General features: G+C 39.2%; 1 protein-coding gene across 3 annotated transcripts; it reads left to right on the top strand.

Moving 5' to 3' along the window:
- The first annotated feature begins 34,308 nt into the window (after positions 1-34,308).
- PRRX1 (paired related homeobox 1) lies at positions 34,309-110,861 on the top strand. Of its 3 annotated transcripts, none has more exons than XM_055377575.2 (5): positions 34,309-34,407; positions 35,811-35,964; positions 91,182-91,357; positions 97,688-97,869; positions 107,528-110,861. In XM_055377575.2, exons 2-5 carry the CDS (start codon positions 35,865-35,867, stop codon positions 107,664-107,666), a joined length of 597 nt encoding a protein of 198 aa, XP_055233550.1. In that variant the 5' UTR covers positions 34,309-34,407; positions 35,811-35,864; the 3' UTR covers positions 107,667-110,861. The 3 variants fall into 3 exon arrangements, with proteins under 3 accessions (XP_055233550.1, XP_055233549.1, XP_004027933.1); XM_055377574.2 differs by lacking the exon at positions 34,309-34,407 and adding an exon at positions 101,735-101,806 and having other exon boundaries at positions 34,408-35,964; positions 107,528-107,670; XM_004027884.5 differs by lacking the exon at positions 34,309-34,407 and having other exon boundaries at positions 34,410-35,964.
- The last annotated feature ends 33,318 nt before the right edge of the window (positions 110,862-144,179 follow it).

The raw sequence follows: 144,179 nt of genomic DNA, 5'->3' as shown, positions 1-144,179 counted from the left end.
TTGGCAAGTTTGTTGAAGATCAGATGGTTATAGATCTGTGGTGTTATTTCTGAGGTCTCTGTTCTGCTTCATTGGTCTACATGTCTGTTTTGGTACCAGTACCATGCTGCTTTGGTGACTGTAGCCTTGTAGTATAGTTTGAAGTCAGGTAGTGTGATGCCTCCAGCTTTGTTCTTTTTGCCTAGGATTGCCTTGGCTATATGGGGGGGTGGGTCTGCTTTGATTCCATATGAAATTTAAAATTGTTTTTTCTAATTCTGTGAGGAATGTCAATGGTAGTTCGATGGGAATAACAATGAATCTATAAATTACTTTGGGTGGTATGGCCATTTTCACGATATTGATTCTTCCTATCCATGAGCATGGAATGTTTTTCCATTTGTTTGTGTCCTCTCTTATTTTCTTGAGCAGTGAAGAAGTCCTTCACATCCCTTGTTAGCTGTATTCACATCGCTTGTTAGCTGTATTCTTAGGTATTTTATTCTCTTTGTGGCGATTGTGAAGGGGAGTTCATTCATGATTTGGCTCTCTGCTTGCCTATTGTTGGTGTAAAGGAATGTTTGTGATTTCTGCACATTGATTTTGTATCCTGATTCTTTGCTGAAGTTGCTTATCAGTTCAAGAAGTTTCTGGGCTGAGACGATGGGGTTTTCTAAATATACAATCATGTTATCTGCAAGCAGAGACAATTTGACTTCCTCTCTTCTTATTTGAATACGCTTTATTTATTTCTCTTGCCTGATTGCCCTGGCCAGAACTTCTAATACTGTGTTGAATAGGAGTGGTGAGAGAGGGCATCCTTGTCTTGTGCTGGTTTTCAAAGGGAATGCTTACCACTTTTGCCCATTCATTATGATATTGGCTGTGGTTTGCCATAAATAGCTCTTATTGTTTACATGTATGTTCCACCAATATACGTTTATTTAGTTTATTTATATAGTTTATTGAGAGTTTTTAGCATGAAGGGATGTTGAATTTTATCAAAGGCCTTTTCTGCATTTATTGAGATAATCATGTGGTCTTTGGTTCTGTTTATGTGATGGATTACATTTATTGATTTGCATACGTTGAACCAATCTTGCATTCCAGGGATGCAGCTGAGTTGATTGTGGTGCATAAGTTTTTTAATGTGCTGCTGGATTTGGTTTGCCAGTATTTTACTGAGGATTTTCGCATCAATGTTCATCAGGGATATTGGCCTGAAGTTTGTTGTTGTTGTCGTTGTGTCTCTTCCCAGTTTTGTATCAGGATGATGCTGGCTTCATAAAATGAGTTAGAGAGTAGTCCCACCTTTTCAATTGTTTGGAATAGTTTCAGAAGGAATGGTACCAGCTCATCTTTGTGTTTTTGGTAGTATTCACCTGTGAATCTGTCTGGTCCTGTTTGTTTGTTTGTTTGGGAGGCTATTAATTTCTCCCTCAATTTCAGAGCTTATTATTGTTCTATTCAGGGATTCAATTTCTTCCTGGTTTAGTCTTGGTAGAATGTATGCATCCAGGAATTTATCCATTTCTTCTAGATTTTCTAGTTTATTTGTGCAGAGGTGTTTATACTATTCTCTGATGCTAGTTTGTGTTTCTGTGGGGTCAGTAGCGATATCCCCTTTATTATTTTTTATTGTGTCTATTTGATTCTTCTCTCTCTTCTTCTTTATTAGTCTAGCTAGCGGTCAAACTATTTTGTTAATTTTTTCAGAAAACCACCTCCTGGATTAGTTGATTATTTGGAGGGTTTTTCGTTTCTCTATCTCCTTCAATTCGTCTCTGATCTTAGTTATTTCTTGTCTTCTGCTAGCTTCTGGGTTAGTGTGCTCTTGACTCTCTAGATCTTTTAATTGTGATGTTAGGGTGTCAATTTGAGATCTTTCTAACTTTCTGATGTGGGCATTTAGTACTATAAATTTCCCTCTTTTGGGTTTTCAACATTGTATTGTTGATTCTTTCTCATCTTTGTGAGTTTGTCTAGTTTCGGTCTTTGAGGCTGCTGATCCTTGGATGGGGTTTTTGTGGGGGCTTTTTGTTGTTGATGATGATGCTGTTGTTGTTGCTTTCTGCTTGTTTTCCTTTCAATGGTGAAGTCCCTCTTCTATAGGGCTGCTGAAGTTTCTGGGGATTCACTTCAGGCCTTATTTATCTGATTCACTCCCATGTCTAGAGATGTCACTCAAGGAGCCTGGAGAACAGCAAAGACGGGTGCCTGCTCCTTCCTCTGGAACCTCTGATCTCAAGGGGCACCAACCTGTTGTCAGTAGAATTGCTCCTGTATAGGGTGTCTGACAATCCCTGTTGGAGGGTCTCACCCAGTTGGCTTAACAGGGAGCAGGACCTATTTAACAGAGCACTTTGTCCCTTGGCGGAGAGGGTGTGTTTCACTGGTGGGGGGAACTGACTCATCTGGGCTGCCCGAATTCCTCAGAACTACCAGGAGGAGAGGCTAAGTCAGCCGGTCTGTAGAGACTGCGGCCACCCCTCCTTCTAGGGGCTCAGGCCCAGGGAGATCCAAATTCTGTCCCTGAGGCTCTGGCTGGAGTTATTGGAGAACCTGCAGGAAAGACCCGCCCACTGAGGAAGGATGGGTCAGTTAGGCCTGAAGATGCACTCTGACTGCAGGCCAGCTGGTGTGTTGGGCTGTGGGGACAAGTGTTGGGACTGAGCCGTCCAGCCTCCCTGACTCCAGCAGAGGAAAAGCGCAGCCTGGAGCTATAGAAATGGGTGCTGCCCTTCCCCCACCCAAGGAGCTTAGTGTGTTAGGCAGTTGTGAGTCCCAGTGCTGGTTGCTGCCCCTCCCCAAAGGAGCTCAAACAACTTAAGACAGCAGGCAGCCACAGCCGGTGCTGGTCGCTCCTCCTCCTGGGAGTTCGATAGGCTTGATCAGATTCTAGCTGAAAAGCTGTAAGAATCTGTGCATTCTGGTGTGGGGGTGCTAGGCCCTGGTGGAGTGGGTTCGCAAGTGGGATCTTCCGATCCGTGGGTTGCACAGTTCCGTGGAAAAAGCAGTTTCCCCGGCTGAGTAGCGTGCTCACTCACTGCCTCCCTTGGCTGGGGGGCGGCGATTCCCCTTCCCAGTATGGCTCTCAGGTGGGTCGCAGCACCACACTATTCTTCCTTGTCTCCATGGGTCATGCCAGCCCTTGAGTCCATTTTGATGACAGAACCTGGATACTTTGGTTGCCGGTAAAGGATTCACAAGCTTATTATGTTTTATTTGTCAATGAGAGCCTCCTAATGCTGTTGCTTCTAGTCAGCCACCTTGGCCCCTCCCCCAGTCCCCCTCCCCCTCCCCCTCCTCCCCACTCTCCACCCCCCTCCCCCCGACTCCCACCGCCCTACCCCCCACCAATGTACCACCCCCACACCACCAGTGTAATTCTTATTCTTACTTCTTTATAGGTAAGGTGTTTTTTCCTCTGATTTCTTTCAAGATGTTCCCTTCGTTTTTAACTTTCTGCAGTTCGAAAATTATATGCCTAGATGTAAATTTTGGTTTTTTATCCTACTTGTTCTCTGAGCTTTCTGTATCTGTGGTTTGGTGTCTATCATTAACTTTAGGAAATTCTCAGTTAGCATTGCTTCAAATATTTCTTCTGTTCTGTTTTGTCCTTATTGTCCTTCTGGTATTCCTATTATGTGTATGTTGTACATTTTGTAATTGTTCCACAATTCTTGGATATTCTGTTGTCTTTTCTTCTCTTTGTATTTCAGTTTTAGAAGTTTCTATTGACATTTCTTTAAGCTCACTGATTCTTTCTTCAGTTGTGTTCAGTTCATTGAAGTGCCCCTTAAAGATATTCTTCATTCTTGCTACAGTGTTTTTGATTTCTAATATTTCCTCTTGATTCTTTTAAAAAATTTTCTCCTTTCTGCCTACATCACTCATCTGTTCTCACATGTTGTCCATTTTCTCCACTAGACCTCTCAGCATATTAATCATAGTTGTTTTAAATTCCCAATCTAATAATTCCAACATCCTTGCCATGTCTGACTCTGGATCTGATGCTGGCTCTATCTCTTCAAAAAATTTTTTTTTGTCTTTCATTGTGCCTTACAATTTTATATTGGAAGCTAGACATGAAATACTGGGTAAGTGGAACAGAGGTAGATAGGGTCTTTTTTGTGAGGCTTTATGTTTATCTGACTAGGAGTTAGGCTGTAGCTGTAGGTGTCAGAGGTTAACATTTCCTCTTGTGTTTTTCTATTTGTGTTTCTGGTTGTCTCTGAGTTTCCTTAGAGATTTCTTCTTAAATAAAGTCTGACACATCCAATTCTTTTAGTTGTATTCCCCAGTTATTATACAAGAGCCCTATTGGTGTGATGGTAAGGTGTGTGGCAAGAGTAAGTGTTCCACAGTCCTTTGATGCAGTCTTAGGCTTTTAGTTAGCCTGTGCTCCTGAGCTGTGAGCTTCATGAGTGCTTCTCAATTTTTCCTTCTCTTTGGTGAGTAAGACTGGCTAGAGGTAGCTGAAGTAGGGTATTTCTCTCAGGTCAGTTAGGTTCTGATAAGACCTCCAATTGATTAAACTCTGATAAAATAGTTTTTCATGAGAGTAGGCCTGCTTGAGAAGAACGAAATAATCTGGGCAAATTTTAAATGGAAACTTTCCCCATACGCTTCAGGAAACAGAAGGGTTTTTTTTTGTTTGTTTGTTTTGGTTTTTTTTGTTTTTGTTTTTTTGTTTTTTTTTTTTTACCAGATATTCACTGTGAAAACCTGGTAGGGCTTCTAGATGTAAAACTCACAAAAGAATAGGGGCTCCCCTAAGATTGGGCCCCCTAGAGTTTTTAACTCTCAAATTTGTCCACACTGAGCTGCCAACAACTTGTCAATTACAGTTGAAATCTTCATATCTTGATATTGGTTCTTGCAGAAGATTCTTGCTTCTGGTCTGGTAATTGTGATTTTCTGTATTAACCTACTTCTCTGTTTTGAGTTTGCCTTGTGACCTCAGTTTTCTGATATGTATAATGAGTGTTTATTTTCAGTTTGTTCAGCTTTTTTGTTGTTGCTTTGTTTTGAGGATGAGAATGACAGTTTCCAAGTAGCTTACATACTGGAACAGAGACTAGAAGTCTAGTTTGTGATATAAAAATTTATAAATACATGCTATTGCATTTGGCTAATTGCTCATCCCCTAAGAAAACAGTGAGCATTCATTTGTCTATCTGTGCTTAGATGACACTGATTTTAGTTTCTTTATTTTTTTCTTTCTTTCTTTTTTATTTTTTGAGATGTGGTATGGCTCTTTCACCCAGGCTGGAGTACAGTAGTGTTCTCATGGCTCACTGCAACCTCAAACTTCTGGGCTCAAGTAATCCTCTTGCCTCAGCCTCTTGAGTAATTGGAACTACACACATGTGCCACCATGCTCCACTAATTTTTTTTTTATTTTGATTGTAGAGATGGGGTTTTGCTGTGTTGCCCAGGCTGGTCTCAAACTCCTGGCCTTAAGAGATCCTCCTATTTCAGCCTCCCAAAGTGTGGGGATTACAGGAATTAGCCTTGCCATCTGCCTAGATGACACTGTTTCTGAGAAGTGAATAATAATATTCTGAGGTTTTCTATAATTTTGTGCTTAATTTCAATTTCACTATGTCAGATGAGTATTGGCTTTTAGCAATACTGCTTATATTCAGTGTAATGTCAGAACTGTTAAGTAGTCAGTAGCTGCTTAACAATCTAAAAAGAGTTCTCATTCTGGTAAGCCAAATGTCATCAGATAACTTTTTCTGGTAGATGATAATGCCACTCTGAAATGTCTACTTTTTGTGGAAAAAAAGTACGAAATAAATTGAGTGGTCCTTAGAAAGCTGGCATTTGTTTCTAAAAACAATTATTTTTGATTTGGCACATCTTACATGGGTGACTACAATGTAGACTAAAGCATGCAGGCCCTGGGGAGGCAACTGCAACTTCCAATTTACTTTTTCTCTTTTTACCACAAAATCTACTGCTTTGATAGAATGGAGAGTCTTTCATTGGGTCATCCTTTACTAATGCTATTAATGAGATGTCAGTGATGTACAAGCAACATATGGACTCTAGAAATCAGACTCTCAATGAAGCATTGGGAAATTCCAGAGGCATTATATTCTAAACTGAAGAGGTTTAAGTCATATTGTTTTCAGAAGATGAAAATAGCTATGGATAAATTTTAATTAGGTAAAGTTTCACTGAGTCTTTTCCCCAACAAAACAATAAAAAAGCCATTGGCTAACTCTGGTGGTCTCCCTCTATGCTATTAGCCATGATATTAGTCTTGCTTGTTACTGACTGTGTGTAAAGATGTAACTGGTTTGAGAACACTTGTACCTTAATTGTGCTCCTGGAAACATATTTTGTGATATTAACATACCCTTTTTCTATTTTCCACCTTCCCTTCTCCACATTGAAGGTTGCTAGTCCTCCTGTCATTACTCAGGAATGATGATACAGGGCAAGGAAGGAAGCAAACACAGACCAAAGTCATTCTGTCCATTGTTTCTAAAAGCCCAAGCTTCAGAGGAAATGATTGGTTGTGGAGTATGCTGAGGAGGCAAAAAGAAGGAAATTCTATAGCAAGAACAAATGGAAAATTATTTCCATTAGGGTGAAAATCACCCTGCCCCTTTTGAGCTAGTGGGTTGAAAGAAAAGAAAGAGATTTGTGAGCTGTTAGAGTAGAAGAGATCAACATCCTGCTTCTCAGGGCACCACAGGAAATGTTCTGAGACCTCCAAGAGGAGCTGGCTGAGCAGTTCTCAGGCAGAACACACAAGCAATCTCATCAAGAAAGGGTCTGTGCTGGAAACATTCCAGAAGCAGTAGGAATCTGTTGGTCCTGAAAGGGTCATGTGGGCAGAAGACATTTCCATGGCTATCAATGTGGCAGAAAGACTGAAGACAAGGTGCCTCACCCCTAGTCTTCACCCTGTATAAAATCTAAAATCTATACTATAACCCAGAATGGAGAAGTCCAAGAAATATTAATGTTTATGTTTTTTGTCTCATGTGTTGCAGTCTTAAAATAGGAATTAAATTGATTTGACAGGGAGGTTGCAACATTTCTTTCTGACCTGAATCTGTAGATTTGGCAACACTTTTATTAGATTCTTATGCTCTTTTTAAAAAATTTATTTTCCCCTTAAAGAGTGCAAACTTAGCATTCAAATTATTTTGAAGAATTGTTTCTCTAGCTCTCTTTTAATAGAATTCACCATCTTCAGAAACTTAATAGACATGAAACACGGAAGTCGTTAGCAAAATAGACTTTATTGCTGCAAAAACTACTTGGGATTAAATCCAATCTAAATTAATTCAATATAAAACGAAAGGAAAGAAAAACCAAAATGAGAATAAATAAGGAGTTCAGAAGGGTCAAAGATGATAATAGTAAATAATATTATAGTCCCCTGATTATGGACAGTGTCACAACTTGGCCTCGTTTTACACCATTGCTACCGCAGCTCTCCTCTTGTTCAAATGTTTTTTCTTTTTTTTTCCCTTTTTTTTTTTTTTTTGAGACAGAGTCTCTGTTGCCCAGGCTTGAGTGCAGTGGCACTATCTTGGCTCACTGCAACCAACCTCTGCCTCCCAGTTTCAAGCGATTCTCATGCCTCAGCCTCCCAAGTAGCTGGGACTGTAGGAAAATGCCACCATGCTCAGCTAATTTTTTTTTTTTTTTGGTATTTTTAGTAGAGACGAGGTTTCATCATGTTGCCCAGGCTGGTCTCAAACCCCTGAACTCAGGCAATCTGCCCATCTTGGTTTCCCAGAGTGCTAGGATTATAGGTGTGAGCCATGGTGTCTGGCCTCTTGTTTCAGTTTTTGGGTTTTTGTTATTTTTTTTTTTTGCTTCTTTAAAATCTCCTGACCCAAACATTATTATTGTTAGGGACATCACATAAAAAATTACTGCAATTATTGGCATTTCAGCTTAGGAATTATTCCAAGCTTCTGATCACTCAGGGCTCTTTGAACCCCATCATGAATGGGTTCTCTTAAATCTCCAGTCTCCCTTGCTTTTGGATCTTGGCTTTCTCTTCTGTTGGTTGCCCAACCTCAGACCATCGTTATTGTTTTGGGTTGAATTGTATCTCACCCTCCCTCCTCAAAAGATACGTTGTAGTCTTATCCAGTGCCTCAGAATATGACCTTCGTAAAGGCCTAAAGATGGAGTATTCATGGAGATAATGAAGGAAAAATCACTGGTACCCAGTATGACTGGTGCCTTGCAAAAAGGAGACAGAAATACATAGAGGGAAGACGATGTGAAGAGACACAGAGAAAATACAGCCATCTATAAGCCAAGAAGAGAGGCCTGGAACAGATCCTTCCCTCACAATACTCAGAAGGAATGACTGCTGTGGACATATTGATTTCAGACTTCTGGCATTCATCACTGTGAGACAATTAATGTCTGTTGTTTAAGCCACTCAGTTCCTGGTACTTTGTTATGGCAGCCCTAGCAAATGACTACACTGATCCTCACCTGACACTACCTTCTGTTAATTGTTCTTTGGCTTCAAGCACTGAAGCCAAAGGCAGGAAGCCACTACCCTATGGAAACACAGCAGAAAAACAACACACGCTCCTTACCCTTCATTTATCAGGAGAAGTAAACTGGATAGCCACCCCGTGGGCTTCAGAAATATTTTTTCTATATAACTATATCTGTTTAATATTAATGATTAGGATTAGTCTCTTTCAAACACGTAATTCACTATTGCATTACCTCATAAACATTGTCAAGGGTATTGTTCACAGTATCACCCATATATCTAAATAAAATCCTACGTAAGAAACATCTTCTGAAATTCAGTGTTTCACAATTTGGTGATACCTATAAAACTTTCAAATGTAATGATAATCCATGACCGAGCAATTCTACATGGCTCTTAGGTAGGCAAAAGCTTGGAGGGTTTGTGGAATATGAAAAAGGCCAGCCTTAGTCTTTAGGTGCTTCAAGATATGGATCTTGGCCAGGCAGCGTAGCTCATGCCTGTAATTCAGCACTTTCGGAGGCCGAAGCGGGTGAACTGCTTGAGCCTAGGAATTCGAGGACGGCCTGAGCAACATGGCAAAACCCCATCTCTATCAAAAAATACAAAACTTAGCCAGGCGTGATGGCACCTGCCTGTAGTCCCAGCTACTGAGGGGGCCGGACACTGAGATGGGAGAATCACTTGAACTCAGGGTGGGGCAGAGGTTGAAGTGAGCCGTGGTTGCACCACTGCACTCCAGTCTGGGTGATAGAGGAAGACGCTGTCTCAAAAATAATAATAATAAAATACATTTAAAAAAGGATATTTCTGGAACAGTCTGTTCTTCATTTTAGCAAACAATCAAGGTTACAGCAAAGTGAAAAATATTCCTAAAACATAAAATGCACTCCTGTAATCCCAGCACTTTGGGAGGTTGAGGCGGGTGAATCACCTGAGGTCAGGAGTTTGAGACTAGCTTGGCCAGCATGGTGAAACCCCGTCTCTACTAAAAATACAAAAATTAGCCAGGCTCAGTGGTGGGCCCCTGTAATCCCAGCCACTTGGGAGGCTGAGGCAGGAAAATCGCTTGAGCCTGGGAGGTGGAGGTTGCAGTGGGCCAAGATTGTTCCATTGTACTCCAGCCTGGGTAACAGAGTGAGACTCCATCTCAAAACAAAACAAAAAAACAAAAAACAAAACATAAAATATTTTCTGTTTGGCCCTTTTGACTCCTTGGAATTTACAATGTTTAGACTGAGGGTTTCAGTTTAATGTAGACCTCATCTATACCATATATGTGTGACCCTTCACATTGTGGGTCCTCAAATATGAGATTAAGGCTAATGATGCTCATATGATCAAGTTAATAGGGCAGAGGCAAACATCAGGTATGTCTTTTCAAAGAGTTCTACAGCATAGCTGAGATGATAGCCCTCACCCCATATATATGGCCATGATGATGGGCTGTTTGTGAATTATTTTTTGTGTTGTCATTTTTTCAACTGACAGGTAAAGATTGTATACATTTATGATGTACAGCATGATGTTTTAATATATGTATAACTTGTGAGATGGCTAAATTGAACTATTTAACATTCGCATTATCTTACTTTTTTCCTTTTTTTTTGAGATAGAGTCTCCCTCTGTAACCCAGGCTGGAGTGCAGTGGCACAATCTTGGCTTACTGCAAGCTCCACCTCCAGGGTTCATGCCATTCTCCTGTCTCAGCCTCCCAAGTAGCTGGGACTACAGGCGCCTGCCACCACGCCCAGCTAATTTTTTGTATTTTTAGTAGAGATGAGGTTTCACCGTGTTAGCCAAGATGGTCTCGATCTCCTGACTTCGTGATCCACCCGCCTTGGCCTCCCAAAGTGCTGGGATTACAGGCGTGAGCCACCGTGCCTGGCCTACATACCATTTTTTATGAGAACCTGTAAAATCTCTCCTAGAAATTTTTAAGTATAAAATATATTGTTCTTAACTGTAGTCACCATGATATACAGTAGATCTCTTAAAGTTATCCCTGTTGTTTAACTGAAATTTTGTGTTATTTGACCAATATCTCCCCCAATAAGCATCATTTTACTCTCTGTTTCTAGGAGTTAGACTTTTTGTTTGGTTGTTTGTTTGTTTGTTTTAGATGGAGTCTCTCTTTGTCACCAGGCTGGAGTACAGTGGCACAATCTTGGCTCACTGCAACCTCTGCCTCCCGGTGAGATGTAAAGCCAGCTGGACCTCCTGGGTCGAGTGGGGACTTGGAGAACTTTTCTGTCTTACAAGAGGATTGTAAAATGCACCAATCCGCAGTCTGTAGCTAAGATTGTAAAACGCACCAATCAGTGCTCTGTAGCTAGCAAGAGGTTGTAAAATGCACCAATCAGTGCTCTGTAAAAACGCACCAGTGTTCTGTAGCTAGCAAGAGGTTTGTAAAATGGACCAATCAACACTCTGTAAAATGGACCAATGAGCAGGAGTCTAAAAGTAACCAATCACGGGGAGGATTGAGAAAAGGGCATTCTGATAGGACAGAAACAGGAAATGGGGGGATACAAATAAGGGAATAAAAGCTGGCCACCCCAGCCTGCGGCAGCAACCCACTTGGGTCCCCTTCCATGCTGTGGAAGCTTTGTTCTTTTGCTGTTCACAATAAATCTTGCTGCTGCTCACTCTTTGGGTCCCTGCCATCTTTAAGAGCTGAAACCCTCACTGCGATGGTCCACGGCTCCATTCTTGAAGTCAGCAAGACCACGAACCCACTGGAAGAAACCAACTCCAGACACACCAGGTTCAACTGATTATCCTGCCTCAGCCTCTTGAGTAGCTGGGACTACAGGTGCATGCCACCACGCCCAGCTAATTTTTGTATTTTTAGTAGAGACGGGGTTTCACCATGTTGGCCAGGATTATCTCGATCTCTTGACCTTGTGATCCACCTGCCTTGGCCTCCCAAAGTGCTAGGATTACAGGCATGAGCCACCATGCCCGGCCAGTTAGACATTTTTACACTCACATGTGAATGAGGACATTTGGTACTTATCTTTCTGTGCTTGGCTTATTTCACTTAACATAATGTCCTCCAGATTCATTCATGTTGTCGAAAATTACAGTATTTTCTTCCTTTTTAAAGGCTGAATAGTATATATTTTGATTTGTAGTTGTATATATGTTTGATTTGTAACTGACTACATTATTGTGGCTATATACTATATTTTCTTTCTTCATTCATCTGCTGATGGCCACTTAGATCGATTCCACATCTTGGCTATTGTGAGCAGTGCTGTAATGAACAGAGGAATGCAGTTATCTTTCAAGAGTCTGATTTCATATATGCCCAGTAGTGGGATTGCTATATCATATGGTACTTCTATTTTTAATTTTTTGAGGAACCTCCATACTGTTTTCCATAATAGCTGTACTAATTTACATTCCTACCAACAGTGTGTGAGGGTTGCCTTTTCTCCAGTCTCACTGGAATAAGCCAGTTTCCTGAGGCTTGGTTGCACCAGGGCCAAGAGTACCTACAGTTCAGAGGGGATGAGCAGAGATTAAGTTGGTGCAAGTTTTTTAAAATGAAATATAAATTAACAAATATGAATTATTAATATGAAAACTGATGACTTATTTTACACCCAGAAGAAACAAACACTGTGCACCTGCTTCTGTAATCCTTATGTAAGTGAAGGAAGTGCTGTGCTTTAGACTTTATTGTGGTTTCTTTGGCTTCTATCTGCCCCCAAAGAAAACAAATACACACACAGCTGTTACAGCACTTGCTTTCTGCTCCAGAAAAGGGTAAGTGTGGAATAGAAATATTGGGTGCCTTCAGACATTGCCTAATAACTAAAAAGTGTCAAGCAGCAGGACTCTCCTAGTTCCCAGTAAGGAGGCACTAATTCATTATAAAAGCAACTCTGCACCTGCAGTGATAGCTGTTTTATGCTCATCTGTGTACTGGAGGCTGTCCTTGCATAACTGTGAGTCTGAGGCTAAGGAAATAACATCACTACTGTGAGCCTGGAGAAAGAATGCACAATGGTGATTCCAAAACCAAAGGAGACAGATTTTCAGTCCCACTGGGATAGTCCAGTTTCCAAGGCTTGGTCCTATCAAAGCTAAAAGTGCCTTCAGTTCAGCGTTGGTAAGCAGAGATAAAGTCAGTGCCGTTTTTTTTTTGTTTTGTTTTGTTTTTTTGTTTGTTTTGTTTTTTAATGAAGTGTAAACCAAAGACTTGAGAATTCTAGGCCATGCCCATTTAAAATTCTTTCAAAGGTCCAGGCAGCTGCAATACAATAGGTGCTTGGCTGAAGTTGACAATGCCAGTGAATTTAACCTTTCTTTCAACTCTTTTTTCTCATTGTCGTTATTGGTGGTTTTGATGAAGGATTAGGTGATATATGGAGAATATCTTTTGGGCTTTATTTTAACACATCCCGTTGGTAAAAGAGAGATGGACTGTCCTTTGACAGTCCTCTAGAAAGCTCTTGTCTTTTCTTTCTACTATAAATCAAGTAATCTTGTAATGATTTTAAATATGAATTATTTGACATAAAATGAAGATACTAATTACAAATTCTATGAAGCATTTTACAGAAACATATTTACTGGTTCATCCAACCAACTTTGATTGATTCCTGAGAGCCAACTACAGGTTGTGCCAAACACTGGGAGAACAGAGATAATAAAAACACTCCATACCCAGAAGAAACATACATTTTAACAGGGGAAAATAGACATGTGAACTAATAAAAGCAATAGAATGTGATATATTCTATGATATGAGGGTAAACTATGATTCAACAGGGCCCAAAGATGAGAGTGATCAAAAAAGATTTCTAGAGGAAGTAAAGTTTGAGTCAATTTCCTGAAACAGGACCAAATACAGGTTTTCAGGAGAAGGACAGATTCTCCAAGCAGATAAAACTAAAAATGTGAAAGTAGAGTCTGAAATAGTCTGACACATTTATACAGCTGAAGATAGATTTGATCAGAATAAGGGCGCAACTCTTTATTTATTAAATAAGTTCCTTAGAGTAGTGAACAAGATATGTTCAGTCCATGCCCACAGGAAGACTATGTTACAGTAATGAAGGCAGATTTTAAAAATTACTATGTGAATAGATAAATAATATAATTACAAAGTATAAGTGCATATAAAGAAAAAGAAAAGTGGGGGCTGAGATAGAGAATTGGGCAAAGAAGATGAGAAGGGACGGAAGTATTCGTTAAAGTTCAGGAAGTGTTTTTGTGAGAGGTGGCTTTGAAACTGACACCTGAAGCATGAGCAAAAGCTAATCTTTAGCAAAGCAGGTGAGATAACCATTACAGACAAGTAAAGGGCACAAGCTAAGTCCCTGATACATGAAAAGGAAGGTAGGAGGTAATGCTAATCTAGTCAATGTAAGGAAGTGCATGCCATCACTATACTAAGATATTTATGCTCTCTTTTACTGGCAATAAGGAACCACTGGATAATATTAAAAGAGACAAATATGATAATATTCTTTTTAAGAAATCCACTTTGTTGGCATGGTAGAGAGATATTGATCATAATGAAACCAGTTAGCAAATTACTGCAGTAGTCCAGTCAGTGGAGACAGAATTGAGGCAAACAATATTAAGGAAAGAGAATTGAAAGGACTTAATTTCTTTTTGGATATAGTATTCTTTTTTTTTTGAGACAAGGTCTCATTCTGCCACACAGGCTGAAGTGCAGTGGTGTGATCACAGCTCACTGCAGCCTCTACCTCCTGGGTTCGGGTGATCCTCCCACTTCAGCCTCCTGGGTAGCTGCTACTACAGGCATGCACCACTATGCCTGGCTTTTTTTTTTTTTTTTTTTTTTTGTATTTTTTGTAGAGATGAGATCTCACTATTTGTCCAGCCTGGTCTTGAGCACCTGGGTTCAAGCAACCTGCCCGTGTAGGCCTCTCAAAGTGCTGAAATTACAGGTGTGAGCCACTGATCCCAGCCCTGGGTAATTCCTTTCTATTTGCTTTATTTTACTTTTACTTATTGCTTATAATACAAGAAATGAATGTAAATTTGGAAGAAATAAATAACCACCAAACAAAAAATTATACAATTAAATCATGAAAAATTCCAACACGTGCACTTTCTTCCAGTCTCATTTCTATGCAAATATATAGTTTATAAATATGCTTGCCTAATTTTTTCACGTAACTCCTGTACTGTGAATATCTTTCCAAATCAGCAACTCCATTGACTTCATTATTTTAATAGCTATACAATATTTAATTGCATTTATAATTTATTTAATCACCCCATTATTAGACTATTTGGTTCTTTCCATATTTTCTATTATAAAAATGCTGTAAGGAATATTACTTTATATAGATCATTGTCTTCTTGTTTGATCATGTTCTAAGCATTTATTCCTAAAAGCCAGATTATTATGCCATAGCAATTTTTTAATGCTTTTAATACAATTTACCAAAATACTCTCCAGAAAATCAGACACTTTCCTTCTATCTGAACTCAAAAAACCATTTTCTCACATTGAAAAAAAAAAAAAAAAAAAGGAACTTTTTTTTTTTTTGAGACAGAGTCTCGCTATGTTGCCCAGGCTGGTCTTGAACTACTGAGCTTAAGCAATCCACCTGCCTAGGCCTACCAAAGTACTGGGATTACAGGTGTGAACCACAGTGCCCAGCCAAAACAAGTAACTTTTATTGGGACTGCGTTACATTTACTGATTAATTTGGAGATAATTGGCATTTTTAATATATTGAGTATTTTCATCTGAGTAGGAAATGCCCGTCCATGTCAAGTCATATCTTCTTTTATGTCCTTCAATAGTGCTTTCTTAGTCTTCTTTTGTATGCCTTACACATTTGTTTTTCATTTTGCACTTAAGATATTTGAAATTTTATTATCCTTATGATTGGGGTATTTCATTTAACATCATGTATTCCGACTGACTATATTTGATATCTAGAAAAACTTTGGAATTTTAAATGTTTGATTTGTAACTGACTACATTATTGAATTCATTAGTTTTAAGGAACTTTTTTTGTTGATTTTTTATTTTATGGTATTTGGTAAATTTACTTTCTCTTTCCAGTATTATTACATTATTACATAGTTTTCCTATCTAATCGTGTTAGTTGGCATTTTCTGTATAGTCTTATATAACCATTGCAATTATAGACCCCTTTCATTAGTCTTGACTTTAATGAGAATTTCTGTAGGATTACATCATGATGAATGATATTGTTCAATCATTTTAAGGTATGCATTTTTATCATGTTAAAAAGTCACTCTCTAATTCTATTTTTTAAAGTTTTATTGAGAATATATGCTCAATTTTATTAAACACCATCCAAGTATCGCTTCTGATACCTTTAATAATGGTAATACATATTTTGCTATCAAACCATCCATTTCTTTTGCTTAGTCATTGTGGCTTGGCATTTTAATAAATAGTTTAGGTTGTTTAGTTAATATCTTGTTTAGGAAACTGATGAGTCTTTTGATTTTTGTGCTCTAAGATTTTGGTATCTAGATTGTGCTAGCTATATTTTTAAAAATTAGAAACAGCCAATTCTAGCAATTTAATTAATCCTTTCTCTAGTTTTCTATACAGCTATATGTTCCTTCTTGGTGTTTCCATTGTAATTTATACATTTAAAATGGGATAATATATTTTTTAATAATATATAATAGCATATAGTATGTTATAAAACTATAGAAGTGTAATATATTTTAAAGTCATAAGATATAAATATATCATAATATATAATGCATATTAAATGTATCCCTTTCTTTTATATTTCCATACATGTAACTTTCTAGTTATTCAGAAATATTAATCTACCTGAAGGTGGTAAATAGGAATGAAAAAGAAAAAAGCAAGAAAATAGTTGACATTCAACTTCTGACTACCAAAAATGGGACTTTTTAGTCATTTTTGTGACAATATTCTCAGAAGGCTGGCATTGTGGAGAGAGTAAATAAATTTCTGTTTTTAAACTTTCTTTATAATATCAAGAATTAGGACAGGCTGACCTCAATATCAAGCTCTCAAGGGTAGAGAGAATTCATAGGCATAATTCCTTCCCATACAGGGAAGGGAGAATAATATGGCCTAATATTGGTCTAATAGATTATGAGAAGGAAAGGAGAAAAAGAGGTAGGAGGAGGTAAAGGTCAGACCTTGTCCCTCAGACGTTCTCTCCATGGGGGCCCCATCTTCCCCATCTTTCACTAACTCCAAGAGCTTGTCTCCCTACTTCCCAAAGACCCGAGTTTTGGAACTCTGGAAAGAGATGGCCTCACAGGGTACAATCCTGTATCAAAATAAAATGGTGGAGAGACTTGGCTTGTTTGTAAGGCCTGAGTTAGCTATTAAAAGACTCCCTCATCTCCTGTAGTAGATGGAAGGGATCCAGAAGTTTGCATGCCTCATGGTGTGGAGCAGGGCGAGAGTGAGAAAGGTAATTGAGTTGACCCATTGGACCTGTAAGAGACTGCTGCAGTAAACAGTGAGGGGACCTACTCAATATACTAGTGCTGGGAAGCTGAACCCAGCCGGGTCAGATTGAGAGGAATGTGCAATCCTGGAGAGAGTTGAACTGGAGCTTAGTGAGTTGGGGAAGACTAAAATGAACTGATGAGCTAAGTAAAAAAACACCTGTATTAATAATAACTGCAAAAGGGAGCCCAAGGATTGATCCCCACCAAACACTTTGTCACAGAGAAACTAAAAGTCAACATAGAACTTTTATTCATGGAAGTTAGACTCTCTCTTCCCAGCTTCTAGTAGACTTCAGACCCCTCCTTGATATACAGTAAGTTCTCACTTAATGTTGTCCATAGGTTCTTGAAAACTGTGACTTTAAGCAAAACAGCATATAACGAAACCAATTTTACCATAGGCTAACTGATATAAACAAGATTTAAGTTCCTATGGCATACTTCTGGTCACATACACACAAAAATCACCAAGCTTCTAAAAAAAAAGAACACCAAATACTTCTAATATGAAACATTGAAATAAAAGTGAGCTCTATATACATTAAAGAAAGATTAATAAAAGCAAGTAAGACACGTATTTATCCAATTTTTGGCCAATCATTGAGTGACAATGGTCATAGTGGTGGTGGGTTAAATCAAAGAATAATGTTTGCAAAGCAAGAATCGTAATGAGCTCTTCCTACCCACACGCCATTAGAAAATAATAACAAATGTGGTGGGCTTGCCAAGTGCTTTTGTACTGCATCATTTATTGCCATGCATTGTATGATTATTGTACACTTTACCGATTTTTATTTGACAATAATTTGTGTCCATTCATTCATTTCCTAAACCATTTATTCCAGTTCAGGGTCATGGATGGCCTCCCATGACCCTATCCCAGCAGCTCAGGATGCAAGGTGAGAATTAACCTGAACAGGACGCCATTCCATCTCAGGGTCATTCACCCACACACACACACTCACTTAGACTGGGACCAGTGAGACACAACTATTCACCTAATGTGCACAGCTTTGGGATATGGGAGGAAACTGGAATATCCAAGAAACCCCATGAAGGCATGGGGAGAACATGCAAATTTCGCACAGACAGTGACCCTGGTCAGAAATCAAATTTTTTCTTCATCAATTTTATAGCAAAACGATATTGAGTAAAATGGCATTATCTGAAGACCTGCTGTACTACGATGCCATTGTAGAAGAAACTCAGAGGAAGGGAAAGCAAACTGAAAGACTGAGCATTGACATCCCCTAAGAGATGAAGTTATCTTTGAGAGACTATTATACACTCCCCAGGGGTCTGAGATGCTGTTAATTACTTAATTTAGGCTTTTCCTTTGGTCCTGATGGATGAAGGGCTAGGATAAATAGATGTTATAAAAATTTTTTAAAATACTTCTTTTAAGATTTGAGAAATAGAGTATTCAATCATTGACTCTACCACACAGATGTTTTTACAAATATCAATTTGTTTCTCTTCCCTCTTAGATAGTGAGCACACTGTAGGCAGATCTGATTTTTTTTTTTTTTTTACCCCTCAGAATTGGTAGGCACTAGACACCTTTTTAGTAAGTGAATAAATATGTGTCTAATTCAGAAAGGCCTGAAGGATTGTTTTAAAAATACACATTTTGCTGGTTAGGCTTTGAGATAAACATACATGAAAAGTGCAATGAAGACACACATCTTGTTGAGAAATAAAGTTTTAGGTGAAAAGGTGAATAGTTAAGAATCTGCAAATATAGAAAAATCAAGATGTACAAGGGTTATTGTGTTGAATTATATTGGACCTTCAATCTCAAATGCCATTAACAACAATATGGGCAATAAGAATGTTTTAATCCTCACTTATTGTGCTGTCTGACTCAGTATTTATACTTTTTATTTGATCTTCAATAAAGCTCCCTTTGTTCTCATACATGAGTAATGGGTTCAAGGTTTTTATTATTATTCTCACTGCAGTAGGGTGCAGTAGCTGAAAATTTTCTTCAACTTATGTAAGTTCAGATTTTTTTCAGTTGAAGCTGTTATCTCCAGAAAGAACATACTTCACCAACACAATCCAGAGGCAGAGCCATGACAAATCTTCCCTTCTGTCCAAAAAGACGAGCCTGATTCCTAGCACCTGAGAAGCATACTGATAACAATATGCATCCCGATGTGACATGGCAAATGAGTTTTTCATTGCAAAGAACGAATACCTTTCAAAAATAGGGTGGGTGTAAAGATAAGGAGAAAAAATAATCTAAGTACAAGTATTCTCTGATTTATAGGCTAAGCATTCATTTTGTAATTCCCTCTTTTCCATTGTTTTACCAAGAAAAACAGCAAGTCTGGATGCTGACTATATAACCTCCCTCTTTACTCCATCTTCAGGAAAAGCATTCAAAAACTAGACAGATTCTAAAACAATCTGTGTTAACTCTATTTTGGGATACGAACCCTTTAATAAGATAAGCAAAGATATCACTGTTTTCCTCTTCCTTGTGATATTTTTATGTTTTCAATTGCCAGTGTAGTGCAAAGTAACTCAAGGGGGTCAAGTGAGGGTGAAGTAGAGGCTAAGGGAGGGAAACAGAGGGATATGGGGGAATAAATTTACTCTAAATCTTACCTATACAGTTTCAGACCATTGAATTGGTCTGAATTTACATCATTAATGCATTCCGGCATGATACACCATCTAGCAAGGTGGTTAAGAGTCCAAGCCTGGTCATCAGAGGGAACCAGATTCTAATCATGCCTGGGTGATCCCCTGGGAAAACTACTTGTTTGATTTTCTTATCTGTAAAAGAAAATAGTAAAACTTACCTTATGGGGTTATTGTGAAGATTAAATAAGATAAAGAATATACACTTAGCACAGTGTTTAACATATAGTGAATACTCATTAAGCCATTATTACTACTACTACAATTCCTTGGTTATAAAATTGAGGTCAGTGTGAACAACTGGATAGCTGGGAGAGAATTATCATGGCCTTATATATTTCAGATGCCTGTGTGCAATGCTATATACTTAGTATATAATTTCATCAGACACAAAAAAGCATAGTCAAAATCCTGCTAAATATTAGAAGGCAATTTGTGAAAATATTTTATGTTTTTTAGAGCAATTAACATTCTGTTTTAAGCATTTTATTCACATTTCCTACTCATTCTTACAGAAATCCTCTGTGGTAGATAAATACCGAAAACTGAGCCTCTGATTTCTTGCTTGAACTATAGTTTCTGTGAGAAATGTAATAATATGAGATGTTTTCAGCTTGGGAAGTAGAATATGGAGAGAATCATTTTTTTTCTTAAATAAATGAAATGTACAAACTGTACTCTGTGCCTGTCATTTTTAAATCAACATTATCTTTGTGAGATTTAACCATGTTGGTGCATGTAGCAGCAGACAGTATTCAACTATATAAATATATTAATTTCTTTTTACCCATAATACTGATATTTGGGTTATTTGCAGTTTGGGTCTGGTACAAATAGTGCATTACTGTTTGTGTGTGTGTGTGTGAGTGTGTGTGTATTTCTTTGGGTACATGTATGAAAGCATTTCTGTTGGATTGTTACCTATGACCCAGAATAAAATGTCTGGGTCATGGCATATATATGACTTTAGTAAGTGCTGCTGGTTTTCAAAAGTTGTACCAATTTACATTCCCTGAAGCAGTGTATTGGAGTTTCAGTTGCTTGTACAAAGTTACCAGCAGTATATGAGTATTTCAGCGTATGAGAGTGGTGTTCTAACTATTCTAAATTCTTAAAAGCACTGTCTATTTCATTTAACTATTTTGGTGAACGTATGATGGTATCTTAATGTGGCTTTAGACTAGATATATCACTATGTCATTTTCACATAAAAAGAGCTTTATTTCTTTCTTTCCAATTTTTTAATTAGTTTTTCTTCTTTTTTATTGTACTGCCTAGGGCCTTAAAAGAATGCAAATAGAAATGATATTAGTAGGCATCCTTTTCTCATTCTAAATCTCGGGGGGAAAGCTTTGAATATTTTACCAGCAAGTATTATTTTTTCAGTAGGCTTTTCATAAGTGTTATTTACCAGATTGAGGGACTTGTTTTGTATCCCCAGTTTGTTAAGGTTTTTAAAAATTATTATGAATGGGTAATTTTATCAAATACTATTTCTTCATGAGTTTAGATAAACATAAAATTTTTCTCTTCTATTCTCTTAAAGTGGTGAATGACATTGATTGACTTTTTAATATTAAACCAGCTTTGCATTCCTGGAATAAACTCAACTTGATTGTGAAGTATTATGATTTTTGTGTATTACTCAATTTGATTTGTCAGTATTTCATATAATAGTTTTGTTTGTTTACTTATTGACCTGTAATTTTCCTTTTTTTGTTATTTTCTTTTCTTATAATGTCTCATTTTGGTTTTGTTTTCAGAAGTATGCTGGCCTCATAAAACAAGTTGAGGCATGTGTCTTTTTTTTTTTTTTTTTTTTTGAGACGGAGTCTCGCTCTGTCGCCCAGGCTGGAGTGCAGTGGCGCAACCTCGGCTCACTGCAAGCTCCGCCCCCCGGGGTTCACGCCATTCTCCTGCCTCAGCCTCCCGAGTAGCTGGGACTACAGGCGCCCGCCACTACACCCGGCTAATTTTTTGTATTTGTAGAGACGGAGTTTTACCGTGTTAGCCAGGATGATCTCGATCTCCTGACCTCGTGATCCGCCCTCCTCGGCCTCCCAAAGTGCTGGGATTACAGGCGTGAGCCACCGCGCCTGGCAGACATGTGTCCTCTTTATTCATTTTTCAGAAGAGTATTTATAATATTGCTACTATTTCTTCTTTAAATTAGTGAAAAAATTGATCCTTCATGCATTCTGAATCTGTCTGAAGATCTCTGAGTGGAAAAGATTAATTCAATTTCTTTAAAATGTGCAAGATTACTCACAATTATTTTTGTGTTAATCTTGTTAAATTCTATTCTCTTTGTTTGTTTGTTTGAGACGGAGTCTCACTCTGTCGCCAGGCTGGAGTGCAGTGGCGAGATCTTGGCTCATTGTAACCTCTGACTCCCTGGTTCAAGCGATTCTCCTGCCTCAGCCTCCGGAACAGCTGGGACTACAGGCGCGCCACCACGCCCAGCTAATTTTTGTATTTTTAGTAGAGACCGGTTTTCACCATGTTAGCCAGGATGGTCTCCATCTTCTGACCTCGCGATCCACCCGCCTCGGCCTCCCAAAGTGCTGGGATTACAGGTGTGATACACCGCGCCCGGCTTTTTTTTTTTTTTTTTTTTTTTTTTTTTTTTTTTTTGAGGAGTCTCACTCTGTCGCCCAGGCTGGAGTGCAATGACGCCATTTCAGCTCACTGCAACCTCCACCTCCCGGGTTCAAGCGATTCTCCTGCCTCAGGATCCCAAGTAACTGGGATTACAGGTGCCTGCCACCACACCTGGCTATTTTGTGTGTGTGTGTATTTTTAGTAGAGACAGGTTTTCACCATGTTGGCCAGGCTGGTCTCGAACTCCTGACCTCAGGTGATCCACCCGCCTCGGCTTCCCAAAGTGCTGGGATTACAGGCGTGAGCTACCGTGCCCGGCCATTAAATTCTGTTTTTAAAGAATCTGTACATTTCTTCTGAATTTTCAAATTTATTTGAATGAAAACATAATTACTCTCTTAAGATGTATTTAATACATAGAGATCTGTGTTGATTCCCCTTTTTTTTACCCCAATATTGATCATTCATTTTTTTCTCTTTTGTTCTTTCTTAGACTGGCAAAGAACTTACTGATTTTCTTGGTCTATTCGAAGTATCTGCTTTTAGCTTTGTGGACTTTCTCCATTGTACCTCCTTTTTTTCTATCTTATTAGTTTCAATTCATCTTTATTGTTTCTTTTATTTTACTTTATTAGTGTTTAATCTTCAGTTTTTTATGTTTTTGAGATAGATACTTGAATCACAAGTTTTCAGTCCTTTTTTCCCTAATATATCTTAAGACTATAACACTATAAAATCTCCATCACAAATATCCTTAGATGCATTCTATATGTTGGATATGTAGGATTTTCACTGTGTAGTCCAAAATGTTTCTAGCTTCCATTTAAATTTCTTCTTTGATAAATAGTTTATGGAATAAAATAGCTTAATTTCCAAGCATACTGGAATCTTCTGGTTATCTCATCTGATTATGTCTTTATTTTACACTTGGGTTCAGCTTGAGCATTTAATTGACTAGTTTCAATGCCTTGAATAATTTTGAGACTCATTTAATGGCTCTGCATATATTTTTCTGCCTTAGTCCATTTTCTGGTGCTACAACTGAATACCTGAGATTGGGTAATTTATAATGAAAATAAATTTATTTTTCATAGTTCTGGTGACTGGGAAGTCCAAGTTCTTGGAGCCACATCTGAGGAGAGCCCTATTACTGGTAGAGACTTTCTTTAGAGCCCCCAAGGTGGCATCACATGGCAAGGGAGCTTATTAGAGACAGCCAAACTGGCTTTAATAACAGACCCCCTCTCATGATAACTAACCCATTCCTGCAAACCTATTAATCCATTGATGAGGACAGAGCCCTCATAACCTTTTTAAAGGCCCCATCACATTTTAAAGTTCTCATCTCTTAATACTGTTACACTGGGGACTGAGTTTCCACATGAGTTTTGAAAGAGACATTCAAACCACAGTGCATATAGTCATTAACATTTTGGTCAATGTTATCTATGCATTTGGAAAAAATATACATAGTTCATCATAGTTGACTTCAGTGTTCCATATGTGTCAACTAGGCCAAGTATTTTTCAGACCTCCCCTCTTTTTAATAATTTTTTTATGTTATGGAGAAAGATATATTAAATATTCTCTATAATTATGGTTTTGTATGTTTCTCCTCTTGGTTCATCTAATTTTTAATATTTATTTTTGGAAGCCACACTAATAGATGCATACAAAGCTTAATTGTAATGTTTTCCTATAACATTCACTTTATTTGTTGTTATTAAATGTCCTTTTTCATGTCTAAAATTGTTTCTTCCTTTTAAGCTTATCTTTTCTGGTACTCATATTCTTTGTTTTGCTGATCTTTTCACAAAATATTCTCATTCTTTTGCTTTTAACTTCTTTTTCTTTATATTTAAGGAGTAGCTCTTGTAGCAATCTGTAGCAGCATGATGTTTCTTGTCTTTTAATTAGTGTATTCAGACCATAAGACATTATTGTTATAATTATTTTTACAGTCAATATTCATTCAGACTTACTGACATATTTGCCATTTATTTTGCACTTTATTTCTTCCTGAATTTCTATGTTTCTAGGTAAAATCATTTAGAAACTGTGTTTAGTGTGAGTTTGCTGGTAGCAAATTGATCTCAAGTTTTACTTTGTCTGAAACTATCTTCATTTTGTTTTAACAAAGATACTTTCACTAGGCATAGAACTTCAGGAGGGCAGTTATTTGTTTCCAGTACTTAAAAAATGTCATCCCATTGTCTCTGGTTTTCATTGTTTCTGTTGAGCAGTCAGCCTAAAGTTTTGCTTTTGCTACTTTGGGGCCAAAATATCTTTATTTCTCTGGCCATTTAAAATTTTTTCCTTTTTGTTGTTTGTGTTTTGTTTGTATCTCACCAGTCTTATGATGTATGTAGGTATCATTTTCTTTTATTTGTATTTATTCATCTTGTTGTTTAAAGAGCTTCTTGAATCAGTGACTTGATGTCTTCCATCAACTTTGGACAAATTTTAATCAAACCCAATTTATTTAAATTTCCCCCATCCTCTCTTTATTCTTCTTCTGAAATTCAACTACATGGATGTTAGATATTATCCATATGTCTATATCTTATCATATATATCTCTTCTGTTTTTTTCTATACTTCTCATTATTTTTGCTCTCTGCTTCAGTCTTTTCTTCTGACCTATTTATTTTCCAGCTCACTAATTCCCTCTTGGGCTGTGTCACATATCCTGATAAACTCATCTCTTGAGTTCTTAAGTTCAGTTTTTGCATTTTTTAGTTCTAGAAATTTCATTTGATTCTTATAGTTGCATGTTTTCTTGTGAAAATCTCATCTTATCATTTATTACTTTGATTATGTTAATTAGTCCATGTCTGTTGTGTATTGTTTGTCTTGGACTAATTTTTTAATACACTAGATTTTTTGGTGCCTTTTTTTGTTATTTTTATCAAATGTTGGACATTTTGTGTAAACGTTAAAATGATTCTAGGCCAGATTTGGTGGCTCATGCCTGTAATCCCAGCACTTTGGGAGGGTGAGGTGGGTGGATCACTTTAGGTCAGGAGTTCAAGACCAGCCTTGCCAACAGAGTGAAACCCTGTCTCTACTAACAATATGAAAATTAGCTGGGTGTGGTGGCAGGCACCTGTAATCCCAGCTACTTGGGAGGCTGAGACAGTAGAATCGCTTGAACTTGGGAGGCGGAGGTTGCAGTGAGCTGAGATCACACCACTGCCCTCCAGCCTGGGCAACAGAGCAAGACTTTGTCTCAAAAAAAAAAAAAAAATTACTCTAGTGCTATATTCCTCCAGAGAAGATTCAACCTATCTTGAAAGGCAACAGAGAGACAGATTAGCTCAATCCAACCTGGGACTAAACTCAGTCTTTCTAAGGCTCGGTCTACATGCAATTTTTTTGCATTCATAGGGTGTAGCTTTCCAGGACTTCTAACAGAGAGCCTGGAGTGTTTCTTACGGATTCTTCTCGTTGACATGAACTTCAGTTTTTGTCTCCTTAGTATTGTCAAGTTGCAAAAATCTCTGATTTGCCATTATTCACATTATGTTCTGCTTCTTAGACTTTTGCCTATGCAGCTTAATTGGCTAATACCTTGTGGGGAAAACTGATGTGAATGTTGGTCTCATTTGTCTCAGCCTCCCTTCTCTATAAAATCTCATCAACACCAAACTCCAATTTCTCTTCCTCCAAGGCCATACAGTTGCATAAATCTCTACTGTTCTCCTTTTTTAAACAAATACTATCTCTTTTTTCAGTCTCTTGTTTTATTCCAAAGTGCTGCCGATAACCCAAGGATAAAAATGGAATGAAACAAGTCTGACTTACCTCAGAGCATCCTTGTCTGGAATATACAGTTGCTCAAGTCTTGATTGCCTTGGTAGGTGTCTGATATTTGAAGTGAGGAAGATATAAATATTTTTAGGTTCTTAAGTTGCTTTTGCAGGGAGCACTACTCTTCTGCTATAAGCTACTACATCATTGCCAAAAGAATTTCTGAAGTAACTTTTAGTGAGTATTTATTACTTGCCAGGCACTATGTTAGGTCTTACTTATTATCTTACTTTTTTTTTTTTTTTTTTGAGATGGAGTCTCGCTCTGTCACCCAGGCTGGAGTGCAGTGGTGCAATCTTGGCTCACGGCAAGCTCTGCCTCCCGGGTTCACGCCATTCTCCTGCCTCAGCCTCCCGAGTAGCTGGGACTACAGGCGCCTGCCACCACGCCCGGCTAATTTTTTGTGTTTTTAGTAGAGACGGGGTTTCGCCATGTTAGCCAGGATGGTCTTGATCTCCTGACCTCGTGATCCACCCCCCTCAGCCTCCTAAAGTGCTGGGATTACAGGCTTGAGCCACCGCTCCCAGCCTTACTTTTCTTTCAGATGTACTTTGAGCTTCTGAGACTCAAAGTGTGAGACTCAGAGGAACTAAGTTACTTGCTCAAAATTTCTTTAAAGAGTTAGAAGCAAAGAATAAACTTTCAAAGCCTCTAAAGCCTCTAGCCTTTACACCACATTAGGGACAAAGTAGGATGTAACACAGTGTCTGCTAATGGTTAAAGATTAATGGTGAACTACTACTTTATGTCATTTGGTCCAAAATAGAATATAAATGTTGATATCTTTGATCCTGTGTGATAATTTTTAATGGAGACTGAGACACACAATAGTAATGAGTATTAGAGAGGTCAGTAAATCTCTTTTCATATTTTGAAGGAAATAATTCTGACTTTTCGCTTAAAGGAGCAGATGATGCTCAAAAGAACAAATCAGGAAAGAGGAAAGAATAAAAGGGTAAGTAGCAAAAGGAAGTGTTTTTTTTTTTCCAGTATGTGTTTCGGAGACAGGTAGTTTTGGTGCTTTAAATGCAGAGCTGGGTACCAGGTTCATGAAAGACAAAGGTATGTATTGTATAAAGAGGTGAATGGTGACTTAACAAAATGTGGAAATAATAGGTTTGTGATCTGCAAAGTGCTGATATAACACAGTATTTTAGACTTTTTAATAAAAGTTAGTTTTCTTATTTCCACTATATAAATCCTTACTTCTTTTCTGTAGTGATAAAGGCAAGAAAAGAATGTAAGGAAAGAATGACAACTGGAGGTAATGACAAATGTAACTGGTCCTATATACACTCATACCTTTTACACTGAGTTCCTCACATACACATTATTTCAAAGCATCACTTTGAGGCAGGAAAGAAAAGTCTCTGAAATTTTGTGAAATTACTGTGGAGAAAAACTTGAAATAAGGCAGATCCGGGTGTCTTTAACAAGATAAAAAGATGAAGAATTAGGGTAAAATATATACCTAACCTAACAGGTATAAAGGGACAAAAGAAGTTGTGACCAGCTGGGATGTTTACCTGTGAGCTAGCATTGTAGGAAAAGTGGAGATCTGGGAGAAGAGAGAGAGACAAGCTCAGAAGTTTAGAGATTTGTAGAAGGGAAGGAAAGCAAGCAGAGAAGTGGGCTGTACTTGGTTCCAGATTTATGGGAGCAGCAAGCCAAGGAAGGTTATCTAAAGCGGCACACCCACCAGGTATGCTATAAATAAGCACCAAAGTCAGCTGAAGGACCTTATGCATTTCAAATCAGCCTAACTTACCCAGGTCCAGAGAATTTTGTATTTGTACTGTTGGATTCCATCTCACGTCTGCCTGGCCTGGAAACAGAGCTTCAGGGCCCAAAAGTTGAAGAGCTTGCAGAGGCACCAACCTAGTCTGGGATCTCAGTTTAGATGTCTTATTCAGGGCCAATAGTCTGGTGAGTATGCAGGTTCTCAAATTCTCAGAGTGAGACACAAAAAAACCTACCAGGCATGAATTTTTCCTGCAAAGGAATGAGGGGTTGGCATTGGTTTATCTTACAGCTCTGTGTGCTGCTGCTTGCCTAGAGCCATTCCCATTTTTAAGCATCTAAGTTACATGCATATGCCCAACCTTAAAGGATTTTTCTAAAATAGGAAGATAGCAAGAATTAAGCTTCCTATTATCCTGTGAAGCCCAGAAGAATCTGAGCATAAGGTAAAGAGTGGAGGAAGGGAACTAACATTTGTTGAGTATTGATTATGATAAGGCATTTTTCCTTTATTCTCTTTCTTAATCCTCTCAATAGCCATTTGTGGTACATCTGAATCGGCCTGGTGAGTAAGATTTGGGTTCCTCAAGACAGAGAAGGTATGGCACCTGCATACTCATATTTCCTCTGAGAGCATCTGGCAAGACACCTGGACTACTAACTGTTGTTATGTTTATATAATATGAACACAGTATAAATATACTACATACATATTCACATATAGTGTTGCCTATTCACCTCCTTCAGTATTACTTTATTTTCAATTCCAATTTCGTAAGGATTTATTGGCTATTTTGCATCAGGATTGATGCTAGCTAGATAATATAGGCAGACCTGGAGGTGGTATCAAAGAGGAAGGAATTTGGGATAATTCCTAGGTTTACTACTGGGGTAAGAGTTTAAATTTATGTTTCTTCAATAAATGTACAGATCCAGCAAGGAGATAGCTATCATTTTTTTCTTCAGAGCTTACTATATGCTAAGCACTGTGATAAATTGATTGCCTGCATTCTTACTTAATTTTCACAAATATATATGGTAGGTGCCATAATTAGCATTATTTGAGAGATGGGTAAGCTGAGGCTTGGAGTGGTAACTTGCTCAGTTTGCACAAGATGACAGTAAGTAGATGGACAAGCTTAAGGTTTACATTTTGGACTCATTGACAAACAGGTGGTAGTTAACTGCTGTGGTTTGGATATGGTTTGTTTGTTACCACCAAAGCTCATGTTGAAATTTGATCCCTAGTGAGGGCGAGTTGGGGGTGGGGCCTAGTGGGGGGTGTTTGGGTTATGGCAGTGGATCCCTCATGAATGGCTCAGTGCTGTTCTAGCATTAGTAAAAACATTCTTGTTCTCACAAGAGTGAATCAGTTCTCAGGAGAATGGATTCTCATGAGAGCGGGTTGTTATAAGCTGGGATGCCCCTGAGGTTTCCCTCTCTTCACACATGTCCACTTCCCCTTTTACCCTCTCTGCCATATTGTGATGCAGCAGAATAGGTCTCACCAGAAGCCAGGACTTGAACTTGAACTTATCCTTGAACTTCTCAGCCTGCAGAACCATGAGCTAAACAAACGTCTTTTCTTTATAAATGACCCAGTCTCATGTATTCTTTTTTTTTTTGAGACAGAGTCTCGCTCTGTTGCCCAGGCTGGAGTGCAGTGGCGAGATCTCGGCTCACTGCAAGCTCCGCCTCTTGCGTTCACACCATTCTCCTGCCTCAGCCTCCCAAGTAGCTGGGACTACAGACGTCTGCCACCACGCCTGGCTAATTTTTTGTATTTTTAGTAGAGACAGGGTTTCACCGTGTTAGCCAGGATGGTCTCGATCTCCTGACCTTGTGATCTGCCCACCTCGGCCTCCCAATCAGATATTCTTTTATAGCAACATAAAACAGACCAAGACATAACCCATAAAAAGTATGATATCTTCTAAGAACAACCTATTTATTTTGAAAGACAGTAAAATGAAGACCAGAATTCTAGAGAATATAAATATTTAAGGAGTGAGCAGAGAAAAAGGAATACACTATGAAAACCAAAATAAGTGGTCAGAGAAATAGAGGACCAGGAGAAAAATATCCAAAAAAAAAAAAAAAGGATGCTCAACACTATCAATTATAGCAGAAGCATTTAGCAAAATAAGGCCTGAGGAATACTTACTGCATTTGTAAATGTGCAGGTCACTGATGTCTTTAGCTAAAGCTGCCTCAGTGATATATGAAAAGTCAGTGTCCAGCCAGTGATTTGAGGAGCATATGGGCTTAATGAAACTATTCTAGGTCCCACCTGAATATATTGGGCTTCCCAGACTATAACAGAGCAGATCAATTACCAGCTCATTACTTGGAAATGTATTTTTAGTCTGACTTCCTTTGATTATTATAAAATTTCAAAATAATTCAATGGGGCTATTGGATAAAGAATAGAGCATAGGAGAAATGCTCCTGAAATAACACTTATTATTACAAGAATCAGAACTGGAAGGATAAAGGAGAGTTCCTTTCAAGCCTGACATAAAGACTCCTAAAAACATTAAAATATGGGAACCCTGCAGAATCCATTTTGCATTTGTCTTTTCCCCTGTATCATTGCTAATGAATATGTCCTAGATTGTCAACCATGAGAAGGAAAACATTTTCATTACCACAGCATGTTATTTGCCTGAGAGTGGTGTTGTCTTCTTTATGTGTCATGGAACCTGTGACCTGTCACCTAATTATCATGTTGGTTTATTAACATGTCAGGGAGTGCAACCCCTGGTTTCCACCTTAGAGAGGAAATTGCTTAGGGTGGGAGACATTCTGCTAGCCAGATAAGGCAGAGTTCTGCCAACTTTCTGTGCCAGGGAAACCCTAGACAGTAATCAGTACCAAACCTGACTATTAATAGGACCACCCAAAGGCACATGGCTGGGAACCAAACCTCTCTCCTACCTTGGTCTGATCTATTGGCAAGTTTCCTTGCTAGATCCAGCTTTGCTCCCACTTACATAGGGATGAATTCAGAAATAGGAGTTATTGTAAAGGAGGCAGGGCAGAAGGAATGGTTGGAAAGTGGGTCTCAGATGCTGGAAGGGTCATAAGGGAGAAGTTTCTGGTTAGTTACATCATGCAGGGCTTCAAACTTCAAAAAATAATAATTGATGGATGGAAGTCAAAGCTAAAGCCAAAGAAAGGCCTACACATGTTCAGAGATTTTGAGTTAGAAATTCTCTTTTTCCAGCTCTCTCTCCCACCCCCAAAAGTCCCATGGGGAAAGCAAAGTAGTGATTAAGGAACTACAGGGGCAACAGCAGGCTATTCTCCCGGGCCTTCTAAATGCCAGGCCAAGCCTGCCGCCTGCTTGGGAGATGAGTATGTGCTGTCCACCAAAGCTTCCTCAAGTCTCCTCTCCTGACATCTTTCTGCCAGATGGTCGTTCAGTTTCTCAGGGTGCTTTGCCCTTCTGGTTCCTACAACGTGAGCCAAGCCCAGAGAACTTTGGTCCTTCAATTTCCCCCTTGCTCCACCCCTCTTGTGAGCAAGACCTGGAGCCTGGAGGTCAAGGAGAGGCTAGGAGCAGCGACCTATGGCGCTCTGGGAAGGAGCTCCCGGCTTGCCTATGGGTGCCCTGGGGAGAGCATCACTTCTGGCTCGGAGGGTTTCGGGAGCGCCTTCTCCAGCTCAAGCACGCCTTTTGTCGTTTATGAGGTGAACGCATTATCAGCTCTGTCTTGAATTTCCCTGAAGGGTTATCCCGATTTTTAAAATTGCAATCCAGACTCTCAACAAATTACAAATGTGTGTAAACATAATCAGAGTGTGGATCCAATCCACTTGTAATTGCTAATAGAAAAAAAGGAAAAGAAAAAACCCACAAAGACTTAAACAAGCAAGAAAAGCCGGGGGGCGGTGGGGGGGATCAGTTCTGCAGGGTGTTTGCCTTTGTGATTTGCTTCCTAGGAGACTGTCCCAACGCGTCCCGCAGCCCACCCTGCCTCGCAACTCCCTGCGGTGATGTTGGGGCTAGAGGAATCCAGGGCTTTGTCCCTGCAGCTGAGGCCTACGGGATATCCCAGGAAAGAGCAGCCTCTCCGGGGTGGTGAAGAGTCTCTCAAGCCTTAGCGCTCTGGTGACCTCCGCGGGATTCTGAGAAAAGCACTGCGGAACGGCGGGAGCGGGCCCTGCTGCTTGCTTCGCGCCCCCCACCCGCCCGGGGACCGCGACTAAGTACCCGACGCCGCTCTTCCCTTTTCCTGAATACCCTGGGACTCTGCTCCCGAGTTCCAGCTCCGAGGACTCAAAGACAGTCTCCGTTCCTCACTCTTCAAAGACCACCTCCTTTTCTAGAGGTGGGCTCCCCGACCTTGCGCTTCTAGAGCTGCAGGAGCGGCGCTGCACAGGTCTGACAAGCCCAGCTCATTGGCGGGTATCTGAGCCATCAGTCTGAAAGACATTTGGGGAAAATATTGCACATAGAAATTCATATTATACATTATGTATATTATATAATATTATATATATAGTCCATAAATTAGTAAATGTTTGCGGTGTTTTTCTTGAAACCGTTAGCATCCTAGTTGGTATTGGTGGTATTGGTTGGTATTAACACGAATGACAAGTGGGTGATTTTCAAGAAGCGCCCGGTCCCTCTAGAGAATGCGTCCGAATATCAGCGGAGACGACTGCGTATGCCTCCGGATGCCCATCTATAAACTCTCTTGCTTGTGGCTATTCCTCGCTCCCCAACCATATTGGCCATTCACCCGGATAAGGCAATTTCCTCGAAAGGACGATCTGAGGACGCTGACCCCCTAAATGACTGAGGACGCTGGATCTTTAGGGGGAACATCGTGTCTTGGGGGTGCCAAAAGTCCCCAGCCCTTACCCACACCTTTGTCACGACGGGCAATTGGGTCTGTGTAGGGGAAAAACAGCAACGTTAAAACGCAACTGTGTAAATGAGGTTAGAGAGTGCTAAAGGAGGGAGAGGCGAGGAGCTGCTCTATTTCTAGGCAGGTTTTGGGGAGACTGATCAGCTCCAAGGACAGACCGCTGGGAAGGCAAAAACGGCCCACATCCAACTGGATGCCGGATGGAAACCTCTCTGCGCTATTAGACTGCGTCCAGTACCGCAGATGGCACGAGCACGTGCGGCGCTCAGCTTAGGCTCTCGGAGGCAGCTGAGTTGGAAATCCCGACGGAAGGCACCCACAAGCTCCCACTCTGCGCCGGCCCACCCGCGTGCACGCCCACCCCCCACGCGCGTCCCTGGCTCAGAAGCGCACAGATGTTTACTGCTTAGAGCCGGTACCGCTGGGGAGATCGAGCGACGTGCGCGGCGCGCAGTGCGGCGCTGGCAGGGCTCTGGGCTCCCGGTCAGGGGTTCGAGCGGCCAAGGGATGGGGGTGGGGGCGGGGAGAGTGGGGGGGCGGGGGCGAAGGACCGCCGAGAGGAGGGGGGAGTGGGTGGACTAATGATGAAAAAGTCTCTTCCATCCCAGCTCCTTAATTAAATGCATGGAAAGAACCGAGGCGAGCACATCTGGTTTCAATCTGCAGCCCTTTGATGGCATCAAATGTTCTTTTCCCAGATCAGGGCTGGAAGTTCTGGGCTAACTATGGCCGTTTGGAGCCCAGAAACCATTTACACACACTCGTACCCTTCTTTCTCTCCAGTCGAGCCTCTTGACTATAGGACGAAAAAAAAAAAAAAAAAGTCTAGCTATCAAGGGAGTACGGGAGTACGGATGCGTGTGTGTGTGTGTGTGTGAGTGCGCGTTTAAAGAACATAAAACGCCACAAATAAGCACTTAATATTTTACTTAGTCGCCATACAGTAACTCATTTCTAATGAGACTGTTAAAGCTGTTACCAAATTCCAACAGGTCGTGAAAAAACTGCTCAGCCCCTCTCTGTCTTCTGTCAGGTTAGGGCTCCGCAGACGGACGACAGAGGATTATCCGTAGACTTAGATGGGGGTTCCTCCGCCCCTCTCTGTCCTCCCGCCACCACAGCCAGGCTGGACGCAGAACCGCACGGAAGCCTCCCCAACTCCTGCCTCTGGGAGTGCTCCTGCCTGCTCCAAGGAATCTGGGCAGCGGGACCCTCTGCGTTTAGCGTCCTCGCCTGGGGAAGCAACTTTGGCCTTACCGTAGAAGTTACAAAATTGGCGGGGGTAGGGAGAAAGATTATAATATATATTTGGAGTCCTTTCTTCCAGTTTAATAAACACGTACTTTTCTCATTGCCCTAGTCCTGGTATGCCTAATGGCGGGGAAAGCCTCAAATAAACTCGGTGCCCTCTGGATCTCCCCAACCTGCCTTTAGTCCTTGCGAGAGGTGTGAGAGAACTATTATCATCCCTCTTGTTATTTTTATTACATTATTTAATAGGCTCCCTCTACGGAACCAAAAATAGCCTTAATATGCTTACTTTCTCCCTGTACTCCGCCCCAAACTGTTAGAACAGCAGAAAATGTTTTTTTTTTTGGGGGGGGGGGTGGCGGTTTGGGGGAAGGCAGAAGGAGAAGAAAATTTGATTGTGATGGTGGTGGATTTTTTCCAAATTTCCCCACAGCTGTTATCAAAACATGCAAATGAGATTTTCCAACAGGATCTTAAACAAATCTGGAGGAGTTAATGCCGAAGCAAAATAATCAGCACGTTTGAAGTGACTGTGAGTTTCAGTTTGTCTTTTCTCCCCGTGATATTATTGCAGGGGAATGATAATTAGACCTTTAGAAATCCAAAGGGGCTCTCTTGCTCTCTTCCCTCTCTCATTTCTCTTCTCTCTTTCTCTCTCTCTCTCTCTTCCTCCCTCCCTCCCTTCCTCCCTCCCTCTCTCCCTCTCTCCCTCCCTCTCTCTTGCTCCCTCCCTCTCCCTTTCTCTCTAACTCTGATGTTGGCAAAGGGGGTTTTCTTAATCAGACTGTTTTTTGGTCCCAGGGAAAGGAGGAAGAAGGAGATTGTGATGGAGAAAGGGGGTCTGTGAAACGTCAGGCACAGCACAAAGGCTTTGCCACGTAATTACAGGCTCCTATTAAGTCGAGATCTGCCCTCCCAGGGGTCTCCAATTTTCTTGTATTCCCTACAAAGCCTCCTCTGCATGCCAGTTTGTGCCTTTTGAAGTGCCAGAGAGCTTCTTGATCCAACTGAGAAGGAAAAAGGAGCCCAGCAAGAAGAGGGGGAGAGAGAGAAGGGAAAGGGGGGAACCCACCAGCACCCTCCGTCGGACTCTTGAAGCCTTTTTTTTTTAATTCTTAATTTTTTTTTTTTTTTTTACTCTTTACAAAAAGTAAAGTGAGAATCCTGCTCTCTAATACATCTGCAAGACATCACCCTCTCCTCCTGAAACTTTAGTCACTCCTGAGAATCCACAGGAGTGCCGAGAGGGGGGAACACGTTTTCTTGAAGATGTTTTAAAGCTGGAACAAGCCTTCTTCTGTTGGTGCTTGAACTCTTGCCTGGGAATAACTTTTTTAACCTTTAAAAAAACCATTCACTTTGATTCTTCTCTCCCACCCCTTCTTCTCTCTTCTTCTGTTTGCCTAACTCCCCCGCCCTGCTGGCCTCCGCTTTCCTCTCTCCCCCTTATTATTATTTTTAGTCTGTGCGTGTGGACACTTTTGGAGAGTTGGAAGGGGTTTTTTTCTCCTGACTTGAACATAGGGTGACTTTTTAATATTGTATTTTAGTGTGGATTATCTCTTTGGACCGCGCCGGACTTGGCCTCAGGAAAGCAACCAAGGCTGCGGAAGGCGGCTGGTGCAGAACGCTCTGCTCTACAGAAGGGGGTCCCCCGCCCTCTTTTCCAATTTTTTTTTTTTTTTTTGGCCTTCCTCTCCTTCCCTCCCTCTTCCTCCCTCTCTCTCTCTCTCTCTCCACTACCCCCCTCTTTCTTCCCCACTCGGCTCCTCTCCCCCCTCGCGCCCACAGCGTTTGGTGTTGATTCGAGCGGGAAGAGGGGGGTGGGTGGGATCGGTGGGGGAGACCATGACCTCCAGCTACGGGCACGTTCTGGAGCGGCAACCGGCGCTAGGCGGCCGCTTGGACAGCCAGGGCAACCTCGACACCCTGCAGGCGAAAAAGAACTTCTCCGTCAGTCACCTGCTAGACCTGGAGGAAGCCGGGGACATGGTGGCGGCACAGGCGGATGAGAACGTGGGCGAGGCTGGCCGGAGCCTGCTGGAGTCGCCGGGACTCACCAGCGGCAGCGACACCCCGCAGCAGGACAGTGAGTGAGGGGCGCATGCCCACGGGGGTGTGTACCCGGGACAGAGGGCGGGGACCCGTGTAGGGCAGCTAGAGCCCGTCCGCGGCCAGAAAGACAAGGTCCTGGGACCAGGAGAGGTGATGGCAGACTTCAAAGGAAGGGCCAGTCACAGGGGAAACCAGATGAGAAAAGCGGGTCTCGGCCGAGGGCATAGCCAAGGAGGACGCTGGAGAGAGGCTCCAAGGTCCGGGGACACTCCGAGGCCCTGCGGTCTCAGGCAGGGACACTCCGAGGCCCTGCGGTCTCAGGCAGGGACTCTGTCCGCGGCGGACTCTCTTTACTTCGGCCAGGCACCGGCTCGGTTCATCCCGCACGCGGGGCTGCGGGGCTGGGCTGGGAAAAGGTCTTAGCGGGGTGCAAACTCAGAGAGCCAGCGCTGCTTGGGAAAGCAGCAGGTTAAAGATGCTGAGTCGGGTTGGAAGGGCTTCTCTCGGGCAGCGTATGACGGCTTGAGGGAGGGCACCAGGCACAGGGAACAGGACTTGGCGCTGCTCAGGCTGCACTCTCCACGCGGGCACCTTAAGGCCGGGCGCGACCGGGAGGCCCCGAGAGAACGCCCGGCCCCAGACGCTGGAGCTGCTCTCTGCCCCCTGCTGTTGCCTCTACCGCAAATGGGTTTGAGACTGGCAGAGTCAAAAGCTCGGCTGGCTTGGGAAAACTCAGGCCAAGCAAAGGGAATGTCCTTTACGGGTGAAACTTGAAATCCAGCCCCGCATGATCCCGCACAGGCGAGCTGCATCCGGGAGGCGCGAGCTTCAGTGCGGAGGCCAGTGTCACCTTAGAGGAGCTCTCCCTATTGGCTCTTAAACGCCCAGAAAAGTCCAGTTTCCCTTCCCCATCCTCACCGACCAACCTCGCGACCCATGAAAATCTCGCTTCGCTAGTGCCTTAAAAAGAGACTGCAATTGTATCCCCATGTCCCCAAGTCTGTAACAGACCGGTCACCCTGTTCATCCCAGGTGACATGTGGCCAGATATGTACAGATACTCCCTCTTCTCCTCGAGGTTGCAAGAGTCTGAACTTAGCTGTAAGTTCTCAAATGAGGCTGGTTGCTTTCTACGTCAGTAGTTGCTGGTTACCATTTTGCCTTCAAATTTGGAAATCGTGGAACCGGGGGGCCCGCCAGCATTCTATGATTTTCACAAAACGTTGCCTATTTCAGACTCTCAAAGAATAGACATACAAATCAAACTGCACATAGAAACAATTGGAAACAGGGTCCGGGCACAGTGGTGGCCCCGCGGGCCACGCTACAGCAAGCCGCAGAGAGAGCCTCTGGTGTGCTCAGGGCGCCTGGTCTTCACCCTGCTTCCTTAGTTCCGGCCTGGGCGCCCCTGGGTGTTTTTAGCCAAAAGCGGCCCAGGGCCGATCCACCCAATGCATTAGCAGAGGGCTACAGGAACTGAATGAGGAAGTCTGGCCTGGACACCAGAGAAAGGTGGCCAACTCTGAGGAATGAAGAACCAGGTGTCCCCAAGTTCCGCATAAAGGGCTAGGCGCAGAGACAGAGACGTTCTGTTTAGGGTTTGGGTGCTTGAGAGGCTGCACCCGCAGCATTACTTAAGTGTTTGCATAGGCACTCTTAGTTCTAACAAAATGCACCGAGAAATACTATGATTGTTTTTAAATGTTTTACCAGGGAAAATGAAAAACGAAAAATGTAGGGAGAGTCCAGGCGCGGTGGCTCACGCCTGTAATCCTAGCACTTTGGGAGGCCGAGGAGGGCAGATCACGAGGTCAGGAGTTCGAGACCAGCCTGACCAACGTGGTAAAACCCCTCTCTCCTAAAAATACAAAAATTAGCCGGGCGTAGTGCCGAGCGCCTGTAATCCCAGTTACTCAGCAGGCTGAGGCAGGAGAATCGCTTAAACCCGGGAAGCAGAGGTTGCAGTGAGCCCAGATAGTGCCACTGCACTCCAGTCTGGATGACAGAGTGAGACTCCGTCTCAAAAAAAAAAAAAAAAAAAAAAGGAGGGAGAACAGCATTTGGTGTAGACCCCAGCTTCACCAATTCTGCACGTCCAGTCGTTTCTGTTTTGCCAGGACGACTTATTAATTGCAACGTTTACCACTGTTCGGATACTAGAGGCTGGACCCACAACAGAAAACAGGACCACGAAGAAACTTCTGCTTAGAAGACCAGAGTGGGGCAGGAGAGACTAGATGCTGCTTTGCCCAATGAGGAGGCTGAAGGATGAGAAAACCAGGGCCAAGGCCAGTGGCCTCGGCCAGCCTGGGGAACAAGCCAGCCGCGGTGGCCCTCAGATACTGCAGGGGAAGAGGGATGCAAATTGTACCGGTTGTTTGGCTCTGAGTGGACGCCACTCCCAAGAAGGGAGCTCGGGATTCGTCGTGGCCTTAGAGTGGGTATAGAGCCGGGCTGGCCAGAGGAAGCTAGCTATGGAGCGCCCCCGAGCAGATTCGGAGGCGACGCGCGGTGGCTGGGAGGCTGCCCTGGACTGGGGACTGGCTTCTGTGAGACCTGAGCCTGGCGCCTCAGAGGCCCTGTGGAGCACGTGGAGTCCTCAGGAGCGCTCGAGGACAAGCTCAGCATCCCGGGCGGAGTTGGGGGCTGTATGTCCCGGGAGAAGGGGAGAAGACTCTAGAAACTCGCCCACGTGATACTCGGGCTTATCTCAGAGTTACAATGACTAGAGAGGCCTTGTGGGGAGAAGACCCAGAAAGGAAACTGAGGCTCAGAAAGAGGATGCTCTGCGGAAGCATGATCAAGAGACAGCTTCGGGAGGAGGCCGCAGAAGGCAGAGTGAGGTGATGGGGACGAAGTGACAGGCACCTGGAGCTAGGAAAGTAGCCGAGAAACACACACACACACACACACTCCAGGCCTTGCTTCCTAGAGAGATGAGGGTAGCGTTCTAACGAATAGTTTGTTGCTTTTATAAGCACTTTTCTCAACCTCTCTTTTCTCCGCTGGCATGAGAATGGGAGGGCCTGATGAGTCTTATGGTAGCAAGCGTCCAGGGGAACCCGCAATCCTAGTTTTTGGGCTCCCATCAGGAGTTGCCAAGAAAGCTGTTGTGAGCTACTTGGAAGTCAGGACAGCTGGGCCTCCAGCCTGCAGTGACAATGAGGCTCAGACTGTGAATCAGGGAAGAGGGGAGTGTCTCGGGAAAGGATGGCTAGAGCAGACTCTCCCCCACCCCCAAAGGGACTCAGGGATGAAACCAGGAGTCTGGCGCTCTTTGTATCCCGCTGGAAGTCTACTCGAGTGGGAAATGATTGTCTCCTGCGGAGAGATGGGGAATATTAAAAAGAAGCCTTTGGCTCTTTCAGCTATATAGAAACAGTCCTCGTCCTTTCTAAATTTTCTCTTCAGCTGAAATTAGCAAAACAAACTCCACTTACACCTTCAATATTAGATTCTTAATTTTGCAAAATTCCTAACTATAACCTGGGCCGAATATAGTTAGAAGGAGTAGGTGTTCTCTAAAGTGAGGGCTTCTCCCAGACCCTCCCCACCCCACTCACCATCAGCAATTCTGTCCCCACCCCCACCTTGGTTGATATTCACTACACTGTCCTCTCTGTAGAATGCTTTCTTTCCCTTTTTACTGAGTCTCCCAGACTAGTAAATTCTCAACTTCTGTGCTCAAATACATTAAGTGTTCAAAGAAATAGTTCTTTAACATTGTTTGGGATCCAGTGGCTAATGGGAGAGTGTGGAGTGTGAATGGGGGTGGTGGCAGAACGTGGGTAATCAGGGAGAGGAAAGAGGAACAGGTCATAAAAATAGGCAGACCTACTTCAATGAGGACAGTGCATCCCGCTGTCATTTCTTAATCTGAACTTCTGCAAAGTCTTTGAAAAAAAAAATGCGCCTGCCTTCCACGTTTCCAACCTCTAAATTAGTGAAACCAGATTGTCCTAATAAGACCTTTTGTTGGAAACACATGTAGTCATAAAAAGGTAGACGGAAAGTCAATTAGACACGCGCGCACACACGCACACATTCACAAGCCGGTGCTAAGTGTGCACCCGGTGCAGCTGGCTCCCGGGCCGCGGCGGGATGCAAATACAAAACAGCGACGCGGGAAATCGATTTGTCACAAAGGGAGAGGTGTAAACGCAGCGCAAAGGAATTGCTTGCCCAATCTACCAGCCACACTCTCTCGGGACCTTGCCCCGCCAACTTCTCTTCGCCAGAGAAACGCCCAGGAGAGCGGGAACATTTTCTAGGGCGCTCCCAAGTTGGAATTCGCATCACAGTAATATCAACTTCTAGAGTCTTAGCTTTTGCAACAACCCTGGCGCCAGAAATTTTCTTATGCAGCACCATCCTGGGACTCTGGAGCCCGTGCTGGCAGTCTAAATTTGAGCTTCAATTATCTCGTTGAAGAGGGGAGCCAATGAAATATATAGCTTTAAGGGTAGCCTGGAAACTTTTCTCTTTAGAGGAGGTGAAATACAGGATTAAGTGCCTCACTGAGTCCCCAAAGCTGAATGTCAAGGCCAGCCAAGAGGTGGTGATTTCGGTTAATTTTACATGCAGAAGTAGGGGCCCGGCTGACCTCCTTCTCTTAGAATTTTGGGGAAATTGATAGTCCAGTGATTCCTACCCACTTTTGGGTGAAGGACGATTTGGAATTTGAAGTGTGGGGAGACAGGCCTGTGAAGTCCGAAGGACTCACGGGGCCTCCAGATCCCCCAACTCTGGAATGCAGTGAATACCCACCCCCATGTTTCAGAGCATCTCTCCCATGCGTTAGACGTCGTGCAGTCCTGCATTTTGGCTGAGACACCTAACCCCGGTGCACTCAGGTCAGAGCGCCAGGGCTTCAGGCAGACAGCAATGGGTCACACGGGTCCTTATAGTTCCTTCCTCTTCCCAGGAGTGTCATTTTAGATTTTACAACACGAGCGAATAAATCATCTCCAAACCAACAAGATGTCACCTTCAGGCTCCCCGCTGCAAAAAAAAAAAAAAAAAAAAAAAAAAAGTCCATTCAGAAGCAGTGATGCCTTTCTATTCCACCGACCCAGCTTTGAATGTCTCTCCCAGCCAGGACCCTTTTCCAAGAAATAACAACTGTAGATTTTCAACCACGACAATCCCTAGACCAGTCTGATTTTTTATTTTAAAAGGCATGTTTCTTTTACAATCCCTCTCCTACACACTGTTTCCCGCTCCATCCATCAGCCTACCACACCACCATCGCAGACCCCTAACTCCTGGAAAACCCTCCTTGGCGGAAGCACTAGGGCCCTCAGGTACCGGATTGTTGCAAAGGTCTGTACGTGCCTGTGCCTGCATTGCGACCCCCGGCGCGCCTCCAGTTCCAAGGCCGAGCTCACTTTCAAGCGCTCTGGAAATATGAATGTATTTTTCCCCCCTTTAGAAGAAGCTATACGAGGAACAACTTTTTGAAATCGGGAGTGTGTTTGTAGAGAAGGAGATAACGATTGCATTTCGCTTATTTTTCTACAGGTGATAGAAGTGTTTTGGGGGTCAGAGTATCCTCTCAAGGAAAATGTAAAACGTGGGGGCTCGCATTCTCTATCCAAGCCTTTGTAAGTTTAATTAACAGGACCCTTAAAGTATTCCTTATAGCTACAGATAAAAAATTACAGGCAATGTTTGGATAACGGGCCAACTCTCCGTGTCCAAACATTTAGAGAACTGCCTGTGAGTGTACACCGTTATAATCTGATTGGGAGCCCTTTGTCGAATTCTGTATTTTACTTTGATGCTTTTTGAGTACCATTCCCAATGTTTGGGTGTCCTTTAACTCCGTTTACAGCAATATATTAATAAAGAGGATGCGTATGTCAGCGTTATGTATCCACAAGAATTTGGATTCCTTTGAAATCAAACGGCTTGGTGAGCATGCAAGCACTCAAAACCCAACAGTCTCAAACAGCAATAATAATGTCAGCAAACGGCTGCCATGCCCCCCTTTTCTCCAAATGCTGTTTATTCTAAAATCAATAAGTTAGGAGATACATTGCAGAGAAACAGTCATTAGTGGTTCAGGGTTGGCAGGTTTGTTTTTCAGGTGTAGATGTTCTTGAGTAATACCTCTCCACTGTGGACTAAATATTAGTAGATTGTCGTTGTCATTTTTCTAATTTAATGCGGCAGCCTCAGAGAAGTACTCATCCAGACAATTATGGGGTATCGATTTTTTTAACTTTAAGATTAAAAAAAATACCATATTTCACTTGCCTTGGAACTACTTTTCTTGATATAAATATATCTGGGAAGATGATTTTAGGGGCATGTTAGCGTAGGGGAGGGGAATTAAGGCACAAATGGTGGTTGGTTAAAGAAACTTTATGAAAGAAAATAAAGAAAACATGTCAGAATAAACCAATCAGATGCACAAGTGAGTTAGAGGAATCTGAGGACAACCAGCATCTTGGGGATTCTTCTGTTCCCGCGGTTCTCAGATATAGGAATAAGGGTCTGGGTTATGCCCAGAATACATTCGTCGGGTACTGGATGTCCCAGTCCCTTAGCTGTTCCTCGTAATGAAGAAGCTCTAATTCCCGAGAACTTTGGAGCTTATTTTTACCATCATTGAGTCTGCCCAGGCTCAGCTCTCTTACAAAGGGATAAATCTGAAATTCATGTATTAATTTGAATCCCCAAGATCCGAGTTATGAGAAAGGGCAAGGGCAGGTTCTACTCCTATTTTGTTTACTTTCACCGAGTTACTGTGAAGTGATTGGAAACTTTCTTAACGGGCAGAGAGAGAATACACGGAAACTCGGATGCAGTAATAAAGTTGACATAGGAGTCGGAACAGGGGGCTCTTTTTGGATCTCACCTTTACTGGGGCTTGAGGTTGTGGAATGGGTGGAAGAGTAATTAACTGAATGAAGAATTTTAACGTTGGAAACAGAGCCCACAGTATTTTTGGTTATAGTGGTGTGGTCTCTGCCTCGGCAAAGAAACACCCCCACCCCATCTTCGCAGTTCTCCTCTCTGCTCTACCGACGCCAGGCGCTGCTTTCCGCCGGGTAAATTAGCGGCGAGCCTGGCCAGTCGCATTCCTCCTTGCCTTCTTTCGCCGAAAGGGGGCGCGCTCCTCCCAGGCTGAGCTGGTACCTATCCTGCCTTCAAAAATTTCTGGGTTCCTGCAGGAGAGACAGTAATAAAACGTGGGAAATAATAGCTTGAAGACACTTCAGGGACTATAGGAATATAAGCTGCACACACATGCATCTTAATGGAAACATGTAGACAGGGGGCAGGAGTATTGGCTGCCTGCCTCTCCTCCTTTCAAATGAGGGTGGTCGGGGTTCCAGGGTGGCAGGAGGGGAGTGGGGCCAGATGACCGTGGATGGAATTGGTGGGTGCTAGGACTGACGCCTGGGTTCCATGGCGGAGGAGAGGGTTTGTCCCCATGGAGCTGTGTGGACTTTTCTGCATATGTACTTGAGGTCTTCAAAGAAAGAAGGGCAGATCTGAGAACTGGAGAAGTGGCTGGTATTAGTGAGATGTTGAAAAACTGCCACAGAAGCCCTCACAGTGCCTGGAGTGTTAAGACAGAAGAGAAAACCTGGCACCATAGAGTTTTAGGCCCTGGGATCAGGGTAACCTTTCCTCCTCACGAAAGAACAATAACTGCCCCAAATCTTGTGTGAGCCTGCAACTTGGGTACCTAAAGCCATTTCCAATCTGCAAATCTGACTCCTGGCCTCCACTGATCCTCCATTTTTGGGCAAGAGTTTCAAGAGACTCACAGGACAGATGAGGATAAATTTTTAACCCCTTCTGTAAATTTAGGGATTTTCGACTTCTTACCACTCCCTGACAATGGGGGTCAACAAATCAAGGCAACGGTGAGAGTAACAAATTGGAATAATGAATATTTTGTCTTCATAGCATAGATGATGGTTAATACATACTTTCCAAGATAATCTGAGCTGGAGTGTTCACTAGAAACAGGAGCACAAGGCCAGAACTGTAAGGGAAATTGCTTTCCCACAAACGTTTGTCTGAGAATAAGAACATTCACCCCATTCACTTAATTTCTCATCATCAGTCATGTCATTATATTTTCAAGGACCTCACAGTGCTGGAAAGTGGTGTAGTTATAAACAAGCATAAAAACAGATGGGTGATCCCAGTCCTCTAAATATAATCGGGGATGCCAAATCTTTTCAAAGAGAATTCATATACACAACTTAAAGGCCAAGGAGCCCAACTCAATCAAAATTTGAGCCAGGATATGCTAAGTTCAATCAGCTTGAATATGGGCAAAGTGTAAGACCTAGCCAGCACTTCAGATATATACAGAGAACCACATTTTCTCAAGTTTCCATTGTTATTTTCCACACAAATTTAGTATTAGTCTTCAAAGGGATTGTTAGATTTGGTTTGGGGCGGGAGGGTGGTGAGAGTCAGTGCCCCAGGCTCCTGTCCTTGTCTACTCCCCTTTTTTTGGTACTCTCTCTGCTTCAGCAGTTTGCCGAAAATCTGTGTTGCAGAGAAAATTGACACCTAGAGGCCACAGAGGTCTCCTAAATGCTGTTTTCTAGGATCCTCAGAAAACAAGAGGACCGCTGAGCTCAATTATATGTAATATACCTGGTATCTTTATGTATTTTTCTTTTCTGCTAATTCATTTTATAATAGCCAAGTTAGAGACTTCTTGGAGATTTAGGTTTTGGGGACTGGATATCATTCTGTTTTATTTTCAGCTAACTCATAAATATATGAATTTGAAAGTTCCCATTGAAGTAGGTATTCAATGTAAACCTTTATACCTGGGCATTTTCACATATCACCATTGATTCAAACTGGGAGGTAACATTAAATAATTATGTACATTGTGACTTTCCATTTTCTACCAATGCTGCTTCCCTAAATACTGGTCTAGACTCCAGCAGTAGTGTACTACTGGGACAGTTGCTAAATTGTTGCCTGTGTTCCGTTAATGCTTACCAAGTGAGAGAATGAGCTCTCCATCCTTGGTGGAACACCTTTCTAATCTAGCCTAAGTACTAGCCACTTTACCCTCCCCTTCCCATTTCATACCTTTTGCCTAGGAGTTATCTTCTAGGCCCACCATTTTAATGACCATCTATATACTAACCACTCCCAGTTTACAGCTTCAAGACTCTCCATTGGAGCTGCAATCCATATCTGCAGCCACTTATTTGACATTTCCATTTGAATATCACAAACGTGCTTCGACCTCAAAATCAACAAAACATGGAACTAACAAACTTTCTTTCCCCAGTCTGATGCTCCTACAGCTTTCCCTGTTTTCCTATATGGTAACATGTGGATGCAAGACTCATGCACTTCAGACTCATCCTTGACTCTCCTTCCTTTATGATTCTGTTCCATCCATCCCCAAATCCTATCAAGTTTACCTTCTAAAATAATTTGAATTCATCTACTATTTAAGTCTCTATCCTGGCTCACCTGCACTGCTGTACCACCCTCCTAGCCTGTGGAAACTCTCTGTATCCATGCTTGTCCTTAATGTGTTGGTTACAAAGACTGGATATAATAGATCCCTAAAGAATATTTGTTGAATTTCCAAATGACAAATGCTAGTGTATTTTTCTACAAGTACATGTAAAAAATCATGTCATGTTCTTTCTTTAGAACTCACAATCACTTTTCATTTTTTACATCAAAATTGAATTATCTTGATTTTAAAAATCACTCTTGATAGTCTACCTTCCCATCCCTGCTCTAGCAGCCTGCCTGATACCTCTCTCTCTCTCTCTGTCACACACACACACTCGCGCGCGCTTGCGCACACACGCACACACACACACAGATTGTAACTGTTTTCCTATTGTTCCCTAGTATACTAGCTAGGCTAGTATACTGACTCCCTGTGTTCTAGTCTCCTTTCATGTGCTCTGGTCTCATTTTGGCTTCTCTGACTTCTGATGTGACGTGTCCTTGCTCTGTGCCTTGTTTTTGCAAATCTTCCCATGCTTTCTTCCAAGATTCTGCTCCCATCACACCTCCTTGCGAAACCTTCTCTGACTACTTTATTCCAGACCACACAAATCTCTTTTCTCAAGACTTACTATGGAAATAACAATCAGTGGCTCCACAAGTAGTGCTCAATTGTTTTCTAAATATTTTATGATTATCTAGATTTTTTTAAGATTTAGAGACTTTTGGGGAAAAGGTGTATTCTGCAGTGTACAACACCGCTGCAGTAAGCAAATTTTTTTTTTTTGTACGGAGTACTTCTACTGTTTTTGTAATCCTTTTTTTTCTCCCCTCCTCCCCGTCTCTGTTTTTGTAATCTTTAGCTGCAAGTAATTTTGTAAATTATAGGAGTAATACCAAAGTGTAATACATGTTCATTTTTGAAAATGTATTATTGTACATTTCAAAATTGAAAAGGGACTATCAAGACACCAATTTTTCACCAGTCTGAGCTAGATACAATTAATATTTTGGTGTTAAAATATTTTCTCTTAAACTTTTTACACAATTGGCATCATATTGCATTAACATTCTTCATTATTGATTTTTCTTTACTCAGAGGAAAAAGTTTTAACCCCATTTTCAAAGACTGTGTTTCTCTAAAATTAAAAAACTGCGTAAGCATTTAACCCACTTGCTCTGATCAGAAAAATTAAACAAACATGCACCACACTAACAACAGTTCTCCAAGGATTGTGAAAGCTGTGGCATCAGTTAATTCCCAGCTTTCTCAAGTTCCAGTGGGTACATTTTCAGCAGTAAAGTCCTTCAGAGTAAACAGCTTCTTTTCCTTTTCTGCTTGTTCTAGCTGGGAACCTTCCCTAGATATGAGCACATGTCTTCTTTTGAAATGGGAAAAGCCTGCGTAATACCTAAAGGATGTTCTTAGACCACAGTTAGAGAACTACTGCTCCAAAAATCAATTTTTACATGATTTGGTGAGGAAGAGCTCACAAAATTAGTCGGGGAAAAATTTTGTAGCAAACTAGAAATTTTCTGTTACTCTTGGTCCCTGAATCTTGAATTTTTAAAATTAAATATCTTAAGGCTCATACATGCTTTTTGAAAGAAAGAAGGAGGAAAATGACATTTATTTCTTTATACCTTTTAGAGGTATACGTAAGACAGTGACATCTTCCAGGACATGATAGTGTGGTTTGACAGAGGAAGAAGCAATTATAAAAAATTAAAGATAGTGCACTTACCCAGACATGAGCATCTACAGCATCTCAGCTTTTTTAATGTGATAATTTCAGGGAAACAACATATTTTATTATTATGAAGTCTATGTAAAAATTTTTCCCAAGCAAGTGGACATTAAAACATTTGCCTGATGAATACAAATATTTTATTTAGGGAAAGTATTAACAAGTGATATAAAATCCCATAGAACAGAAATTTTAAATTACGAATGACATATATGTTAATAATTAATCTTTCTCCTCATGAGAAAGGGAGAAGAGAGAGAGTAAACACCATTTTTGAAAACTAAAAACCACACTTGCCTAATAAAAGTTTCTGAAGTTCCCCCAGATTGCCTATTTCTAAGAGAGGAAAGAAAGAGAACCACCCAGAGAGCTCTTGGCCTATAACCAGATGTGCTGTTCAACAGCTCTAATCCTCAAGATCAGGGGAAGACCACAGGATGAATCCTCAACACATTTAAGAAATAAAATATAATTTAGTTAATTAATCATGGAACCAAAATCTGCAGTTTTGCTAGCCATATTTCAAAGACTGAATCCCTTCTGACAAGGGAAATAGAAAATAATATCACTCCACATTTGACTGTTACAGTCTGTTCTTAGCTTTCCTCAGGGAAGAAATTTTTCCTGGTATGATCGTTCTTACTCAGAATATACGGACTACTATTTAAATTTATATCTCCCTTCTCTCTTTTTTTTTCTTTACCTCAACATTCTTTTTTTTTCTGGGTGGTGAGAATATCTGTTTTCTGAACTGTTTTGGGCTTTTTGATTTGGAGAATCAGAGCTACCTTGAAGGCCAGGAAATCCAATGTATGTAGTCCTTGAAATATAATCATTTCAGCTGAATTAATATACTCAGACTGCTGGTTTATTTAGATGACTTACTTTGTCATAAAGAATTAATAAAATTCTTAATATGAAAGATAAGTTGGGATAAAACATAAAACTGCTTCACAAACTTTAAGAAAATGTGCAGATGCTGCTATGTTCTATAAAGCCAATTTTAAGAAATAAGGTAGGGCTAATTATTTTCATTTTACAGATAGGAAAACTGTGGCTTGGAGCTGCTCTGACCCCATTTTATTTATTTTTCATTATATTCTATGATCTTTGATGTCAACCAAATTCCTCTAGATGCATTATTATCTGGTGAAATCATACTGAGTTAGGAATGAAGAGTCTGGCATGCCATTTCATAACATATTGCCATGCTGCACAGACCTTTTTAAATTCCTCTGGTTCATGTTCTTCATTATAAAATTGGCATGTGACTGCTGCACCTATCTTCTTCACGCTAACACAGCAGGTCGGAAAGAGATTGTGTTTGTGAAAATATTTGAGAAATAAAGGGCTAAATGCATGTGAGTTGTCATACTATAAGGGAGTGAATGGCGAATTTTCTAAATTAAGTTGTCAAGTAACAATACATAAAAAAACAAGAATGCATTTTGTTGGATTTACAGCAAGGTCTCAAAATGTGAAATATTTTAAATTTAGATTTAGACACGTTAGGAGTCTTCATGTGTTTTACGTTGGATTCAGAAAATTCTGTGTTAAATTATGGCTCCACCATTTATTAATACTTGCCAACTGATTTTAGACAAATCTCTGTGTCTCAATTTCCTCATCTATAAAACTGGCACATTAATATTTATCACACAGATTTGTTATTTGGAATAATAAAATGATGTAAGCAAAATGCCTAGTACCCTACTCAAATAAATGCTTTATTATAAATTGTTATAAATGCCCTTTAGGGCAAGCATTTATTTGAGTGCCTTCAGTGGGAATGGTAGTAGGGTACTGGGCATTTTGCTTATATTATTTCCACCCCACAGCATCTCTGACTAGTATGACTTATTTCAGGCATGGATATATGTCCACTGTGGCTTCCCAATCAATGTTGGAGGCCATTTAGTGCCATTGAAATTAGGAATATTTGCATATTCCAAAAGCCATACTCTTGCAGCATGTCACTTATTGAGTCTATTTGTTTTCTATCTACAATTAGAAACTGATGCCTCATAACTTTCAGTGATACTTATACGGCCACACCATGAGTATCTGGAAGAGCCAGGAGTTTGGCTCAGAAGTTGCTGACCATGGTTATCACCTTTAGGTCACCCTTCCTCTCTCAGCGTGAAACAATAACACAGATCATTTTATATTTTTGGATGGCACCAATATTAAAGATTTTACAGGGATTTAAGATGTTACAGTGATTGAAGAAGACAAATCCCTTTCCTCTAGCTTCTGAATTTTATAGAGACTCTATGACATATGCTTGGGACACAAGGTGTTAAGGTTTCTTATTCCAGACCTGACATAGCTAGTAAATTTCTGGAGGCCAACCACGTTAATTTCTCTCTGTCATATAGTGCCTCTAACATAGCACTGCCTTACTACTCCACTGAGATTTCTGTGGGTTTACTTAATTTTTTGTACATGAATAATGCTCACCATGTTAACTACAATTATACATAAAGTTGCCATTCTTTTGCCAACTTAGATTTCCTAAACCAGTTGAGTAAGATAAACATTCTGTCCTCCATTTGATATGTGACCTGTTTTCGTACATATTTTCCTTTGAAACCTGATAAGCCTGGAAGACATACAGATGGCACTTCTATATCATGAAACATCCAGGACTCTATTTTTTTGCCAAGCAATCAACAGTTAAATCTCTCTGGCATATTTGAGCAATAGATCAGCATGGCTAGCCGTTGTGGTACATGTGGAGAAAACTGGTCACCATGGTTGAGGCACTTTGACAAGTTTATTGCAAGGCTAGTGTGCTTGTGGTCTAGGAAAGTAGCTCAACATGTGCCTTATGCAAGAGAGAAGGGGCAGGTCAGCCCCAACATGCTAAGTGAGTGTTAGGCAAAGATTAGGAGCACAGCTCTCTTGGCAATAGCATTCTGATATACGGAAAAGTGTTTGTGTGTGTGTTTGCTAAAAATGCTGTCAATATTTTATCATATTGTGTAGGATCTCTAACTGGGGATGTAGATAACTCTGGGTCTCTGTTCTTTGGAGCACATGAAGCCCTTCCTCATCTAGGAAGATTTTCTTTTGGCCGTTGTTTTTCTTCTTCTGTCTATGTCTCTCCCATATGTGCAGTTAATGTCTAATAATTTAGAGAATAGGGATAAGAGAAATAACAGATTATAAGATTCTTTCTTTAGTGTCCTTATACTCTAATCCTGCATATCTTCAATGTGATGCCTGGTTCACTTGCATCAGAATGAACTGAGGTTTCTCAAAACGCAGATTCCAGGGCCTCACTCATACCCAGTGACTCAGAATCTCCAAAGCATATGCATATTAAATATCCCAGATGATTTTTATATCCCACAAAGTCTGAAAACACTGATCAAGACCACTTTCTCCCATAGCAATTGGTATTGAATAATATTTTCCTCATGACATCCACTGTATCCTGTGTGTTCCATTGTTATTTAACTCTCCTTAAGTGTCAGTCTCATCTCTTCAAAGGAGTACATACAGCTTTAAAGACAAGGGCAGAGGCAAACAGTTTAAGCCTCAGAGCACTTATCATGGTGCTTTTTATATTATAGGAGGCTTAACAAACGGTTGCTGAATAAACAAATATGTGAACAAACAAGTGAGAAAGAGCACACATATAGCACTTATTAGGCATCTGGCATTTTGTTAAGCACTCCACATAAAACCAAGAAAAACAATGTGAGGCAACCATCAGGGGATGTCAAAATTCTAAGTAAGACTAACTGTTTTGTTTTATTTTATTTTATTGAGACGGACTCTGGCTCTGTTGCCCAGGCTGGAGTGTAGTGGCACAATCTCGGCTCACTTCAAGCTCCACCTCCCAGGTTCATGCCATTCTCCTGCCTCAGCCTCCCTAGTAGCTGGGACTACAGGTGCCTGCCACCACGCCCGGCTAATTTTTTGTATTTTCAGTAGAGACGGGGCTTCACTGTGTTAGCCAGGATGGTCTCGATCTCCTGACCTTGTGATCCGCCCACCTCGGCCTCCCAAAGTGCTGGGATTACAGGCATTTTATTTTTTGTCATATATTGATAAATTGTGGTTGTACATATTAAAACTAGTTTTAGGTGGTTGTTAGCACTTATTCTAGAAGAAAAAACATGTGTCAAAGAAGTGGCAACCTACCCCATGGATGATGTTTGCAATTTAATTTTAGTTTTAAGTATGTTTTTAAATGAAAGTTTATCTTTATCTTCTTTTCTTACAAAGTCCTTCCTTACTTTCAGACAGTTGATAAAGCACAATATTTCTATTTTGAAATTTTGTTTACTTATCTTTTTTATGGTCTGATAAAGCCAAGTTTTAATTTTCCCTTTTTTCTGATGCTGATTTTTGAAAAGGTCGTGTATGAAATTCCAACATAACCTTTCCAAATGTATCATTTAAAGACAACTGCATTTATTCCACTAGTAGTTTTGACACACGCTAAAGTTATATCTCAAATATCCCCTTTTAAGGTATGTTTTAGGGCTCTTGTCCTAAATGGATTTTCTATTAAATATCAGGCTTTTTTTTCTAAAGAAGTATATATAATTATGAATTGTTGTCCAAAGGATGTATTTGTTCATCTGCCTTGAATGACAGACCAATGAATGAATTAAAAGGAACTACATTTAGAAAAGCAGGATAAGTATGATTTTAGAAAACTTGAAGGAAGAAAACAAGAAAGAAGGGCACTTGTAGAGATGTGAAGGGGCAGAAAACAGAGGTGAAAGGGTTTCCTGGACCCACGTCTGTAGTAGAGACCACTACTGAGTTACAGTTCTCTAAGCCCATCTGGGATCCTTTGGTGACATGAATTTTGCTCTAGTGGTTTATGACATCACTGGAACCCCATTGGTGGAATTACAACTTCATAATTCACAGTTAGCTCTTGTTTATTTTATATTTAATCATTTGTGGAGCACACTGGCAGCATACTCAGGGGAACTATGTGGTTATGCTCCTGCAAATCTTGTTGTTGCATAATTAAGTACGTCAGAAGTAATTCACCAAGTGTCATAACATCCCATAGTTCAGGCCTTGCAGATGCTGGCATTGGTTATGATTGTCCTGAAAGTTATCCTGGCTGCATCACCTTCTCCATGAGTTTTCCTTTTGGAGGAACAGTTACCAAAGACAGCTGGGCTTCCTCATTTAAATAAAATACAATTTTCTGAGTAGCAAGCATATTGCTTCCGTAGAAAGACAACTCCAGAACCATGTAGGAGTGACTTCTATAATGTGACTGTAAAATGTGGTTCTATTCCTGTTAACCCATGGGTATGTAAAATGTATCAATGAAACAACAAAGGCAGTTTTTAGGTGAGCGAGGAGACTTCGGATTTGTCTCCATATTTATTTGTGTTTAACCTCGAGACTCAGAAATGATTCCACTTGTGCCTTTGCGTCTCTTAATGGAAGAAGAGAACTAAAGGGAAGAAATTAAGGTGTATTGAGTACCATAATGGATCAGACACTGTGCTGGGTAATTTATACTAATTATGTTGTTTAAATTTTCACAATAATGCTGAGTGATAGATATTGCCACCCCCACCTTACCAATAGGGCTTTGAGACTCAGAGGAGTTGGAGCAATGTGCCTGAAGCCTCAAAGTTAGTTATTGACAAACCAGAACTTGTCTCGACCCCTCTGTTCTACTGTATTCCAGTGTTTTCTAACTCCAGTGGCTAGAAAATTGGAAGGAAGTGGTTGAGTTCAATGGTTTTTCAGTGGCATTTATTCAGTAGAACATAGAATTCTTGTAACTGTGGTACCTGACTGTGCTAGAATTACAAATTAAAACTGCAGATAATCCTTCAGAAAATGTTATCTTTGCAAAAAAAAAACACCCTCTTGATAGCACTAGACATTTAGATGTCAGATAAGTAGCAAAACTGAAGTCAATTACAAGGCTCAGTGAACATAAATGAAGAAGTGAGTTGGAAGATAGTACTAGAGAAGAAACAGGTGAGCCAGAGAGCTTTCCTGAAGGTGAGGAGTTGATTTTGACCATGGTCCTTCCAAAAGTATGGCCTTGAACATGCCACCCAGCCCTTATGAGCTCTAATCACAGGAATAATAGAAATATCTTCTTGACAAGTCTATTGAAGATTAAATCAGATATTTATGTAACAACCTTAACTCACAGGTGGAACCAAGCTCCTAATTTGCATCATCTAATATTGAATTGTAAAACACTGACAAAAAGGTGACAGGTTCAACATTTCTGATGATGTTCTCTGTTGCTATGGAAATGAATATTTATAGCCAAGAATATAATCTTATTTAAAAGATTCAGACAGTTGTTTCTAATTTGGCTGTTTGGAACTGGAAATTCATTTGTCCAAATGCAATGTTTTAATTTGTGATTAGGTTCCTAGGAAACCTCCAAAAGATTGGTGGATGGGTGATACAGTTGAACTGTAGTGTAAATGGAAGCAGCTAGTGTGTTGCATCCTGGAAGAAATAGATTTGTGGCTCAGAATGAAGAAGAAAGGGATGGCCCTTCTCTCTTTACTGGTATAGGACCAAAATTTAGGCAAAATTTAGAACTAGATGAATTTAATCTCTAGGCAGCCTTCTCCAAACCCCTTCTCCCCTGACCTCTAAGGTCTGAATTCAATGTTTCTTCTGTGTGCTCCCATGTTCTCAGTCACCCTTGATAGTATTATCACACTGCATGGCTTAAGAATGCCAGTGAGGTTTTGGTGCCTCAGTCACATCCTACTTACTCCTCTTCTCTAGAGTTCCCCGTAAGGAAGATAAACACATAGAACAGTAGCTGAAGAGGAAATAAGGTACTGAATTATCATCATCTAGGCAAACACTCCATAAACTCTGGGCACCCCACGCCCCCATCTCCTAGGATTTGTTAGTATAACAAAGTTGGAGGCCTAGGTTTAAATCTGTTATGTTTGTAGAACAGACTTCCATGCCCATCTCTTTTTCTTTCTCTCACTCATTTTTTTTTTCATACATATTTGGCAAATGTGTCTTGAGTACCTACTACGTGCCAATCATTATGCTAGGTTCTGGGATGCAGCAGTGAATAAAATAAACACGTTGATTTTTCTCCCAAACCTTATATTCTCCTGGGAAAAAGAGGCAATAAACAAATAAATGAACACACACCTAGATAAGTAATTCAATTGTGATTAGTAAGTTTTATGAAAGAAATGAAACAGCCTATTTGAGCAGGAATATGAAAGAAAAGAAAGAGAGCTAACTATGTAGAGAGCAGGGTGAAAAGCCTTCCAGGCAGAGGAAGTGAACAGCAAGTGCAAAGGCCCTGAGGCAGGAACAAGCTTTATAGCCAAGGAACAGAAAGAAAATCAATGTGACTGGAAGACAGTAAGTGATGGGACTTTGAGAGATGACAAAGTCAGAGAGGTATGTAGGGGCTAGGTGACAGGGACTTGTAGGTCACACTGAGGAACTGGGCTTGTATTCGAAGTGTGACGACAATGGGAAGCCAAGGGAGACATTGAAACTGGAGAGTTTTGTAATGTGATTTATATCTTTAAAAGAACAACCCAACTGCTTTATGGAGAATGGATATTAGAGGAAGAAGGAGAAGCAGTTAGGAGGTTATTGCAACAGGTCAGATGAGAGATGATGGTGTCTTGAACTGGCTGTATGGTTGAGGATAGAGCAGCAGTGGTCGGCACCCAGAGTGTGACTCCTACAGGGGGGCTCAGGAGGCTGACGGAGCCAGCGGAGTTTAGCAAATGAAAGAGGAAAAGAGAGGACAATGTCAATGAGGCTGTGCAGCCTGCCCTGGAGGACTGACCTAGGACATTCATCTTTCTTAGTCTCATCTTTTCTCAGTCTCATCTTTTCTCTGTTTCTGTACCTGGGTTTTCTCTCAAACTTCCAAGCCTTACCATGGTGGGCTCCCTGGAAGCAGCTGCTTCCAGGAGAAGGAGTGGTTGGTTGTGTGCAGTGGGGTATGAAATAGGAGCAATTTATTTTGATTTTGTTATTTGAAATGTTAGAGTCTATAATCCAGGTACTGCCTTTAATTTTCCCAGAAAGGAAGGGTTCTGCTTTAAATTCTGCAAAAGCGGCTCTTTGTAATTTAGCAAAACATCAGAAGGCAGCATTGCTAAAGACTGCAATTCAGATATGTGAAGACTTGTGTAACTGAAATGTCTTCCGAAGTTTTTAGTGTTTCCGAGGTCTTAGTCTCTTCTTTTTAGTGTGTATGCATTAATGGAGCCAAAGGTCAGAAATCAGTCAGGTCTTTTCTCCAAGCAAACAATGAAACAGTAACCAAAATTCAGGGGAGCTAAAATCAGAAAATTATACCCACCACCAGTTTTTTGGTTAACAAGTATGCATTGTATTCAGCATCATGCCAAGCACTTTGGAGGATATTAAAGAAGTGAATGGCATGACCTCTTGCCAATCATCCAGCTGGCAAGATGGATCTAAAATTGTGCCTCACATAGTTCATATTCAGCATGATTTTAACATGTCTGCTCCTGGGGTCATAGATCCTGTTCCTCCTCTTTTCCCTATCACTCAATGGTCCCTCGTGCTCTCAGGTGGCACCTGCTCAAAATGTTAATAGCAACCTCAACGTCTTCCTGTCTTTTATTCTCTATGCCTATTTCTCAGGCTTGTCCTCTCTTTTCTAAGACAGACATTTTATCTCAGAAACTTAATCAGATCTTTTCTTGTAGTTTCTTACAGATGGAACTTTGTATGACCCTGAAGTGATTCCAGGCTATGAGAATTTTAAACCCATAAGAAACAGCTAGTTGGAATACTATCAGAATAAACTATTTGTATAGATACATCTTGCTTTTAAAGATTTGGAATCGGCCGGGCGGGATGGCTCATGCCTGCAATCCCAGCATTTTGGGAGGCCAAGGCAAGTAGATCACTAGAGGTTAGGAGTTCAAGACTAGCCTGGCCAACATGGTGAAACCTCATCTGTACTAAAAATACAAAAATTAGCTGGGTGTGGTGGTACACGCCTGTAATCCCAGCTACTCAGGAGGCTGAGGCAGGAGAATCACTTGAATCCAGGAGGCGGAGGTTGCAGTGAGCCAAGATCATGCCACTGCATTCCAGCCTGGACAACAGAGTGAGACTCCATCTCACACACACACAAAAAGATTTGGAATCTCAGATACTTTAAGCATTCTGCAGTTTGTAGCACCATGAAGAAAGTTAAGAAATGCCTCACTATCTCATTTTTCTCAGCATCTTGAGCTTTCCAACATTTTTCATGATTTTAAAAATAATTTGGCAGAGGATAAGTTATAATCAGTATAAACCTAGAGTTATGCCATTGATTAGGTAGACCATGCAGAGAAGTTTAGTATTTGAAAAGAAAAACTGGACTTCATGTAAACTGAAGCTTGGAACAAGAAAGGCAGTCATCTGACTTCCAAATTACAATTTAGAACCTACCAGTTTTTCAATTTCTTGGCACAGGAAATTTAATCAATATTTTTCCTGATGCTGAAATATTGGTTTTGGACCAAGGCTTATTTGAGGTTTATCTCTTCTTTTGAGCTTTCACTAATGTCTTTATTAACGATCTGAAATAAGGAACGGAGAAGAAAATTGGGTCAGAGTAAGCCAGTTGACACCATTTGTGACTGGACCCATTATCCTTGCTCACCTCCTGATGCAGGAGGACACCAAGGACTGTGTGAGGTGGGTGAGGCCACAGCCTGGGAAGTCTTGTCAAAGGGTGATTCAAGTGTGGGCTAGCAGCTGACTCAGGAACAACCTGGCAGTGCTCTGAAGGCTGACTCAAGCTAGGGGATTTGTTAGGCCATCTGCAAGACACATTTAGAGGGAAAATGATTTGGGAATGAAAGTGCTGTCATCCAAACTTGAAAGTTTATAAAGTATTCATTTTGATAGATGGAGACTAAAAGATTTTGGAATTTGGAGTCAGAAAATCTAGATTTCAATCCTGCCTCTATTTCTGCCACTCTTGGCTTGTATTACCTACCTGTAAAATGAAAACGGTAATGCCTGCTTGATTTCTTTCTTTCTTTGCTTTTTTTTTTAATCATGGAGATCTGAAGAGGGCACAATGTGGAGGAAAAGTTATACATGGTTTGAAGTCTAGTGAATACCTCTATGAAGCTCTAATATAATAAGAGGGTAACAAGCTGCTAGGGATTCAGAGGGTGGATTTTTCATATCTAGCAAGGGTATATAAGGACAGGCCTTGAGTGCACAAGGCAGCATGTGAATGCAACTTGAGTGTAATTGATTTTATTTTTACAAGTCAGACTATTGAGAGTTAAGAACAGTATAAACACTAAACAAGCAAATTCAATTGGACATATACCTGTTCATTCCCACAAGAGATTGAACTGAAGGGTGAGGCTTGTGAATTTCATTGGCAGTAGTCAATACTGCTTCACTCTGTTATAGTTAAAATGTAGACCGTCTGCCTCCAAGGCTGTCAATCCGGCACCTTTCACCATCATTAAGCTCACTTAAAAATGATTTGAAACAACATTACATCAAAAAAAAAAGCCTGGTAGATCCTTAGTTAAGGGTACAAAAAAAAAAAAAACAAGTTGCTATTTACGTTTCAGATATTTTTTAAAAATACTGTCTGGTGAGTGGAAAATGGCAGCTCGAAAAAAATGCTAGCTTAGAGGACTAAAAACCTAAGAGGGCAAGAGCAAGCAGCTCTGTGCTTCATACGCGAGCTTTTCTTTAAAAGGAGCTACAGCAGCACTGGGGCGTAGGGGAAGCAGAAGGGAAGGAAGAGACGTGGGGAATAGAATTTCTTGTTCCAATAATCCCATAGTTTTCAGCAAGGTCAAAAGTCTGAGAGTTGTGTAGAGCCTTGGGGAGTGGGTCTAAGAAAAATGTGACCTGCCAAGGTCAGCAATTCTGACACTGATTCAAATTCTAGCCTTAGGGGGTAGCTGTTTGATGAGAACAGAGAAGGAGGTGGCATGAATAGATGACATTTAGCATTGGTAGGAGACGGGCGGCTGCAGCGGCTTGTGCAGTCGATTCCATGAGAGATATTTCCAGAACAAACAGAGTCACCTCTTAATTGCCTGCATATGGATTTACCACTTGGTGTATTCTTTTAAAATCTATAGTTGACACCTCTCTCTAACTTGCATACTCCAGAGTTTCTTTATTTCCTTATCAGAGAATCTACACTTTGAGGATTCAAAATCATTTGGAAATGAAACAAAAATGAGGAAACTATGTAATGTGGGAGATGGAACTATAATAACATTGGTTGAGTGCCTTATAAATGGTCATGCCTTGCCTCTCTCCATTAGTTAGAATAAACAAGAATTGACTGGACGCTTCTCCAATCCCATCCCAAATGCACATCATTCAAGTTTTCTTACTAATTAAGTATTCTCCCCCAGCCCCCCACCCTCAGAGTACCACAAGGTTAAACAAAAAGCAAAATTTCTATGATAAGAAGAGCTTTTTACAAAAAGGTCACCTTGACCATTTAGGATTTCTCTCTCTCTCTCTCTCTCTCTTTTTTTAACTTTACAAGTCAGAATGTTGTGAGTGAAGAACAAAATAAACACTAAACAGGCAATTTCCAAAACCCCATTTGTGAAGGCTGGTTTTTAAACGATGAGAAAATGTCTGCATTGCACATTTACAGTCTGTTGAAAGCATATTTGGTGAACAAGCCCGTTGGAGGCATTTATTGAAACTAAACAAGAACTCTTGGTCTACAAGTCTCCTTCTCTAGCCTCTTAAAGGCAATCTGTTTGGATGCTCAGGGATGCTCCCCAACTTTTGTGAATTCTGTCTTTTCTTTCCTGCCTTAAGCTAACAGTAGATGACGTTTGCTTCGACAGAGCAGCAGGACACAAGGGCTAAGAACATGGACTTGATATAGCACCCTTCTCCCGTCACTTAATTGTTCTATGAAGTCGCCCTCTGAGCCTCACTTTCCTTTTCTCTAAAATGAGGATTATAATACATCCTTTATAGGGTTTTTGTAAGCATTAAGTAAGATAATGTATAGGATGTGGTTAGCATTGTGCCTCGCGTGTAGCAAGTCCCTGCTTAATGGAAGTTATTTTATAGCATGTGCTTGATTCTTATTTTACAGTTGAACAGACATTGTGGAGTCCGTTATCACTCAGCCATAAAAACTGTGTGGATATATCCTTGAAATATTTGTAAACATCTGGAAACAATTTAGTCTGAGGACACTTTAGGTAACTAAAGGGACTCATTCTCAAAATGAATATATAGTCTCAGGAGACACCGGGGTCAAAGAGCAAGTGACCAAATACTTCTACTCAATTCAAAAAGCTCTGTGGTGAGAAAAAGGGAAAAAAGAAAGGAGAAAGAGAAGGACCGGGAAAGAGAAATAGCTAATCATCAAGAATATTTTGATTGAGAAGCAATGTGTTGCTTACTCTATAATTTAGAAGGCAAGCATGTAGGCATACATTTATTCACTTGCTATGTGACCTCTAAATTCATTGTCATACTTCTCAAAAGTTGCTATTATTATTATTTTTCTATTACCCTAAAGATCTTGAGAGATGAAATAAATCCTGGAGCTCACTGTTGACTTTGGACCCAGAAAGCAGTATAAAATAAGAATGTAAGGAAAACTAACACTCCGAGTACAAAGTGCGTCCAAAAAATGTAATGTTATATAGTGTTAATATATATTTCTGAAACTGGACTGTACTGAGGCAGAAAATTAAGGTATCTATTTTTTTCTATTTTTCTTAAAAATTGCTTTTATTTAACCAATCCATTTGAAAAAGTAATAGAATTTTAAAAAATGTACTCTTAAAGATAGCTTTGTCCGGTATGTTTCAACAGTTTCTAACTTTTAATATCCTTGAAAATTAATTTCAGGTGAATGTTCAGGGTTATACAGATTTATGAAATTTATTTACCAATAAAATTTTATGTTTAAAAGGTATGAATATTTACTTATTTAAATAAAAACATTTAAATAAACCTCCTATAGTCTGCTGACTATATCATTTCATAGACGAAAGAACATTATAAGACCAAAATAATAAAATTGCTATGCTTGCTAAGTAAAATAAATGGGCGTATTTAACATATAAAACTTTACTATGTTGTACTGATTTTTGCACCCATTTAATTGTGACACTTGAAGAGTTTGACTTTGTTCTGGGAACTGTTTACAGGAAATTTCTGATTGACATTTTTTTTCTTCCCATATCTTAACTATATACTTGCTAATTTCAGTATTGAAACTTATTTGATAATTTTGTGCTGACTCAAGTTCAAGTGAAATTCATATTATTTTTTAGCTATGCATCTTTTTGGTTTTTAGTTCTGTGACAATATAATTGTTATCAATATACATTAGCAATCAATAGCATATTGATAATGAGATGAAAGATTAACTGAGCTAAACATAGATATTTGAGACTTTTTCTTCAGGAATTATTGATCTGAAGTTGTATTTAATCTATCAGAATATGCTCTTTTCTAATCCATTGGTTCCCAATCTCAGATTCCCTAACTTCTTTGGGCAGTAATAGAGGACCTTTATCTTTTTTCTGTTATTTCAAAAAGATTAATAAAAATGTATGTTTACTCTCTATAAGCAAAAAAAGAACTTTAAGATTTTTGACAGGATTGATAGTAATTTAGTGAGACTCTTTCTGTGGAGCTGTGTACTGTCCTTAGAACAAAGTAGGGACTCATTAAAGAGCTGAATAAATCAATGAATGAACAATATTCCTGGCTATCTCAGACTAAATGATATCATAGTCTGACAATTTTGAATTTACTTAATGCAAATGACAAAATATAGTTGATTTAGTAGAAAAGGTTTTAAATCATGGAATCTATGTAGGAAGGCAGTCCATGGGGCTGCAACAATTGAGAACATTCATAAAGATGTGAGTGGAAACAAGGGTGAGTTTTGAGGAAGATTTGTGTATTTAATCTTTATATGCCTGTGACCAGATGTCTATGCCAAGAAGCACATGTTTTGTTTTTGTTTTAAACTTTCAGTTTATGGTTTCAAGGTCCTGATACTTATCAGCTTTAAAAAAATCGTTTTCATTTTTTAGGTAGTTTTCTTGCTTTTGGGCACCAGGTGGCGATATGGAGTGAGGTGGGGAGTGCATGGGGTACAGAGGTTGGGTTGTCATAAAGACCAAGCATCTGTAGAGCGAACTGATGAGATTTAATATTCCGTCTCTCTCTCTCTCTCTCTCTCTCTCTCTCTGTTGCGTGTGTGTGTGTGTGAGAGAGGGAGAGAGATCCAAAAAGAGAAAACTTTGTAAAGATTTGGTTCCATTTTGTCTGAGAAAGACTGGATTGACATTCCTCATCTGTATGAAACACTTTTCTCAACAGATTCCATACAATATATCGCTCGGAAAATTCAAGAGCTGCCAGGTCTCTAGCTCTTGCTAGCATTTGGTTAGCATTTCACTGTATATAAGATCCTTACTCCTCCCCTCCCCCCCATTGTTTCAGCATTTACTGAGCACCTATAATGTCCCATGCACTGTAATAAGTATTAGAAATATTGCATCAGATAAGGTCTGGTCCGTGCCCCCTATGAGCTTATAGTTTAACAGAGATAGACATATAAACCCTAAATCAGCTGCATGTTATGGCTTCTGCGATGGAGTCAGGATCAAGGCAGGATGTAGAAGGGTCACAAGGATGAACTTGTCAGCTCAGTGGGTAAAGAAAAACATCCTGGGAGATATGAACTATAAGCTGAATAGTGGCAGATGAGTAGATATTCATCACTTAGAATAGACTTGGAGAGAGAAGTTATAATAATCAATTTTGCTCCTTTGAACCCTTCAGGTGTGTGTGGTGCATATGAGAAAGTCAGTTGGATCTTAGCATTTATTTATAATAATACTCATAAGCACAATCTGTAGTTAACATTACCAGCCTAGTTTTTGAATTTGAAAATGTGAGAAAATAAATGTTTGGTAAAATTCAACTTCCCTGCTTCCTCCTATATATGAGAATTTGTGTGATAAGAATAATTATAATATAAATTAGACTTTAAGTATTGAAATGTTTTTATTGGGTCAGGGCAGATCAAATATGTGCCACCTGAATTATGTACCAGAGAGGCCCTGGAACTGTGACTCTGGGAAAGGTATCAGTAAAATTAAATTTAGAAGATATTCAGAGAGATGGATATTTCAGAAAATGTAAGAGACTACAGAGAGAACAGTAAGTTAGCTCGATGCAGTCTTTGCTGTGAGCATCAAAATAAGGAAATGCATGAACTGGTCAGACATAGTCCATCAGAAAAGGGTTGATTCCAAAGAGACGGTATTCGTGGTTTTATCTAGACAGACAAAAAGAGGCTTGAGAGGATAATGTAATGAAAAGATGCTTGACAAAATTTAGGGATGGATAATACACTAATTTGTGTTTTTGAAAGCTATCGAGAGAGCAAGGTAATGTAGCCTTTCAAGTGAGGGCCATATTTTATTCACCACTGTTTTTCCAGTGCCAATCATAGACCTGGAAAATGGTTGTGCAAAAGGTATTTGTTGAATGAAGAAATAAAGCAGATGGGTTGCATGTTTGCAACCAAAGATTGGATTAAAAAATGTTTATTAGCCAACCAGAGAGTGAAATATAAAGTAATGTCTTTTAGAAACTGTTGATGGATTTAATCAGATCAAACTTACATAAATAATGAGAAACAGCTTGCTTTTATAAAGTTGCCACTCAAATGGATTCTGACATCCCTAAGAAGAAATTTATTCCCTTTTCCTTCCCTTTCCTTCCATTTCCTTTCCTTTCCTTTCATTTCCTTTCCTTTCCTTCCTTCTTCCCTCCCTCCCTCTCTTCCTTCCTTCCTCCCTCCCTCCTTGCCTGCCTCTCTTCCCCCACCTTTTTTAGTTCTTTTTAATATTTTTGTTTTAATTTCAGATATATTGTTGTGTCAATTGCTTTCTTTAATTTCACTCTTTCCTCTTCTCTCTTTCTTTCTTTTCCCTTCTCTTTTCACTTTTCTCCCCTCCTCTCCTTCCCGCTTTCTCTTCTACTCTTGTGTGTTGTGACAAAGATAGTATTGAAAATAAACAAAATGAAGCATAGTCCAAATGGTTTAACGTAAAGGATGAAAATATTAACCCTGTGCCCTGGGTTGTGGTCAACAGAGTTCCAGCAGCGGGTTTCAGAGCACTATGGGGCCTTCTGTTAGGGTGAGGGGAAGCAGTGTTCTCTAAGCCTGCCTTATCAGCACATTTATTCAAGAAATATTTAATGCACAGTTATTGTGTGCTTGGTACTGTGTTAAGTGCTATGAGGAATACAAAGCTCCCTGTCCTTTAGGAAACTTAAGAGGTCATATATGGGTCTAGAATCTAGACTCTAGATATACACATAAATATAATATCAAATGGAAAGTCATGCCATGAGAGAGGAGCCAATTCCATAATAAAGTTGTTTTTATCCTGGCAGACCAAAATTGAAGTTGGATCTATTCAGGTTCACATTTCCAGGAAAAATATGCATTTGTATTATTAATAACAATTGTCCAGGATCAGGAAGCCCTTTCTAATAACTGACATAAATCCTTATGGGGTAAGAACCCAATTTATTTTCCATTGTTTCAATACTTTTGATTAAATTCTTAATTTGAAGGGTTTAACTCAAAATAACAGCCTACAAAATTTCAATAAATAGAATTGGTGAGCCTGTTGGGATATCTTTCCTTAATTCACTCTTGACATATTTTACAATGTAGCTAACTTTCTAGAATGTAGCTAAGGGATCACCTTACATTATTCTTAAATTGTTGTGTGTATTTGATGAAAAATTAAAGCTGTTTTTTTTTTTTTAAATTCAGGCCACTAGAGTTCTACTATTTTTTAAGAACCAGGTCTGTTCTAGTTGAATCTTTTTTTTTTTTCAAGATGGGAAGTAATAATCTACAACAAGTATTGGGGATTAAAATGGGTCGAATAGAGAATCTTCATGGAAATAAGTGGAAAAAACCCCTTAACTAACTAACAAATCCTCTCTCTCTCTCACACACACACACACACACACACAGACACACATGCACACGCACATGCATCTCTCACATTTTTCTGCAACTGAGACTTCTAGAATTTTTATATCATCAAAAGGCTTACCTTCTGCAGAAAGCCCTTGACCCTGAGGTGTCTTGGGAAATTTTAGGACTTGGCCTAATCCTATATATATTCCAGACAAATTTTGACAGCCTTATTGCTTTTCATCATGAAGTGATCCTGGAACTTTTCCTAAATATTCAGGCATGTTAACACCAGCATCTTGATTCACTTCCAACCCAACCTTCAATTTATTCCACTTAGGCTAGTCACAGCATTTTTCCCCAGTGCTTCTGTGACCTAAGCAATTCTGGGAGACTGCAATGTGTGCTGTTAATATTTGTAGCATTCTCAGGAGACAGAAGCTACAGAAAAGCTAAATACCATGGTTTTGTTATTACTACTAATTACAGGGCTCTACCTCAAAGGAATCAGGGTGAGAAGAGATGAATTAGCATTGATAAATGACTTGCAAAATAGAAAATGCTGTAGAAAGGTTCTAAATATACTATAAAGAGTGGAGACAGCATGCAAATGTGATTAGGGAGGTGGGGTCAAAGGGAGAAACACTGGAATACGGGTGTACTTAGGGTCAGTATGACCAAATTCTAGTATGATGTAATTTCCTGCACATACCAATCTCAGAGGAAGGCTCTCAGGAAAGAGGATATTTGATATGCAGTACAGCCTTTCTTATGAAGGGTACCAGGAAAGAACAGCAGTTGACTTTTTTGCTGGGCTGTGATCTTCCACTTTCCCTATCCACCAGCCCCCACTAAAATCAATAATCACTGTTGTAAATAATTTGGAAATGTATGTTGTTAGATAAAACTTACTCAGCTAGACTCTTAAAAGAAAAACTATTAGAAATAAGAAATTTGATAGTGTGGATAGTGTGATGGAAGCTGACAATTTATTATTTAAAATTTCTTTGGAAGTTGGATCAAAAAGATGAGAAGCTCAGACCTTGAATCAGACTAAATTTACAAGAGGAGACACAAGATCGAGGGACATTTATTCTCTAAGAAATCTGATCCGAATGGGGAAAATGAGATGTAGTGGCAAGGCAATGGGTCTGCATAGTATACAACTCAGGCAAGGTTTGTGCCCACAAAGAAAAATGGTTGGGAGCAATAATTCCATCTTATTTATCCATATTTTATTACTAGTTTTTTTTTTCATGTTTTCACCACACAGAGATTCCATGAAGCAAAGAGAGGCTTAGTTTTGTAAAGAACTTTGCAATTTTCCTGGAGGAAAGTTGTCGCCATGAAGGACTTTATTACCACATACTTTGGTTTCCAGGTGCAAGTGAGTCCAAACCCCAGGTGCAAATATATCCAAATTTCAGCACCATAAGGTTTCAGTTTCTCACTTGTGTTTTTTTTATAGTACCTGCCAACACATGAAACACGGTAGAAAGGTTTGATCAATTTTTTAAAATGAATTTAGGAAAAAATAGTAACTTACAGAAACTTTGAATTCAGAGTTGAAAGAGAGCTTATAAATGATCAAACCAAACCTATTCTGGGAGCCGAAATTCCTTCTCTGGTATTCCTGGCAGACAGGATCCGGCCTTGCTTAAAGATTTTCACACAGAACAGCTGTTTTCGTTGTAGAGTGGAAATGATTCTTATGAAATTTATATGAAAATTCTGTGAATGTCTATGTGTATGTGCATGCATAATTTATATTTCCATCTAGAAGACGCATATTCCCCATATAATTGTATTTGCTTATTCAAAAGCTAGTCACATGGGTTGAGAAGTATGAGGGTACTTATGGGGAAAATAAGACAGAATTAGGATAGTACTTTAAATCTGGGAAATGTGCCCACAGTATTTACTGCTGTTTTAAGAAAGCATATTTATGCTTTTAGTACCAAGCAGATCTTCTTGTTGATTCAGGACTTCTGCTATTTTACAATGAAAGCAGATTGTAAATGAAACTTTACTGATTTCCCTTTTTCCTTTTCCTGTAGTAATCAAATGCTCTCAGCCACTGGATCTAATGAGTAACAGCTGTGCTTGAAGTGGCCTTATAGATAAAAATTAAAAGTATGATAACATCTAAGGATTTTGTTGTTTTTAGAATAACAGTAGACTTAGGAATTAAGAGGAGGCTAAAGGCATCAATGCTTCTAATATGTCAGTCAGCCTCTTCATGTAGTAAGTTGGAGAAACTGACATAGTCTAACAATTTGATGCATTGGGAGATATGCTGTGGTGATCTGACCTTACTTGTAGTTGCAAAGACTTGCACTGGAAGAGTCTATCTCCTCAGTGATGGTGGAGATGGTTTGCTAAATGTCCATGAAGGCCTGATTTGCGAGATATCTGATGTTGTTATGATTAAATGCAATAACCATACCCCATGAACTATTAGAGACAGAAGGAGCTAGAGAGGGTCCCCTTCCAAATCTCTCACTGGCAAAATGAGGAAACTGAAGTGATTTGCACAAGATCAGCCAGCTAGCTGCACAACTGTGACTGGAAACTGAGACCCTACATAATGCTCATTATGTCCCACCAATGGCTTTCCCATAGCTGCATTATGGTTGTAGCAACTCTAAACGAGATGCTATTTTAATACTACATACCTAAGGTTCAATCAGTTGGATGTTTTTCTCTTTTTACCAAAACCTTTTTAGAACATATTTGACACTAGTGTCATTTGTCTGTTGACATACGCTTGGTGGAAGGAGTAATTGTCCAGGGGTAGAAAGGTTATTCTTCTCTGCTGGGGATGTGAGGGATCCTCAGTCACAGTTGAATAGAAGAGAGTATTTTCTTCTTCAGAATCAAGACCACAAATTTTATGTGGCCAGCCTTGAGTTTTTGCAACTTAATTAAACATATCAATTCCAATCAATTATATTTCCTATTAGTTCAAACACTTCTCCAGTCAACAACAAATCTGTAAAGAGTCCCTGAGTGCCTGCCCTCACTCTCACACACATTTCTTTGTGTGATCAGTATGAACGTGCATCTTTTCCTTCAAATATCATGATCCCCATCCTTATTTTCTCTTTTCCCTTATTTTCCTGGGTATGCTTTTTTTCCCCCTCTCTATTCTCTGAGACCTTTGATGGAACCTTTATTGAATGCATAGCACATGCTTGGAGCAATTTAGGATGACTTTTCTAGGATCATCCAGATGTCCAGTGTGGAGAAATAAAATAAAACATGCTTTTCTCTACATTTCAACATAAAGGCTTTGTTTGGCCTTTTAGTTTTCTCTATCTTTAGCAGTAGACATGTCCAAAGACCAGTACAGAAAAAGAGACAGAAGGGATCAGCATGTGCCTCACACCTGCACTGGTCACTCATTCAAGGTGCAAGGTAGGCAGGAGCAAAGGAGAGAGTGACACATGAAAAGTATCCAGGCCATATGGCAGTAGGACAAGCCAGGCATGCTTGTCTAGGTCTATTTGTAAACCCTGTGAGTGTTATCCCCACACGCAAGAATAGTGATAAATACGTCAGTAACCATGACCAGCAGAGATATGTCTATATTAGAGAAAAAGAGGCAACCCTAAATCTTAACATTATATTTTACGTCCTACATTGCCTATTCTTTAGTGTGCAGTTCTCAGAGAGGAATGTGCCACAGTATTCCAATAGTTATGAAAAGATAACATAAGGTGCAGCCAGCAGTCCAGAAGAGATGTGGTCAAGATTTGTCAAACTATTTGAAGTCGTTTATAAGTAAAAATACCTCACTCAATGATTCTTACGAATTCAATTTTCCAGTTAAAAAAAGGGCAAAGAACACATTTTGCCATTTGTGCTAGAGATTAATATCCCTTTATTTACATGCAAATTACTTTAAAAGGTAGGAAAACCTATAAAATTTTAAAGGTTCCACACTGGGGGCTTACACTAAGAGTCTTTGTCAAATAAAATGAATTCTCACAAATCTGCTTTGAGCTACTTTCTTTGCCTCTAAGCACAGCCTCTCTTAGAGGAAGGAAACAGTAAAGTTCTCACAGAGAAAGAAAACGTTTACCACTCAGTAAAAATCCCTGGGCCTCACTGTATGAAAGCTTTAATTTAGCTCGGCTCATTCCTCCATGAGTTAATTTAGAACACCAATGAAAGGAGATTATTTTTGGACTGAGAATCTGCCTGGCACATTTTTTGAACTTAATAGAGCTAAATAAAACTATCCAAACTCCTGTGATTTTTGGAGGAGGTCATCTACAAGCGATAGCCCTGTGATAGTTTTCATGAACATAGCAGACCAAACGTGAAGGAACATTCTCTAATCTGGAGAGATTAGGGGCCTCATACATGAATAGAGCCACTTCTTAAATACACATTAACTGGAAAAGATATGGAATGTGAACATGCATGCACACGCTCTCCAGGCAGGAGACAGCCAGGAGAAATGGAAAGCGCAGAGGCCTAGGAGTAAGATAAGCCATGTCTTTCTTAGCTTTGGCTGTGCTGGGGAACTAATTTCCATTGGGAAAACAGCTTCATCTCTTTGAATATTAGTTACTTTTGTAAAATGGGAACAATGATCTCCCTTGAAGGGTTATAATATTGCATGTGTAAAAGTTTTATGAATGCATGATCTTCCAAGTGTGATATTTTTGTTTTGATTTATTGACTTGCCTGTATTTTCTATTTTCTTATAATAATACATGTAAGACAAGCTTATCTTAAAGAATTAGAGAAATATATAGAAAGGAAGATAAGGGAAAAAGTCTTCATTATTGCATCATTCAGAGGTTTTTCTTCTAATCTTTGCATTATTCAAAGGCACTTTCTTCCAATCTTTTGCTGAACATTTTCTTATATAGTTAAGAATACACCATATTTGCAGCTGGAATCCTTAAAAAAAGATATATTTTACATATCTGTAAATATATGTATATTTATATATGCATATATATACATATACAGATATCTATACACATATATAGATATATAAATATATACATATATAGATATATAAATATATGCACATATATAGATATATAAATATATATACATATGTAGATATATAAATATATACATATAAAGATATATAAATATGTATATATAAATAGGTAGAAATATATCTCTATATAAATATATAGATATACAAATATGTATATATATATACATATATAAATAGATCTAGATCTAAGTCTGGATATATTTATATGTATCTAGATCTAGATCTATATATTAAATCACTGTGTTCTTTTGTATTATTAAAAGGCCTTTATATAACATAACTTTTAATACTGCATATTCCACCTCCCCATCATCATCATCTTTATCTTTGTTAGTATCATCTCCAAGATCAGTATCATCATCATTTGTTAAACACTATGAGCCAAATCTTATGTAAGTGGTTTACACATATTATGCTATTTTACTTTATTCTCGAGAATTATTCACATTTGTAAATGGAGACAAATATAGCCAACAAAAACAAAAATATTGAAGAGAATAATAATCATCTGTAAGCTTTGTGCCTCTGAGAGAAACTCCAGGACCATTTCAAACTAACTTAACTGGCAACAAGGTGACAGAAACACTGATTATTACCTTGTACTTTTTTGGAAAGTTAAAGCTAAATAAGGCTATATACTTATATATGTTTCTTGAAAGAGATTTCTTATCATTATATAACCACTTGAGAAAAACACTTTTTAAAAAAATTAAAAACTGAAAAACAAAGCGTCTCTTTATTTTTCGGATCCTAAAGAATGGAATCATTTAAAGATGGGGAAATGCTTCAGCTCAATGCAAAAAGGCTTCTTCCAAGAATACATAGGCACTATTCAGGGTTTAGAAAGTTGTTTTAGAATCACAGTAGAGCCTTTTGCTTATTAAAATAGACTATTTTTTTTCCTGACCATTTAGCCTTGCAAAGCAGCTGAGAGGAGTAACACCGTATTATTTCTTCAGCTTTCAGATATCTATCTAGTAATTTCCATTTTCATCCACAGAACACATTCAGAGCAGAATTGGAGTAAAGTTGTTGCTGATTTGATTTGGCCAATGATTCTTAAGAAATGACGGTGGCACAACTGTCACATCTTTCTGCCAAAACCTTGTCAGTCCAGCAGTCTCCACTGGATGAGGTGAAGGGAGACGAGGGCTGGAGATAGGAGAGTCAGTCCTGAGAGGGGAGGAGGGTGGCTAAGGAAGTGTCAAGGGGGTCTCTGGAGAAGGGGCCCCGGGCTATTAGCTAGCTGTCTAATCCTCCCCTCAGCAAGGCCTTTTGGCTGCCAAAACTGTTATCCTGTGTGCAGTGTTGATGGTCTGTAATCCTTTGTCAGAGTAATTGACGGTGAAGTCTGCACTTTTGCAGCTAATGATAAATAGGGCTTTTAAAGGTTGTAATTTCTTGTTTAACTGATGCCAGTTGCAAATACTTTGTGCTGAGGAATAATTCCTCTCTGCCAAATAAAATACAGTGGAAGTCTGTGGTGTGTTTTTCAGCTTATTGTTAGTCACAGCTTTCCTGACAGAGCACTTTCTATGCAGGAGATAAATGCTCAGGCCCTCCGGCTGCCAATTTCAGCACATAAAGGACTTTTCTGTGGAAAAGACTTTTCTGTTTCTCTAGTAAACATTAATAAGGATTTTTATTTATTTTACTTTTTATTTTATTATTTTACAAAACCCTTTCAGAGGGGCAAATGTTTACTTCCTTGGAATGAGAATTATTTGAGTTTTTAAATGGGTCTCATTTCTTTCTCTGTCCCATTCATGAGCTCTAGTTTGCACACAGCTCCTCTAGATAAATGGCAAGAAGATGGCTCTCTAGTCTGTTCACAGAAAACTGTATTATGGGCAATGGGATTGGGGAAAGGCTTCCCCAAGGGTCTGTGCACCACAAGACTGAAGGGAAAATTATAGTAAAAGGGGCCAGAGGATGGCAAAAATGAGAGAAATCAGGTTCCTATGGGCTCAAAGAAAGATTGGCTTGCTTGGATATAAACTGAGATTCATACCTTTCACAATGAAACAAAGCAACACAAAAGTGCACCGAGAAATACCAGTGTGCCTCAAAAGTGCAAGTGAATGGATTTGAGAAGGAGTCTCGCTCTGTCACCCAGGCTGGAGTGTGGTGGCGTGATCTAGGCTCACTGCAACCTCCCCCTCCTGGGTTCAAGTGATTCCCCTGCCTCAGCCTGCCAAGTAGCTGGGATTACAGACACCTGCCACCACGCTTGGGTAATTTTTGTATTTTTAGTAGAGATGGGGCGAGGCTGGTCTTGAACTCCTGACCTCAGGTGATCTGCTGGCCTCAACCTCTCAAAGTACTGGAATTACAAGTGTGAGCCACTGAGCCCAGCCAAGCGGATGGATTTCAAGGGTTTTCATATATATGCCTATAATCATATTTAAATGTATTGATGGGGTTACAAACTTAAAAATGTCCTATGGCCTCCTATGGCCATTTTTTTTAAGCAGATGAAACACCATATTCAATTTTATGCATTTGGAAATTATTTTTTTGTGAATGAGTTGGTTCAAGCCAAATTCATTCATAGGAAATAATTCCTGAGCCCAGGAAGTCCAGTAGGTCTCAGGTGAAATGTTGGCAGGTGGAGGTGCTTCTAGCTAGTATAGAACCGCTGATGAGTGTGTTACTGCAGGTTCTATTATAGGGTGGGAGAATCTTTAGGATATATATTCAGACCATTTGGAAAGTCCTTCAGAGCTCTTCCATACATTAAAAAATGACATGTCCTTGTGTCTTGAATCCCTGCTTTACTTATCTAGTAATTTAGACACACGGGTATGTCATAGATTGAAAGAAAGATGACCAGGAGAATTAAAAACAGACCTATACAGGGGAGAAAGTGGGAGATGATGGACAGAGATATTGTGGTCAAAGTTTAGCAGTCAGAGAGGCCTTGAGCATCCTATCCATTAAAAGTAGCAGACAGGCTGTATTATTAGTACTGTCCTTCTGAATCTGTAAAGCATTAATGTTTGTCTCATGCCCAGCCAAAACCAAACTCCAAGTTACCAGGATGCTACCTGGAGACAAAACTGCCCCTATCACCCACTTTGCTGCTGAAAACCCATTACTGACTGTCCTACCCTGGAGGATGCAGTTCAAAGAGTCTTAGCACGTTGGGAAAGGTCCTCTACCATCTGGCCCTACTTTCCCACTACGGCTTCATCTTCTCTTCTTAAAGCTCCCAAATGCTCGGCTGAGACAACATAGGGAAATCATGATCATATCACTTACCAGCATTGCATTCCTGAGAAGTCTATTTTTCTGAACTCCTGAAATTAGGACAGTGACATAGTTTTTCATAGGGCTGTTATGAGGAATAAATGAGGTAAAAAGCCACTTTTAGGAATGAGTAATACTGCCGTTATCACCCTGCTCTGTCCATTACAAACAGTATTTTTCCACTGGTCAAAATGTGTATTTTTCCATCAAAATCTAGTGCAATTAGTTCCTCTTCTTTATGACTCATCTATTATCTCATCTATTAAGGTACAGTTGATCCTTCCTTTGCATCACAGCTTTACAATCTATATCCTCCATTATCTTACATAACTCATTTTTGAAGTTACTTGCTTATATATCTGTTTTTCCTCACTAAATTTTGAGCTCCTTGTGGGAAAGATTGACCTTTCATACTTACCAGCCAGTACTCATCACCAGTAGTAAGCATATATTACATTAAATAGAAAGAAAACACAACATAGGAACTCTAAATTGTGATTTGTCATTGCAACTTAATTTGAATTCCATGGTTTAAAGGCTCATATAATCCTTGGGCATGAAATCAGTTTATCTTGTGGGCATCTGATCATTCCATTTCTACTCAGGCCAAATGTTTTGCTTGTTTTGTTCAAGAATTACAAATGTAGAGTTTATGAAATTTTCTTTCCAAAAACTATTAAGAAGTAGAAGAACTTTTTTAAGGAAAGATTTTATTCGAAAGGGTTATTGCAACAGGGAGAATGCTTCAACTACAAGTTTTACAAATGTCCTAAAGTCAGACAGAAAATATATTTTGTTTAATATATTATTATTTTTAATTGACACATTATAATTGTACTTGTTTATACAGTACAGCATGATATTCTGATACATGCATGCAATGTCATGATCAAATCAGAGTAATTATTAATAGCATATCCATCATCTGAAACATTTATCTTTTTTTGTGTTGGGAACACTCAAAATCCTCTTTTCTATTTGAAGATATACATAAATTATTTTATAGTCACCCGATAGCACTATAGAACAACAGTCCCCAACCTTTTTGACACCAGGGACCGGTTTCATGGAAGTCAATTTTTCCATGGATGGGGGAAGGCGGGGGGAGGGGGCGAGAATGGTTTTGGAATGAAACTTCCTCCTCAGCTCATCAGGCATTAATTTAAATTATCATAAGGAACCTGCAACCTAGATCCCGCGCATGCGCAGTTCACAATAGGGTTTCTGCTCGTATGAGAATCTAAAGCTACCGCTGATTTGACAGGAAGCCGAGCTCAGGCAGTAATGCTCACTCACCTGCCGCCCACCTCCTGCTGTGTGGCCCTGTTCCTATCAGGCCACGGACTGTTACCGGTCCATGGCTCTGGGGGTTGGAGACTAGAACACCAGTTGGAACTAGAACACTAGAATTACTCCTCTTATCTAGCTGTAATTTTGTATCTGTTATTAACCAACCTCTCCCTGTCCTCCCCTCCCCTCACCCTTTCAAGCCTCTAATAACCACAATTGTACTCTCTACTTGGAAGAACTTTTAAGAAGTGGGTTTGTCGGACTCCTCCCTATGGAGTTGGCAGTGCTGTACAATGGGTGTGTGTGCAGGCAAAGCAGATCCATATTTCTGTTAACAAATGTAATTTATAACAAGTAAAAAGAGAACTATTCAACTTAATTTCTTTAGAGTGAGGGTAACTAGTTCCCAGGATTGAGGCTTTTGCCCGTGTTCATGTAAGAACGTATCACATGTTTTCCATTCTTCTATCACATGAACACCCTCTAAAGGGTAAACGCTCAAATTTAAAATTTTAGTTTTATGGTACTTAAGGCAAAAAGACAATATAATGTGGGTCTTAAATAGCAGAGTGTTTTTTAAAACTTGGAAAGTGTTTTTTAAAACCCAGAAAGCTAGGTTGCAGCATTTCAATAATTTACGATGTTGGGTGAAATGGATGGGTAGATCTATCCAATTATCTTGCTCTCATTGGCTTCGTGCATAATTAGATTAATGCTCCCACTATTCTGAGAGGGATTTATAACCATTTGATCAAGAGAAGAACAGAAATGTCTTGCAGGCTGGAACTTCAGTTTGCAAAGCCAAATCAAATGCTCAGAGGCATTTCTTTGAAGAAAACATCTCTTATGAAAATCATAGAATTGCAATTCAATCATATCAAGAAGTTTATCTGTCTATCTAATTTAATTTCTGGGTTAAAATTATACCCAATACACTGCCACGAATTCCTATCCATTTCTTAAAAATTCTTCCACTTCTTAATAGTTTATAGGAAGAAAATTTTATAACCTCTGAATTCTTTCAGGATCATTGGCTCTACGAATGTCAAGTGTTTCAGAACTTGGGCTCTGTAGCCAAACTACCACATGTCGTCCATTGTGTGCCCTGGGCCTGGATGATCAGCTCCCTGAGCCTTGGTCTCCTCATCTGCAAGACCTCCTAGTGTAGTGAAATACAAAATGGTCCATGCAGAGCACTTAACAGAGGTTCTTAGCAAGTAGTTAGTACTTAATAATTGTTTGTTATTCAGAAATATTTATTAAGTACTTACTTGGTAAATCATATTGACTTGACATTACATTAGTTCCTGGAAAGTATATAGCAAAAGTACAAAATATTGTCTCTGTCTTCACAGAGTTTATAATAATGATACATTATATAATAGTTTTTTTTAAGTCATCTTACTTGAACCTCACAACAACTCTTTAAAGCATTTAGGACACTTTCCATTGGTATTTTACATTTTATTTCAGAACTTGGGCTCTGTAGCCAAACTACCAGATATCAGCTGCATGCCCTGGGCTCAGGCAAGATGAGTGAGTTTGCTGAAAGACAGTGAGTGACAGGACTGGCTCTCAAGGCTCTGTCTTCTAATTAATGTCATTTCCAGTCCATGTCAGCTCTTCCCCCTGAATACGTAGTTGAGACCAAAATACATAGAAAACAAAGAAGACATCATGAAAATATACAGCCATGTGCTAAATTGTGTGAATCGAGCACTAGCTCAGAGTTAAGGAAGGAGAATAATTAATGTGGCCTAGAGTACTGGGAAAAGCAAAGCAAAAATAAAAATTTTAATTAAAGGTAAAACTAATCAACTTTCCCACTGACCATTTTTATTCTGAAATATAACTAAACATTGATTTCCCCAAGTGTTAAACTAGATAAATATAACTTTGCTTAGTTTTGTTAAAATTTATTAAATTAACACTTTTTAAAATTAAAATTGTATTGTGTCCTTTTGTTATACTATAAACACATTTAGAATATAAATGAAATAACGTAAGTGAGGTGTTTTATGATCTTTGAAAGAAAGGCCTATATAAATGCAACCTCTCAACGCTGGGAAGTTATGAACACAATTAAGTTTCTCTCTCATGGAATTCTGTTCTTTCCAACTGCACTGAGAATAAAGTGGGGGACATAGATTTCTACTTATTTTTCTAAAGTTCAAGAATCTCTAAGCTGTGGTTAACTTTTGGCATGAGACCACAAAAAACACACTCCAAATATTCATCATATTCATAGGTTAAGTAGGGTACACAAGATGTAATTGATTTATTGGCCATTGGTCACTGCAGTCATTGTATAGGCCTGAATGCAAACTTCCCTTCTCAGCTGTATTGTGTTCTTAAAGGAACCTTGAGAAGCAAGATAGACTTTGGAAAGTTGATGTCATACATCTTTCCTGTTTCCTGTCCTTAGCCTCCACAAATGATGATCTTGGAGAAACTCAACTTCATGAGAGTCTTTGTTGGAACAAATAAAATGGTAAATAGATTTTCCCCAACAGATCTGCACCCGGTGTGTAATAGACTATACCCAAAACATTTCCAAATCTTCAGTATTAGTCTTTCACACTCAGTCTGGAGAATAAATTTTTTTTCTGGATTCTCTCCTTTTGGAAGAGGCATCATCTTGGGATCAAACTAACAGGCCTAGATTCTGTTGTTACTGGATGCTTTGTGCCATTATTTTTCCAGCCCTGACAAGAAACTGCTCTTCTAGAGGGACCCATAAAACTTACCTAGTGGCTTTGGTCCGAACTTTGAAACGTACACTGCAAAGAGTTCCAAAGGCACACATGTTATTTGGGTCCTAGTGGAATGGTCTCAATATATAAACTCTCACAATTTAATGGGAGAACATCCTTAGTGATTCACCTTAAATGTACCCCATTCTTTTTTTTTTGTCGCCACTTTGCCACTTTCCTACTCCATGTTTGCATTACATAGCAATTTAAGACCTCATTTATATAGTTCATGGTCATGCCAACCAGCATAATCTGGCAATTTACTTCACTAGGAACCTTACATCCTCTGCCTTGGTCTATTTAAATTTTAGACATTATATATATATATTTTTGGCAGGTTCTCACTCTGTTGCCCAGGCTGGAGTGCAGTGGCACAATCATGGGCTCAGTGCAGCCTCAACCACCTGGGCTCAGGTGATCCTCCCACCTCAGCCTCCCAGGTAGCTGGGACTACAGGAGCATGCTACCACACCCAGCTAATTTTTGTTATTTTTGTAGAGACAGGGTTTCGCAATGTTGCTCAGTCTGGTCTCAAACTCCCAGGCTCAAGTGATTCACCCGCCCTGGCATCCCAAAGTGCTGGAATTACAGGTGTAAGCCACCTCTCCTGGCCCTGAAATATCTATTTAAAATATATATTTTTTATTTACTGCTAAGTTCAGCAGGCAGTGATATCATGTGACCTATTGTCTGGGAGCTCCTACCAGAAACTACTATGTCAAAGTGAGCTACCAGATACAGTTAGTACTGTACTAGGTAATGACAGTAGGTCTCAGCAGTTTTAGTGGGCTATGCAGAGAACTCAAACAAGTAAAACTTTTGCATTGCAAGAAGTTGTTCCTTCTCACGTGAGCAATTGAATCTGCTTCTAGTTCTCATGTTTCTAGCACTGTTGTTACCAGTTCAGTTTTGGGTTCTCTGGGCTAAGTCACACATATACCCACATAGACACACACACACACACATACACACACACACACACACACACAAACATTTTATAAGAAATTATGCCCCCCACCCTTAAATGTTAGATTTTTTTAAAAACTCTGGAACTTTATAAATAGTTTTTCAATAGTTTTCTTTGGTCTCTTGTTAAGTATTTGAATACCTGCTAAGTCTGAACATTATCTTTAAAAGTTATCTAAAAGAAAATAAGCATTCAGGCAATGTTGAAATAACCCTGATATCTGCAAATATCATTACTAGTGTTATTTAAAAATAGTCAAAGACATTGCAGATTTGACCACAGGAATGTATATCCATGGAATTACACAGTGTCTAGTTAATCCATTGTTAAATTTATAGATTCCAAAAATGGAGATAATTAGCAATTAAGTATATTATTCTTTACTATATACCTCTTTGAAGGCACAGATATATCTATTGGTCAAGTACTTGAAGAGGAGTTTGTAATTTAAAATTAGAAAGAGTTATTAAAAACAATTTAATACTATGCCCTTTTTCAACAGCAACAGTTTTCAGTAGAACAGTGTTCAATAGAACAATTTCAAACAGCAACAGGTTTCAATAGAAACCTAGATTGGCAAAGTTACATTCTCAAGATCACGTGACTTTTTGGGCCAGAGACAGAGAACTCATGTTGTCTGGCTTCTGATCCACTGACGTTCCCCCGTACCCCATTATATAAAGTTGACTTCTCATACATTTCTATGAAAAAACTTTACTAACATTGAATTGCTGAAAATGTGGGAAAGAGTATAAAGTTATAATTGTATAAATTTGGTCTGGGGCTATGATTAATTAGAGAGAAGTTTTGATATAAAAAAATGGGTTCTCTCAGGTCAAGAAGTTACCTATATTTGTATCACTTGGTGACCACCTACACTTCATGGCCAGAAAAGCTCAGTGCCATTTGGTCTTGGGAAGACCTGAGACTGGTGCTCAAACCGGAAGTCTCAGCAGGGCGCAGTGGCTCACACCTGTAATCTCAACACTTTGGGAGGCTGAGGCAGGAGGATTGCATGAGACCAGGAGTTCAAGACTAGTCTTGGCAACATAGTGAGACCCCAAACCTAGCAAAAAAAAGACTGCTGGGCATGGTGGTGTGCAACTGCAGTCCCAGCTACTGGGGAGGCTGAGGCAGGAGGATCACTTGAGCCCAGTAAATGAGGTTGGAGTGAGCTGTGATTATGCCACCGTACCCTAGCGGTGACAGAGTGAGACCCTGTCCTTAAAAAAAAGGAAAAAGAAAAAGAAAAAAAATACCTGGATGTCTCTAGGAAAGAAAATTGTAATAATCCTTCTAGTCTAGAAGCTTTCTCCTCAAACTAACAGATCTGTAGTAAAGGAATAAGTTTAATGATATCATCAGGGAAAGTATGACCACTACTACTAAAAAGCCCTAGTATAGAAATAACCAAATAGAACAAAGTGAAGGAGCCCAGCAGGGGTCTGCAGAACACAGCTGAATAGCAAGAAAGGAAAATATTTCCTTTTAACTCTCTTGTTGGAGAGTTAAAAAAAAAAATTAAAATGTAGCTTAGAATGTCCCCACCTTTGCCCAAATCAGTTACCACGCACACATCTTCTTTAATTGATTTAATGCAAACACTGTGTTTATAAAATCTGATTTTTCTCAAATCCTTTCTTCCATCTACTCATCTAACCAGTATATGTTTTCTATAAGAATCTCCTGAGTCTATGAAATTTTCATGTTTATTCCTAGGATGCTTTATTTTAAAGGTGCTGACTTCTGAGTAAATTAACCACATAATTATACCCTGTGCCATTTTAATTAAATAGATTAAAGAAAAGAAATAAGAAGGCTTGTAAATGAAACTTTTACCAATTGTTGGAAATGCTCTTGCAGTGGAATTAAACACTAGTATATCCAGTTTGTCCTTGTTCTTGGTTCAACATATTGCTATCAAAGTCCTTTTTCAAAGTAATTTAAAAATTGGAAAATTTTTAGAAATAGGGAAAACCTGAAAAAAGACCCAAGGTTATATGAGGAAATATATCTGTAATTGCCATGTAAGTCATATTGGAAACAGATGCCAAGGAAGAGAATGACCCAGATGGTGATTAAAGAGCCATTGTCCTTCCTTAACCTTGATTATCTTCCTTTTCTGGTTATCATTTTATGTTTAATCAATACAACTTTTTCTTAGGTCTTTCCTTCATCCTACTTTCTTCCTGTTATGAGTTGAGCAGTGTAAATTCTTCTGCCAGATTTCAGATGATGAGGATTTGGAAGTGTTGGCCACGACATGAGTCACAGTGACACACAGATTACTCATAGATTTCCACTCCAGGCAGACAGAATGACTATTAACAAGGACTTCTTTAGGGCTGTTCAACAACAGGGGACATGATTCAATGGAATAAGATTATTCCACATGAATTTTTGGGTGTCTTACCCAAATGTAACTTTTTTTTTCTCATATGACCTTAGTGCATCGGCTTCCTTACTAGTTAAAACAGTCACATATCCTTGGAGAGGAAATCACCATATAATTAAGGCTTAGGTGTGGTTGACAGGCCGTAATGTTCCTGTATATTGGAGAATGAATTAGCCAGGCTTTTGCCCAAGCTCCTTTGCCAGAGAAAGGGAACAGAAAACACGGTGACTGCAAATGACTAACTAGAAGAAAATACAACCTCAAGCTAAATATGTTTTTTGGAACATAGAAATAACTGTATCAGGTCACACCTTTTGAGACTTCCTTTGTCTTTTCTAGGAGCAAGATGGTCAATAATTCCATATGTATCATCATTATCAAAGTCAAACATTTATTGAGCACTACTAAGAGGTTTAGGGCTCTATTCTACACACTTTGTTCACCTGCCTTCAAGGCTTACTTTCTAATCAGAATAATTACTGCTGCAAAGTCATTCACTGAGAAAGTGCATGAGAAACCTGCATAACACTTGATCCTGGAATTTACATGCCTCACAAAAATGCAGTAAGCAGGAAATTTTGTGTGTCAAGACCTTGTTACAGAAACTGATCCCTGAAAGAGTGGTCAGGTTTGGTGGCTGAGTGTGAATGGACCAGGTTGTTCAGAGTAGGCACTTTCACCAAGCAGAGTCTAACATATTAATTTAATAATTCTAAGAAAAGTACCCAAAATATGGAAGACTAATGTCAGGTGCCGGGATAGCACAGTTAACAAGTCAGGTAAGGTGCCTACCCTCATGAAGCTATATTCTTGTGTGAGACAATCAACATAAATAATTACAGACTGTCATAAGTGTTATAAAGCAAATGGTTAAGATGCTGGATGAAGAATAGTGCGAAGACTACTTCTGGTTGTTGATCACAGAAGATTCCTACAAAGAACTGACAGGTCAGCTGAGACTTAGGAAAGAAGAAGGGGCCATTAATGTAAAAGTTAGTAGGTATGGGTAAGGTCTGTGATGTGTTATTAGGCAAAGAAAGACAAGGTCAGAGAAAAGTATAAATGAAAAGGACAAGAAAATTATGTTTTTATCACCATTAGCAGTACAACTAGAGTGGAGTGATTGGGTGAGAAATAATAGATCAGCTGAGAAAAGGATGCTAAGCTTCAGGTATGACAAAGAGAGGCCCATGCAGTGTTTTCTAACCTTGCACTCTCTTTGGTATATCTGTCCTCCTTCCTGGCCCATTCCTGGCTCTGATGGTCACCAAGTGTACTGGAATATTTTTTTTTCTACTATTACTTTACTTGTCAAGTGCTTTTGACTTCTTTCTCCAGATCAGTTATAAAGTAAGTATCTTGAAGTGCAGACAACATACAACATTTCTCTCTACTCAGAGCATCTCATTGCTTGGCATGTAGGTGCTCAATAGATATTTGTTCAAATGAATGAATAAAGTGATAGTGAGGATGCTAAAGTCAAGATTGAATGTAACCATTGTTAGTGGCATCCATTTTGGGATTACCCTAAAATGGTTGATATAGGCAGTGTTTGCAGCAAGGCTGACGCCACTCGACTCATGGTTAAGAGGTCAAGGATGGCAGAGAAATGAAGTATGTAGCTATTCTTATTTCCTTTTAGTAAATTTAGAAGATAGAATAACTCTTTATAGTTATTCTAAAAACCATCTTAGGTTTATTCTTTCTCTAGACTGTGGTTAGAGGTAAACTAATGTCTTCTAAAGATTCACATTGATTTCAGTCTGGAGTTTATCCCTGCAGAGTGCTGTGGGCATGGAGGAATATGTCAATCATTGAAGCTTTCCTCAGGCCTGGTAATTACATTACAGCGCTTATGCAAGATAAAAATCCAGCCTAACTTTTTCTCAAAAAAGTAAAAAAACACACCACCAACACCATCACCACCAAAAGAATATAATTCAGTTATCATGCTAAATGAGCAATTATTGAAAGTTTTTTATTAGGCTAGGCATTGGAAATGTAAAAACTATTCTATAACTCCACAATGCTGAATTTGAAACAGATCTTAGTCCCATAGCCCAACTTACAATTATGCCAGTTAGGACACTTGAGGGCTAACATCACAGGCTTTCCCAGTAACTCCTCTGAATTAGAATCAAAGTCTCCTTATTCCCAATCCAAAGCCATTTCCACTATTGCTCCATAATACATATTTTACAATAAAATATAAGGAAATGTGTACAGCTAGTTGTCACAATTTGTATCATTTAAAAATATGTGTATCACTTGTATCTTAAAGCAGTTGTCATGGACTGAATGTTTACATCCTCCCCAAATTCATATATTGAATCCGTAACCCCCAGTGTGACACTATTTGGAAGTAAGACCTTTGAAAGGTAATAAGGTTTAGATGAGGTCACGTGAGTGAGTCCTCATGACGGAATTAGTGTCTTTATAAGAAGAGACCAGGAAGCTTGCTCTCTTTTGCTCTCTCTGCCATATGAGGATATAGTAAGAAGGCAGTTGTTTGCAGGCCAGGAAGCAGGCCCTCAACAGGAACTCATATAGGCCAGCCCCTCTTCCTGAGGCTTCCAGCCTCTGAAACATATTTCTGTTGTCTAAACTACCCAGTCTATAGTATTGTGTTTTGGCAGCCTGAGCTGACTAAGCCAACAACCCATTTTACAGATACGGAAATTGAAAGCTTCACATGTTAAAGAATGGTATTTTCCTCAAAAAAGTCAAGCTTTAAGCCACTATTTACACTTTGACTTTTCTTATTTTTTAAACAAAATTTGAATTTTTGTTCTTTGAAGAGAATTTTATTTCATCTAAAAAGTATTTTAAAATATCAAGCTTCTTATTTTGACCATTTTTAGCATGTTTTCATCTTCAGATTTATTTGACATCCAAGACCAGAGTAACACCAAGAAGAACTTTGATATCCTTTTCAGCCCTCTTCATTTATTCTATATAGTGTTACAGAATTACCTTTGGTTCTATCTCTTACTGTGATGGAAAGCTAATTCTCTGTTACTGTGGCTTTCTCTGCTATAAGCACCTTGTCCTTTTAACACAAGATAAAAAATTATAAGAAAATTCAAGTCATACTTTTGTTCTCGTAAGTTCAAATGCCTTGTAGCTGTCTTTCTATCTAAGGAGAGAAGCTCTGCTCCATCACTCCTGTCCTTCTAAGAGCTGAGCTTACTCATTAACTATGTACATCTCCTTCATTCCTGTCTGCTTCCAGTCTTGGTTTTTTAGAACCTGTGCTTACCAGATTTTTCTTTAGAACATTAAAAATTATAACCAAAAAGATAAGGAATCATTGAAAAAGGTGACATATGATGCTTGCCTCTCATGAAAACACTAGTTTCTACTGGTAATAGCAAGATTGATGTTGTCTCTTTTATGAAGTGACAGCAGTCTCACTGCAAAGGGAAAAAAACCTCAGCAGAAGAAGACAAGAGGATATGTCTCATCCTCAGCTCTGTTTGTAATCCTAGTCAAATTCCTAGTCAAATACCAGGCACTTCCAAGGGGACCACACATCTGGATTATTGCAAGTTCAGGAAGCTTCTAATATCTCAGTCAGAACTCACTCTTTTAAAAGAGTCACTGAATAAATAGTGAGTAATATGACTCAACTGTTGTGTTTTTAGGCATATGGCAACCAAATTAGTTAACCAAAAGCAAATAGGCTGGGAAATAATTGAATTTTCATAACCTGTCTTTAGCTCTTGGCTTTCTTTTCTTTCCTGTCTTTTTTTCTGAAGCTAATTTCCAGTGAGACTGCTTGTTAAAGGTACCAATTGCTTATCCGTCTGAGTACTAGAATCTATTTGCTTTCTAGATTTTTTTTCCAAAATTTGAATTTAAGAAGGCAAGCTGGCTTTTTAGAAAGCCAAGAATTGAATAATAGCAAAAAAATGCCCCAAATGGAACTTTTGGGACAAACACCTGTGCATGATATATATCCTTGTGCAATTTTGAGTCTACCCCATATCTCAGTTCTTGCTGAATTTTAAAGCTTTTATTCATTTTTTCAGTTTCCTAGTTCTGTTATGCTCTCCATAAAACGTGACCGAGCCATATAAATGTATTTGAATGGCTTTCTCACTTTCTCTCCCGTTATTTTGTGATAGAAATCTTACTGAACAGCTAAATAACAACAAAGAGTGAGCAGAAGAGTAAAGGTACAGCAGCAATGGCTTTGACCAGCCCATTTTTGAGAACGCATTATGGTAGCACTGGTAGCAGTAAAATCCACCTCTTGTCAAATGCCTACTATGTGTCAGCCTATGTGCCTTTTATGCATTTATTAAATTTTCAAATGACCCCGGGATGCAGGTGATCCTACTCCCATTTTATCATTTTGGAAACTGAGGCTCAGACAAGTGAAGCATCTTATCCAAGGCCACACAGCTAGTCAGTGGCAGGATCTGTATGAGAACAAAGGTTGTTCTTATTTCTAAGCTGGTTTACTTTCTACTCCACTCCACTTCCAACTATGCTTCCATCCCAATTATAGCTAGTTGGGTCTGACAAAAAGATTCTCATTTTCCCTTTTTTGGCATCCTGCAATGAATTGAAAAAAATGAGTAAACTGGTAATTCATCCATCGAAAAATTGGAGGTGGCTTACATATCTGAAGCCAGAATTTCATGTCTTTATCAAAGAGAAGGTACTCTGTTCAATAACGCATCTCTTACAGTAAGAATTCTAACATATTCATGAATACATTATTGTTATTCGTATTAGTAAATTATGGATTCATGAACACATTAGTATTATTATTAGTAGTAGTATTTCATGTCTGATTATTCACTTACTGAATATTGATAAGAGCTTCAATTAAATACAAACACAAATGTTGTGCTCTGGAGTTATAGTCTAAAACAGATTCATCATCACACGGAAAATGCCCACATAATGCGGTGGGGCGGGGAGATTTATCAACATAGCCTCAGAAGTAAGTACAGTTCCAATATGGGACTACATGGAAAACCTTGCTTTGTGTTGGATATTCTCAGGGGTTCTGATCAATAATCCTTTAAGGAAAATGTCTTAAGAGAGTTAAAGCGCTTAAGGTGATATGGATTGTGTTAACATTTTTGGCGCTATAGAAAAGTATTTGTTCTATAGAGGTGAAAAGAAATATATAACAAAGAAGCTAAAAACAGTGCAAATCACATTAGAGTACCTCACATTCTTGAGTGTTTTCTACTTGAAAGGAGGGTTGGCTATATTGAGAGAGTTAAATTTTGAGCTGTCTACACAGAACCACTGTTGCTTTACACAGAGCCACTGACTCATCTCTTTGATCAAAACCATTCAAAGTAATGTAATTTCACACTTCTTAGAGCATTTTGTTCTCCAGAGAACATATGTCATTTCCCAAATCACATATAAGATGTTTTAATTCTATTTGCTAAGGCTTAGTCTGATACTTGACTAAAAATGAACCAAGTCTATACCAAGATGACAGTAAAGATGACCATACAAAGTTTAGGGGCTTTAGTGTGCTATAGTTCAGGTAGCTGTGCTGTGATAATGCACAATAGCTGCACAGTTGGGTATTTGTATTGGCAGAGATTTGTTCGCTCTTGATACTTGCTGGGAGTCAATGATGGAGGACCGCTGAAGGACTATGCTGTTGAGACGACGTGTGTGTGCTGCTAAACTTGGCTTTGGTCATTGTGATGCACTAAGCTCAGTCTATATTGCAACAATCTTCCCAGTTAAGTGACCCATGTGCCATTTATCAGGGCACATATTAGAAAGATGCTGTCCTAATTTCAGTTAATGCTAAGTGTAGCCAAAGAAACTCAAATGAATGCCACAGCTCTATTTCACTGCTTTTCATAGGCCTTGCAATAAAAGCTAAACGGTTTTTAGTGGCTTTTGCAATTACACTTCCTTTCAATTTTCCAAAGGTTACAGGGCCTGAACCACACAAATCCCATTAAAGTAAGTAGCTGTTGTGCAATACAAGTTCCTTTGAAAACATTCTTCAATGCCCATAAAATGATCAGCGGGCTGCACTTTAGATCCGCTTGCCTGCCATGCTTTCAACCAAAAGGCAGATGACAAACTTTGATGTGGTAGTTGGTTTCTGCTACTGGAGCTGGCATTTTATCTTCTTGCATCAGATTTTTTCCCAAACTGATGTGACCCAGGCATAGGAAACGCATTTTTCTTCAGATTTTATTCCTAAAATATGTTTTTACCGTACCTTTAAATTACGTTTGGCTGACCAATGATTTGGAATCTCTAAGGTTCCTCCCACAGGATGCAGAGCAGAAGAGGGTGAGGGGTGTTGGAGTTAGCTGAAGCTTGCATGGCGAGAGCAAGGCCTTAGTGAATAGGGATCACCACATGCTGTCAGGTCCCCATGCTTGAGGATGGCACTTTATGCCTTCTTCTCCACCTCCCCTCAAGGGCAACTTCAGCAGCCACATGAGGAGTCCAGAGTGAACTTCATACTAGAGCCAAGGTCAGGGCTATTGTTCTCTTTAACTCATATTTGAATGCACAGAGGGTAGCCTACCTTGGGCTTACAGTCTTCTTTTCTCAAGAAGTTCTTCATATGTATTCTAACATTGTGATCCATTAGAAACACCCATCTCTTTTAGTACCTTTTTCTTGTGTATTTTCTTGGTGGTTTAAGTAATTCATGTATCCTGCAGCCGCTTTTCTAGTAAAGGATAAAAATGAAAGAATAATTCCTACATTTGCAAAGGAATCAGACCACAAGGCTTTTTCCCTCTCTAAATCTGGTGACTATCCTATCTGATAAAGAAACACTGCAAAAGAATTTTTCCTCTGCGGGTAAAACTATCCAGAGACAAAAGACAATGCTAACATAATTACTTGCTATGTATTGTTAAAAAGAATAATTGGAATTCAGAAATTACTCAGTCCTTGAAAACTTTAAATAAATCACTAAAATTCTAATATTCTGGGACTGCTTCTATACCATGACATTACTATAATTCTTTCAACTTTTACTGTAATGTAATATGTCAAAGAATCCTATCTCTTTTCTATAGAAATACCTGAATGCATTAAGGTGACAAAATATTTACAGAGAAAATATTGAACCATAATTTTTAAAAAGTATTTGATACTGTACTAATATATGTATATAAATTTAGAGCCTGAGAAATCAATATGAATTGGTGCTATCAGAAAAGGTTTATAGAGAAGGTAAGATTTGAGATGTGTTTTAGGAACAGAGAGATTTTAAACTGTGTCCTAAAGTGAAAATCATCTCCTATGATTGTGGGAGAAGATAGAAGATGGGGCATACTACTAAGCTAAAATAACCCTGCACTTATTTAATTAATGAAGCAAGGTCTTATGGATATCATTGTAAAGAAGAATGCAAGACCATCTGGATCAAAATGGCTTTCTAATGAGAATGGTTGCATTTTTTTAATGGCTATTTTGGTAGAAAGGACAACATGTGATATTCATCGACCCTCTTTCTCAGACCTTCTTTATAACAGCTAGTATGGAAAAATCTGTCTTTCCTATAAATATTTTCCCTGGGGAATGGTTTCCATTTGTGTGTTGGATGCTTTGTTGTTTCTCTCTTGCACAGCGTGTATGTTGTCATCTGCACTTAAGAGTGGAATGGAATTGGGAATCCTGGTTTCTCACTCTGGCTGGAGGTCCCAAGTCCGCATTGTGATTTTGGGCAAGTCATGTTGTTCTTCTAGATCTAATTTAACTCATCTGTAAAATAAGATGGTTGAATTTGACAATTTCATGGGTTTCATTAGATGCCAATATTTTATGACTCATGATCCCAGCAAGACTACACCTATTTATAAGGCTGTTTTGCTTGTTTTTACTAAGAGCGACAGTAACTACATATTTTCAGTTTACTCAATCATCAAAAAAATTATAAAATCCATAAACACTTTGGATTTGAAACATTGCGACTTTGATAAAAAATGTATCCATGTAGGCCAGGCACAGTGGCTCACGCCTGTAATCCCAGCACTTTGGGAGGCCGAGGCAGGTGGATCACAAGGTCAGGAGATCGAGACCATCCCGGCTAACACGGTGAAACCCCATCTCTACTAAAAATACAAAAAATTAGCTGGGCGTGGTGGCAGGTGCCTGTAGTCCCAGCTACTCGGGAGGCTGAGGCAGGAGAATGGTGTAAACCCAGGAGGCGGAGGTTGCGGTGAGCCGAGATCGCGCCACTGCACTCCAGCCTGGGCGACAGAGCAAGACTCCATCTCAAAAAAAAAAAAAAAAAAAAATGTATTCATGTTTCCACTGGTTGTTCTACAACTTGGTGAATCCTTCCCATTTTAGAATGCCAAAGAATGAGATGCATTCTAATATCCAGTTGGATGTCAGTATCCTCAGACGGCATGTTTCAAAATCAACTTTCACTGTAGTTGTTTTTGCAAGAAAAGATGACCCTCTTGGAATTAGTAAAAATACACTGCTTTCTCTCCCCTGTATTCAACCAGAGCCAAGAATCTGATAAATGTGTTTATCGCAGGTCCTTCAGATACCCTGCATTTGTAAACCTCTACAGTGTTTATGTTTCCTTTTGTACTGCTGAAGATACTGTGCTGGGTCCTGTTCTGCATTCTTGGGGAAAAACAGGGAGCTCACATTTTGTGATTAGTGAGCAAAGACAGACCATCCCCAGGACTGCTGCTCGAGCTGTCTCTGTTGCCCGCTCATCGTCTCTTTCTATTATACTTGTACTCTGAAGGACATTTGCCAGAGCCAGACTCCCTGGATCCCTGTTATTTGTGTCTTTTCTCACCTTCAACATGATCTGAACTAGTGTTTTCATTTGTTAAAAACAACAAGAACATTCACTGGGAAACTTTTGCTGGAATTGCTTCAGGTCATCATAGCTATTTATTCCCTGTCATAAACTATAATTCTCCATTTCCCTTACTCCCACATCAGGGGAGTTGGTGGTTTATGGTGGACAGTCAGCGGAATTTGATTGAACAGTGGAATATTTCAAAGAACTACTGAGATTATGTAGCAGGTTGTAATACTAAGAACAAAACATAAAATATTCTTGGTCTTGATTGCAGTTGGCAATACAAGAAGAAATAGGCTTTTGAAACAACATAAAAGATTTATAATTTGTGGTTGCACCTAAGAAAGAATTTTCTTTGAGAGATGAAAACAAGTCATGGGATTGGCTTAATAGGGGATTTTCTCTATATGATTAAAAATAATGGCTTAGGGTCTAATTGGTCTCAGTTAAAACAAAGTACAGAAGCTAAGGATTTTTTTTTTTTTTTTTTTTTTTTGCAGACTTCTGTTTTGGGGGCATGAAATTCAGATAATTGTGCTATCACAGGGGCTTGTATTACTTAGAAAGACCTGAAGTACGAGACAAAATGATTTGGAAAAATGAATAGGAATGGGAGGAATGCTTCCAAATATTAAATAGGAAGGAGAATGCAAGTGCAATGTAACTACTGAAAGGTATTTAATCCTAGGTGTTTGAATTCTAGTGCTGATCTTATTGCAAACTAATTTTGCTAATAGCTAGTGGTATAATCAGTGATGTTGGTTGGAATATTTTAGGCATTGGTAGATCTCAAAAATTATTATTAAATTTGCTCCATTTCCAAGATGCAGCTGATCTTACATTCTTACTGAGTGTCACAGAAGTGCCACCAAAGCTGGGCCCTGAGGTAAGGCACCACAAGTGTAAAATACCAAAGAGAAGGTTGACTGTGCAAAACCATGAAGCAGAGAGAATGGTATGGTAGCTTCTTGGCTGGAGGAATCTGGTTGAGATCATCTGACATTTTTTTCTACAGAAACAGTCTTCTAAAGACAAGAGGAGTTTCACGTTTTCCCTGAAAACAAATTCAACAAGCATTTACTATATCTGGGTGCTTTAATTATCAAGAAGAAATGTGCAGTCTCTATTCTAAGCTTCAAGGGTATTCCTGGTAAGGAAGCATTGATGAAGAAGGATTCTCTTAGCAAAAGACTTAGAGGCCTCAGTTGTCAGGCCTCTGGATTTAAGCTACATTTTGACTCTGTACACAAATCTAGATCATTCCCTCAATTTGTAATAAAAACAATATTATAGCTGAGGTAGGTGTCATCATGACTTGTGCTAATAGTTTTGCTGAGTACATTGTGTGTTTATAATCAGAGAGAATCAGGAGAATTTGCATATTAGAAGAGAGAGCCAAAAGTACTTTCTAAATAGTGAATGGCCAAGCTCTCCTTTTTCTCCCCATCCTCACTCCAATGCTTCATAATTTTCTTTGGGCTGAGCCTCTTTGGGGAAAAGCTATGGGGAATGTAAGTCAAGTTCATTAGATGGAGCATGTGACTTGCGTTTTGGCAGCATGGTGTTGCAAATCTCTGGGACCTACACAGGCTCTGCAGAGCTCAGGCCTTAGGGTGATAGTTTGATGGAGGTGTCAGCACAGCTGGTATTCCACTCAGTTTCACATATACGTCACTCCTGACTGGGCTGGGTGGGGGCAGCAGGAGAGGAGCATACTACACTCTGACTGCTATGGACAACCTGGACAATTATCTCACCATGCTACCTTCAGGGGAACTCAGAGAAAACCAAGGAAGGATCTTGACAGGTAAAAATGGAGTTGTGATTCTTCAAAGGTCCCTAAGATCTCAGGGTCCTAGAACTCAAGTTTGAGTGAAACATTTTCAGGGATCTTTCTGAACTGTTTCCTGTTCTTGGGTTCTCAGGGAGTGAGCCCCAGGCTAATGTTAGCTTGGGTTGATGGCATTGTAGCACTAGTCCTAATCTAGGCTGAGGCCTCTGAAGCCTGCCTTTGCAACAGCATGGAGCCTTGAGTGAATGCTGTTAGAAATTACTTGCTGCTTCAAGGAGAGTGCATGGTAAAACAAATCCCTGTAATGTGGTTTGAACATAGTTTCCTCTCTATAACTCGACATTTGTGTTCATGTATATATGTTAGGAGAGAAGAAACCAGGAGATAATTGGTCTACTTGATTATTAAACTATATGAGTGAGCATAATATTGTCAAAGACAAATAAGGTACAAAACCATTTACTCTTCTTCCTTTATCTCTAGAGAAGTCCAAAGAACATGGGCAGGGGTAAGATTTTCCTTGACAAACAGGCATCAAGGATCATGCAAGTAATGTCTCTCTGACTGTTCAGATCTTGTCCCAGATTTAGAGGCAACAGCCAAGCATTAGAGTTGCTGGGATTCTTGACATATGAACTTGAGAGTGCTAATGGCCACATTTGCGCATGCAAAGTGGCATTTGGCTATAGGACTTTGATAAAGATGTGAGCAAATGAAGCAGGATCTCACTACAGATATACCGTAAAAAAGTCTTAACTGGGACTCCTACAGTGAATTTGGCTTCTTTTCATCATTGTGTTCTATTCCAGATGATCAGCTGAACTCAGAAGAAAAAAAGAAGAGAAAGCAGCGAAGGAATAGGACAACCTTCAATAGCAGCCAGCTGCAGGCTTTGGAGCGTGTCTTTGAGCGGACACACTATCCTGATGCTTTTGTGCGAGAAGACCTTGCCCGCCGGGTGAACCTCACCGAGGCGAGAGTGCAGGTAACTCAAGCTGTGGGAGGCTGGCACCAAGTAGTACCCTTCTCAGAGGCACATCTCTGAAAACTGTTTAAAAACACAAATTATAGCCCAGCACAGCGGCTCATGCCTGCAATCTCAGCACATTGGGAGGTTGAGGCAGGCACATTGCTTGAGCTCAGGAGTTCGAAACCAGCCTGGGCAACATAGTGAGACCTCATCTCTACCAAAAATACAAAATAAATAAATAAACAGCCAGGCATGATGGTGCGTGCCTGTGGTCCCAGCTTCTTGGAAGTCTGAGGTGGGATAATTGCTTGAGCCTGGCGGGTGGAGGTTGCAGTGAGCTGAGATCGCGCCACTGCACCCCAGCCTGGGTGACAGAGTGAGACCCTGACTCAAAAATAAACAAACAAACAAACAAATAAATAATACCCAAGTTATAGGCTTCAGATGGGAGCTGGTACTTATAAGGGTTACATATGGTCAGCATGAGGATAGAATCCTGTTTCCAGCTGTGTTTCTTTGGGCAGCAAGTATTTTTTAAAATAAAATTGAATGCCTTCAGGTAGGGCAGAATAATCCTTGCTACAGGTTCCTCTCCCAGCACCCCTTTCTTTCTGACGCTTCCAGATTTATGTGATATACATTGTCCATCTGAGTATTTTACTCTGCACCCTTAGATTTCAATCTGATCTCGAAGTGGTTAAAGAGATGAATTCTCTGTCCCCTACCTCAGCTCTCCTCCCCAGTCTTCAAGAAACTTGTTGTAAGTACACATGAGTATGAGCACTGATGGAGTGAGAAATGAATACTTATGAACTGAGTTAAGAGCACACTTAAGTGGATGATTTTATTTTCCTTCAGTGTCTCTGTGAACTGAAAGAAGGTAAGAGCATGAAAGGCAGGAAAAAGAGAATAGCCATTCTTTCTAACATTAGTGCCATGACACACCAACTGCAAGCCAGACATCTAGAACATGATACAACCTGCGATTAACAGTCATAACAATATGTAATACTAACACTACTGGAGCCCTTATATGCCAAGTAGTGTTCTTTACATAAGTAATTTATTTCATCCTCACACCAATTCAGTGATGTGGATAGTATTCTTCATTTTGCAGATGAGAAAACTGAGACACAGAGAGGTCAAAGTATTTTGCACAACATCACATAGCTAGGAAGTGTCTGAAATAGGATTTGAATGCAAATATGCAGATCCAGAGTTCATGCTTTTAGTTACCACTCCCCACCCCGCCTCCCAAAAAAACTGAATGAATAAGAGTCTCCTGGCTAAATGCCTTTTCAAGTAGTGCTTTGTTGTGCCTCTGCTGAAAGATCTTGTCTTCCATATTGCCAGTAGCAAGATGCTGTTTTGATAAGGTGGGTAGGTCCAATCTGTCTTGTCTTCCTTACAAAATTATTGTTTGTATATCTATGTTCAGTCTGAGTGTTAATAATTTCTTTCTGCAAATGATAACCCTCTTGAACAGCCAGAACTTGAGCTAGACCTCAGGGTAGATTCCTAGCCCATTGATTAGGGCCTGTGTCTATGGAGGAGGCACAGTACACAGTGGGAGACCACTGTGGAGTTGATGCAGAGATCCTGGTGCTCCCTTCAGCCTGAAGAGAAAGTGTGAACGTTTTCCCATGGGGAAACAGGGACCTCACCAAGAAGTACTCCCCAAGAGAAAAAAGAAAAATGTCAGTGACAAAAGAAGAAAGTCGTGGGAGCCTGTGGGGCCCCTGAGGGTAGGTCAGGAGGAAGTGTGAGTGCAGGTGCCCCTTTGGGCTCAAGTGAGAGTGACCCATAGAGACAACACTCAGTTTTGCTCTCCCATTCGCCATCCAGTGCAGATTATGCAATTTGTCTTCCCACACCCTCTTCCTCAACACTGCTTACCGCAAATCTCTAACTCTGCTGTTAAATCCTTTCCTCTCTCCTCAAAAACCCCATGTCTTTTATGCCACGCCTCAGCTTGCGGTGGTGTAATGAATACTTTTAGTCCAGTAACCCACAGCACACTAATGTGCCACTTTTGCTACGGTGATCTAAATTTTAAATAAGGAAACCTGCAGAGGGCAATGGTGGACATTTCCAAAAAAAAAAAAAAAATGAAAGACCAATTTTGGGGTTGGGGGACTGTCTTGCCCCTATCATGACAGGGAAATACCTTTTTTATATGTTGGAACTATTTTTTATTTCTCTTTTCCCACCTTGCTATGATTTAATGACTTTTAGAGTAGTGAACATTTCCTAAATGAGTAGGGCAGAGTTCTCCCTTCATGACTTCATTCTTCCCCCATGAAAGCCTACCTTTTCCCAGTCTGAACCAATCCCTTCTGATTCTGGGCTTCTTTGTATTTATGGCATTTATCATAACATGAAATGTATTATATTGAGTTGTATCTGGGCCAACTTCCCCCACAGGACTGAGGAGGCCTCTTGGATGGAGACCATGTTTTATTCATCTTTGCAAAATTTATTTTTTTCTTCTTTTCCTCTTTTTTTCCTCATACACTTATCAAGCACATATTATACTCTTGAACCCGGTTTTGCTTTGCTGGGGATGAATAAGATACTGACCCTCTCCCTAAGGATGTTTGGACTGGGGTGGAGAAGATAGATGTACAAACGATACACTTATGATATCATAATATGATTCCTACATCAGTGGAATGTACAATAATTAGTGATAGACCAGAGGAAGGAATGATCTAATCTGCCTGGGGGAAAAGGGAGAGAATTTATGTTTATTAGGCACTAATTCTGGGCCAATTCTCAAAACTATCCTGTAAGTAGATATTGTTATCTCCAATTGATTAGGAGACAAAGGAGCAGAGAAATTAAACAACTCACAGGACAAATGTTGAAAGTAGTGTAGCCAGTATGACTTTTAAGTCATGTTCAATGTTAAAGTTGAACTTTGAAAAAAATATGTGGGCTTTGATACCTGGACAAAGCGGGGAAGAATATAATAGGCAAAGGAAATATCTGGTGTGAATATTTTTAGGTAGGAAAGGGCCTAACACATTTAGGAGTCCACAGGTAATTTTGAGCACAGGGTAGGAGCTGGAGCTCTAGAGGGCCAGTGTATGAGGCTAGAGTGATGTGGTTTGTGGCTGGATTGATGGACAAAGAGCTAATTTCTGAACAGCCTTAGTTCTATGGTTAAGAAGTTTTTATTTTATTCTGTGAGTAATGGGGAGCCAGTAGATGATATAAAACAAGGCAGTAAGGTGATTGTATTAACATTTAAGATGATAGCTCTAAGAGCAATGTGAAGGCACATTAAAAACAGAAGAGCCAGGAGTCTGGGAAGCCAAGTCCAGATTCCACCTTGGCCAATTTCCACCCAGGCCCTTCATGCTGCACAGCTCTACAGGGCACTGATCATGTGGTAATTTATGTGTATGTTGGCCCCTCGAGCTGTACAACTGCTCACTCCACAAAAAGGATTTTCTTCTCCCATACCTTGTTATATATTTCCATAATTGCACTTAAAATACTTGTTTTGTAGTTTTTCAAATTTACATGTCTTCATTTAATAGGTTTTGATCTGCTTAAAAGCAGAGAATAAGTTTCTCATCTCTCTCTTTCCAGCATTTAGTACTGGGCCTGGACCATAGCAGGTGCTCCATAAAGATTTCTTGAATGAGTAAATGAATGAGTAGAGTTCCATAGCACTCTAGAAGAGTTGTATGATCATGAATTGGATGTCCTTGAGTTCAGAAACTCAGCCATTTATTATTTATGTGAATTTCAACAGATTGCAGTCATACAATGCTTAACAATGGTGATCTGTTCTGAGAATTGCATTTTTAGGTAATTTTGTCATTGTGCAAACATCATGGAGTCTACTTACACAAATCTAGATGGTATAACTGACTGCACATCTAGGCTATAGGGTATAGCTTATTGCTCTTAGGTCACAAGCCTGTACAGCATATTACTCTACTGAATAGTGTAGGCGATTGTAATACCATGGTAAGTATTGATTTTTTTGCGTATCTAATCATATCAAATAGCAAAAATTTGGTATTATAATTTAATGAGACCACCGTCGTATATGAGGTCCATCATTATGTGGTGCATGACTGTATTTAATCTCATTGAAATTGCTTCCTCAACTGTAAAATAGAAATAATAAAACCTAATATGTGGAATTGTCATGTTGACTAGAAATAATGTATGTAGTGTGCTTATATAAGTTCCTAGCCCTGGTAACACTTAACAAACGATATCATTTGCCCACTTTTTCATGGGATTGTTTGTTTTTTTCTTATAAATTTGTTTAAGCTCCTTGTAGATTCTGGATATTAGACCTTTGTCAGATGGATAGATTACAAAAATCTTCTCCCATTCTGTGGGTTGCCTGTTCACTCTGATGATAGTTTATTTTTCTGTGCAGAAGCTCTTTAATTAGATCCCATTTGTCAATTTTTGCTTTTGTTGAAATTGTTTTTGATGTTTTCATCATGAAATCTTTGCCCATGCCTATGTCCTGAATGATATTGCCTATATTTTCTTCTAGAGTTTTTATAGTTTGGGGTTTTATACTTAAGTTTTTAATTTATCTTGAGTTAATTCTTGTATATGCTGTAACGAAGAGGTCCAGTTTCAGTTTTCTGCATATGGCTAGCCAGTTCTCCAAGCACCATTTATTAAATAGGGAATCCTTTCCCCATAGCTTGTTTTTGTCAGGCTTGATGAATATCAGATGGTTGTAAATGTACAGTCTTTTCTGAGTTCTCTATTCTGTTCCATTGGTCTGTGTGTGTGCTTTTGTACTAATACCATGCTGTTTTGGTTACTGTAGCCTTGTAGTATAGTTTGAAGTCAGATAGTGTGATGCCTTCAGCTTTGCTCTTTTTGCTGAGGATTGTCTTGGCCATACGGGCTCAAAAGTTCTATATAAATTTTAAAGTAGATTTTTCTAATTCTGTGAACAATGTGAATGGTAATTTGATGGGAATAGCATTAGATCTATAAATTACTTTGGCCATATAGCCATTTTTGTGATATTGATTCTTCCTGTCCATGAGCATAGAATGTTTTTCCATTTGTTTGTGTCCTCTCTGATTTCCTTGAGCAATGGTTTTTAGTTCTCCTTGAAGAGGTGCTTTACTTCTCTTGTTAGCTGTATTCCCAGGTTTTTTATTCTCTTTGTAGCGATTGTGAATGGGAGTTCATTCATGATTTGGCTCTTTGCTTTTCTGTTGTATGTGTATAGGAATACTTGTGATTTTTGCATACTGATTTTGCACCCTGAGACTTTGCTGAAGTTGCTGATCAGCTTAAGAAGTTTTTGGGGTGAGACGATAGGGTTTTCTAGATACAGGATCAGGTCATCTGCAAACAGAGACAGTTTGACTTATGTAGCAAACCTGCACATCCTGCACACGTATCCCAGAACTTATAAAATAAAATAAAAATAAATAAAATTAAATGATAGGTTTATTATTAGTTGTAGCAAATGCTGTCAGTGCTGTCCATTTCCCTTGAACCCTACAATTAGGTGTAGTCTGGTCAGCTTCCAACTTTCAGTGCCTGCATTTCTGTGCCAGCAGTTTCTTCCTAGAACTTCAGAAGAGTGCCCTGCCTTCAGCATTCCAGAAGTGCTGGAACATTAATAGACAATGACTGACAGGATCCAGTGTACACACACCCAGCTCTATCACCTCCAAGAGGGATAACTCTGAAGTGTGTGTTCTACGTTAGTCTTAGTCTTCAGGGTCTCTGCAGGATTGAGCTACCACAGAGATAGCTGGTTTAGTAGTACACCCTTTAGTGGTTGCCTTTTCTTCTCTGTTACTTCCTTGCTCCCCAAATGGTGGTCCTTGCACCTCCCAAATAAAACATTTCCTTCTTAAATCTTTGTTGGAACATCTACTTTTGGGAGATGGGGAATTTGCTTAAAATATAATTATTATGAAAGCAGATAAAATTTTCACATTTTGAAGAATTTTGAAAAAGCTTTTAGAAAAGTCATTATTTCTGTGGCAGAAGTCTAATGAGATTTTTCTTCACTTTTCTTGATTACAATTGTAACAGGGATTATAACCCATATTTTGCTGTCCCGTGGGTAAGTAACAGATCCCATATCTGGAGACCTGATTACTGGAGAATTTCATGGTCTTGTTGTAATAGTCTTGACCTTTAAGAATGGCCCTCATGAGGGAAGGTGGATGGCATGTTTCTATTGTTCTACGGAGAATTCCATAGCCATCTTATATCTTCTTTGGGAAGGCATTATATAGTAAAATCAAGCAGAATTTCATTCATGTAACCCCTTCTTCTTTGTTTTTCCTCTCTTTCCTTACGCCTTCTTGCCTCCTAACAATCCTCCAGGTGTGGTTTCAGAACCGAAGAGCCAAGTTCCGCAGGAATGAGAGAGCCATGCTAGCCAATAAAAACGCTTCCCTCCTCAAATCCTACTCAGGAGACGTGACTGCTGTGGAGCAGCCCATCGTACCTCGTCCTGCTCCGAGACCCACCGATTATCTCTCCTGGGGGACAGCGTCTCCGTACAGGTGAATGACTGGCCCACTCTCCCTTGCTCCACTTCCACATGTTTCTCAGCGGTCGGTCATGTTTCAAGCTGCTTGTGCAGCTCACCGACATTTCTTACTGGGTTAATCTCTTCAGAGACATTCAACTTGCTGACATCCCCACATTTTCCCAGGGGATTATAAGCTGCCCCAGCAGCAGGGTTTGGGGCAGAAGTGAGAGGGGCAGGCTATCTCACCAATCTCCTCTTGGACTCAGGAACTCTTGCAAAGGTTTCAAAGATGAGGAAGAATCTAAAAGAAAAGATCATTAAGCTGTGCCCAGTGTTCCTCTTGCAACAATTCTGGAACAAAACTTTACCCTGTTTCCAAATTTAAGCTAAATTCGTTGTATTATGCAAATGTAGGGACGTAACTTGTAAAACTCCAAGTATAGGGCCAAAGGCAAACTTTGCAGTAAAACTGGCTTTGAATTAAAAAAAGGAAGAAGGAAGGAAGGAAGAAAGAAAGGAAAGAAGGAAGGAAGGAGAGAGACAGAGAGGGACTATGACAGAGAGAGGAGGAAAGAAAAGCCAAGTTCATTCTGATCACTTTCATGGCCAAGGTTCTTTGTTAGTAGGTGTGAATTTCTTATAATGCCAAATGCCTTCCTAATCTATTGCTAATTCTTGTCTACTTGTCTGAAGGTTTCTCTGGGGATCAGTTTGTGTGTATTTGTGTGTGTGCGTGTGTGTGTGTGTCTGTGTGTGTTTCTTTTAAATAAAAAAGGAATGTATAATTTACACTAAACTTTTATATTAAAAAGTTGAACATTTTTAAAGAAACAAATAACAGAGTACTATTTCAATCTCATAAAGAGGCTTTTAACCTCCAATTATTATGCTGTTCAGAAAATATAGGCTGCCAGAAGGGAAGCTGAGACACAAATTCCTAACCCGTTGGATTAGTCTAGAGTGCCTTTCTTTGAAAATATACCTGAGTACTCTGAGAAACCAGGCCAAGCCTACGTGTTCTCCCTGGCTGATTTCAGTGGAGGAAGAACTATTCAAAAATTCATTTATTATGCTTTTGTTTACCTTTTTATTGTCAAGGTTAATTATTGGTTTAAGGAGAGGTTTTAAATGAAATATAGGGATTATGTCTCAGATGAAGTTGAATTTCTGACATGAAATGCTACATTTTTGAAATGCAAATGTTTTTCAAAGGTTCTTAGCTTTAATCAAAGCAAAAAGCCTCATCTAAAAGTTTCTTTCTGTTCCAAATCAGTTCCTTTAGAGAAACATGGTAAATGCACTTGGAAATTTGTTTTAATCCCCTGTTATAAAATTAGCCTGAATTCTTTTGGTCTTAGCACATGGAGACCCTACGTCTAGGAAAGTCTTATTCTGGGCCCTATTGCACTCAGATGTGGTGTGCCTTACTGATCTTGAAACATTAGTTATATCTGTGTGCCCTATTTTAAATTTAAACTCCTCTAAGATTTACTACAAATACATTTTTTGAAGACCATTGTAAAATCACATATTCTCTAATATTTTAAATAAATGAAAGGCTGCTTTATTTCTCTTATAAACATTGGTATAAGAGAAATTTAGTGTGTTCATGAACACGCTAAATGGCTTGGAAAATGGGTGTGGTTCAAAGCCTGATGCTTCAAGATCTCTGGTTTGAATTTGGTCACAACCAGGAAGTATTGCCCCTTTTTCTGTCTGGGTCCTCCATAGGAACTTTCCATACCAGCCATAAACAATCCAGATGGCTGCCACGGGGTCCTTACCAGTGAGAGGCGTCACACAGCACACACTGCATGAATGGGGATGAAATCATTCCTGAATTAATATAGGGTTATATTACTTGGACCTCAGCCATTTGAGCCTCAGTGTCTGCATCATATGTGTTTAGTATATAGACATCTAACTGAAATTATTAACGTGGCAATTTATGCGTGACTTTTTTGGAAATATTCTATTTTAATGGAAAGAATTATGTAGAAATACTGGATACATTTTTAAAAACATCCATAATTCACCATCTTGACATAACTAGTATATTCATTTTTGTGATTAGAGTTCAATGTTTTATATAGATGTAGCTTTAGTATATATATTATTTTGTATTCTGCTCTTTTCACTTAAAGTCATATAACCTAGTATGTTTTACTCATTTCTTGGTATGCTTTTATATTATTTCTCTCTTAGAAATTGGATTTGTAAAAATTAATTTAGAAAATCATAAAATCTGTTCATATTCTGTATGAAGAATAAATTAATCTTCAGATATAAGCAGAAAAGTGATGTTAAAACAATAATTTAATCAATAATAATGTTTTTTGATCCAATGTTGACTGAAGTGTTTATATTTTGGTTGATTTCTAAAAGTAGCAAAAAGCTATTCTGTTATTTGGAGAATTTTCTGCTATGTTTAGAACCAAACTGTGTTATGATTTCACACTTTGAAGCTTGATAGGAAATATTGTTAAGGAAATAAAAAAGAAAAACAAGTGATCCAAAGCAAAGGAAATGATAGACCTTTTGTGTTATGAAAAATTAACTCACTGTTCTTGTTGGTACTATTATGTCAAGTTAGTTATCTCACATGTGACACTCATTAAAAGGCATTTCTCTTGGTTAATTCTTGGAACACTCTTGTGTGATAGCTCTGTCTTGCTGTGCTTCCAAAGAAGAGACTAAACACTTGCCCAAATTTAAGTCTTCAGCAAGGAGAATTAGAACTAATGCTTGTGTTCCCCGTTTTCATGCAACATGTTAAGCCACACGACTATATTTTCATTCAAATTAAACCTTGCATTGTATTGAAAGTAGTAAAAAAAGTATAAGATTGGAAAACTATCTAAAATCCCCTTTTTATGCAAGAGCTATCTCAGATCAGTGAGGCATGCCTGCGGCTGAAGTCCACACTCTGTGGGGACCTCATCCCATTGGACTGATAGACGTGGCTTGGTCATACAAGCCAGAGACAGTGAGCAGACAGTTTTGCCAGAAAGGATAGTTTGCTGACTTCCACAGTTATCCCCTGAAAAAAGAAAGGAGAAAACCAAGGCATAAAAGCAGTTATTTGCATATGGTCAGAATTTTGGGTTGGAAAATAGCCAACATACTTTTTTCTGGGTGTCTTTTACATCCAGAGTGATGGATGTGTAATTTATTGTTCAAACTGGGACATTTTTTAGAGTGAAAGGGGAGCATTATTAATAATTATACTAGGACAACAGGTATAAGCCAGGATTGTCCCTAGCAAACTGGGACATATAGTTTGCTCTAATTATAGCTTGTCATGACCTCACTCATTCCCTTGAGCATGTTAGAGGTGATGACATTAGGCAGGCAACTGAGTCACCAGAGGGACAAAGCATTCCCTATCACGGACACTGTTGTCCTGGCAGGTTCCTTCTTTACATCCGTGGCCAGTTAAAGGAAGCTTGTTTTTGGCACACACACCCATTGCTTAACTCAGAACTATTTTTCTTAGGCAACTTGTAAGAGTGAAAGCACACACAAGCACCAGAATTATTCAGACTCACTAATCTTGCAGTGCTTTGCTTCTTGGGTAGCAGTGATCAACCAAGTCCTGAACTTTTGACTGTTATTTGAGATGAAGTAGCCAAGAAACATTTTCTCAGAGACATCCTTTCCTAGGTGAAGTGGGTAGTGAATGGCCTGGTTTTGCATTATTTACCTGAAGTGCCATTTCCAGAGGGAGGGCTGGGCTTAAAAGAAAGCTAGTGATGAGTGAAAGAGAGGTCAGCTATCCCTGTCCACAGCTTCCCTCCCCATCCTTCTCCTCCCCTCATTTGATCGTGGTCATGGTGCTGCCTGACATCTGCTGAACGCATTTGGCTTATTTCTCCCTTTCACACTTTCAAAAATAGATCCTCGTCCCTCCCAAGATGTTGTTTACACGAGGGGCTTCATAACGGATTCTAACGGAAGACACTGAAAAGGTAACTTGTCAGAGGGGGAAGAGGGTGGCTGCTTGGGGTAGGGTTTAAGTGGGAATTCAGAGTGTTTAAGAAAGTGGGGGTTGCAGTTCTAGAAATTTCAGCAGTGAAGTCCTCAAGTGAGGAATATTATTGGTAACCAGAGCTGCAAGAAAGCATGTCCACGAAATGAAGCATAGTGTGATACTAATCTAGAGCAGGGCTCTTCAGAGATTGCTGTGCACAGGAAACATCTGGGATCGCGTGACTGTGCAAACTCTGATTCACTAAGTCCAGGTTGGAGCTTGGATTGTGTATCTCTAACTTGCTTCTAGGTGATGCTGATGCTGTTGACACTTGGTACACATTTTGAATAGCGAGACTTTGTAGGTTACAGGACGGGGTTCGGAAGAACTAAGTTCTTGTCCTGGCTTCTGCTGCTCCTCAGGCCAGTCAGATCATTGCTCTCTTATGTAGCTTTGTATCTAACATGAAGCTAGCAATAATCTCCCTATTGCTTATTTCACAGGGGTGTTTGGAACCTATCGATAAGCAGTGTGCACTTCAAAAAAAGTCTTGCAACAATAGAAAGATACAAGAGGCTTTATATATAAAAGTATTTCTAAAATGAAAAGTTAAACATAGCAGGAAGATCACTGAACATACAGTACAAACGGAAAGCTTACCAATGAAATGTGCAAGTGTGTTCACTTTAAGAGATAAATATATGTATTAGAAAATCAACTTCTGAATTTCAAAAGAGAAGTTAGAAACAGAAGTTAGTTATTTAAATCAGAAAAGATCCATTTCCAAAGAATTTACCAGATCTCTTTTTAAAAGTAAATTTCCCTAGGAAAACTGGTATTACATTTTATCAGGTGAAGCAAGTATGCCTCCGTTGTTCTTGCACTGACAAAAGAACAAACCAGAGACTTTCTGCAGCTTCTATGCATCACAGTCTTGAACACCGTAACCCCTACAGTCTTTGAAAAAATCCTGAGCTGGTGAAACCCAAGGATTTCAGGAAAACTCATAGACTTCTCGGCTGACAGATTTGTCTTTAGGGTGAAATTGTAAACATCTTGCCATCATTTGTTCAAAGGGCCAAATAGAAAACAAAGAGTTGAAAATAGAGTCAGGTATTATTTTTTTCCCAAGCTATCAATTGTTTTGTGATTTGTGGGACTTAACACTATAGGTGTTTAGAAAGCAGAGGGGCAGTTGTCCATACGTTTCCTGGCTTTAAAATCGTAGTACGAATAGTATTTTCCATACTTCCTCAATGTTTGACAGTCATTTTAACACATTTTTCCTCACAACTTTCAGGGTAAGTTGAAATGATAAAAAATGATTTGTCCCAGTGAAAACAGTACTCCACCTCTGCTAGTGGTTAGCATTCTGCTCTCTATGGCTGTGTTGCATCTGTTAGGAATCTCCAAATAAGTAAATGGAAACATTTGAAGCTGATTTAAATGTGTCAGCTCTGTGTAAGTCTCAGGGCAGATTAGCTGAATCAACAGATGGGGTGCAAGCATTTATTATTAATCTCTAATTTCTCAATGCACTTTATTCAGTAACGTGGTTTCTTGGTCACTGACACAAAGAACTTAACTAAAACTAACTAAAAATGGGGCTTTAGCCAAAGCCTAAAAACTCAGTCCCAGAACTTATGTCTGTACCCCGCTTCCAAGAATAAGTGGGTTTTACTTAGAAGGCAAGACCAACAGGCAGGATCTCTGGTTGTTGTTAAGCAGGCTTCTGGTTGTTGTCATGTGCTTAATCTGTACAAATCACTTAGCTTCAATCTCACCATTTTACCCGAGCAAGCTTAATCCTGTATAGGAAGGACTGGTCATTTTACATGCTCTGAATGGCCCTATAAATTGGTTGAAAACAGTTAATTACCCTCTTTGGACTTTTAAGAAAACATTTCAGGGTTCTCTTTCTTTTCCTAAAGCAGAACTTCAGAAGTTTCCATGACATGGAAAGCAGATGGTCACAAACAATTTCATACTGGCAGCCACTCAAGGCTCTCTTGCATCTGTTGACACTTTAGGAGGCAGGTCCTCTGCATCTTACTTCTAATGCCATTTTTGAAGAATGACTAAGCTACTCTTAGAATACTCACTCACTAATTCTGTCTTTTCTGACCTGTAATACAAGTTTTGCTTTTCACTGGTATATCCAAGGACTGCTCACTGCTTGCCTATATGGCACCCTTAGCTCAAATTGAGAAGCTAGAGCCATGTCAAACTACTGGAAAACAGACTTGCAATTATTTAGTATGTGTACAAAATATTATTGGAATCCCTATTTGTAGGATTACATATTCTAAACATTTGTTAAGAGGCTGTGAAATAAGATGGCTTTGGTTCTTTTATCCTACTTCTTGTGGCTATAGAATGCTGGAACAAGTTAAATCAATTTTGAAAGTTTATACATTTCCTAAGCATTTATCAAGTGAAAATGTTATCACCTATCAAGCTCCCAGGGAATTGCTAAATTCATTCATTAAAAACAACGACTTTTTAATCCACTAATTTGAGGGATACCTATAAGGCATTGTCACAGACTTGCCTCTGGTGGTGTTCTTATACAATGCCACCATATAATCAGACGAGGGCACTGTTCTTTACTGTGGAAAAGCAGGCTGCCATTTATGTGAAAAATGTGCCAGTGAATATCCAATCTCCTGTGTAATAGATGATCTGAATTCCCATTAATTTGTTTTTGAGATAGAAAGTGCATTAACATTCATCTCATTTGGGATATTACAGTCTTGCCTACATTCGAGAGAGAAACTCAGTATTTCCAAGAAATGTGTTACCCTGCTAAGTCCTCAGACTAGAATATCAGGTGGTAAAGCTAGTTGACTCTGAAATCACTACAGCAAAAACGGTTATGCAATAGACAACTTGTAATCGTTATTATAGGAGACATTTCTGGGAAATAGCAATAGCATCTTCAGTAAACTAAAATAATCTCCCCAAGGTTCTAATCTCCGTTTTTGGCTAAAGAGATGGAATACAGCTTTGATTATCTAAGAAAGGGCACATTTCTGTTACATAAGACTTTGCTTGTCCAGAATCTCAAAAAAACACATCATCTTTCAGAAAATTAGACCAAGTACTTAAAAGCACAATATTCTACGACAATCTACAATTTAGGATGAGAAAATTTTTGTTTATACTCTCTCATAAGTTTTAGCTTTCTGTTTTCAGAAGCCATTCAAATTTGTTCTCAATACTTAGCAAATAATACAGACAACTCCTAATTCCAGCTTCTCTTCTATGTGTTTACAATTTCACTAATTGTGCATCATCTTTAGGGCTTAATTCTCTCACAGAAACCTGATTAAGAAAGGTTGACTTGGTTGATTTTATAATAATCTATGACTTAGGTACATTTCCCAAATCCAATAGTCTTTTTTTCTCAGATACTTAGATCTTCGGATTCTTGGTATACCCTAGAAATTTTTTGAATATAGGTTTTGTGGGTTTACATACATTTATGGTAAGGTCTTGAATGGAACTGTGAACTAAATGATAATACATATATGGGCTTTGAAAATAAATGACATTTCTTGGTATATTCTAAAACAAACTTGTCCCACTTTAGTGTATCGTTGTGGTCATTTATCTCACTTATAATTTAAACCTACCTTAACTGGGAACTCTTCTGCTTCTATCCCTTGGTAGGCAGTGGTAGAAGTGATAGTCTAAACGGTACTAATAACTTGTTCAGTTTTTATTGTGAAATATATTTTTTGATGGATCCAAGTATACACAGTCACCAGCTCCTGCTTTTGTCATGTCCTACTGACTTTGCACTTTCTATTAAGATAGTAAAATTGGCAGTAAGGACCAGTTCCTATGAATAAAAGCATATTGGTAAGATTTTTTTTTTTTTTTTTTTTTTTTTTTTTTTTTTTTTTTAGAAATCATTGCTCACAGCAGAATGACAGAAATCAATGACATCGAGCAGGAATCAATTTAATCATACTATATATAGATATTTCTTAGTTATCTGTCTATTCATTGAACACATGGTACTAGATATGGTGTCATTTCTACCTGAGGAAACAGTTGTGAACAAGGCAGATGTGGTGTCTGATCTATGGAGCTTATAGTTGAAACAGTGATAGATACTAAACAAATTATTAACTAAACTTGAATCAAGTGCTAAAAGCAAAAGTTTAGTGTGCTATAAAAGAACGTAGCCTTGTCTAGAGGGTTGAGATCATCTATCATGAAATGATGAGTAAGAGTTAAGCAGGCAAAACTGAAATAGAAGAAGGTAGGATCCTTTTGAAACCTTTCTGAGTCTCCTGTGTCAGAACACATACATGTATGTGTGCACACACACACACACACACAGTCACCCATACACTTAACCAGGGCTATAAAGATTTTAAATTAAAGATGTATATTTCTGGAAAGACCTAGTGATCTGGGACTCATTATATTTCTCAACTTAATTTTCTTGAGTTAATTATTAGTAACTGAGCTGAAATAAGTTATTATGAGTTTTGACTCCATGGTGTCCCAAATAAGTATCAATGATATATTCTATTTGTGGAGTAGCTTTACTTTTCTCTCTTTCTGATCTTGTCACTTGATCCCCAGAACCACAAAGTCTTATGTGGCTGACAAAATTCCACTGGAATTCAGGCAACAGAAGAGCACATGTCATTCCATTTATAAGTCTATCTCATTCCAGCCCTGAGTTGAAAGGGATTTTGCTAATCTTAGAAGCAACTAAAAACATTTTTATTGAAGTAAAATACGTATACTTTTAACTATTTAGTAGAAAGACTAATTTGCTATTAAGTCTATGAAACCATTTGTTTTTCCTTTAACAGAGATTCATGGATGCAATTAACAGAAACCCACCAATTATAAATTTCTGCCTAGCGGTGTTCTTAGGTCTTAATTGTAATCTCTGACAATGAAAAACAACTTCAGATTTTTCTCAGCAATGAAGACAGTGAGAAACAGTTACCTCTGAAATCAAGAATGCTGAAAATGGAGACTTTGATAGTTTATCTAGGAGATTTAAACATTTTCAAAATAATTGACCCAAAAGGCAGTGTGTGCTATTCAAGTTCTTTTGAGGAGGTTTTAAAATCAAGGCCAGTGGGTTAGTAACCTCTTGATTCAGCAATGCTTGGTGCTATCAACCAGTAAATTAAGAATGGCAGAGAATGTATGTTAGGTTGTTTAACTGGTTCTCCAGGCACATTATTTATTATGGTATTTATTATCTAAAATGTGTTAGAATTAAGGTCAGTTATCTAGAGTGAAGGAGCAAAATTCCCTTTAGTTTATTTTCAAATGCTTGTCTCTATTCCCCACTGCTCCCACAGGCTGGGGAGGTAGGCAGGACAAGAGATTAAATACTGTTTTAATAAGTCAGCTGATGAAACACCTGCTATTCAACTTGAGCAACTTTCTTCTCTCACCCCAGAAATAAATCATTACTCACTGTATCCACCACAACAAATACCTCTCCCTCCCTTTCCTCACTCTACACCACTTTCTCCTGCTCTTCAAAACATGACCACTCTTCCCTAAGTACCTTAGACGAATGGAAAGCTGGGGCTGTAAGGGACCCTAGAGGTCATCTAGTCCAAGCCATTGCCCCTGCCTGCCCCCATCCTGAGAGTACATCCATCTGGGGCACAGACTTGCAGCTTTGTGAAACTAATGCCTGTTATTCTCCCTGCTCTCTCCTTTGTCCCTACAGCGCCATGGCTACTTATTCTGCCACATGTGCCAACAATAGCCCTGCACAGGGCATCAACATGGCCAACAGCATTGCCAACCTGAGACTGAAGGCCAAGGAATATAGTTTACAGAGGAACCAGGTGCCAACAGTCAACTGAGGAAAAAAAATAATTAAACAGGCCTAAGAAGAAATCAAAAACCATAAGACACCTATCCTGCTCTGTTATTTCTTCATCTGCTGGGGGAAAAAAGTAAATTACAAACAAACAAAGCAGAACTAAAATATTGGGACCATGGCAGAGAAAAGCAGGAGAGGAGCAAAATGAAAATTAGTTAACAAATGTTCCTCCTCCCTCTGGGATACCACCACCACTTGTTTCTGTGTGTGTTTATTTTGTTTTTCTTTCTATTCATGCTTTGCTTAATGTACTCCAGGCTTCTTCAGCTAGGTTCAGCCCACCCACCCCCATGATTGTATGAAGTTTTAAAAAAAACTACAGCAGCCAAAGAAACCATATATATATATCCAGAATGATTGCCTCTACTGTCCTCATTGACTTGTTTGAACCTTAGTGCCTTACCCTGTCCTCTTCCCAGTTCTCTTTATAGAAGCTCTAGGAGCTTTTGAAAAGCCAAAGTCTTTCTAAAGAATCTGTGCTGGACAGACATAATTCCCTTTCTCATTGTCTCCATCTTTGTTGGTCATGGTAAGGTTTTTCCATCAGCCTCTGAAAAAATAGTTGTGCACAACATCTGGTCACTGGACTGTCTGATCCAATGTAACTGGCTGCGTCTGGCTGATTCTAAGCACTAAAGTCTACATCTAAGCTATAGATTTAAGCTTGAAGCTACAGATTATATCACTATCACCACCACCCCTCACCCTACGCAATCAATCAATCAATCATCTTAAGTTAAAGATATTTGTTGTCTTTGAATGATTTGCTGTCACAGACTATTTGGTAGAAGAAATATTTTTCACCTGAGAGAGGAAGAGAAATTTCTCTACTAACACAAAGAGTGAGTTCTAAAAGGCATGCCCACATCTCTTCCGTGCCTTAAGGATAGTGAGATGCACACTTATATATATACTGTATATATTTATATATTTATATATATATTTCATATATATATAATATTGCAAGCTTAAGTTTGCAATTTCCCAAACAATACAAAAAGCAAATTACACACCATCACCACTGTTCTTATCTCTATAGCGATGAGACATTAATTAGGGATCTTGCTGCTTTTCTTTTTCTACACGAAGTTTTCATTAAAGCCACAGAATAATTGATAGGGCAGCTGTTTGAGAACAGGTCCCATTTTCACATTAGGGCTTTAAATGAATTAGAAACTATTTGAGGCTATAAAAATGTCCTTGAGTTTGGAGCCTGAGCTCTGGTGAAATGCTGATACATCTGATCTATCATGGGAATTGCAGTTAGAGAGAGTAAGGAATACCATTTAGTCATCTATCCGTTCTTCACTTAGCAGGAATATGAAAGAAAGGCACATGTTTAAGAGGAATACCTAAAGGTTTTTCTAAATTCCAACATTTAAAAGGCAATTGTGGGCTATTTTTATTTTTTAATATTTTGAAATAAAGTTTAGTGTCTAGGGCTGGGAACCAGGACTGATCTTTCATTTCTTTTTCTTTGTTCCCAGCCATGCTTTTGTAACTTGCCAGGTGGACTTGACCAACTACATTACCATGCTGTGCCTCAGTTTACCCATTTGTAAAATGGGATTAACAATACTTGCCTACCTCACAGGGGTGTTGTGAGGCTCTATTCATTTGCTCCTTTATTCTTTTCTGTATTCTCTGTATGTCCAGCACTTTGTAGCCATGGGAGGAAAGGGACTATAAAAGTGTTCAATGTTAATGGAATGATGAGGTACCTGAAAGCCTTGTTTTCTAGTAAGAAAATGCTACCTTGCTGTACATACTTATAACCTTGTATTTGGAAATGAGAAATAGGTTTATATTTTCAGATCTCTCAAAAATCACATCATTTGACCAAACAATAATTTAAGACACATAGAATCGATTTTTTTAATTTATATTTTCATCCTGACCAGCTTAGTTCTAATAATTTTTAGTTGTGAGTGATTAAAAAACTTTGGATCAATTTTGGTCAAACATGCCAACTTTGTAGTCTGAGTGACAGGCAAGGATTTTGGGGTTTAAGATGCACTTTTAGCACACATTTGTATTTCCCTTGGCATATCAGATTGAGCTAATGGTGATGTTATTTCAATCTAACAGCCACCGATCTGAAATTGTATTTCAAATGTTGATTCTGTAGTTCTTTAAATAATAATGAAGCTCATCTTATACATTTTGCTTTCACCAATTGATTCCTTCTTCTTTTAACCCACTATTAAAACATTTCTTACTGAATGGTTCATGCAGGTTTGCTGAACAGCACGCATTACTTGCTTCCTGAAGAGTTCCCCCATTCATCCATTTGTCCCATTAGTTGCTGTGGATTATCAAGTTTTGAAGGAACAGTACACCCCAACAGACTGAAACATTCTAAGTGAAATGAGTATAATCCAAGAAACTGGTGAACTTTGGAGGTTTGGAGCTTGGAGAGAATGGTTAAGAAGATTTGAATTACAGGGAGGGAACAGAAATCATACATGAAAAGGTTTTACTGAGAAGGGGAAAACCTTAGATAGAGGGACATGTGAAACAAAATCATTTGAAATTTTGATTCAGACATCCATTTCCAGTGGCAAACAGCAAAGCCTGAACCCATAAACCCAAATGATAGGTGAAATTGGGTGGTTTTATCCAATGTCTCAAGCAAGCAATGTCTGGGAATATCATAGAGTAACCAGTGCTGGTCAGCCAAAGAAACATTCACTGCTGGTGAACCAATACCATAAGCATGTATTATCTAAGCACTTGATCAAGAAATATACATGTTGTACAAGCTCTCAATTTTGTTCATTTATTATCAATTTTTTAAAATACAAGTTTGGTATGTGATTTGGAAAAGATGCCTTCTGGATCTTAAGCCAGTTGTCAGTGGAGGTCCTCAGGGCCGCAAATGTCAAGACATATCCCTGTTCCTCACCATCATGATACCAGATACAGGTGAATACATAGGAACTATCTGCCTGTGTCCTCAATCTCCCTTCAAACAAGATGCTGATTTGTAGGGTACTTGGCAGGTTAAATTAAACCGGAAGAGGTGACTTAATAAAAAAGGGAATGACATTTAGGGTATAAAGATCTCATAAGAAATGTAATATGTAAATTATATCTTGCTTTATGTTGTAAAATATACATTGTTTGCGCTAGAATAGAAATGATTTCTTTTCAATAAAAAGAAAGAAGGACACTACCATGTCTTTTGTTATATACATTTAAGCCTGTTGATTCTTTTCTCTTTGAACTTCAAAAACACAGATCTGCTAGAATCTGAGATTACATGCAGAAGAGTGAAGGTAAGAAGGGCTTATAGACAAGATAACTTTATCTGAGTGTGATATTATTTTCCATAAAACAGGAAAATAATCTATTTTTCCTCAGAAACAAAGACAATGGTAGGAAGAAGAGGGGACACTTACTATTATAATAGATGAGAATAGAGTGGAACTTTTATGAGAGTTTAGCATTTTTAAAATCAATATCTTTAACATTCACAATACTGGACACCATAAGGAAAAGACTTCATATAAGCATGGCTGTTTCTTCTGGAGTAAAGAAATAGAAAAATAAAATTTCTTAAGCATCCATTGTGCATAGCGTGGGGTGTGTGGTCATGGGGAGGACAGAAAAACCAAATTGTGAGACACAGATGCTGTTTTCATATCAATTAAAATCTGGTTTAAAAAGCAACCCTAGCATGCAAAAATAAGCCACAGTTCAAGATAATATATTAATAAGTATCAAACAGAACAGATAAAAGGAGTTCAGAAGAGGAAGAGAGAGAACATGCTGTTAGCTGAAGTGGGAGATCGGTTTTACAGAGGAACTGGGACTTGAATTTTATCAGTAAGGATCCGGACAGGTGAAGAACAGGTGATGGCTTTTCAAGTGAGGGCATGGAGAAGAAGGGGTGAAGGCAGGGATATAGGAATGAGGAATTTGTGTTCAAAGATGTATGGCAAGATGGGCCTGGATGAGATGGAGAGATAATTTTAAAGTTGAATGGAAGATAATAGAGATGCAAGTTGAGGCTTAATCTTGCAGGGTACCACATGTCAAAGATGTTTGGACTTTTCCTCAGGCCACAGAGATCAATTGAAGGCTTTTGAGCAGAAAAAAAAGCCATGTGAAAAAATGCTACTTTAGGCCAGGCGCGGTGGCTCACGCCTGTAATCCCAGCACTTTGGGAGGCCTAGGCGGGCGAATCACAACGTCAGGAGATCAAGACCATCCTGACTAACACAGTGAAACCCCATCTCTACTAAAAATACAAAAAATTAGCCAGGCATGGTGGCGGGTGCCTGTAGTCCCAGCTACTTGGGAGGCTGAGGCAGAAGAATGGCGTGAACCCGGGAGGCGGAGCTTGCAGTGAGCCAAGATTGCGCCACCGAACTCGAGCCTGGGCGACAGAGCAAGACTCCGTCTCAAAAAAAAAAAAAAAAAAATGCTACTTTAGCAGGATTATTCTGGTAAAAGAATGAAGGTAAACTAGAGCAGAACAGGAACTGGAAGCAGATAATATAGAGATTGCTGCAAGGGGAACAAAAAAGAAAGGATGATTAGAAAACATCTTGCAAGGAAAGAATCATTGGGACTTCATAGCAAGAAAAAGAGAATGGAGTCAAAGGTAATATTGGTTTAAAACCTGGGGACTGGGAAAATGAATCACTGACAAAACTGACAAAATCTACCCAAAATGGAAAAGACCAAACTACAGAAGATAAGCACGGTTTTTGTTGTATTATTGAAGCTGAAAATCCAAATGTAAGCATGCAGTAAGTGAAGACATAAAAACGGGACTTGGTACCAAAGTCGAAGATGGAGATAAAAGTTTGAAATTAATCTTTAAGGAGGTGATACTTAGAGGTACAATAACAAATGGGTTCATTGAAATGAGAGAGTGCCATTATGACTCAAATAATTATTCCCAGTAAATGACTTAAAGTAGTTTCAGCCAGGGAGGAAGACTATACTTTGAAGAACATCTCTAGTTGGGGAGATGGCTAATAAAGTGTATTTAAAAGAAGCTGTTTGAAAAATAGGATGAGATTTAAGCTTACTTATTATTCCAGAGTTAAGAGAGGTTTTCAAAAAGAAGGGAATGTTTAATATATTCAAATATTATAGATAAGGCCAGCTAATTGGGAATGGAGGAAAGACCATTGGATTCATGACTTTTCAAAAGTACAGTTCACCAGAGTGCTGGAGGGGGAAGGTTGATTTAGCAAGTTATGGTAGGAATAAATGCTTTTAAAAAATGGAACCCCTTGCATGGCATTATAAGCTTATTAATAAGGATTCTTTCAGTTGCAAGTAGTAGAAACATCAAACTAGTCAAATTTATAAAGAGGCTTTATTTGAAGGACAGCTCACCCAGCCAAGATATGCTGCCAGAGCCAGGACAGCCCCAGGGATCCTAGACCCTGGAACAAAGCCTATACCTGTTTTTGTCAAGTTGGGCTGCTATAACAAGATACCATAGACTGGTAGCTTTAAAAACACACAGTTATTTCTCACAGTTCTGGAGTCTGGGAAATGCAAGATCAGGATGCTGGCAGATTCCGTGTCTGGTGAGGGCCCTTTTCCTGAGACAGCCATCTTCTTGTGGCTTTACACGGCAAAAAGAGTGAGCTCTAGTTTCTTTCTCTTATAAGGACATCAATTCCACAGTGGTGGCTCCACCCTCATGACCTCAGCTAAATCTAATTACCCCCAAAGACCCTACCTACTAGCAATATCCGATTGGGGGTTAAAGTTCCAACATATGAATTTAGATGGTACACAAACTTGCAGGCCTTTTAAGGCAGGTATATTAGTCTGTTCTCACACTGCTAATAAAGATATACCTGAGACTGGGTAATTTACGAAAGAGAGTTTAGTGGCCTCACAGTTCCACAGGGCTGGGGAGGCCTTACAATCATGGCAGAAGACAAAGGAAGAGCAAAGGGTTGTGTTACATGGTGTCAGGCAAAAGAGCTTGTGCAGGGAAACTCTCATTTATAAAACCATCAGATCTCGTGAGACTCATTTACTAATTTACTATCATGAGAACAGTATGGAGGAGACCACACACATGATTCAGTAATCTCCACCTGGCCCTGTCCTTGGCACATAGGGATTATTACAATTTGAGGTGAGATTTGAGTGGGGACACAGCCAAACCATGTCACTCCACCCCTGGTCCCCTCTAAATCTCATGTCCTCACATTTCAAAACCAATCCTGCCTTCCCAACAGTCCCCCAAAGTCTTAACTCCTTTCAGAATTAACTCAAAAGTTCAAGTCCAAAATCTCATCTTAGACAAGGCAAGTCCCTTCCACTTAAGAGCCTGTAAAATCAAATGGAAGTTAGTAACTTTCTAGATACAATGGGGGTACAGGCATTGGGTAAATACACCTGTTCCAAATGGGAGAAATTGGCCAAAATGAAGGGGCTACAGATCTCATGTGAGTCCGAAATCCAGCAGCACGGTTAAATCTTAAAGCTTCAAAATGACCTCCTTTTCTTCCATGTCTCACATCCAGGGCATGCTGCTGCAAGAGGTGGGCTCCCATGGCCTTGGTCAGCTCCGCCCCTGTGGCTTTTCAGGGTACAGCGCCCCTCCTGGTTGCTTTTTCACAGGCTGGTCTTGAGTGTCTGTGGCTTCTCCATGCACATAGTGCAAGCTGTCAGTGGATCTACCATTCTGGGGTCTGGAGGATGGTGGTGCTCTTCTCACAGTTCCACTAGGCAGTGCCCCACTCTGTTTGAGGGATCTCACCCCAAATTTCCTTTCTGCACTGCCCTCGCAGAGGTTCTCCATGAAGGCTCTGCCCTTGCAGTCTCACCTCTGCCTGGATGTCCAGGCATTTTCATACATCCTCTGAAATCTAGGTGGAGGTTCTCAAACCTCGATTCTTGACTTCTGTGCACCTGCAGGCTCACCACCACATGGAAGCTGCAATACCTTTGGGTTTGCACCCCTGAAGCCACAGCCTAAGCTCTATCTTGGTCCCTTTTAGCCATGGCTGGAGTAGCTGGGATGCAGGGCACCAAGTCCCTAGGCCATACACAGCAAAGAGGCCCTGGGCCCAGCCCATGAAACCATTTTTTCCTTCTAGGCCTCCAGGCCTGTGATGGGAGGGCTGCGGTGAAGGTCTCTGACATGCTGACATGCCCTGGAGACATTTTCTCCATTGTCTTTGTGATTAACATTTGTCTCCTTGTTATTTATGCAAATTGCTACAGCAAGCTTGAATTTCTCCTTAGAAAATGGGTTTTTCTTTTCTGTTGCATCACCAGGATGCAAATTTTTCAAACTTTTATGCTCTGCTTCCTCTTGAACACTTTGCTGCTTAGAAATTTATTCTGCCAGATGCCCTAAATCATTTCTCTTAAGTTCAAAGTTCCAAAAATCTCTAGAGCAGGGGCAAAATGCCACCAGTCTCTTTGCTAAAACATAGCAAGAGTCACCTTTGCTCCAGTTCCCAACGAGTTCCTCATCTCCATCTGAGACCACCTCAGCCTGGACTATATTGTCCATATCATTCACTATCAGCATTCTGATCAAAGTCGTCCAACAAGTCTCCAGGAAGTTGCAAACTTTCCCACATCTTCCTGTCTTCTTCTGAGCCCTCCAAACTGTTCCAGCCTCTGTCTGTTACCCAGTTCCAAAGTCGCTTTCACATGTTTGGGTATCTTTACAGCAACACCTCACTCTACTGGTACCAATTTACTGTATTAGTCTCTTCTCACACTGGTAATAAAGACATAACCAACACTGGGTAATTTATTTTTTATTTTATTTTATTTTTTGAGACAGGGTCTCACTCTATCACCCAGGCTGGAGTGCAGTGGTGCGATCTCAGCTCACTGCAAACTCCACCTCCCAGGTTCATGCCATTCTCCTGCCTCAGCCTCCTGAGTAGCTGGGACTACAGGTGCCCGCCACAATGTCTAACTAATTTTTTTTGTATTTTTAGTAGAGATGGGGTTTCACCATGTTAGCCAGGATGGTCTCGATCTCCTGACCTCGTGATCTGCCCGCTTTGGCCTCCCGAAGTGCTGGGATTATAGGCATGAGCCACCGTGCCCGGCCAAGACTGGGTAATTTATAAAGGAAAGAGGCTTAGTGGGTCTCACATTCTACATGGCTGGAGAGGCCTCACAATCATGGTGGAAGGTGAAGAAAGAGCAAAGAGTTGTCTTACATGGTGGCAGGCAAAAGAGCTTGTGCAGGGCAACTCCCATTCTTAAAACCATCAGATCTCATGGGACTTATTCACTACCAGGAGAGCAGTATGGTGGAAACCACCTACATGATTCAAGTATCTCCATTTGGTCCCCTCCTTGACAGGTGAGGATTATTAAAATTTGAGGTGAGATTTGGGTGAGGACACAACCAAACCATAGCAATAAGTCCTTAACCTTCTATCAGGCAAGACCCATATGCCATGCCCTGAGCCTCACCTATATTCATCTGACTGTGTCCCTCTCCTGAGAAAAGAGTTTATGGAGCCACCTGCATGTGCCCACCTGGAGCCTACACCCCCAGTTCTTGACCACACTGAGGTACTTGAGATTTGAAATTCCCTAAACAAGTGATCCCAAGCCCACTCTCAGGGCCTGAACAGGCTCTTCTTGTGGTTCATATATCATTGAGGGGTAGTCAAAAGACTACTTTTGGTGGAGGTGAGAGTGTGCAGGTAGACCTGGGTTATGTGTGCTACAGTTGCCCCCAACCCCCACACACACATCCACTTTTGGTGCATGATGGGGCTGGGGTGAGGAGAGAAATGGGAAGGCCACAGGCTGGGGCCAAGGTCTAACCCCCTTCTCCACCACTGCCATGTTCTGGAAAGAAACTCCAAATAGTATGAGAATCCTAACAGCAAACCTGGCTGTTCAAATCATTATGAAGGTATGTTTGTTATAGTAGGAGACTAGAACATACTTTAACAGTCTGTTAGCTTGATTTATAACATAAATATATGGATATAAATATGCAGACCTTCCATTTGTACTCTTTCCCTGGGCACAAGACTGGACAAGAGCTCAACACTCCAGCATTCTGTCTATTTCCCTCTCTTATTTTGGCCTCTTACTTTCTCTTATCTTAATTCTTTCCAACTAATCAGCTTTTGAGCAGACAAATAGTATGGGTAGTGGCAGCTTGAGACTCACATTCTAATGAGGGGCAAAGAATCTTCCATGCTGGTTCTAAGCAGAACAATGCAGGGGAAAGATTCTGGTTGGCCTGGCTAGGCTTATGGGGCTTTCTGAATCAGCACTGTGGTCAGGGAGTGGGGGATCCTCTGATTGACCAGACTGCTTTATGAGGGACACTCTGATACGCAGATCCATGAGTACCACAGGGAAATAGTCATGGAGCAGGAGCAGCCTTCTATAAGAAGGGAAATGCTATACCAGAAGGAAAGGGACAACGGACTGACAAAAGCAGCAGAGATTCAACACATTCCATGCCGGGGGCCCCAGCACACACACCACTTTCTTCCCATTCATAGTGCCTTTGCTTAACATGATGCCAAAAACTCTCAAGAACACTTATCTCGGAACTCTGAGGCACCCATATTTTTCAGTTAGATCTGTAGGTCTAACTTACGATCCTGTCATCTATAGCTAAGGTATTTTAACCATTCCTAATGGGTGTGGAGAAGAGAGGCTAACAATAAAATTTTCATTTAAGGAAGAGTAAAGGGGAAGATATATAGTGTTTACTTGTCTGTAGCATGTGACAACAGGAACACGGAGCACGCAATCCCTTGACAGTAAAGTGGTTTCATTGGTCAGTCTATCCATCACACACGTCTGCCGACTTCACCCTTTGTTTGCCATGCACACCCAGGCCTGGGAAACAGGCACTGCTATATTATCCCTGTGGATGAGTGACATACACCCTTTAAGATCTGGCTTGGCTGCTTTTTGATTCAATTTCTGGAGATTCCATAACTAGACATTAATATTGTTGAGTCAGAAATATTGTTGAGTTATATTCTTGAGTCTGAACCCATCCCAACCCCACTTTTTTTTTATGTTTATTTTTTCTTGACAGGACACAGAGGTCTGCTCATTCCTAGGACCTCAATTTAAAGGCTTCATTCTAATCTTCTGCCTTTGGATAGAATGACACAAGAGTCTTGGGCAGAGATAATCTTTCCTTGTCAGGCAAGATCCCAGCAGATTGTAATTTACAGTGAGACGGGGAGTGGAGTCCTGGCCCGTGGGGAGGAAGGACAGCAGGAAGGGATTGGGAAGGGGCTGGGGAAAGAAGATTTGCAGTCATTTCTCTAGCTCCTCTTAAGCCTCAGTACTTTTCACTGCGTTTCACAATTCCTGACTTTGTTTGAAAATGGGAAAATGTTTCTACCATTTGGCAGATTCTGACCCTCAGTATGACACTCAGGAGTCTTGGGTAGCTGGCCTCAAATTGAGATCCTCCAGCTCTTCAAACTGCCACAGGTCATCTAGGTCTAGATTTGAAGGTGTGTACTTAGTAACACTCCACTTTCATCTATCCATTTTTACATTTCTGTTCAGGTAAGTTTCAGTTGTAAGTGGCAGCAACCCAACTCAAATTAGGCTAAGATAGTCAATCAGAATATTTATTAGATGGATGCGATGTGGTCACAGGATGAAAGGGAGATTTATAAGAATCAGAGTAACTCTGAGAACCTCAGGTCCTGGAACTGAGACTTGATGTCACCAGGACTCCATCTCCCACCTCTGCAGGCAAATTTTCTCCTTGCAGTAGGGAAAGGGGCTGCTTGAAGGTGCAGACTTACCTCCATTTAGCTTTGGAAGAAGGACCTTAGAAACAAGCTGCTATTATAAAAATCCCGAGGGAGAATTCTGTTTTCTTGGCTTGTTGTATGTACACTCATGAGCCAATCATTGTGCCTTGGAGGTGCAGGTGTACTGAGTAGCCAGACCAGCATTTCCTGCCTGTCTTAGACACCACTTGGGTGCCAATGCAACTCCCCTTGTCCCCACCTGTAGCCCAGTCATTACTGCAGTACCCAGTCTCCATGATATTTCCACCAGCTTTGAAGATAGAACTTCAACTAAACAAACAGATAAATGCTCCCCACTTTTCATCTACATGCATACAATTATTGACCATCAGTCACCATTGAAGTGGTGGCCACCTTGATCATGCATCCTTTTTACCTGTATTCTCTCAACCCCTCATTCCAGCTCTGTGGAATCATTTTCCAAGTAAACTTCCTGCATATCAGCCATTACTTCCAACTCCATTTTTTGGGGGGCTTAGGCTGCATCCTTCTCAAAACTATGAGGACTGGGTAGTGGAGATCTGTTGTTATCAGAAGATAGATGAGGAAATGAAATGTAGGCAGACAAAAATAGCACAGATACACCAGAGAAAGGAAGAAGAAAGAGAGCACTTTTGATTGCAAATTGTTTTTAGCTCAATTGGTATTACCTATTTCTTCTTACTAATGTGGGCAAATATTTGCTGCAAATACTTCAATTAAAACTATAACAACTTCTTTCCTCTTTCTTGTGGAAGAGAGAATTAGCATTTTAGCAAAATCCATTTGCTCTTCCTTCTGTGCACACAGGTAGATTTCATTTCTCAGCATCTCTTGCAGGTAGATCTGGTCTCATGACTAATTCCTAGCCAATAGAATGTGAGCATAAATGGAATTTGACAATTTCAATCCTCCCATTCAGACCTCCCATTCACTCTTCTTGCTATTTATTCCATCTGGCTGTCTAAGGTGACAACTTCTGATCAACTTTGGAAGCCACATTTTAAAGACAGTAAAGTAACAGTCAGCCTGGACACAGAAAAGTGACCGCATAAAGAAATGCTGCAACCCTCACTGACCTGGAACCATCCAGGAGTGTTGTACCACAGAGAAATAAAGTTCCATTCTGTTGAACCATTACACGGCAAGGTCTATTTGTTACTGCAACGCAGCCCAACGTAAAAATATCTCCCTCTTCTTTCTCTCTCTTTCCCTCCCTCCCTTCTCTCCTACTCTCCCTCTTCTTTCTCTCTCTTTCCCTCCCTCCCTTCCCTCCTACTCTCCCTTCCCTCATTCCTTTCTTCCTTCTATACCACCAGCATTTCAACATCCCTGTGGTAACTCATAGACTTATAGTTCTCAATGAACAGGGGAAATTATTCTCCCATATTGGATATTTGAATATGTAATACATAGTCTTGTGGCACCTTATGCCCTTGGATTATAACCTAATAAAGTAAATTGAATGTTCTAGCAAATAAATACACTAAATAACCCTTTCAAGAAATTAATGCCTGACACTCTGGAGGTGATGGAAAATATTTCAAACTGTTATTTTAGTTATAAAAAGTCAGTATTCCTAAAAGGAAGATAGCTAGGTCATCGACAAATTAAAGGCATCTGAAAACTATTTCCTAGAGTCACATATTTATTTGCTTAGTGTCATTCAGTTAAGCAGAGGTAAAATAAGGCTAGCAATCCTGGACAGTTAGAGAAACTCACACACGTGCACAGGAAGACATGAACAAAAATGTTCATTGCAGCATGGTTTGCAATAACAAAATTTTGGAGACAAACAAAATGTCCTTCAATGGGAGAATAAACATACTGTGACATGTTCAAACAATGGAATACTATTCAGAAATAGAAAATGAAGGAAACACAGCTACATTTATTCACTTAGAAACATAACTTTGAGGGGAGGACATGTTGTAGAAAGATGTGCCACCTTTTATACAAAGTTTAAAAATGCACACTCTAATAGTATGTTGTTTGTAAACATATATGTATGTAGTAAAAATGCAAAAAAAGCATAGAAGTGAGAAATAATTTCATAACATTTCTGAATTGTTTCAGAAGCAATTTCAGCGAAAGCAACTTCTGAACAAGGGGGCAGAGGATAGGATTGGGACAGGTATACTGGGTGCTTCTAATACATCTGAAATATTTTATTTCTTAAAAATATAAGAATAAAATATGACAAAATATTAAATTTGATAAAAGCTGGGTGGTGAGTACAACATGTTTATGGTGTTAACCTGTGTACTTTTCTGTGATTATTATAGTTCAAAATTTGTTAAATGTAGAAAGAAAGAATGGGAAGGTATATTTTACAACCTCAGCAGAGGGAGATGTGGGATTGGGGTGGGTATGTTTGTGCAATCCTTGTCTTTGCTCTAGATAAGAAGGGAGAAGGGAAATCGTAATATATTTTTAAGAAAACTACAGAAAGTTTTGTTGCATGCAATTCAACTTGTCCAGTCAAGCTTTTAGATGTAAAAGAGTCCAAGAGTCTAAAAGACTTCTACCAAAAATGTCTCCCTTGGTTTACTACTGTACCTAAATTGCCACAAGCAGAGACTTATTCCTGCCATCACCGCAGTTTCCAGGAGTCTCCCATTAATTCTGCTGCACGGGGGTCATGGGCTCAACCCATGCCTTGAGAAAATTATTATTATTATTATTATTTTATTATACTTTAAGTTTTAGGGTACATGTGCACATTGTGCAGGTTAGTTACATATGTATACATGTGCCATGCTGGTGCGCTGCACCCACTAACTCGTCATCTAGCATTAACCATTTCCACAACTGCTTGGTCTTAAAGGAATAGGATATAGTTTTGATGCATGAGATGAGGCAAAAGAGAAGTACATGTGTGAGGTCTGGGAGGATTCTGCTGCAGAATAGCAAGCATTAACAGGAATTCTTCAGAGGGGAATTTCAGGGGACAACATGATGTAATGGAAAAAACATGGACCTTGGTTCCAGTTCCTGTTTAGCTACTTACTTTCAGTGTAATCTTGGGCAAGTTGCTTATCCCCTGAGTCTTTTTTCTTCTTTTGTAAAATGATACCTACATCAGAGATTAGTGGCAAAATTAAAGGAGACAACATACATGAAATATTAACACAGTACCTGTGTCACACTTCAGGCTCCCTTTTCCTTCCATACTATCAAACGACAACTCAGATACATTGGCAAGAGTCTTGGGCTGCAGATCAGGAGGCTCAGGTTCTCTGTGTGGCATTACAGCAAAAGAAATTCAAAGACGAGGGTAATGTGGCAGTGAGAAGAGGAAGAAAACTGCAGGAAGGAAAAGAGGGAGTACATGGAATGTGTGTGACTGCTCTGCTCTTTCCAGAAGTATATACAACATGTTTTCCCTGTTGCTTAGCTACACAAGGCTGAGGGTTTGGGTTTCTTCCCCCTTACGTATAAAAATGGCACTCAGAAGTTTAGAAGCCCCTTTTCCCAGCACAATGGAAAGTCTACAGAATAGTAACTGAGAGGACTTCTGAAGAATTTCTTTTTCCTCTAACAAAATAACCTATTTTCTAGTAACAAAATAGCCTAGCCCCAAAACAGTAGAGTGTAGAATTAAGTTTTGAGTGAATAAAAGTCCCTGGAAGTCTTTTGTTTAAATCCCCTCTCCCTGCTGTTTGTGCAATGCCCCTCCTTTTCAGGGATGAAGTGTTAGAAGCCAGTTAGTTACGGAGAAATTTCTTCATCCAGGGTAGCAGTCCCTACTTCTCCTGACCTACTCAATCCCACCCTTCCTGGCTCCAGGTGAGTTTTCAAAGGGCCTACTTGAAGTTAATGCTTGGTTTTCCATCAGTAAGGCAGAAAGCAGGCATTGTAGGCCTATGGATGAATACAGAATTGTCCTCTGAGCCCCAGAAAACCAATATCTGGGCTGGCTCCCATAAGCCCCTGCTGTGTGTACCTCTAGGTACCTAACTCAGCTTTTGCTCTCTCAGGGAAACAATGCATCTCCTTCTCCACTTCACCCCAACACCAAATAAATTGCTGCTGGTCAGACAGAATATTAAAATTTTTCAAATATGCTGTTGACAGGAGATACGTAAAATGCAAAGATAGAATTTTGAACATAAAAGTGTGAGAAAATATACATCAGATGAATACTAGGCAAAAGAAATCTGATCTACCCACATCAATAACAGATAATGTAGACATTAATGCAAAGACCACTGTTAGGGATCAGGAAGGTCATTAGATAATGATAAAAAGACAAAATTGTTCAACATGAAGCTATAAAAATTTTAGATAACACCTAACAACACTTAGTAACAGAGCTTTAAGATTTATAAATGATAAATCAATAGAATCACAAGAAGGAATTTATAAATCCACAACCACAGTTGGAAATTTTAACATACCTGTCAGTAAATGATAAAGATTTAAAATTAGAAAGCTTATAGAAGAGTTAAATAAGACCATTAACAAGCATAATCTTTATAAATATTTATAATATAATTTTAAATATCAATGAACTCATTTTTATTGTAAATTAATTAAGTATAATTAACAAAAGAAATATGATGGGGTAAACATCATGGCCCATGTTTGAAAAGTCATAGACAGTAGAAAGAATTACAGAATAGGAGAGCCAGGAAGATATTTCAACATTTTAAGGAAGGGAGATAACAGGCATTATATCTATTATGTATGTATACAGGGACAAGCCCTATACCCAGTCTAAGGTTTTGATGACTTGGCTTCTGGGTACATCAGAGCAACCCTATTTTTTTTTTTTTTTTTTTTTTTTTTTGAGACAGAGTCTCGCTCTGTTGACCAGGCTGGAGTGCAGTGGCGCGATCTTGGCTCACTGCAAGCTCCGCCTCCCGGGTTCACGCCATTCTCCTGCCTCAGCCTCCCGAGTAGCTGGGACTACAGGCACCCGCCACCACGACTGGCTAATTTTTTTTTATACTTTTTAGTAGAGACGGGGTTTCACCATGTTAGCCAGGATGGTCTCGATCTCCTGACCTCGTGATCTGCCCGCCTCCGCCTCCCACAGTGCTGGGATTACAGGCTTGAGCCACTGCGCCCGGCCTATTTTTTATCCCACTGTACTGAGTTCAGAAGTGTACCTGGTCTGGGCTCATATTGGTCTACCCAGACTGAGGGAGATGCCTGAATGTACTATACCAAACTGTACCCAGTAATCATATAGTATATTGTATAGTAGTAAGTTTGATTATCTCAAGCATATATGCGGACCAACCTATGCTCAGTGCTCAGACCTGCTCTGTTTTTTCTTTTTTCTTTTTTGAGATGGAGTTTCACTCTTGTTGCCCAAGCTGGAGTGCAATGGCATAATCTCGGCTCACTGCAACCTCCGTCTCCCGGGTTCAAGCAATTCTCCTGCCTTAGCCTCCTGAGTAGCTGAGATTACAGGTGTGTACCACCATGCCCGACAAATTTTTGTGTTTTTAGTAGAAATGGGGTTTCACCATGTTAGCCAGGCTGGTCTTGAACTCTTGGCCTCAGGTGATCTGCCCACCTCGGCCTCCCAAAGTGTTGGGATTACAGGTGTGAGCCACTGTGCCCAGCCTCTGGTTTTATATATGATAGCCTGAAGAGGCATAGCAGCTAGGCTACCTGAATACTGATATGACTCTCATTCACTTGGATGTTGTAATCTACAAATGCACAGGATTTAGGGTATGGAAACTTACCCATCCTTCTGTCCTGGAATATCTGCTGGGTATCCTAACAGCACTTTCTTTAAAGATCTTTTAGAAAAATGAATCCAGATTGATTTACTGATGTAATGTTTGTGTTTGTTTTTTCGGTCAATCCAAGCCCCGTACTAAAATTTGTTGTCATGTTTGATTTTGCTTCCCAGAAAACAGATGAGCAGATGGTTTTTGAGTAAAAAGTTGGGGGTTGGGGGAGGAGAGAATATGGACACAAGGGGGTAGAATGTGTTCATTATACTTTTTAAAGTCAGAAGAATTAGTAAATTGATAGATTAGGAGATTCTAAAAACACTTGCTCATCTTCATTTTTGGAGGCCTTTAAAAAATGAGGAAATTTATTATGGCGGGGCTTTTGTGCTCTTTTACTTGATGGCTTTATCCTTAGGCTGGCAGCTAGAAAGCTGAAAATGTCCAAGAAGATTTTGAGTAAGTTTCTCATTTCTCAACAGGAAAAAATAGACAAATATGAGACAGATGATGACATTGTACAAATGAATAAATATTTTTACTGTCTGCATAATCATGCCCAAAGTCCATGCTTATTCACTGGCATACTTGAGGACTTTGTTGTAGGTACATTTTTACTCAATATTTTAATCAATTACTTCTGTAAAGGTAAAAAAAAATTCTATTGTTTATCAAAATAGTGAAAAATCTTGTGATTCAAGTGCATTATTTTTTAAAGACTTGACCCAAAAGTGAGCCAAAGTAACTTGGCATATTTGACCCAAAGTAGCTTGGGTCACTTTGACCCAAGTCTTGAAAAAATAGTTAATGCACTTGAATCACAAGATTCATTTGAGATGATCCTCATTTTAAATAGATGTTAGATAATGGGTTAGTGGGCTCCTAATTCCAGGAGAAATGAAACATTATTGAAGCAACATTCTTCACTAGTTTTAACTTCCACTGCACACCCATTAGAACGGCTAAAATTAGGGAGATTGACAAAAACAAATATTGGTAAAGATGTAGAACAACTAGGAATCTTAAACATTGCTCGTGGGAATTAAAATTTGTATAATCTCGTGGAAAGCAGTTTGTCAGTTTCTTACCTAGCTGAAAACACAGTCATCATAAAACCAAATTATATTCCTAAGTATTTCTCCAAGAGAAATGAAAACATTCGGTTATATAGAGACTTAAACACAAATGTTTGTAGCAATTTTATTCATAATAGTACCAAATGGAAACAACCTAAATGCCCACAACAGGTGAGTGGATAGACATTTGTGGTATATGCATAAAATAGAATACTGCATGACAATAAGAAGGATCAAATCACTGATGCAGGCAACAACATGGATATATCTCAAAAACAGGTTGAGTGCAAGAAGATAAAGCAAAGGAGTGCATATATTTAATTCCATTATGTGAGACTCTAGAAAGGAAAAATCTATAGGAGTAGAAAGAAGTCCAGTTGGTTGCCTAGGGCTTCGGTTGGGGAAATTGACTGTGAAGGTCATAAGGAATCTGTCTGAGCTAATGGAATTGTTCCCTATCATGGCTGGCATGGTGGTTACATGACTATATACATTTGTTAAAGATTATTAAACTGTACTCCTGAAATATGTACATTTTATTATATGTAAATTATGCCTCAATACAGTTGATTAAAACAGTATAATTGTATAAATCTACAAAAAAGTAGACAGACCAATAAAGTATGTAGTAATGGAAACAGAAGCTCCATGAATGCCCTTATGATGTAAGGTTTGATCTGTAAGATGTGGGATCTAGGAACGGAAGCCGTTGATCAATAGATTGAGCTGCAAAGTAATAAACAAACTGTTGGCATATGTTGATTAATTCAATTAATTGGACATCCATACCAAAAACAAAATTCCCACTATGACTTCAGAGAATATCATATATGCAGACCTGCCCTTGAGGCCTAAAGAACATTGGCTAACATCAGACAACAAGCACTGATAATCATTATTATCATATTGGTTATTATATTTGATAATATATATATATACTTCTCTTGGTGAATAACATTAATATATCTCTATGTTTATATCAAATTTTCTATAGTCTTTTATTGGAAGACAATAATGTCAATACCAAATACAAACTGAGGAAGATTTTTCAATGGAGATAATATGCTTACATTTCACATGAATATGAACTATCTTGCCAAGTAAGATCTCACTGTACATCCCAGAATGATTATTATATGGAAAAATTAGTCTTTAAAAAATTAAAAATGATAGACATCATAGAATGGAATATAAAAGCTAGAAGATAATTTAGATAAAATCACAGATTGACCCCTATTGGTTCTGCTAAAGTTTTCTCTGCAAAGAGACACATGTATGGTGAGTTCTAGGGGCAAGCCTCAAATAAGAATTATATATCAGACTCTATCCAGATGGAGCCTCACCTGTTTGAGTGATGAAAAAGTGACATCTACATTTCAAATTTGAATCAGATACCCATATAAGAATAATTTTAAAATACCCTTTTATACTATTCTTATATGTCTTCAATGCTGAGTGGTATGGCACCAACGCGAGCAAGATGCCAGCTTCTAGTTAGCTAACAAGTGCTGTTCTTTGGGTTCACTGTGGACCTCGCCATCTCTCAAGTTTCTTTGAGGTTCTAAGCCTTCTTATGACAAAATCAATCACAAAAAAGAGAAAAAAGAAAAAACCCAACATATTTTACTTCCTGTGAACTTCTATCACATAGATTTCAGAAAAAACCGTTAGTGATGATGAATTTTCCTATTTATATAATTTCCTAATTATGCTTGAGAACCTGACACACAGTTTGGAGAGTGGCTTCATGTTTGCTGCCCAGTTTAAACTAAAAATTGTCCAATTGCTAAACCAAACATACCCCAGGTTTGCCAAGAAAAATAATCTATTTTCCTATTTCCTGTGCTTCATCAGGGTACAAAACATAAAATAAGCCAAAATTCCTCCACAGTGGGCTTGCAATCTTAAAGAGACCATTATTTTCTATGCAGAAAGTCAAATATTTTTTCCAGGACCAATTTTCTTGCTGACTACATTGAGCATTGAGAAAGCAGTGAGAGTCTTCTTGGGAAAAATTGAATTGATAGGGGAATCTGGCTTGAGAAAACAGGAAGTGAGTTTCTATTGCTGTATACGGCCAGGAGAGAATGGGACTTCTAGACTACATTGTTGAAGGTGTGTGAATAATTCCTGGAGACAGTGACTATTTGTTTTGGTGCTTATCTAAACCAAAGCAAAATCAATCCATTACTCTTCATTTAAGGACAAAGCTAGGCTAATTCGGATGAATCTTTCTGCACTCTCTTTCTTTTCAAGGAAGAGGAGATCAAGTTGGGAAAGACCAATGCGACACTTTTAAAAAGTCTTTTTGTGCAAACATATTTCATCCATTAGGGTAATGTTTTCTTCAGGCTTGCCCAGGAATAAATCCCAACCTTCTCCCCTTAAGATCCGAAAGACACAGCTGATTTGTTTTCAGTTGGGGCAATGAAATGTTTAAATGGGAAACACATGTCCATTTGGTCTGGAGAGGACATGCTAGGAAGCTTCTTGTTTATGAGGCTCCCATTCAGGAATATTCTGACAGCCACAGAAAGACTAAACAAGCAACTAGCAATTAACTCCTAAATAATACCTCTTCCTGGGAAGATAGTGGATTTTAATTCCCCGTAGGATACTCATTACCTAACATGAGGCTTAAAAGGCTCTTAATTTCAAAAAGGAGGAAATATTGTTAAAAACCCTCACTTAGTTGTTGCCCTTCTCTTTCCTGGAACACGAATCGTTTGCCCTAAGTGCTGTACCCAAAAGCTCATGATCCCAGATTTCTGCCTGTCCTAAGTAGTGTTTCCCCGTAGGTATTTCTTCCTAGCATTTCTTCTACCTGAATATACGTTTCTAAATCCTAGATCCCAAGAAAAATCAGCTGAAACATTGGAGAAATGTGAAAAATATTATATTCTGAGAGAATTGAACTCAATAAACAACATAGAAAACTTATTGAGTCAAATGAGTCTCAGAAAGTGATGCCACTTGGAGCAGAAGTTTAAGGTTCATGTTTTTGTTACAGGACAGGAGGAGGTAAGAGTGAAGTGGTCACAGTGTAATCAGATTTGCTTGTAGATGCAAGCTTGTAGATGCTTGCAGTTTAACTATGTGCTCATGGCCTTGTATGCTGCTAATGGTGAATCATTCTTGTAAATAAAATTAATATTTTTATGTTTTATTGTATTAAATATTTTATACAAATTCTGTGAGTAGTGTTTCAAGAAATAATGGGTTTGGGAAGCAAAACAAGATCTTATATTGGTAATATTCATATGTGACTCTGTATACTCCTGTTATTTTGTTAGATAATCCGAATCTTACCTTATTTAAATAACATTAATAATTTAAAGAAATAAGTTTTAGATATCCATAATAACGAGTGAAGAGTGTAAAGAACGTTGGAAATAATTTAAGAATAACTTAGGACTTTTGAAATTCCTGACAATTCCCAGAAATTCTCATCGCTTGTTCCCTAAATCCCTAAGATTAACACCTTTCAGAATTTGGAATGCTAGTCCTATGTGAATTTAGGAAGAAACTTCATTCTAGAATGGAATACGGGGGCCCTGATGTTAAGTGTCCAAGCAAAGAATGTTGAAAACATTTTGAACTTAGCAATTGGAAGAGTAGAAATAGACCCTCCTTCAGAAACTTGACCACTATCTGGCCTTAAGCAAGTCACTTGGCCTCTTGAGACTCATCTACAATATGGACATACTCATACTTACTGGATTGTTGATAATACGAAATAAAGTTAGGAATTCTACCCCTTTATGTACTCTAGATAAATAAGGAGCACAAATTCAGGCAATAATCTCAAGTGATCTTTGCTAAATTTTCTGTGTCATGTATAAATTTGGGTAGGACAATAACTGGAGTTAATAATAAATGAATAAGTATTATTTATTACTAAGAATTATTATTAAATACACATTTTAAAGATATCCACAATAATGAATAAAGAGTGTCAAGATTGTTATTAGTACTTCAGGGCTGACTGGAAAATTGGTAGAAACAGCTTTGCGGCCAGTTCCAATTACGTATTCTGTCCCCGGTAAGGAGTCTTTCTGTGTACAAAAGAGGATCAGGAAAGGGTGTGGTGAATGGCTGATGGACTTTGAGATCTGGGTGGGGGGGGTGGCGATTGGTGACTGCTGCCTCCAACTGGGTTCCAGATTCAGTAGCCTTTCTTTGTTCAATTTTGGAAAACCTTTTACCAGTCTAAAGAGAAAACACAAAGAAAAGATCAGCCAGAACAGAAAATCAAAGGTCAGGTGTGGCCCAAGAATGCCACCACATTTTTGAGGTCATTAGGACACCATAGTCATCCAGTTTTCCACTGTTTCCAAATTTCCATTATTGAAGTACCATTTTATGCTTTCTACAACATCTGCATAACACCTGTATTCTTATTTACTTAGCATTTTTCTTTAATCTGGCCCATTTTTAAACTTAGCTTTATCCCAAACAGTAATAAACCTGAAATTATTGATTGATGTGCAAATTATATTTCTCTAAGGCACATTTACATAACTATTATATATATCATAACATATTGGTACAAAACTATAACACTAAGCAAATGTCCATCTGTGTACCATCAAAAATCATCTCATCAACCACTGAACCACACTTTGGGAAGACTCAGAGGCCATTTTCACTGAGTTTAGTAACAAAGACTAAAGGAAAGTCATCTTAAGTGAATAAGGGAAGCAAACCTGGACAGTTACACAGGACCCTGCACTCAGAAAGGCCCGCCCCATGCCTGTTTTAATGCTGTATTAGTCTGTTCTTACATTGCTATAAAGAACTACCTGAGACTGGGTAATTTATAAAGAAAAGAGGTTTAATTGACTCAGTTCTGTGGGCTGTACAGGTTTCTGCTTCTGGGGAGGCCTCAGGAAACTTAAAATCACTGTAGAAGGTGAAGAAGAAGCAGGTGTGGTCCTCACATGGCCAGAGCAGGAGAGAGACAGAGAGAGAGAGAGAGAGAGAGAGAGAGAAAAGGGAGGTGCTATACACTTTCAAATAACCAGATCTCGTGACTTGAGAACAGCAAGGGGGAAGCTCATGACCATGATTTAATCAGCTCCCACCAGGACCTTCCTAAAACACTGTGAATTACAATTTGACATGAAATTTGGTCGGGGACACAGATACAAACAATATCAAATGCTCTACTGCCACTTCTTGAAATTCTCAATTATTGGTCAATAAAAGATCCCACTTTTTTTTTCACCAGGTTTTGCAAATTATAGAGCCAGTCCTGAAGAGGTAAAGGAATATAAAAGGTATGGCATAAGAACATGGCTCAGCTGTAATGCTGAAATTCATTTTACATTAACAGCTCCTTTATAGTGACTCATTAAATAGTCATTAGAAAAACTACCACCCAAAAGCTATACAACATATCCATGGGAGATAAAATGGAAATATTAGGTGTTTCTTATCTAATATTACAGCTTATAGTCAGGTTGGGGAGATAACATTGATATTCATTAAGCAATTAGAGATTCTGTAATTAAGAGCTATATTGTATGTTGTGAATAATAATAACAGTAGTTTAAGAGAGAAAGACACCTTCGAGGACAGGAGTAATGGGAGAAGATGTGAAAGGAAGGATTTGAGCCATTTGATGGCTCACATATCTATTTTTAGAAATGTCTCTACTAAGCTTCTCATGTACAACCCTTCAGAGTCTAGTCCCAACCTCTCTCTCCAGCTTCATCTTTGACCAGTCTCTTCAAATACAGAACTGTGCCTAATATTTACAAAACTCAAGACAAGACTGTCAATGGAATAAGGATGATGCTGGCCTCATAAAATGAGTTAGGGAGGAGTCCCCCTTTTTCTATTGTTTGGAATAGTTTCAGAAGGAATAATTCCAGCTCCTCTTTGTACCTGTGGTTGAATTTGGCTTTGAATCCGTCTGTTCCTGAGCTTTTTTTGATTGGTAGGCTATTAATTATTGCCTCAATTTCAGAACTTGTTATTGGCCTATTCAGAGATTCGGTTCTTTCCTGGTTTAGTCTTGGGAGGGTGTATGTGTCCAGGAATTTATCCATTTCTTCTAGATTTTCTAGTTTATTTGCATAGGGGTGTTTATAGTATTCTCTGATGGTAGTTTGCATTTCTGTGGGATCAGTAGTGATATCCCCTTTATCATTTTTTATTGCATCTTTTTGATTCTTCTCTCTTTTTTTCTTTATTAGTCTGGCTAGCAGTCTATCTATTTTGTTAATCTTTTCAAAAAACCAGCTCCTGGATTTACTGATTTTTTTGAAGGGTTTTTTGTGTCTCTATCTCCTTCAGTTCTGCTCTGATCTTAGTTATTTCTTGTCTTCTGCTAGCTTTTGAATTTGTTTGCCCTTGTTTCTCTAGCTCTTTTAATTTTGATGTTGGGGTGTCAATTTTAGATCTTTTCAGCTTTCTGATATGGGCATTTAGTGCTATAAATTTCTCTCTAAACACTGCCTTATCTGTGTCCCAGAGATTCTGATACGTTGTGTATTTTTTCTCATTGGTTTCAAAGGACTTATTTATTTCTGCCTTAATTTCATTATTTACCCAGTAGTCATTCAGGAGCAGGTTGTTCAGTTTCCATGTAGTTGTGCATTTCTGAGTGAGTTTCTTAATCCTGAGTTCTAATTTGATTGCACCATGGTCTGAGAGACTGTTTGTTATGATTTCCATTCTTTTACATTTGCTCAGGAGTGTTTTACTTCCAATTATGTGGCCAGGTTTAGAATAAGTGCGATGTAGTGCTGAGAAGAATGTATATTCTGTTTATTTGGGGTGGAGAGTTCTGTAGATATCTATTAGGTCAGCTTGGTCCAGAGCTGAGTTCAAGTCTTGAATATCCTTGTTAATTTTCTGTCTTGTTGATCTGTGTAATATTGACAGTGGGTGTTAAAGTCTCCCACTATTATTGTGTGGGAGTCTAAGTCTCTTTGTAGGTCTCTAAGAACTTGCTTTATGAATCTGGGTGCTCCTGTATTGGGTACATATAAATTTTGGATAGTTAGGTCTTCTTATTGCATTGATCCCTTTACCATTATGTAAGGCCCTTCTTTGTCTTTTTTGATCTTTCTTGGTTTAAAGTCTGTTTTATCAGAGACTAGGACAGCAACCCCTGCTTTTTTTTGCTTTCCATTTTCTTGGTAAATATTTCTCCATCCCTTTATTTTGAGCCTATGTGTGTCTTTGCACATGAGATGGGTCTCCTGAATACAGCACACTGATGGGTCTTGACTCTTTATCCAATATGGCAGTTTGTGTCTTTTAATTGGGGCATTTAGCCCGTTTACATTTAAAGTTAATATTGTTTTGTGTGCATTTGATCCTGTCATTATGATGCTAGCTGGTTAGTTTGCAAAACGTGGCAGAGACTCAACAACAACAACAAAAAATTCAGGCCAATATCCCTGATGAACATCGATGTGAAAATCCTCAATAAAATATTGGCAAACTGAATCCAGCAGCACATCAAAAAGCTTATCCAACATAATCAAGTCGGCTTCATCCCTGGGATGCAAGGCTGGCTCAACATATGCAAATCAATAAACGTGGTCCATCACATAAACAGAACCAATGACAAAACCACATGATGATCTCAATAGATGCAGGAGAGGCCTTCAATAAAATTCAACACCACTTCATGCTAAAAACTCTCAATAAACTAGGCATTGATGGAACATATCTCAAAATAATAAGAGCTATTTATGAAAAACCCACAGCTAATATCACACTGAATAGACAATAGCTGGAAGCATTCCCTTTGAAAACTGGCACAAGAGAACGATGCCGTCTCTCACCACTCCTATTCAACATAGAATTGGAAGTTCTGGCCAGGGAAATCAGGCAAGAGAAAGAAATAAAAGGTATTCAAATAGGAAGAGAGGGAGTCAAATTGTCTCTATTTGCAGATGGCATGATTGTATATTAAGAAAACCCCATCATCTCAGCCCAAAAACTCCTTAAGCTGATAAGCAACTTCAGCAAAGTCTCAGGATAAAAAACTAATGTGCAAAAATCACAAGAGTTCCTATACAACGATAATAGACAAACAGCCAAAGCATGAGTGAACTCCCATTCACAATTGCTACAAAGAGAATAAAATACCTAGGAATGCAACTTACAAGGGATGTGAAGGACCTCTTCAAGGAGAATTGCAGACCACTGCTCAAGGAAATAAGAGAGGACACAGACAAATGGAAGAACATTCCATGCTCATGGATAGGAAGAATATCGTGAAAATACTGCCCAAAGTAATTTATAGATTCAATGCTATCCCTATCAAACTACCATTGACTTTCTTCACAGAATTAAAAAAAAAACTACTTTAAATTTCATATGGAACCAAAAAAAGAGCCCATACAGCCAAGAAAATCCTTAGCACAAAGGACATAGCTGGAGGCATTACACTACCTGACTTCAAACTATACTGCAAGGCTACAGTAATGAAAACAGCATGGTACTGGTACCAAAACAGTTATATAAACCAATGGAACAGAACAGAGGTCTCAGAAATAATGCCAAACATCTACAACCATCTGATCTTTCACAACCCCGACAAAAACAAGCAATGGGGAAAAGATTCCCTATTTAATACATGATGTTGGGAAAACTAGCTAGCCATATGCAGAAAACTGAAAATGGACCTTTTCCTTACACCTTATACAAACTTTAACTCAAGATGAATTAAAGACTTAAATGTAAGACCTAAAACCATAAAAACCCTAGAAGAAAACCTAGGCAATATCATTCAGGACATAGGCATGGGCAAAGACTTCATGACTAAAACACCAAAAGCAATGGCAACAAAAGCCAAAATTGACAAATGGGATCTAATTAAACTAAAGATGTTCTGCAAAACAAAAGAAATTATCATCAGAGTGAACAGGCAACCTACAGAATGGGAGAAAATTTTTACAATCTATCCATCTGACAAAGGGCTATTATCCAAAATCTACAAAGAATTTAAACAAGTGTACAAGCAAAAAACAACCCCATCAAAAAGTGGGAGGATATGAACAGACACTTCTCAAAAGAAGACATTTATGCAGCCAACAAACATGAAAAAAAGCTAATCATCACTGGTCATCAGAGAAATGCAAATCGAAACCACAGTGAGATATCATCTCATGCCAGTTAGAGTGGCGATCATTAAAAAGTCAGGAAACTACAGAAGCTGGAGAAGAGAAATACAAACCCTTTTTTTTCGTATTCGTGGAGAAATACGAACTCTTTTACACTGTTGGTGGGAGTGTAAATTATTTCAATCATTGTGGAAGACAGTGTGGCAATTCCTCAAGGTTCTAGAAACAGAAATATAATTTGACCCAGCAATCCCATTACTGGGTATATACCCAAAGGATTATAAATCATTCTACTGTAAAGACACATGCACACGTATGTTTATTGTGGCACTGTTCACAATAGCAAAGACTTGGAACCAACCCAAATCTCCCATCAATGTCAATGATAGACTGGATAAACAAAATGTGGCACATATACACCATGGAATACTATGCAGCCATAAAAAAGTATGAGTTTGTGTCCTTTGCAGGGACATGGATGAAGCTGAAAACCATCATTCTCAACAAACTAACACAGGAACAGAAAAACAAACACCGCATGTTCTCACTCATAAGTGAGAGTTGAACAATGAGAAACATGGACAGAGGGTGGGGAACATCACACACTGGGGCCTTTTGGGGGTGGGGGGCTAGGGGAGGGATAGCATAAGGAGAAATACCTAATGTAGATGACGGGTTGATGGGTGCAGCAAACCACCACGGCACGTGTATACCTATGTAACAAACCTGCACATTCTGCACATGTATCCCAGAACTTAAAGTATAATGAATAAATATTAAAAAAGAGTGTGAATGGAGTCTCACATACCATGTATTTCGATATTTAAAAGTTATAAAGCAAGGTAACACACAGGTAAATAAAACACACCATACTATGCTATGTTGATTATCCTACATTTATAGCAATCTGAAAGGCTAGGTTTAACTTTAGAATTCCTGGACTCCTAGGAGCTCTACTCTGGGAATTCTGGATCCCTGGAATTCAAGACAATCCCTGGAAACCAAACTCTGGTCTGCAAAGGCAGAAGCGCTGGCTCTGGGTGAGCCAGTCCCCTTGCCAATGGACTTCTTATTCTTACAAAGCACGTAGCTGGAGGAGGGCTGAAACATGGCCCTCTAACACACAGGACCCAGGACAGATACTGCCAATATTTCCTATCTTTTACCCCTCTCCCAGTTTCTCCTTTTCCCTAAAAAGTGTCTTTTAGTATCTCTTCATCTTTGCGTACATCACTCCCTCACTCCTCCTGACTTTCTTTTTTGTGTAGAACACCCATGCTGACTCTGTTTGAATAAGACCTTGTTCAAATGACATTTTATCTTTGAAGCTTTGCAAACTTTCTTAGGTAGAGACAGTTCATTTATGCTTTGCAGTCCCTTGGCATTTTGTTTATGTCTCTTTGATGGTCTTTGTTACTCTGCATTGGAATCACTGTCTTTCTCCACTACACCATGAATGCTTTGTGCATGTTTGGTCTCTTGTACCAAAAGAGTGATTGGCGACACATAGTATTCCCTCTTATAAATATATTTACTGAGGGAATCAATGAGTTAAATATACTCTTGTGGCCCCAAATATGCCATGCTATGTAAAAGTTTATTTATCTTGAAGCATTAGTTGTCTCTAAGAGTAGATGTAAGCATCTACATGACATTGTCCTAGTGGGAACTGGAAACAGTCCATCCAGATGTTTGGTATCATGTGGATAAATCTCCAGATGATTGACTGAATTTTTCAGTTTTCATCGGAATGATTGGCATTGTGTATATACGGCCTTATGTTATCAGCCCTGCACTCGTGCCACAGTGGGTTCAAAAAGTTACTATTACAGACCCAAATGCTTAGTGAGCTGTTAATGGGACACACCATTCTTCGTCATATGCTACTCATGTGAAAGCTGACAAGTTTAGTGCCAAAGGTGATTTCAGTCCATCAGTCCTCATTGTCATTATCAACTAGCATGTATTAAGCATTCACATGTGCAAAGCACATTTTCAAATGAAAGACATCATGACAAACATTAGCTGATGAAAGGGTTTTTTTTTTAAAGCTGTGGAATCAATTTTCTGGCTGCCTACTATGCTATTTTATAAGAATTTGCCTAAAAAGAGTTCAAAGCATGTACTACATTTTGATGATTAAAATCTCACTCACCATGGAAGTTCTGGTTCCCTCGTTTCTCACTCATGCTTATGCCCTTGCCCTTTATCCCAAACTCTGTTTATTGGGTGTGCAGTTTGTTGTCACACTCTGCCACTTAGCTTAAGTAGCTGAGGTACAGCGGAAACACAGTACACTGAGAATCAGAAGTCTGATTTCTACCTTGCCTCTGTCATTTGTTGATTTGAGGGAAATTATTTCGCTTCTCAGACACTTGGTTTCCTGATTTGTAATTCTCAATACCTGACTTACGGATTTGCTGTGAGGCTAAATAAAATAATGTATGAGAAAGTGCTCGAAAACTCCCAAGTAATACAAAGATATTGTGGATTATTGTTATTTGACATTTGATTTGAGGTATTGCCTCTCTTCTAATACAATCTTAGATGGAGTCTAAGGAATTGTCCTTGGGGGGGTCCAGATGTAACAACAAAATAGTAAAAAATAAATAAAAGCTAATAAGCAGTAATGATGATACTTGTGATGGACAGAAAACAAAGATAATCTTTTAAGCACTGATAGAAAATTTGAGGCCTGAAACTTTCCAGAGGTCTCCAAGGAGATTCCAGGACTCATGCAAATTCCAAGAGTCAATGTGCTCCTTCTATTGCACTGCCCTCTCCCAGAGAGAGTGCTACCTTAGGATGTTATAAAGTGAGACCTAATTTTTCATGTGTTTTTATGTGGCTCTCATGATGGAAGAGCTGGAGAGCATCAAAGATGTGGCTCAGGGTGGTGTGTGCAAGGGATTCTGTCCTGATGGGGGCCTATGGGGCCAAGTGTTGCTATCCCATGTGGGGTTGTGATGAAAGGTAGCTAGCCAACAAATATGGAATTGTCCCTCTTTCTGGAAACAATGACACGGGCAAATGTGCCCTAGTGGCTTTTTTCTGAACAAATATATCTGGCCAACCATTTCCCACAGCTCCTGGAGAAATTTAAGAACATAGACACTTAAAAGCCCCACTTAAAGGGGAACATATAAGCACCCATTATAGAATTGACAGAGTAAATTCAGAAAAGATATTCCTTAGATGAGAACTAGTCAAGAGAAAGGCCAGAATGTTAAAAAGGAGTTGTTTTAATTGCACAACAATACCACATGGTGGCTCTGGAAAGAACTGCACTGAGTATAAAATGTCTAAAACCTGTTTTCTCCCCTGCAGGGCCTTTCTTCAAGGCATTATGTGAATTTCACGAAAACACTCACAGTTAAAAGTGGAACATTTGGTGAATATTAGGGATTTTAAAAAATGTTTCAAAGAAGTATTTTAAATGGTCATATTTTATGGAGCCTTCTCTGATGGTCCCCCAGGCAGATAGACATCTTACGATGCACAGGCAGCCCCACACAACACAGCACTCTGTGTTGCATGGTAATCAACGAGATTACTTGTCTTTCTCATCCAAAAGGTAGTAACTTTCTTGAGGACAGAGTTGTGTGTTTCATGTCTGAAAGGCAGGCTATGTGGAAAGAGCCGGTGTTCCCGCAGTGGAGGTGTTTCCGCACTCACTCTTCCAGAGTTAACTATATGACCATAAGAAAATTACTTACTTTTTATACTCATTTTCCTAATCTGCAAATGGTTAAAAATTATGACTTCTTCAAAGGGTCATTGCAAGGAAGGTAAGTTCATGGGTGAATAGTGCCTAGTACATAGCAGATAAATTATTATTTATTGTTGAATATTTAAATGTAAGATGCAACTGAAAAACATCTGCTCATGTTTTTCATTTTGAAACCTATGGATCTTTTAAAAAGACTCAATGAAAAATAAGGATTAAAATAAAATGATCTTTTTATACCGCCTTTGTTCTTTCTTTTAATCTTCTCTTTTACCATCTTTTCAGGAAGACACTCATTGGATTACGCTTATATAATTTTCCTAGCCTGTCTCTAATATCTCCTACTACATGTAACAATATGCTCATAGCTTTGTGACTTGTAAGTATTCCCTCAGCCCACAAATTCACTAACATAATCTTTTCTTTCTCCATTTTACTGTCAAAATTCACATGTTTCTTGCACAGGTTCTCCTCACATTTCTTCACTGTGAAAACATTACAAACTTGCAAAGCTTGTTTATTACCCATCACGATACAGGAACTAAACACACTCTTGAAGATCTCCCGGTGACTTTCTTATTGCCAAAATTCATGGATTTTATAATATTATTATCTTATTTTTTAACATTGGAAGGAGTAAAAGTTCTATGTTCTAGATCCAGAGCCACAGTTGATTAATTTTATAATATTAACTGAGTCCCCCTAAAACTCTCTGGACTTTAACTTCTAAATACATGTACTTTGCAACATTGTGAGAATAAAATGAGACAGACTCTATGAAAGGTCTTTGGAAATTGTGAATGTTTGTACTCATATTAGGAATTATTGCTCTTAGTACTATTATCAAAGGCATAAAATTAAGTAGAAACAAATCCTGCTCTGGAAGACTCCACAGTCTACTGTTGAAGGAAGACCTATGCGAAATAATTTTAAAGTAGTCAGGTGAGTTCCAAGAGAACCAGTATAAAACTTTTTTTTGGAAAACCTGGAATGGAATGACTATGTTCGGGACACAAGGAGTAGGCATTTGATTGCTATCTGTGGAATTGATGAGAGAGTGATATTGATGTAGAGAAATCTTTGAGTAGAATCTGAAAGGTGAATTAGACCAATGTAAGGAAGATGATTCCAAGTAAATATCCTGGTAGGATGCATGTGGTACAGTGAAAAGTAGCCAAGAGCTGTGTTGCTCAGGGAATGTATACCATTATTACATTGTGCTCATTTCCAAAAAATAAAGTTCCAGAATGGCAACAAAGACAATTGTGTATAGATACTTCTTTAGCCTCTCCCAAATTATGTTTCAGTGATAATTCACCTTTCTTCCAACTTCCTTCAGGACAGTCTTAACTGGGAACAATTTTGCCCCCCAGGAAACATTTGGCAATGCCTGGAGACATTTTTGATTGTCAAAACTAGGGGACAGCTACTGGCCTCTGGTGGGTAGAGGTCAGGGGTGCTACTAGGTATATTCAGTGCATAGACAGCCCCACAAAACAGAAAATTATTCGACCCCAAGTGTCAATCCTGTTGAGGCTGAGAAATTCTGATCTAGGAAAATTTCTTCCCTTAACTCCCCTCCTGTTAGGGGCACTTTGGACATCATTTGCTTTAATTATCTTACCTCCTCACTTTATTATCTCATGTGTCAATATCTGAAAACTCTTCTCAATATTATTTTGTATTTCCTTTTCTCAGATGGGTAATGTGGTTTCTGTTTCCTGCTAGGCTCTTTTGACCAGTTTTTGAGTAAAACAGAAGGAAGCTAGAGCCAGAGATTGAAGGTGAGTTTTCATGAAGGTTTAGTGAGGCATTGCATTAGAGGAGTTTACAGTGGAGTGGAAATCACACAAACAACATAGCTCTGTCCCAAAGGTAATTAAACAATGATTAAACCCTGCTCACCCATTCCATGAATCCTAGAAATCCAAAGACTTCTTCAAGACTTCTGCAAATTTCTTGGCAGAGGTGGAATGGGGAGTTGGATGGATATTCTAATGTTTACCTCTGCTTTTTATTCAAATTGTATCTATGTGTTACACACAGTGACCCAGATATAAAACATAGCTCCTTCCCTCTCAGCACTTCCATTTCCACACAGCATGCAGGCATGAGTTTAGCATGCAGAGGAGTATTTGGTGGTAACTGGGAGACCTAGGAGGGCTTCACACTGAGAAGTGGAAACACTGTTTAATTATATGTCAGACTTTTCCAATCTAAAAATGTCTTCATCTCCAGGATCGTGCCACTGCACTCCAGCCTCAGCGGCAGACCAACATTCCATCAAAAAACAAAAACAAAAACAAACAAAAAAAGAAACTTCCACTTACAAATGGACTTACAGACATTCCCTTGGCCCACAAATTCACTAACTGAATCTTTTCCTCTGGTCCACATAGATGCCAGCCTCACGTCACCTAAGAGGTTACTTGTTCATGCTTGCATTCCTTCTCATGAGTAAAACAGTCTCATGCAGAAGAATTTACCATCTATTTGTTTCTCAGGCCTCTATCTAGGCAACATCCATGGCTACAAGGTCTTACTTTCAATCCTAGGTTGCTTATCAGAGTATTTTACTAAACAGTCATTTCTCTGTGTAAGAGAAAATCTGGTGCCAGCTATTAGGCTAGTAAATTTTTATTTGCTGGGCAGAGACTGAGATGGAGGAGAAAGGCATTCTGTCCATGTTTCCTTAGAACAGAGATGGCCCTGGAACCTTGCAGATAGGCAGAATGAGGAGCATCAGGTGACAGCACCATGGACAGCAAGGGCAGTAGCTAAGGGGAAATGTCCCATGGCTTTGTGAGAAGGCATCTACTGACAGGCAGTGGGGAGAGTGGGACATGGAAAGAAGTTAGGGAGGAAAAACACAACAGATGTGTGATGGTAGCCGTAGTGGGAAGACTGATTTGTCAGCATATACAGTACTTCATAGAGATTTCAAGACATAGTTGGGAGAGACTGTGGAAGCCAGAGGTCCCCATAAGCAGGTAAGTGCAGAATACTGGAGAACTGTATATCAGTCTATCCCCATAATTCCAAGTGAGGCCTGAGGACATTCATGTTGCATTTTATGTAAATGAGCACAAGCCCTATTTCAGGACATTCTAGTAGCCTTGCTTTGGGGTCAAGAAACATTCCTTATAGCCGTAGCACAAGTGCAACTTTTTTTGTGATGTATTCACCTGCTTAATTTAAAAAGAATGCATTTTCTAATTTATTATACTGAAAATTATTTGAAGATGTACACATATGTCTTAATAATTTTTTTGATAGTTTAACTCAAAAGATTAACCTCAAGGGACAGTCCTCTAGAGTCCAGTTTATATCCTCCTCTACTTCCATTTTATAGCTGCCATGCCTGTTTGTCACCCAGCGGGAATGAAATCCCTAATACCAGGCATATGCTGGCCACTGAAAAGAGAGGAGAATCTGATGCTATAGAAAATTGCTTCACACTGGGGTTTGAAGGACCCACCCATAGTCTACACAGTCCTCATGATTATAAATATACACTTGTGGGTAGTATCATAATCTTGGAAATTAGTACCTATTCCTGGAATGCTCAGGGACAAGAGATAAATAATGCATGTGCATATATAATATGTATATGCACATAAATAATGCCTATCTGCTAGAATAAAGGGGTGGATCATAGCTTGTGGAAATGTTTAATAATTTAAGAGGAAAAACAGCTTTTAGTTATGTTAGAAAGAATATCTCTATCTTAACAATATATTATTTATATATTTATCTATTAACTATGTGTTAACAATAGTCTGCTAATTAAAACCGACCAATGAAGCATAAATAGTTAAATTCATACGAATTTTAAAATAATCTATTAAAAATAGAGCATTATTTTAAGCTGTCACTTCTCTCACCCTTGAGTTAAATACAGTTATTAAAGTTTTTACTATACTTTTGCACAATGCCCAGTTTCATTTGGAAGAGCAGTTCTATTTTCTATGGAAAGATGATGGAGATATGGTAAAAGGGGAACTAGGTTACAATAGGGTGTCCTAGCTTCCATTCTGGCTCTGCCATATAAGAGCTATTTTTGAACTGGAATAAAGAGTCCTGCCCCCCTGGACTTCATCATTCTAACCTACTAAATGAGAGCTGTGTGACCTCTAAGTTCCTGCCAGCTCTGTGAATCTCTGGAAATACTAGATTTTTCTCATCTCACTCTTCCTTCTTTTACTCCTATATTAGTCAGTGTTCTCTAGATGGACAGAACTAATAAAATATATATATATATATATATACACACACACATATATATACACACACACATATATATATACAAACACACATATATACACACATATATATACACATATATATACACACATATATATACACATATATGACATTCCATATATATATTCCATATATATACATGAATTTATTAAGTATTAACTCACATGATCACACAGTTCCACAATAGATAGGCCATCTGCAAGCTGAGGAGCAAGGATAGCCAGTCCGAATTTCAAATTTCAAAACTGAAGAACCTGGAGTCCGATGCTCAAGGACAGGAAGCATCCAGCAGGGGAGGAAGATGTAGACAGGGAGGCTAGGCCAGTCTCTCTTTGCACACTTTTCTGCCTGTTTATATTCTAGCTGTGCTGGCAGCTGATTAGATTGTGCCTACCCAGATTAAGGGTGGGTCTCCCTTTCCCAGTCCACTGCCTCAAATGTTAATCTCCTTTGGCAACACCCTCACAGACACACCCAGGATCAACACTTCGTATCCTTCAATCTAATCAAGTTGACACTCAGTATTAACCATCACAACTCCCATTACTTCTATTCTTTTAAATCATTATATTATAAAGACACATACATACGTATGTTCATTGTAGCACTATTCACAATAGAAAAGATATAGAGTCAACCTAAATGCCCATCAATAATAGACTGGATAAAGAAAATGTGGTACATACGCACCATGAAATACTATGCAGCCATAAAAAGAATGAGATCATGTCATTTGCAGAAACATAGATGAAGCTGGAGGCCACTGTCCTTAGCAAACTAACACAGGAACAGAAAACCAAAAACTGTATGTTCTCTCTTATAAGTGGAAGCTAAATGATGAGAACACATGGACAGTTACAGGGGAACAACACACACTGGGGCCTTTCAGAGGGTGTAGGGTGGGAGGAGGGAGAGGACCAGGAAAAATAGCTAATGGGCACTAGGCTTAATATCTGGGTGATGAAATAGTCCATAAAACAAACCCGCATGACACACGATTACCTATGTAACAAACCTGCACATGTACAGTGAACTTAAAATAAAAGTTAAAGAATTTTGTCAGCCTTGTTTATGTATTTTTTTCTCCACCTTTATTTTGCTTAATTTATAGAGTTGAAAAAGTGATATAGAGTTCCCCTCCTTCAGCCCTGTATTAATCTCATGCTGATTATTGAAGTGCAGTTCACACTGTTTAAAGAGAAGAGGGTTTGAACTCAAGTAAACTTGGGTTTGAATCCTGGCTTCCCTATTTACTAGCAGTGTGACTTTGAGCATGTGACTTAAACTTCTTGTTCACTTGGAGAATAGGGTTAAGAATGTCTTCTACTTATATTTGCTATGAGAATGGCCTGATCTTCCTACTTGTGCCAATATATCCAATTTTTTCCTAGTGAGGCTCTTGCCTTCAAACAACTATCTTCATTCAGTCAAAAAATATTTGTTGAGTGCTTCCTGTATGCAGGCACACTTCTAGATGCTTGGTTAAATAGAGACCCCTGACCTTATGGAGCTTATGTGCTAGAGACAAACAATAAACAACATATGATAAAGAAAATGCTATGGTATATTAGAAGTTAATAATTGCTGTGGAAAGTAGAAAACAGAATAAGCAGAATCAGAAATTTCACAGGAGAAAGAAGCTTGTAATTCTAACTTGAAAGAGTAGGCAAGATTTAGAAGAGGTGAGGGATTTAGTGAAACGCATATCTGAGGGAAGAGCATCCCAGCCAGAGTGAATGCTTAGAACAAAATCCTAGATCATATAGGACCTCATGGGGCATTGTCAGAGCTTTGTTTTTGCTCTGCATGAAATAAAGAAACCGTGAAGAGTTTTTAACATAGTACCAAAAATTAACTTTTTTTTTTAAATCACTCTATCAACTATGAAGATTCTCAG

The sequence above is a fragment of the Gorilla gorilla genome, chromosome 1 (genome assembly GCF_029281585.2).
Source record: "Gorilla gorilla gorilla isolate KB3781 chromosome 1, NHGRI_mGorGor1-v2.1_pri, whole genome shotgun sequence".
Taxonomy (NCBI): Eukaryota; Metazoa; Chordata; class Mammalia; order Primates; family Hominidae; genus Gorilla; species Gorilla gorilla.
Note: the sequence above shows the minus strand (reverse complement) of the source record. Positions and strands in the feature narration are given on the sequence as shown.

What these genes read in the sequence shown, in the direction of transcription:
- PRRX1 (XM_004027884.5), top strand. Translation starts at nt 35,724, where the DNA reads ATGACCTCCAGCTACGGGCACGTTCTGGAGCGGCAACCGGCGCTAGGC. An exon ending in CGACACCCCGCAGCAGGACA is followed by an intron (nt 35,965 to 91,181) that starts GTGAGTGAGGGG and finishes GTTCTATTCCAG; the next exon opens with ATGATCAGCTGAACTCAGAA. An exon ending in GGGACAGCGTCTCCGTACAG is followed by an intron (nt 97,870 to 107,527) that starts GTGAATGACTGG and finishes TTGTCCCTACAG; the next exon opens with CGCCATGGCTACTTATTCTG.